The following is a 144,179-nucleotide window of genomic DNA, read 5'->3' as shown; positions in this document are numbered from 1 at the left end:
TTCTCATTCTTTCTCTCACAGCCGCATTTGCAGCTGGATTTGCACCATCATCTTCAGTGCCTTGTGGAACTTCCTTGATTGACTTCCACATATCCACATCATTATAGCAAACGACTGCTTCAAACTAGACCTTCCATTTTGTTAAATTTTCTTGTCCATACAGTCTAGGAATCTTGTTAGTAGACACTTCTTGTTCTTCGTAACCAGGCATTTTGAAAAATCAAAATCAGTTTCTTTGTAAAAACAATGTTTTAAAAATAATCAGATCTGAAAACTGGTTGTTCAGATTTGATGTATCTGGTGCGATTAGAACAAGATTTATAAATAAAGATTAAAGCTTTAAATGAAATAAGGAAGAGAAAACACCAATAGATTGTAGATCTGGAAGAAAAATGAAGAACAGAGCTGCTGACGTCACTTTTCAATGGAACAGTGGTCTGCTTACGTTATCTTTCTTCAAATCATCAATCAGCAACAAGAATCTTTCCAAAATAGCAGTAACAAGCTCTGATACCACTTGTCAGGTCCCCGATTTCAGGTAGATCTTACTCAAATCACGTCATAACTCGCACAAATGAATGTGTCGACAAGGGAGTTAATGACGGGTTGCTATATTTAGAAAGATTACCGTTTGTTAAAGGCAGAATCAATAACAAACGATGTGGTTGCTAAACAATAATCATAGGTAACTAACACACACAAGATTCACTCAAAAGATTTCCATTCATATAATGTTCATCATAAAAAAGGTTAATCGATTTAGGGTTTCTTGAAGGGAAAGTTTATCCGTACGAATCCTAGGATAGCCTTCACTTTCAATACATATTCTTTCTTATCTAAAAAGTGTAAAGGCTAAAATCCGTTGAAAGCGTGCCCTAAATTATTCTATTTATAGGCCTGCCATCCTAAGACAGCTGTCATTCCTTCTAGAAACCCCTAAATGTTAATACGTATTCAAATTACATATTCTAAATTATTCTAAGTGTAAAACAAGTCTTCCGGGTAGGCTTTGCAACAATATTGATTTTCCGAGTAGACTGTGTGCTCTGCCATCCTTCAGAACTTGTTAACATAAAAGTGTGCCCGGGATCGGTTTCCGGGTAGACTTTACTTGAAGAGTATTTTACCAAGTAAAATACTCACCAGGTAGACCTCAATCTTCTTGACTTTGCCAGACTTTGCTCGACAAACCCTTACGAGCAACCTTGTTATTCAATGGTCCCTTTCAACTCATTGCTAGAGAATAGCTTATTAGCAAAGTGTTCTCGGCAGCACTGTTCCTTGCTTGAGTTGAACCTTGCACGATGTTACTTAGAGATATTCCATTAAATCATTAAGCCTACTTGGACCACTGTATTATTAAAGAATACCTTGCCCGGTCTTCCAATCACTTGGCTTCATGAGCTTGGTTAGCCAAAAGCTTACTCGGGAGTAAACCTTACTTGGCTATGAAGAACAGACTTGCTTGATATAGTGATCCTTGCCCGGATTGGCATAAACTAGTGAACCTTTCCCGGTAATACACCAATTTGCAAACCCTGCCCGGATATCCACTAAAGAAGAATTCTAGAAGATAACCTTGCCCGATAGACAAAATATCATGCCCGACTAAGTAAAACCTTGCTCGGAAATTTAAGGTGTGCCCGGATCCATACTTAGGAGGTTGAGAAGATTTCAATCTTCCATATATATCTTTTTTAGGTCAAATCTTTGACTCAACAGGTTATAACAGTTGATACTGATGGTTCGTCCTGTATATTGAATACATATGATGAGAGTGATGATGAGGATAGTGGTGAAAGAATGATATTTGAAGAAGGTTATGAAGCTGACAAATCTTGTGGTGAAGAACAAGATTATGATGTGAATAATGAAGTATTAAACACTGTTGAAAGAGATGCTGATGATGTGTTAAGAAAAGAGAAGGATATGGAAAATGAAATGGAGAATATGAATACTGATCACGTGGCTACTGATGTTGCTACTGACATACAAACTGATGTCATGACAGATACACTAACAACCACTGACATTCAGACTTACATTGTGATAGATGAAGGAGCTGCTACTGAGGAACTTGAACTTACAGAACCAGAAATAGATCAAGTAGGTTCCAAGAGAGTAGAGCAGGATGCTGAGATGGATGATTTGGAAAAAGATATTGATGACTTTCCACTAGAAACAGAGGTGGAAATGAAAAGAATATTTGAAAAAGGAACTATTGTTGATAGTGATGAGGAGGAAGAAGAGCCTGTTAAGTCAAATGAGGATGAAGAAGATGAAGATGAGGATACTGCTACTGCCAAAAGGCTTGAGCAAGTCTTTAAAGAAACAAGGGAGAGGGAGTACATTACCCAAACCCTATCTGCAGAAGAGCTGGCAGAGCAGGAAAACCTAATTGAGGAAGCCAACATTGCTAAAGTACTTGATGAAGAAGAGGTTGAAGATCAAGAGGTGATTGAAACTCTGATTAATTTGAAAAAGGTTGAAGAAATTGATAATTCCCTTGCTATGGTTGTAAGCATGTTCAGTCAAACACAAAAACAACCAGAAAAGGAAACTGAGAAAGTTGAACAACCTGAAAAATCCTCAAAGAAGGGAGAGACTGGAGAGAGAATTGATGAGATGAAAGAAAAGCTCTCCAAGTTGCATGAAGAATTTGAAGAAAAGGTGACCAAGTTTGCAAAGATATACACAAGAAAAAGGAAAGCTGAGGAACAAGCTGAAAAAGAAAAATCTTTTAAAAGGGGTAAGTGGGATGAGAAGAATGAATATTATTTTGAAGAGATGGAAAGCCCCTTAAATCCTGTTCCACTTCAGACTCAAAGGCTTGAAGATGTACCAAATATGAAAGAAGCAAAATGGAATGATGAGTATAAACGTTTTCTTGAAACCCCTGAAGAACAAGAAAGCCCTCTAAGACCTGTTCCAGTTCAGATTGTTAGGCCTGAGGACTTACCAAACCCTGATGAAGCAAAGATAGATGCTGTAAATGAGTCAACTGAGAAGGAGGATACATCTGAAGATGACAATGATGATGATAACCAGGGTTATAAAGTTGAGAAAGTTGATATTGTGTCCCCACAAGTAGAAATGACAGAAGAACAAATGGCAAATATTCAACAAAGCTTGAATGAGGCTAAAAGGAAAAATCATTTGCCTCACTAACTGATGAAGAGTTACAAAGAAAACTGGACAAAGAGAGGGATACTATAAAGAGAATGATGGAAAAGAAGAACAGGGATAGTCTAAAGTTCAGAGAATATCTAAGAAAACACAACTTTTCTGAAAAAGACCTAACACATTTCAAATTTGAAGATCTTGAAAAAGCCTACAATACAACAAGAGAAGCTGTTGAGAGAGAAGAGAAAGAAAAATTTGCACGAGAAGCAGTTTTGGCTGAGAAGATTGAAGCTATGAGAAAGAAATTTGCTAGGAAGTGTGGATGTTTAATTGATGGAGGCATGGCACCAGAAATGGTGAACAATTTGTCTAAAGCTGCTGTTGAATCTCACTATAACAGACTGAAAAAGAAAAATAAATCAAAGAGAGATCAACCTGAACCCTCAGTTAAACAATCAAGGGAAGATCAACCTGAATCCTCTGTCAAGAAAAGAAGGATTATGACTCTGAGAGAAAAGCAGAAAGCTGAAATTGAAAAAGAAAAATTAAAAAGAACTGCAACACAAGAAATCATATCCCAGTGGAAGTGAAACAAGAACCAGATGAACCCACAGTTCTATGGGAAAATGAGGAAATGATTAGAATCTTGAAGGAGGTGATGGTGAATCGAAAGGGAATGAATGAAAATGTCTTTAACAATTTGGGTCAAGCACAACTGAAACAGATGTTCAATGAACAGAAAGCTGAATAAGAAAAAGTATTGTTGGAGGGTGTAAACCCAAGAAGCTTCATTGGTGGAAGATTTGTACATGCTGGAAGACTTGATGATGAGAAAATATTGGATATTATTGGAAGATTACACAGGGATGCAGGTGAAAACCTGTTTGAACTGATCAGAATGCCTGCTGAGTTGGTTGTAGGGATGTACAGAAAAACATTTGGAGTCAAAGGGCCTACTAAACCAATGTAGTCTATTCCCACAAGGCCCTCTGCTTCAAGGGCACATACTTCAACTAGCAGGGGTGAGTTAAGCAGAGGAGGAACTCAAAGAGAAGCAAGACCACAACCAGATGTGGATCTACCTCTGACACTCTATTATGACTCAGTCTCTCAAATTTTGAAAGTGATTATGCAGAGCAGACAGCTGAGGGAGATAATTTTCAAAGATGATTTTGCAGAGTACAAGAGTGAGCAACTGGAGGCAATGGCCAATCTTGAGTTGTATGACTATCATGATACCAAAAAGTTGGCCGGGAGACATCAAAATGAGTTGTCAAAATATTTGAAAGGTGAAGCTAAATAGGGATTTCCTCTCCTTAATCAAAAGAGGAAATGGGAACTGACCAAACATGAGAGGAACAAAAGATTAAAACGTATGAGGAGTATAAGGGATGCTGAGTAAGATTATGTTTCAAAAGTCAACAACAACAATCCCTTTTCAAACATGAACACCTGCATAAGTATGAGAAGGAGAATGACACGCCCAAACCATGAAGTTCAGAAGAATGGCCAAATTGCTGAAATTGAATACAAAGAAAATGATGGCCACTACATTCTTCGAAACTCAGATGGACTTATCTTGGGAATAATCAGAAATGATGAAAACCTGACCTTTTTGCATAAAGAAGATTTGAGGGTTATAATGGAAATGAGGATTCCTGAGAATCACCCTCATTATCAAATTCTATCCATCTTTCACCAAAGGGCAGGAACTGTAATAGTTGAACGAAGACAAGTAGCCCACAACACAAGAAGAAGATGATTCTTAGAATAGGTTTGCTTTGTAATGTCTACGGATAGAATTTGAATATGTAATATTTAGACTTATTATTATGTAATTTGATTTCAATTTGATATGTATTTTGACTAAGTGTATGTAACCTTAGAGGTGTTTTTGGACAGCTGAGGTGTTCCAATCTAGGGGGGGAGATTGTTGAGTCAAGAATTTGACATGAAATGACTTAAGGATGATTAAGGGAGATTGGAATCTTCTCAACACTCCTTTGAAATGGATAAGTATGAAAACCGAGCACACTTGGACATCCGAGCAAGGTTTTACTTGTCCTAGCAAGGTATTTTTCCGATCGGGCAAGGTTATCTTCTTGAAGTCTTCTTAAGTGTTAATTCGAGCAGGGTTCACTTCATCTAGCAAATGTGTTCTTCAAGCCGAGCATAGTTTCCTAACTAGCAAACTCTTGGCTAAACCAAGCTTCTGAAGCCAAGTATTTGGAAGATCTAGCAAGGGTTGATTAATAAACAGTAGTCCGAGCATGCTTGTTGAAAGTGATCAAGAAATATTCTAAGTACTTTCTCAGGCAAGGTTCAACCCTGAGCAAGCTACAGTTCCACCAGCACAGTTCAAAAAGTGTTACCAGCAAACTATTGTTTGCCTAATAAGTTATCTTTTAACAAAGGGATGAAGGGATTCATGAAAAACAGTTTGCTTGTAGGACCATATAGAGCAAAGTTTGCTATGGTCAAGAAGATTGAAGTCTACTAGGTGAGTATTTTCTTTCTACCCGGGAAACTGTTCACCAGCACACTTCAAGGTTACCAGGTCTACTCGTAAAAGACAAAAGGCACAAAGCCTACTCGGAAAAGACAACTGACATAAAGTCTACCCGGAAGACCTGTTTTTGAATATGTAATTTGATTATGTACCAATCATTAGGGTTTCTAGAAGGAAAGCTGTCAGGTGGTGGCAGCCCTATAAATAGAACAATTTAGGGCACTCCTCAAAAGACACGGGACGGCAGACAAGTTACACTTTTCAAACATAAGAGAATATTTTCTGATATTGAGTGTGACGGCTGTCATAGGATTAGTACAGACAATACATACCTTACAAGAAACTCTAATCGATTAACATTTGTATGAGTCTATTCTATAAATGGAAATATTTTGAGTTATTGTTTCTGTTTGTTACATTTATTGATCCTTACTCAACAACTCTGTTTGTTTCTAATTCCGCCGTTAACAAAAATTGTTCATACCCAAAATAGCAACTGTCATTAACCCTCTTGTCGACACATTTATTGTGTGGGTTATGACTTTATTGTGAGTGTGAGCGATCAATCCAGGACTGACATTATTTATATTTTAAGTTATGATTTTTTTATTATTTTTTTGAATTTATTTCTGAGAGGTTTTTTGTGTGGTAACAAATTGTTCTCACATTTCTTATTTTTTTCTCCCTTTGTATTTTAAGTTTACCATAACCCCCTTTACTCTCTTTATTTAATGTGAACTTATTTTTTTAAATTATTGTGGTAGTATGTGTAAAACCACATTAAAATTTTAACCATTCTTTTATTTAACCCCACTTAACCCATTAAGAGAATGGTTTCGTGCACGTTAACCTTGCAAACTTAGATTTAACACCATGTGCGTTAAGTATACCATTGGGCCTAAGTGAAATTTTACACATAGTCGGGTTTCTATAAAAACTATTTATAAAATACGTTCTTTCAAAATTATTTAGAAAGATTCTCAAAATATGATAAAGTATGAGAGAGAAACTCAAAATATTTAAATTTTCGAAAAATTGCCAATAATAATTCAACAAAAACATCCGGCGTCGATACATTTGGTTACCCGCCGTCGGTTTTCTCCCATCACTAAAAGTCTGACATGTGTAAAGAGGCTGACACAATTTGATAGTTTTTTATTCAAATCTCACCGGTTCCGTTAGTTTTGGTATGAAAAACGTCCCCGCGAAAACCCTCTCCTCTGTGATGTTTGGTCTTGTTTTCATCTCATCTGTGAGTTTTCAAAAACCGTCAAATTTCGTGTTTTTCTTAAAGTCATATGACCAGACAGATTTCACATGAATTTCGTCTTTTGACATAAAACCCACAACATGATTTCATCTTCATCTTCATCATCTTCATCTCCGTCTTAACATAATCATAGTCTACCAACAACCACACACATCCTCCCTCCGCCACTGCTACCCATCTCCTTCCCCGACGAATTCTTTCCACCGCCGGAAATGGGTGAGGTCTTGGATTTCGTTGGCGAACGAGATGGGCGGCGTCGAAAAAGGGAGGATGTGTGATGTTATTGGTAGATTTTTGTGAATATAAATATGAAAATGAAATCATGTTGTGGGTTTGATGTCAAATAACGAAATTGACGTGAAATTCGTCTGGTAAGATGAATTAAAAAAAACACGAATTTCGACGTTTTTTGAAAACTCACTGAGGAGATGAAAACAAGACCAAAATCACGGAGGAGATGGTTTTCACGGAGACGTTTTTCTTAAAATTAACGGAACCGATAGGTTTGAATACAAAACCATCAGATTGTGTCAGCCTCTTTACACGTGTTAAACTTTTAGTGGTGGTCGAAAACCGTCAGGGGGAAACCAAATGTCGAAAACCGTCAGGGCGAACGAGATGGGCGGCGTCGACAAAGGGAGGATGTGTGATGTTATTGGTAGATTTTTGTGAATATAAATATGAAGATGAAATCATGTTGTGGGTTTGATGTCAAATAACGAAATTGACGTGAAATTCTTCTGGCAAGATGAATTTAAAAAAAAACACGAATTTCGACGTTTTTTGAAAACTCACTGAGGAGATGAAAACAAGACCAAAATCACGGAGGAAATGGTTTTCATGGAGACGTTTTTCTTAAAACTAACGGAACCGGTAGGTTTGAATACAAAACCATCAGATTGTGTCAGCCTCTTTACACGTGTTAAACTTTTAGTGGTGGTCGAAAACCGTCAAATGTATCGCCGCCAAGAGTTTTTATTAGATTATTTTTGGAAATATTTCGAAAATTGGTGTATTTTGAGTTTATCTCTCTTACTTTGACCTATTTTAGGAATTCTCTCAATTATTTACCATAATAGGTTATTCTTTAATAATATCTTATAATCAAGTTATCTCAACTAATCTCACTAAAGGTCGTATTAGATTGTGATTTATGGTATGTTTTGTTGGATATAATAGAATGAACGGGGAATGGAATAGGAGAAAGAATGGAATAAACAAGGGAATAAAATTAATCATTATCATTCCTTTGTCTTGTTTGGATAACCTATAGGAATCAAATGAATTATTAGTTAATGTTGTTTATAAACAACAATTGTAGGAATGAAATAGAAATAATAAAAACACTCTTATCTCAAATTAAATTCTTTACCAAAAAAAAAGCTGCAATGGAGACGACGAAAATGGTGTTGGCGACGGTGCTAGTAGTGGCGGTTAGGCGGCAAGGGCGCTTGTGGTGGGAGGGGTGGCGGTGGTTAAGAGATGGTAGTGATGGCGATGGTAGTTGATGAGCTAAGTTATATATTAATATTATATATATTTCCTACATTTTAGATTAGCTCTAGGGTTGTTTTTATTAAAATATACTTGTTCAAGTTCATAATTAAAGTTTGAAGGGTTCAAAACACAAAAGGCTAAAATAATTAACGTGTCATCGGCCTTAAAAAAATAAATTTAAATGTTAAATCATTGATAAGTGAAATCTAATTGTTTGTTTAATTGCAATACAAGAAACGGGTTTGGGAATAATGAAATGATGGACGCGTAATCTTTAATGCTACGTTCAAGATATAGACATAAAAAATTAATGCAAACTGAGGGTACACTGGTGAAATTTATGGAGTTAAATGGAAATTGTAAATTGGAGTTTTAGACCATATACATTACGTGGAGCCAAATTCGTGTCAAGTGAATTATTATGTCGTTAGGGCCAAAAGAAAAAGAAAGTAATTTAACAGCCCACGAAATTGTTAAAGAACCCAAAGTAATTTGACGAGTAGGTCAAAGAGTTACTTTATTTGAACGGCTTTATATATTGTTACGGAAGGGTTTTAAGAAAAAAGGAGGGGAGTTGGCAGCCGCAAAGAGGCGGCAGAATAATATTTTTTTTCTAGACAGCAGTCGCAAGAAAAGGCAAAGGCAGCAGCAAGGAAGAATTGACATCACTAATTGGTTCGTTTATTGTTCGGTTTTGAGTTTTTAAACATTGTTTTCTTCATTTAAAAATTGTTAGACATGAGTTTAGCTAATATTTATTTTGATTCTTTTATTATTATGAGTAGCTAAACTATTTGAACTGCCTAGGTTGAGATGATTATTGACGTTGTTTGACGGTTTATTTGGTTTTGATTGATCACATGACGTATTATTATTGAAAAGCTTTATATAATTCGATCTTTGATGTGTTAAAATATTATTCTATATAACTATTGTTTGTGATTCCGCAAATGACTTTGATAGATTGATTGTGTGTCGTTCGGTTAGGGTTCTAGGTTTAGGTCATAGACTTGGTATTTTTGATCTTGTAATGGTTAGTACTACCATAGGACTCTTAAGTGCGATTAATTATTAAAATTCAATAGATTCAGCCTCCTTGCGACCGAGAGGTAATAGGGAGTCGGTTTGTCTCGCATCTTTATTCGGTTAGGTTAGAATTGCGAGAGAGCGAGTTTTGGTCTTGTCCGGTTTAGTTTTGCGTGCAAACATGTGTCTTAGATCGGGTTAGATATTGTTACCCCTTTATCCCTAGAATTTCTAGTACCAATTTTAAGCGGGTGTTGTGTCGTTGAGTCCGAGAGGAGATGCGTCATTAAGGTACCTTAGTAATCTTTATCTCGGTGCTTTTATTCAATCTTCCTAGATATGTGAGGGTTAGTTGGTGAGACAGAGAGGTGATCTAGCGAAGTTTAATGAGCCTTAGTTGATTATTTTAAGATCCCGGTGTCGTGTGATTAGTTAATTCTGTTAGCCGTTGAACTGTCAATAGGATTCTTGCCTAGGTAGTCGTTTCTCCATATTCGTTAAAACCCTGTTAAGATTCGTTAAGTCTTTCAGTTAGTTTCGTTAAGTTAAGTTAGTTAAGTTGATTAGTTTAAAAATAATTCATATGAAATCAATTAAATATTATTAAGTAGGACGTAGATTAGGGTTTATAATTTGAGCCGTTTTCACGTGTCTTCGAGTTCGATATTCGGAATTTCCTTTTCTTTGCTATACGCGACCAGTACACTTGCCGTTTGTGTGAATTAGATAAAACTGTTTGGTTTTTAAAGCTTAGTTGCGATTCGTGTTTTATTTATATATAAATTTTCGCAAATAAGTAGTGTGGCGGCGACGATGGTGGAGGTCAGGTGGTGGTTAGGCATCGATAGTGGTGGTGGCGGTGATGGTAAGGCGGCGACAGTGGCAATGGTTGTGGTGGTTACATTGACAATGGTGGCGGCAGCGGTGGTGGTGGTAGCATTGGTGGTGGCGACAACAACGACGGTGGTGGCGGAGGTGGTGGTGGAGACGACGACTGTGGATGTGGTGGTGGTGGTTGATGTTGTTAAGTAGTGGTGGTGTTGAGAAAGTAGGGTGAATGAGGAATGAAATAAAAAAAGGATGGGGGATGGGAATGAATGACTTTGATGGAATAACATTCCATTCGTAATGGATGATTCCATTTCATTGAGCAACCAAACACCACTTTTTTCATTCACAAGCAATGAATCATTCCATTACCCCTGTGATTACTGCATACCAAACACTACTTTGTATGTTTTCAATACTTATTAAACTAAATAAAAAGTAAAAGTAACTATATATCTAAAAAATGTTATCGTGAAACCTTTTTTTCTCCAAAACTAAAACCTAAATAGCAATATTAAGGGTGCTTCTAAACGTATCCCATCCCATCCATTTATACTAAACATATCCCCTCCCTCAAGTTTTACATTAATACGATTTAGATCTTTTTGTTGTTTTTTTTGGTCATTTTTTAATCTTTTATTATCATTATTATTTTTATAAAAGCATTTTTTTCTATCTTTATTTAACGATCTTTTTTGCGAGATGAGAGCATTATTAGAAGCAACATTGTAGCCGACTGCATTGTAGGAATTGGCATGATTTATGGCATGATCCTTGTCATCCATGTCACAAGCTTTAATAATTGCCATTACCTCTGACAAAGTTAACCTGGCGAGATCCTTTGTCTTCTTGATCACAGTAACATTCATATCCCCGCTCTGTGGTAGGGAATGAACCAGTTTATTATTTGTCTCAACAACGATCAAGTTTATGTTTGTAGATCGCATTTCAGTCACTAGAGATATAAATCTCTGTAATTGTGTTTCCAAAAACTCTCCCTATTCATGATTGAACATGTTGAATTTTTGTCGTAAGAGGTCTCGTCGGCTTCTTCTCATGTCCTCATTTCACTCAAGAACTTCAATAAGGGCTTCCCATAAAGCCTTAGCAGACTGTGATTCTCTAAATCCCAAGGCAGTTCCGGGTGAAAGTGTCATAGTTAACGTAGCAAGAGCCTTTTCGTCCTCTTCAATCTTTTCAAAATCTTCATCGTCATACAATTCGACAGGCATCACAACCACTGTCACACCCCAACCTACGGTGGAAATGCCGGGGCGCGAACTGATTGCTCACAGCTTTTCAAAGGTACTATCATGCAATATTAAATGTGACAATATCTATTAGATTTAATTAAATAATCATTTACATCAATTTAACCAAAGTACATAAATTAAAATTTAATCAAATAAAACAAAATCCAATATTCTAATACAAGCTTGAGAATCATATCACACGAAAACCTGCATATGCGTTAAAAATAAAATAAGTTTTGTCAACACAATGTTGAGTGAGTATAACACCAGATTTGAGACACTATATAATAATAAGTAAAAGTGCAAAATGTTCCTGTGAGATATACAGATAAGCCATAACACCTAACAATCAAACAACTATAAAGAAAGGACTCAACCAATCCATATAAATAAACATTGGTTACAAGCAAGGACTAATCCGTGCAATAAAAACGGACATCGGCTGCCGAAATAAGCAAGTAGCGTTCAAACAAATCAAGTAAGCAAATAACAAGTTAGGAAAATTGATAAACACACAAGGATAAACAGTTGCGGTTGAGTACTATATAATATAAAAATATCTAAGAACGTATATGTCCCCAAAATGGTTAAAATAAGTAAAAGAGGTGAGTGAAATACTCACCTTAGTAAATAAGCAAGAGTGAAAGTATGCTATAAGAATGAAGATATAAGAGACGTCACACTTGCCGAGACGCAGTAAAGACAATCCTAAATTAACGATCGAACAATGGTTAATTGTGGCATAATAGGGCCGGATTTAACGAGTACTAGAACAACTATATGCAGATGATTATAATCAAATTAACTAAGGGGTTATCGTTTGCGATGGCATGATGATACTAACTGTGGGTTTTATTGAATGTATACGATATTTTATATGTATCTCAACCGTAGGTTAAGGTCGGCTAATATAATATGGTAAAAGGAATCAAATTGATTGATTAAATGAAATTAGAACGTCGGTTAGGCCGTGGTTGGCAAGTATAAGACGATCTTTGATTCAATTTCCATGAACACAGCGAAAATTGAGGTCCAAGACATGCCAAATTGAAATTGGGTTCGTGAAACGGGTATGGATCTAAGGTTTGGTTTCTGGATATCTATATTTGATGGGTTAAAATATAAATTTGCACTCTAGACCCTAAAGATTGAGGGTGAAAACAATTTGGTGTTAAAGTTTAAGTTTGGGTTAATTTTGTCAAAATATTAAAGTAATATTGTAATAATGAGTAAATAATTATGAAAAATATTATAATAAGGAATTGACTCAAAAATTGCGCTAAAATTTCACGAACATCGAAATTGGTTGGGCTATTATTAATGAATACTAATTTAGAATATTCGAGGTGTTATAGTCTTCCATACTTTAGGGAATTTCGTCCCGAAATTAAAGAATACCATAACAACATCTTTTAAATTTTAAGAAAAATAAAAGAAAATTTTAAATATGACATAAATCATCATGCAGAACTTTGAATAGTTGAAGTAATGCTGCAAATGAAAATCCGATAAGGGCACTTATATATAGGATGTACCTGCGGCATATCCACTATGTCCTTATCATTTTTAAATTTGTATCGTTATCTCAACTAGTTACTGTTCTATATTATGACACACAGTTATCCGGATTATGCTTTTCCATGTGAGGACTTTGGTAATTACGTGTCGACCCGTAATTACTTAGATCGTCGGGTGGCCCACATAACTCGTCCCATTGTGTGGGTATAAAATGTGATTTCAATAAACAAGGATTTTAAGGAGTTTTAATTATAACACTAGAAAATCACCATATGTGCATAAACAACTTCAAAAGTTGTAGTTGGTTTTAATAAAGTAAGGAAATTTCTAAACATCTTTTAAACGTAAAAGTATAAGTATATAAGCTTGAGAGTTTATTATTTGTTGAGGCTAGTGAGATGAGTTGTGTTGGATGAGGATAGACAACTAAGATACAAGCATAATCTATTTAAATAAAAGAAACTTTATTCAGGGGTAAATGATGTAAAAGATAAATAGTTCAAATGAGAAACAATCCAAGGCCATAATGAGGCGTTACAATACGTAATTAAGAAAAAGACAAAATAAAGTAAGATAGATAAAGAAAACATCAAAAGTCTTCACAATCCTTGAGTAGCTTAATTGATGTGACTTGGAGCACCATGAGGAGTTGCATTCATAGGAGTTTGAGCAGTCGATGTAGATTGACTGGGGATAGCTTGAATGGGTTGAACTTGCATAGCAGGGGCTTGAGTAGAGTAGGCTTGGTACACTTGAGCTTGCAGGTGCGAGTTTTGATAAAGTTGGGCTAGGTAAGGTCGACCTTGATTGATAGGGGGAGCTTGGAGGACATGAGATGGTTGAGTTTGAACTTAGTGAGCATGGGTAAATTAGTGGGGTGCAGTCATAGTTTGGGCTTGATGGGCACGGATAAGTTGAGGGCACGTATTACGCAGGTGATTTGGGTCTCCACACTGGTAGCAAGTACGAGTAAGGGACACCGGGTTGAGCAGGTGAGACGGCTTGTGCATTAGGCGGAACACGACAAGTGCTAGCAAGGTGGCTAAAGCGATTGCATTTGGTGCATAGTAGGCAAGAGGATTGAGCAGAGTGGTGATGGTTACACTTGACACATAGGGGACAAGGTCCGGAATAGGCCTTCTTGTTTGAGGCATTTTGGTTTTGGTTGGGAGGAGGTTGGGTACCGGTTTGGTTAACGCATAGGCTTTGCGCTTGTTGCTATTGTTGTGGTTGTTGCGGTGGTTGTTGTTGGAAACAGGCTTGGGTTCGGCTTTAACATCAACAGATGAGTCGGTTTCGGTCTTGTTGGGATTAAGCTTGGAATCCTTGCGAGACAAGGTTCAATCCCTAACATGACTGTCGGTGAGAGAGGCAGCTAGGTCCATCGCCTCACCAATGGTTAATGGGTCATGACTCACCACAACATCACGGAAAATGTTCGATAAACCGCGAATGTATTTCTTAATGCCACGGTGTTTGGGGGATACAAGGTGGGGTACGATTCGTCTAAGTTCACGGAATCGGTTAGAGTAAGTAGAGTTATCCCCGCTATCTTGCTTGAGTTCCCAAAATTCGGCTTCAAGTCTCTGCAGCTCATGTTCCGGGCAAAACTCTTTCTTCATTGCTTCCTTAAGTTCCTGCCAAGGCATGGATACAACCAAGTCAGACCCTTGGTCATTCCTCAGGGCATTCCACCATCTGACAGCTCGACCCTAGAACTTGCTCGAGGAGAACTTAGTCCGTTTGGCATCCGGACATTCACAGTGGATGAAAATATTTTCCATCTCTTCAAACCATTGCAGCAATTTGGTGGCGTTTTCTTCACCAAGAAAGGATGAGGGATTAGTGCTCAAGAAGTTGCGGAAATCAGAATTGTTCTGTGCGGCCGAAGTACCAGATCCAATGGAGTTGAGGCTCTGGATTTTAGTGATGATTGTGGGCGTATCAGCAGCAAACTCTCCGTGATTCTAGCAGCCAAGCAGCGGTCGTGTGAACCGGATAAACGTTGGTGACGACGGTGATTTCTTAGAGACGACATTCTATAGGGATAAAAAATGAGGATTCATAAGATGAAGGATAAGTTGAGGAAAACACTAGAATAATAAAATGGTTAAGTATATATATATATAACTAATAATAATGTTGCCTTGATTAGTAAGAGGAATTGCGTCATGAGGATTAAAAGTAAAGGTTTATAAGATGAGGGGGGTACATAGCGTAAATAGTTATTAAATGATGTAGTCAATAAGATTAATGTGTGATGACTACATGAGGAGTTAAGTCAGTTTAAAATTTAGATTATTAAGTTTACAATAAACTAACGAAATATAAATTGTGGATGTTGGCCTCCCATGAGCTTTCAATGGCAATTTGAATGGCCCAACGAACTAACAAAAAAACAACTGAGTTGGACAGCCCATGAGCGTTACATGACAATTTGATTGTCCCAACTAATTAACGAATTAAAAATGCAACGAAGTTCGTCGGCCCAATGAGCGTTACACGGCGTTTTAACCGACCAAACTAAATAACTAACTATCGAAATAAAAGTGGGTAGTCAGAGTATCTTGTGAGTCACCACGTTTGATTACTCCATAAAAAATTCGAAAACAAGTTAAGAAATGGATAGTAGGAGTGCCCATGGGTTCCATGGATTTTTCACCCAACTAACCAGTTAAATAACGGAACACAATAATCGGGAAAACCGAGTTTAGCCACGGACCACCGTGAATTCGGTTTAAAAATATTATAGGGATGCAACCACTAATGTGGTCACGGTTGACAACTTAAGGTGTCGGACATATGGCATTTTTAGGTCTCGCTCGGGTCCATAGGGTTGAGTAATATGGTTAGGCTATCACCCACGTAAGGAATATCGTCTTACCTTCGGTTCTTGGAACCGTTTTGCTAGTGCCCAACTCATAGTTTCTCACCCCTTTTCATTTGTGATGGGGACATGCCACATAACCTAGCCCTAAGGTGAACGAGCGAAAACAACAGGTGGAAATTCTAAAGGAATTTCCCGCAAATAAAGGCAATCTATTTTTTGAAAAGTTTTATTTGAATGTTGATGCATAGCCTCGGAGTTTGTGTGTGTGTGTGCATAACAATACAATAGATAATAAGTAAATAATTATCTAAGAAAGTTGTAAACAATTTAAAATTGAACACATAAAGGTAAACAAATACGCACGTATAGGGCTCCTAAACATGTGTCTAAGGAAATTTCTAACGACCTATCTTAAACCTTCGGTTTTGATACCAATCTGTCACACCCCAACCTACGACAGAAATGCCGGGGCGCGAAATGATTGCTCACAGCTTTTCAAAGGTACTATCATGCAATATTAAATGTGAAAATATCTATTAAATTTAATTAAATAATCATTTACATCAATTTAACCAAAGTACATAAATTAAAATTTAATCAAATAAAACAAAATCCAATATTCTAATTCTCGTATCTTCTTCTCTAGCATGCAACCAAAGTTTTCTTCAAATACAAGCTTGAGAATCATATCACACGAAAACCTGCATATGCGTTAAAAATAAAATAGGTTTTGTCAACACAATGTTGAGTGAGTACAACACCAGATTTGAGACACTATATAATAATAAGTAAAAGTGCAAACTGTTCCAGTGAGATATACAGATAAGCCATAGCACCTAACAATCAAACAGCTATAAAGAAAGGGCTCAATCAATCGATATAAATGGACATTGGTAACCAAGCAAGGACTAAAATTTGCATAAAAACAGACATCGGTTGCCGAAATAAGCAAGTAACGTTCAAACAAAGCAAGTAAACAAGTTAGGCAAACTGATAAACACACAAAGATAAACAGTTGTGGTTGAGTACTATATAATATAAAAATATCTACGAACGCATATGTCTCCAAAACGGTTAAAATAAGTAAAAGAGGGGAGTGAAATACACACCTTAGTAAATAAGCAAGAGTGAAAGTATGCTATAAGAATGAAGATATAAGAGACGTCACACTTGCCGAGACGTAGTAAAGACAATCCTTAATTAACGATCGAACAATGGTTAATTATGGCAGAATAAGACCGGCTTTAACGAGTTCCAGAACAACTATATGCAGATGATTATAATTAAATTAACAAAGCGGTTATCGTTTGCGATGGCATGATGATACTAAATGTGTGTTTAATTGAATTTATACGATCATTTATACGTATATCAACCCTAGGTTAAGGTCGGCTAATATAGTATGGTAAAATGAATCAAATTGATTGATTGAACGAAATTAGAACATCGGTTAGGCCGTGGTTGGCAAGTATAAGACGGTCTTTGATTCAATTTCCTTAAACACGGAGAAAATTGAGGTTCAAGACATGCTAAATTGAAATCGGGTTCGTGAAACGGGTATGGATCTGAGGGTTGGGTTCTGGATATCTATATTTGATGAGTTATAATATTAATTTGCACTCTAGACCCTAAAGACTGAGGGTGGAAACAATTTGGTGTTAAAGTTTAAGTTTGGGTTAATTTTGTCAAAATATGAAAGTAATATTATAATAATGATTAAATTATTATGAAAAATATTATAATAAGGAATTGACTCAAAAAACGCGATAAAATTTCCCGAACATCAAAATTGGTCGGGTTATTATTAATGAATACTAATTTAGAAAATTCGAGTTGTTACAACCACTTCTTTAGAATTTTCTAGTTGATAGGTTATAGCTTTAGGACCCCGAACAATGCTCCTCCAAATATTTGCATTTTTCATCTTCACATATTTTTCAAATCTAAACTTCTACTAGGCAATCCCTCACGGGGTACACGAGTAGCAGTTCCCATGATGATGTCCAATTCTTGATGCAGAGCAACATTTGATGAATTATTGGTTACTTGGTCCATTTTAAGTGAAAAACTAATGTACTGATCCAACTTAGAAGTCCATTTATAAATTCAATTATACTGAGGCCCAACAGAACAGGCCTAGATGCACAGTCACAGCTGAGAACAATCTTTGACTGAGAACTCAGAAAGTCAACCGATAACCCTGAAAGTCAACCGAGAACAATTAAAATTGATCGAGAGCTCAGAAAATCAACAGAGAACGCTTCAAGTTGACCGAGAATTCTGAAAGTCAACAGAATACACTTGGAATTGACCGAGAACTAGCAAAGTCCACCGAGAACCCATAAATTTGGTCGAAAACGATCTAAATTGCCCGAAAACAATCTAAAATGCCCGAGAACGCCCAATGAAGATTTGACCAGATAAGTTTGGTAACAAACTAAATCCCGAGATCACAGGGATTTGAATTTGAATCAAAATTAGATCAATCGGTATGATTTATTTGCATATCAGAACTCACTTTAATTTAGATGATTATTTAATTTGCAACGTTTTTGTTTTTTTTTCTCTTATGTTCGTTTGACTTTTGTATTTATATGGTTTTTTTTAATAATATATTTTTTAGATAACTATATTGTTGGTGTTTGAAACATCACTTTTAACTCAATATTACTGCATGTTTTACTTATTTGTAAGTTTAAGTATCTAAATTGAACGAAGGTGTTATCTGTATTTTTGCACATAAATAAAGAAATAATATAACTTCGCATATTACAAACGGAGAATTATTCTTGCAACTTGAGTTGCGTGCTATTTCTTTGAAGTAGCAAGCTTATGAGAGTGTCTTGGTACTACACTAAAGGTCATTTGTTTCTACTCGATATGTAATATGTTTTTATGATGTGCTATTGGGTATGTGTGTGCCTTTGTATGTTGGTAATATGTAGTTTAAAACCCTTTCCACAATAACCTTTTAATAATTGTAGTGTCAAACGTGTGTTTTATCTTCGATGAAGTTCGTAAAAAATGAGTAAAGAATACATTTTGTGAGACAAGACATGTTTTATGAGACATGAATGAAGTCTCTATAATTAGGTAAAAAGAAAAGGTATGCAAATTTGTTTTACCTTTGATAATTATTCTTGTTACTACATTAGTATGATTACTACCATAATCTGTTTATTAAAAAACTATAAAGAAAATAATCACTTGTAGGTAATACCAACTTTCTATTGCAAAATAATACCAAATGTTGAAGCATTCGACATGACTAAAAAAATCTTATTTCAAGAACATTGCTGATGTTGTTTTGGGTAGCGAGTAGCAACTTACTGATATTTTATCATCAGATATCAAGCATGTTGAAAACAAGGTCAATCCTGGAATAAAAATCTCCATGCATCAATAAAACAAGTTCAGAAAGTTAAAGTTTAAGTTGTTGGTTTCTTTCTCAATTAATGTGGGTCATAAATCATAAACGGTCCAGTGATAGCAAGAAGCGTATTTGATTGAGATTCAGTCATAGTGGAGGTTACATATTTTGTTTACATTTAGACCAAAATATTTAACTTCGTCTTTCAGAAAATGGGAAACACTAGGCCTTATCATTACTTTGTTCATGTTAGTTCATAAAAAATAAGGGCATGTCCGTGTGCATTCATGTTCGTTCATTTAAAATCTAAATGAACAGTTTAGAATAGAAATGAACAAGTCTAATACATCACAATTTATCCAGAAAACACATCTAAATTAGTGGCTTAAATTTATGTTATTCATTTTAACGAGCCCATTTTATTTTCACACACACACACACACACATATATATATATACTTAGATGTTTATAAAACATAAACGAACGAAAATACATTAACGTAAATAAATGAGCATAAATGAACGAACATAACCTGATGCTCACGAACATAAATGAACAAAAAAAAATGCATGACAAGATAAGGGACAAACAAGGATGTTTTAGGGAGCTAATGAGGTGCACGAATGAGGTGGAGCGAGTGGAATTGAGGGACAACTACAAAACGGCCAAGATAGAGGCAAAGAAGGCAGTGGCGGAAGCAAAGAAGGCGGCCTTTAAACGGATGTATGAAAGTCTAGAAACAAAAGAGGGGGAACATGCTATGTTTAAGATTGCCAAAGCCAGGGAGCGTAGAAGGCAAGATCTAGGACCGGTGAAGTTCATAAAGGATACAGATGGGCATGTACTGGTCAAGGAGCAGGACATCAAGCTAAGATGGCAAACCTACTTCCACAATCTTTTTAACAATGGGAGAGCTTACCAAGAAGAACATGACAACACAAACTTTCAACGACAACAATCGAATAACTGCTACTGCGGACGGATCACACGAGAAGAGGTGAAGGATGCACTTAGGAGGATGGGAAGGTCTAAGGCGGTTGGCCCAGACAACATACCCATCTAGGTGTGGAAGTGTCTGGGGGAGGAAGGAGTCATGTGGTTACTACTCTGTTCAATAGTATTCTCAAATCAGGTAAGATGCCAGACTAGTGGAGGAGCAGCGTTGTAGTTCCTATCTATAAGAACAAAGGAGACGCCCAATGTTGTGGTAACTACCGAGGAATCAAACTACTAAGTCATACTATGAAGCTATGGGAAAGAGTGATTGAGGGTAGACTTAGACGAGAAACTCAGGTTACGGTCAACCAATTTGGCTTCATGCCGGGGAGTTCCACCACAGAGGCAATACACCTTATAAGAAGATTAATGGAAAAGTATAGGGAGAAGAAGCGTGATCTACATATGGTGTTTATTGACCTAGAAAAGGCCTACGACAGTGTGCCACGACAGGTGCTCTGGGAGTGCTTGGAGGGTAGAAGAGTGCCCAGGAAATACATAGAGATAATTATGGATATGTATACCAGGAGTGAAACAAGTGTCCGTGCGCCAGTGGGGGATACTGATTTCTTTCCTGTAGAGGTAGGTCTTCACCAGGGGTCAGCGTTGAGCCCGTTTCTTTTTGCAGTAGTCTTGGATGAGTTGTCAAAGTTGATTCAGGGGACTCTCCCGTGGTGCATGATGTTCGCAGACGATATTGTGTTACTTGCTGAGAAAAAACAAGATCTAAACATGAGGCTTGAGGAGTGGCGAACAGCCTTAGAGACAAAAGGTTTAAAGATTATCCGATCTAAGACGGAGTACCTCCACTGTGATTTTGGTGGGATAAACGACAATGAAGACGCACAGATCACAATTGAAGGGCAGGTGGTCCCGCAGGTAATGAAGTTCAAGTATTTAGGATCTTTTGTACAGAGCGATGGGGAATTAGACAGTGATGTGACCCACCGAGTTCAGGTAGGATGTTGTAGATGGAAAGCAGCCACAGGTATATTGTGCGACAAGAGTTTCCCGACTAAACTAAAGGGAAAATTCTATAGGGTAGCAGTTAGACCTGCAATGCTATATGGAACAGATTGTTGGGCCATCAAGAAGGCACAAGTGCGGAAGATGGAGGTAGCAGAAATGAGAATGCTACGTTGGATGTGTGGGCACACAAGGCTAGACCGAATAAGAAACGTTGTGTTTCGCGAGAGATTAGGGGTGGCGAACATAGCAGACAAGATAAGAGAGTGGAGATTGAGATGGTTTGGACATGTAAAGAGAAGACAGACGACGAATCCTGTTAGATCCGTAGAAAACATTACTATAGAGGGGAGGAGGGGTAGAGGACGACCGAAATTGACTTGGGATGAGAGGATTAGGCAGGATTTGATAGACCTAAACCTCTCCGAGGACATGGTTGAAGATAGGAATTCGTGGAGAAGTAGAATTAAAGTTAAGGATTTTTAGAGAGAATTGAATACCTTAGGGCTTAGACTTAACTTATTTAGGTCACATACCATAATGGTATTTCCCTTACATATATTATTATTACTTTTATAATTATTATTAGCTTTTATATAGCTGTTAAACTGTGATCTTATTATTAATATTATTATAATTAGTAGTAGTTTTTATATAACTGTTAAACTTTGATTTCCTTTATTTTGCTTCATACACATGTACCTAGAGCCGAGGGTCTCTCTGGAAGCCACCTCTTTATTCCTTTGGATAGAGGTACGGTGTGCCTACATCCCACCCTCCCCAGACCCTACTTATAGCTTTGCTGTCGGTGGGATTTTACTGGGCATGATTGATTGATTGATTGATTGTTCATGTTTGTTCGTTTTTTAAATACACGAAGATGAAATTTCAGTCGAATTGTTTGTCAATGTTCGTTTCTTTTATAGGCTTAAATTAGCATGTAAGCTGATTGGAAATACATCTAGAAGTTATAACAAATAGCGTATATTTTTATAGTAGTAACTATAGATATATTTAAATAAACACGTTTAGAAAACTTTCTACATTTACAAGCTCAAATTAACAATACTAGAAGAAAGAATAAAACATAATCCTAAAAGGGTCATATGGGTCACATGGGTTAAAAGGCGTCTGGTGTTTTTTGCATTGTGTTTTTGTAATCATGGGTTCGCGCAGTCCGACCTTACCTTGATAGAATTTTATGAATACCTTGAAAGAAGATGAATGCTATTTTAGCTCCATTGTATCCTCAAAATATAATTCTTCTGATAAAGACGATAAAACAGGTATACACAACTTCTTTGTGATCATGCTTTGTAATGGAGTGTTTATAAATAAGTCATAATATCAACTTCAAATTTGGCAGGAGGAGCCATCAAGGTTAAAGTTTGTATTATCATTTGCTTCATTTAAGTACCATGTGAACTCTAGAAGTTAAGTGGCAAAATTCATATTAATAGTTTATCTTCTTTTTAAACTTATTGGCTTGACTTTAAAAGTCAAAATTCACCCAATAAAACATATATAAAATATTTTAATATTTTTAGGAAACTGGTGGTGGTGGCGGTTGTGGTGGTGGTGACTGCCATGGTGGTGGTGGTGGAAGTGCAATATGTCACATAAGCATGCCATATATATGCCAAATAGAATGCCACATCATGAAAACTAACGAAGTTAGGATTTCATTAATTAGGGTTCATTGGTAGAAAAAATGATAAAAGATGGGACTATCATTAGTCATTTCGTTAGTTATGATCGGAAGTGGCCAAAAGTTGATACTTGAGATTATTTAAAACCAATATATTATTTTAAAAATGGTTGTAAATTGTTATTGACACAATGTTTGATTAAATAAACTAAGAACAAACACAAATCCCTTCCACAACCTACAAAACTTCCACTTAACAACAAAATTCGTCCTAATTAAGGGGAATATTAACTTAGGGTTTCTAATTGTTAGATGAAATGAAAGATCTGATAAAGAAGGCAAGAAAAAGTTTCTCAAGACGGTTTATTGTTATTATAGCGTCACTTTCAAATGACGGATTCCAATTATTACCTATTTTAAAATATAAAAAAGAAATAAATCTACAAAACTTCATAAAACAAAAATTTATGTATAAAATATTAAAAATGTATACATTATTAATAAAAAATAATTTATTAATACTTAGTTTATACATATGATCATAAAATATTTGTTAATATAATTCATAAACTAACATAACTTCTATTATATTCGATATGAATAAAAACTAATTAACAAATTAAATGTTATTTTAATACACAACAATAACTAAATTACAAAATCTATAAATACAACAAAAACATACAAAATAATAATAAAATTACAAACTAAACATCATACTAGAAAATATATAATAAATTAATAATTCACCCAAAAATGAAATGATAACACATGACGTACGCATTTTAGATAGACGTGGAACTAGAATTGACCTATAGAAATTCAAATACATCAATTTATCAAAAGTTCAATTTACTATTAAGCACAAAATATATATTTTAAATAACAAAAAATAAAATGTTGGGCTACATTAATTGACAGACACATGAGAGCCTATTTTTGGTGATCAATTAAACAACATATACGTTCTACATCACCAACGAACCGTAACAACTCAATGCAAACGGAAATACCACAAATCATATAAATTTCTTTATGCATTCATGTATATTAAGACAAAAATTCGCTTATTAAATAACAAAATGTTGGGTCACGTTAACTACTAGACCAATGAGATCCATTTGAGATATAAATTAAAAACAAAACAAACTATATTTTTACCACAACTAATATATACAACATATTTTATAAGTTCATTTAACCTTTAAGTTTAATACATAAACACATCATACATGAAAAATATACATAAACAATAATTAAAATTAACAATTATTAAAAAAAAACTAAGAGTAACTTGCGTAACACGCGGGCTAAAAGCTAGTATGTGTATTAAGAATAATATGTATAAAATTAAAATACAATTACACATATATGTATAATTCTTAATTTTGTTAAACCGATATTTTATATATAAGTGTGTGTTACCTATAAAATCTCATAATAAAATTTTAGTGTTCCCTTAAAGAAAGCAATAGATATTATAAACAGATTGCGAGGATATTGTTGATTCAGTTTTGAATCGATAGTATTGACTTTACCTTTAGGTGTAGAATATACATGTGGTGGAGAGTACTAACACGACTATGGAAAAATATGCTACAAATTTCACTTTGATTATAATATTTCTTCTGTATGGCATAATATGATTTTTTTTTTGTTAATAGAATATCTTTCTATGTAAAGTTAAAATATAAAGTTTAATAAAAACGAGAAGGGTGAGAAGAAATCTAATTCATTGATTTTAGATATGGATGGTAGAGATTAGTTTAAGAATAAAAATTGATAAGAAGGGCATGAAGCTAATAACTCATTTATGATGACTTTCTCTCTCAATACGCAATGCACATGTCAATTCACCCCTCATTTTAAAATGTCTATAACTTTTTGAAAGAGATTGAACTTGAGCTTAATACGTTAATCAATTCGTACCGATTGATATATAGGATCTAGTAATGTGATATGTGTAGGTGATTAGCAATACCTTAATATGAACGAAGTGTTGAGTAGTAAATTGGACAGAATAACGACTTGAGAGAAATAATCATAAACACATACTAAATTATGAGGATATCAACAACCTATATATAGAAGATGAATGTCATTCGTTACACAGTTCGTAATGAATGGCCTCATTCATCTTCATACAATAAGTAACTTAATGAGTATAGCGAATGACTCATTCGCTATACTCCATTCGTCAACATTCCATGACGAATGAATACATAATAATAAAGCTAAAGTCCATTCGTTAAACATCCCTAACGAATGGACACTAATAAACATGAATAGTATTATTCGTTTCACACACTTAACGAATGAGTTGATAAACTTAACGAATGGGTCTGGTAATTAACGAAATGCCCTTACATTAAAATAAATATATATTACATAAGTTACAAAGACTCGAGATGTCCAAAACGGTGCACTAACAAACTCCCCCTCTTCTCGTGCTCTTTGTCTTTACTTGAACCGCTTCAACTTCCAGTCAGCACAACTATGAACTCCAAACGCGTGACAAACACTGTAACAGCCCAGCTACCACCTCACAATAATATTGGACGCTTTGGCCGGGACGTACCACCATTGCCTCACGGATTTGCTTTTGGTTTCCTAGGTGGTCACCCATCCTCGTACTACTCCCACCTGAGCACGCTTAACTGTGGAATTCTCCTCTCATCCACGACCATTAAGCTCCCAAAATGCGTTATTATGGGGGAAGGTATCCGCCTCCTTATAAAGAAGGCTTAGTTCTCCTTCCCAACCAATGTGGGATGTCACAAACACGAACAACGCGTTGAAATTGCATAGCGCGGTCATAGTCTTCAATATTAGCAAAAAGAATCTCTTTCTGGAACAACACATCGTTGTCAGTCTCTGATAAGCTAACGAGCCACATTGGATCGATAACTCGCACAAACTCTGTCTTCTAACCTGTTCCTAGAACGATAACCGCTACGCCCATTCGGTTGGCATAATACCACATGTTAAATGACTTGTAAAGACTTTGCGGAAACGTCTTTACATGCATTCATTTGGTGATGAAGCTATGTACTGGTGGGAGTCGTTAGAGTAAGGAAGAATCGATAAAAAATTAAGGCTATGAGGTGGGATTACCTGAAGGAGATGGTCATGAAACGTTTCTGTGATAATGCTGAAGTCGAGAGGGCTGAGATAAGATTTTTGAATCTGAAGACGGGAAAGATGACACACCGCGAGTACACTACTGAATTCAATTGCATGTCTAGGTTGGTGCCTAACATGGTGAACACTGAAGCCAATTGAACCAAGTGTTACATCAGGGGACTGCCACAGAATGTTCACGTCTTGGTCATGGTTAGTAGACCAGCTACCTTTGATTATGTGGTTGGACCCGCATAAATGGTTTACGAAGACCTGTCGGCGAACGATGTGGTGGCGGGAGAGAAGAAAGATACGAAATGGGCCGCTCCGGTCAGAGGACTCGGTACTTAGTTGTGGAACCCTAGGGATAAGAAGCAGAAGGTATGGGAAAGAAAGACGTGTAAGACTTGTGGGAAGGTGCACGGTGGCGAGTGCAAGTGGGGTACTGGTTCTGATGTGTGCCACAAGTGTGGAAAGGCTCATGGTGGAGAATGCAGGCTTGGGACAAATGCCTGTTATAAGTGTGGAAAGTGTAACATCCTGAGTTTAATAATAGTAAATAAGGGGATTTATGTTCGTTTATCGTGTGCCAATATTTAATTAAGATTAAATATTATAAAGTGTATGGACTTGGGTAATTAAAGATGGATTAAGGGATGGGATGGGCCTTATGTCCATGGGCTTTAGAGAATATAAATATCTCTTAAACCTCCCTAAAACCCTAAAATCCCTCATTTCTCTCCATATTATTCTCTACGCACTCAAAACACACACCTACACCACCATAATCGCCCAAGAGAGAGAGAGAGAGAGAGAGAGAGAGAGAGGTCCAAGAACAAACCGAACTTGGATTCATGATTGATCTTGAACGTACGAGCTAAATACAAGATTAAAGTTCATAACCAAGCAAAACCACAGCTTTAAAATGAGTAAAGGTATGTTCTTGATCTTTAAAGTTTATGTTTTTATGAACGTCTTGCTATGAAACTAAACCCTAGAGTAGATCAGGTATAAACGGACCATAAAGTAGCAAAATTGATGTTAAAAGGGACTTAACGGACCTAAGGGCATGTACGGCTCGTTTAAAGAAACCCTAGATCTAGTTTTGAACATTTTTAGCACTAAAGGTTGAAACTTTATGGTCACTCGGGTCGAGATTTGGCCGAAACGGTTAAGGAAAATATTGATGGACCAATACCAAGCCATAATAAGATGTTAGGGATAAAACGAGTAAAGATAATGATTTTAAAGAACCAACCCGTGCCCATTAATTGAAAAAGCATAAACTCACTCGATTACACCTATTATACTCATATACAACATTAAATCGATTATATAAGCAACCCAGTCGCTTACATGTGTTCATTTTCTTACATGGCTATGTTCGCTTACAATTGAACCAGTTGATTACATAGTATACTCGCATACAACGCGTGGTCGATTATAATATTGAATCGCTTACAATACCCTGATCGATTAAAATTATGTGACTCGATTACAATAGGTTGGTTCGCATACAACTTATAAACTCTCTTACATGAACTCGCTTACATGAATTAGCTTACAATGTGATCATTAGCTTACAATGTGATCATTAACTTACAATGTGATCATTAGATAAAAATGTATCATTAGATTACAATCTATCATTAGATTACAATTCATAAATTAGGTTATAATGTATCATTAGAATACAATGTGATCATTAGAATACAAATGTATTCTAATCCCATGCCATTAGAATACAAATGTATGCTAACACAAATGTATTCTAATACCATTCAAATACAAAGTATGCAAATATTCTAAATAAATTGCATTCTAAAACATGACCATTAGAATAGACCAGACTTAGCCATTTTGGCTGAAATATGAATTATGTGATTAGGACAAGTATTGATACATGTGATTAATATACAGTTAGCAGAGCTCAGTTAAAGAAAGGAATAACAGTGAATGGAGAATGTAACAGAATCCAGGTGAGTTTCTAGCCACATTCCTTGTTATGTTTTCGGGGCTGGGTGCATACTCGATGTGATAGTCAATACACTTACCTTAAATGTTAAGTGTATGCCATGTATTATTTATATGTTATTTATATATGTCTTGAGTGTGAATGAAAGCTTGTCGGTACGTGAATGATCTTAGGATATTGCACGTATTGACAAGGAACGTATGTATATGAAAGATGAATGTGTATGATAGATATATGTACGACATATGAGTATGTATAAATGATTAAAGAAAGTATATGTTTATTACGAGTATGGAAAGACAGTATGCACGTAGATGGAGAAGTAATGGATCAGACCCTAATAATATCTGAGATATAGAAGGAAAGAGGGATCAGACCCTAATAATATCTGAGATAGATAAGTAAGGGATCATACCCTAATAATATCTGAGATAGACAACGAAGAGGGATCAGACCTTAATAATTTATGAGATAGAAAAGGAAGAGATCAGACTCTTATAATATCTGAGATAGAAAGGACAGTAAGCATATAGTATAGAAGTAATAAAGTATGAACGTATGTATGAATGTATGTAATGAAAGTAAATTAGTAAAGTACTTATTGTGCATCTTCGGATGCATAATTGATGGTAAGTGTATGTATTGTATGATGTATGATTAACTAGAATTAACTCAGCATAGCTGACTTTTAGTATGCACGCAGGTGAGTATAATGAGGCAGCTAGTTTGATGAGGACACATGTCATGGAGTTGAAGATACTAGCATCTCAAGGAAATGTTATGATATTTAAAGACTATGTTTTATGTTTAAATGACTATGAATGTTTGATGAGACAAGATTTGAAAGTTATGTAATATAATTTGGTTGAAGTTTTTATATTCCGCGATAGGTTTAATAAACTCTGATATTTAGAACTGTGTTTATGAGTAAATCCAACGTCCAAAGTAGGGCACCGGTAATGGGGCCTTACAACTTGGTATCAGAGAAAAGTTCGAGAGATTTAAGCATCCTATATGCTTAGACTCGAACAGAGAATGAGATTTAAATGAGAAAGAAAGAAGATACTAGTTCAAGAATGCCATGTGTCACTCAAGAAAGCTCAATAAAGGTAAAGTGTATGGTTAAAAAATGAATGTTAATGTTAGCTTAATTGCTAAAGAAAGGATATGTGAATGTTAGGGATAAGATTTCTTGATTGTTTGATTGATTAGCTGCTTAAAAGTAGAATTAACACAAATAGACTCATAAGACGAAGTGTATATGACATAAAAAGTAACGTGATCAGCTAATCACAACTGGCCACTGTTATTACCTGTTAGCCTTACTATCCTTGTACTAAATAGTTTCTTGAGTGATAACGCTTGTGTTTTCCCTTCCAGAATACGATGGCTGGAGCTAGGCAAGTTGTTGGAGCAGGAGTTCGCACTGGACGTCGTGGTAGGCCACGTATGGTCTGACAACCTTGTTGGTGCACGGTTTTGTCGTCTCGAGTCTTTGTATTTATCGTTTTGTATTTCTTATTATTATTATTATTATAATGAATAGATATTTATGTATTATAAGGTAGTTTGTTAAAGTAAGGCTAATTCGTTAAGGATATTTAACGAATTAGCCAGTTCGTTTAATGTAAAGTCCATTTTTTAAGGATGTTTAACCAATGGGCTGCTAGTTCGTTATGTATGTTCCCATTTTTCATGGAATGTTGAGGAATGGGGCATAACGAATCAAAGATTCGTTATGTTTTCTTTATAGAGTCTGTAAGTTAACGAACTAGACACTAATTCGTTACAGGATGTGTAACGATTTGGTTCCATCATCTATATATAGGGGCGTTCATACTCTTGTTAATTTAAGTTTTGATTATTAAGTATTAAACCTCTGTCCAGATTCTCTCTCGATCAATACTTCACCTATTACAAATACACTTATCTAATAACTAATATACATATATATATACATATATATATATATATATCTATACTATATTAATATACATATATAAAGGACGATATAGTAATTTTACCAAAAACTCTTAATTTTAAGAGTTGTACTACTCTTTATGCATGATATACAACTCATCAAAGCTTAAAGTCATAAAAGAGTTATAAGCGAGCGGGACTTGAACGGGGGAGATTCAAATTTCAAAATTCAGAACATCTCCCTTATCAAACTACTACAACCACCACAGCACCCATTCTACGATCTCAACAAACCCTAATTCTATAGAAGCGAAGACGAAGAATCTCAGGCGACGGCTCTGGTGGTTTGCGATTGTAGTGGTTGCTGTAGGTTAATCGGAGGTGGATCTGATAAACAGAGGCAGCGAAGGTGGTGTATGATAACAACTCGACGTCTATAAATTAGATTCAATGTTTTTAGTTTTCATTTACAATACCGCTCGGCTTTCAAGATGAACTCAACCAACAAAAATCCAAGATGCAGAAGCCTCATTTGTGTTTTGATGTTAAATGAAAGGTTATGTTTTGAAATAAAAAGTTCTAATAATTTAAGTGTCTTATTTAGTAAAAATACTTCAATTTACAGTATTTGGGTGTAACTCCCATCAATTTCTTCCATAACGACCCCTGCATATATGTTGGGCTTGAATAATGTTTCACCGACCATGGTTATTTACAACATTGTTTATCAGATTCTTAGTTATTCACTTATTCATATATTGGAATGTTTTTAGCTATAGTTACTTCTATTGCAATCATAATCCCTTTCATTGGTGGTCTTCTTGGAGGTTGGCAATAAGATATCGCGTAAGACATTATCAAATTTGTTGGAGTGAATGTTTAGAAACCAATATGGAATTTGCTTAGTTAGATCAATCACAACTAATAAAAAATTAAAAATGTTATTTAAGCTTACCTAATTGCTGTCAAAATTGTGCAGGAACTGAATAATGCTAAAAGACTGCAGAATTGGTGTTATGATACGTGCAGAATTGGCATCAGTGGGGTTTTCTCTCTCGCTTGTGATATGCCTGTTTATATTTACCTATCATTTGAATTAGGGATGAACAAAATTGGTACTGGTACCGGTACCTATTTGGTACCGTCGGTACCGAATCGGTACCAAAGTTTGGAGTTTCGGTACCGGTATGGGACCGATATTTCCCGATTTTTTTAACTTCAAGACCGGTACCAACAAGTCGTGATTTTCGGGACCGGGACCAGTCGGTACCGGTATGGTCCCGATCTCATCCCTAATTGGAATTGTCTTTGCTGATTTTACTAATGAGCTTCATGTAAGTTGCACATTTTAATGTGCTATTAATATCTGTTTTGATACTTCTTTATGTCATGCTAATTAAGGTCCTGCAGTTCATGCTTATTGATTGGTGATTCTGAACATAATTTATAACAGGAAGCATATTTTAAGTAAGATGACCTCTCAACGCGTCCAATTTCAATAATTGCAAAGAAGTACACGCCCCTATAACAACTGGTTTATAGCGTATCGAGGTATGTGTTATAATTTATTTTTGAGTTTATGAGAAATACAGATATCCAAAAACTATGAAGGGGCCCACCACATAATTACATTTATGTGTCATTATTTGTTGAATTCTTTTTATTTATTAAAAATATAATTTGCAAGATGGTTGGGTCTGGTTGGGTAGCTGGTCAAGATTATGGGTGAGTAGTATTCGGGATGTCCTGTGGACTCAACAGAACCAAACAGGTAATGACTCGAATACAAATTATGCAGGATGGTTTTCATCTCTTGAAAGATACATAGATTTGGGTTGGGGTTGGTCTGGTCCAATACGAGATGGCTTTTCTATACGTCCACAACATAACCCACCCATAATAGTTCGAATTACATCACATAGACCAGTCTTTGTTCCTAGAAAAATCCATAAATTTGGATTGGGACTGGTCCGGTCCAATACCAGTGCCTTTATTCCTTTCCTTCTTTATGGGTTTTTATATAAATTACAATTTGAATGAAAATTAAAAAAAATATAAAAACTTAAAATGGTTTTACCTGACCCATGATATGGAGTATAAACCGACCCACATAAGACGATATCGAATTACCCGTGTGAACGTTGGTCATTATCGCATAGGTTGTAATGCATTAAACACATGTAATTTGAATATTACGTTTAGCCTCTATATGAATTATTATTATTATTATTATTAAAACTTTTTTCTGAGTAATAATAAGCAATCTCAAATGTTTCCTTGAAGTTGCATGATGTGTTTCATTGACATCAACATCACAACCCTTTGTGAATGAGGGTTTAGCTATGATTATTGCTTCTATCTGTTCATTCTCAGTTAATGATATGAAGTATCAGTTGGAAGTTAAAGTTGTGGTTCTTTATTTTTTTTCCTTTTTCCTGCTGAATTTGCAGATATGGATTTAAATTAAAGGATCTTTCTTAACGAATGAGGGTTTTTCTTGTTCGTGTTTGCTTGTTTTGAAAATGATTGTTTGTTTGAAAAAAACTTGATTGTTCGTGTTCGTTGTTTTGTAAACACACAACGAACATGTGTTGTGTGTTTCTCTTTTTTGTTTAGTTTAATTTTATTAATAAAATCATTGCTGAAAAGAGTTGAACGAGCTGGCTTGGTTTGTGAACAAACCGATGTTGAGCGAGTTTCAAGTTTTTTTAAGCAAGCTTTTAAAATTTGAGTTTCAAGGTTCAAACGGAATCAGTTTGGTTTGGGTCAAAATTATGGGCCGTTTTAAAAAGGTAGTGGTTTGGTTCTTGTCAAAACATGCAGATTTAAAAATGTATTGGGTTTGTTTGTGTCAAAAAGGCCTTTTTAAATAGGTATTGCTTTGAAATTCAAACTGAAACTGACTACTAATGGTTTCGGTTGCAGTAGGTTGAACCGACACTGTTGAACCTGTTAGTTTTTTACAGTCATGGTTTAATAAAAGAAAATACTCATTATTTGGACAAGTTTTTTACGGTAGGTTGAACTGACTACTAAAGGCGTTCGTCAACTAATTAATGTAATAAAATATTTAAACCAATTACATATACATGCATCAGTTTAGAACAACTTATATATAAATTAATTAACTCAGATTTTAGACCCGTAATCAAAAGCTTACAGTTTTGTTTCATTTGTAGTGTTCCAAGTTCCTTACAAGATTAATACTTGTTAATGGGCGGTATTCATATAACCGTACTGTGTTTCTTTCACAAAATTCATTCAATAAATCCCTATTCATTTGCTTCATCCAGATACAGTGAGATTGGTCGCTTCTTTATTTTAATGTTGAATGAAACTTGAATCTTTAGTTTAATTAATTATTTATCATGTCACTCTAGATATGGTACAAGGTTAAGTTGCAGACAATGGTGAAGGACACCGATCACATTCATGGTATGCATTACATAACTTGATCTTATATACATTATCTTTTGACTTATTTTAAAAAGTCATGCATTTCTTAAATGAAAGGCTAAAACCAAACTGTAAAAAACCAACTGAAAATATCGAACCGAGAAAACCCAAAGAAAACATAAATCAAAAACTGAAAACCTTTAACCGAAGCGAAACAAAAACTCAAAAAAATCGAAACTGAGTTAAAACTTGAAACCGGCCAAAAACCGAATATATTGAAACCAAACTGAAACGAAACAATCGAAACTAAACAGAAATAAAAAAAAAGAAATAAAAAAACCCGAAAAAAAACCAAAAAACTGAACTGAAAAAAAAAAAAAAAACAGAAACTACTGAACCGAAAACAAAAAAAAAAACAGAAATAACAAATTAAAAACCTTTCACTGATGCGAAAAAAACCGAAAAAATAAAAACTATGTCAAAACGTAATTTAAACTTGAAAACAAATATAAAACCGATATGTGAAACTGAACTGACACGACAAAACCAAAAACCCAATAAACTAAAACGAACTAAAATGAAACTAGAAGATGGTAACTGAAACCAAAACTAAAAGAGACTGAACCATTAAAAAATTATCGAACCGAAAACCAAAAATAAAAAACAGAAAACCTTTAACCAAAGCGAAACAAAAAACCCAAAAAAAATCGAAACTGAACAGAAACGAAACTAAAACTTGAAATGAACCGAATTTAAAAACTAAATACGTTGAAATCGAACTGAAATGAAACAACCGAACCGAAAACTAAATAAACATAAATCAAAAACTATAATTAACCAAATGTAATTAACTGAAGCGAAACAAAAAACCGGAAAAATCAAAACTAAATCGAAATGAAATTAAAAACTGGAACCGAATTGAATCCGAAAACCAAATATATTGAACTGAATTGAAACGAAACAACCAAAATCGAACCGAACCTTAAAAGCAATTAATGATGATTAAATATGTAATATGCTAAATTATACCTTTGGTTCAATTCTATATACAAACATATTTGTGGTTATATATTTAAGGTTTTAACATTAGTTTATTTTTTGTCAGTATGTAAGATTGGGTTTCTCTTATGTTTAGACATGCTACAGGTGGATAAAAGCTGGAAGTGAACTAATCTAATGGACGGGCTAAAGCAGAAACTAACACCCAGTTATGGATGGGCTACAACTGGAAATTTGAAAGAGAGTGGTTGACCCGTTTGCTCCCTAATTGATGCGTGGACCATGGTAAAATTTGAGCCGGAGCCTATGTAGTAAAGAGAGAGTCCGACGACTTATTCAGTCACTTAGTTGTTTTACCTTGTTCATATCATTCTTTTTGTCTTGTTTGTGAGCGATGTCTAGGTTTTGGGTCGTACCACATTGACCAGTAAAGTCAAACTGTATGGCCTAAGTGACTTCATTGTTAAATAAGTGACTTTTAAATTTTGATTACATGTTGATTGGAATTAATTATTTTTTAGGTATGTGTGAAATTATATAACTTCATTTATGTGCATGACACATCCATTTCCTCCATTTTCTGTTTTCTTTGGCTACATGTCGAGTTGAATGCTCTTATGATTGAATACTAAGTCAAAGAAAGACCATGTAATTGAGTTGCACAAGATATGTAATTACATGCTGTAGCATTTAATTAGAATTATGAATGGAGTTTTTGAACAAATTATTAATTTATGTTCCACATATGCAATGCATACCATGCATGGCTGCACGAAACAAAATGACTGTTAATTAAGGATAATAATTAGGAATTAAACATAAAATTGAAGCTCTTTGGAATTGAGAAATCCAAACCAAATTCTTTTTTGGTTCAATTTTAATCATATACCAGTAAGTTATACAAACAACCTCACAAGTTTTTAAGATAGTAATCCAAGTTTTTAATATGATACCAAAGCTTGCATCGTTGCAGATATGCGTGGATCTTTTTTCTAAGACTATCAATCAATCAATCAATCATACCCAGTAAAATCCCACCGACAGCAGAGCTATAGGTAGGGTCTGGGGAGGGTGGGATGTAGGCACACCGTACCTCTATCCAAAGGAATAAAGAGGTGGCTTCCAGAGAGACCCTCGGCTCTAAGAACATGTGTATGAAGCAAAAAAAAGGAAATCAAAGTTTAACAGTTATATAAAAAACTACTACTAATTATAATAATATTAATAAAAAGGTCACAGTTTAACCGCAATATAAAAGCTAATAATAATAATAATAAAATATGTAAGGGAAATACCATTATGGTATGTGACCTAAATAAGTTAAGTCTAAGCCCTAAGGTATTCAATTCTCTCTAAAAATCCTTAACTTTAATTCTACTTCTCCACGAATTCCTATCCTCAACCATGTCCTCGGAGAGGTTTAGGTCTATCAAATCATGCCTAATCCTCTCATCCCAAGTCAATTTCGGTCGTCCTCTACCCCTCCTCCCCTCTATAGTAATGTTTTCTACGGATCTAACAGGATTCGTCGTCTGTCTTCTCTTTACATGTCCAAACCATCTCAATCTCCACTCTCTTATCTTGTCTGCTATGTTCGCCACCCCTAATCTCTCGCGAAGCACAACGTTTCTTATTCTGTCTAGCCTTGTGTGCCCACACATCCAACGTAGCATTCTCATTTCTGCTACCTCCATCTTCCGCACTTGTGCCTTCTTGATGGCCCAACAATCTGTTCCATATAGCATTGCAGGTCTAACTGCCACCCTATAGAATTTTCCCTTCAGATTAGTCGGGAAACTCTTGTCGCATAATATACCTGTGGCTGCTTTCCATCTACACCATCCTACCTGAACTCGGTGGGTCACATCACTGTCTAATTCCCCATCGCTCTGTACAAATGATCCTAAATACTTGAACTTCGTTACCTGCGGGACCACCTGCCCTTCAATTGTGATGTGTGCGTCTTCACTGTCGTTTATCTCACCAAAATCACAGTGTAGGTACTCCGTCTTAGATCGGCTAATCTTTAAACCTTTTGTCTCTAAGGTTGTTCGCCACTCCTCAAGCCTCATGTTTAGATCTTGTTTTTTCTCAGCAAGTAACACAATATCGTCTGCGAACATCATGCACCACGGGAGAGTCCCCTGAATCGACTTTGACAACTCATCCAAGACTACTGCAAAAAGAAACGGGCTCAACGCTGACCCCTGGTGAAGACCTATCTCTACAGGAAAGAAATCAGTATCCCCCACTGGCGCACGGACACTTGTTTCACTCCTGGTATACATATCCATAATTATCTCTATGTATTTCCTGGGCACTCTTCTACCCTCCAAGCACTCCCAGAGCACCTGTCGTGGCACACTGTCGATACCGGCGAACAGAATCGATAGTACGTTGGGCCATGTTAATTATGGATTGAGTTTTTCAATCGATATTTGTAGTTTTTTCTAAGACTACATATATGAAATAAGAATCGATACCGGCGAACAGAAAACGATAGTACGTTGTTAATTGTCACAAGTGGATCCATTTACGTTATTAGATATATTAAGGTAATCGATATCGTGTTTAACAAGTGGCATCAAAGCTTTCGGTTGTTCGATTGCTCTCGATTTAGTGTTATTGATTCGCTAATTGAAGTGTATTCAATTAGTTTTCATTATTATTAAGTTTTATTTGAATTTGATCGAATTATCTGTTGAATATGTTAATTATGGATTGAGTTTGATTTGGTTTGTGTTCGGTATGGTTTAAGGAAGGTTTGAGTAGATTGAATTGGAAATTTGAGTGAATTTGGATTGGTTTTGGTTTGGATAAGTTTGTGTACGGAACAAGGGATAAATTTGTGACGATTGATGTTTGTTTAATTGATTAAGTGTTATGGTATTGTGATTATTGGATTCGCGATCGAGTTACTATTATTTTAAACCATAATTTTAACGATTTGGTTGAGTATTGAATTGGTATTACAAATGTGGGTTGAGTTTTGAATGTTCTTGGTTCTGGAAATTTTCCAGATTTATGAAAAACTTGTTGGAAGACTTGAAGATTCAACAATGGCGTTGATTCGTTATGGTTGATTCGTTACTTAAGTTAATTCGCTATAAGTGATTCGTTACACACGTGTCCTCATTCGTTACCTTTTCTGAATAGATTCGTGCCACGTGTCAGAAGGTTGTTATAACCGTCTAACAACCTGATTCGTTGGTATTTGATTCTTTATCTACAGTAATTAATTCGTGTTCTTGGATTCGTTACTGATTCGTCAATTTGATTCATCATCTTGATTCATCAACTTGATTCGTCATATTGATTCATCATTTCAATTAGTCAACGATTCGTCAACAATCTGTTACTGATTCGTTAGTGACGTGTCTTTGATTCTTCTCTAACTCGTTATAACCTAATTCGTTACCAGTGCGTCATAACTCCTGATTCGTTATCTTATCTGATTCATTATCTTAGTCTGGTTCATTACAAAAGTTTCCATATTGACTATTGAGTTTGACTTTTTGTTCAAATTTTAACTTGTTATTTACAATGGCTGGTTTTTATGTGTTGGCATCTCAGAATGCACTTATGCAACAAATGTTGCATTTGGATGCTGAAATTGGATCTCATTCCAATTGTCCTCGACTGATGAAGTTCAGTGATTTTGCTAAATGGGAACCACGTTTTCGTGCACATCTTGGTTCTGTTCATCCTGATTGTTCCTTTTGTCTTGATGAAGTTTATACTGCACCAACGATTGGTGATGAGACTACCGGTTTACTCCTAAATCCTTTTCGCAATATTCACAAGAAGAGAAGAAGGCTTTAGAGATCGAAACTAAAGAATATTCAACTCTTACCATGGCTTTACCAGAGAACATATTCCATCAAGTTGGAAGTATCAAGATCTGTGCTTCATTATTTCAGCATGTTAGAATGAGAAGTATGGGAAATACTGAAGAAAGCAAAAAGGTAATGTTGAAGTTTCAATTTCGAAACTTTAACTTATTGAAGGGGGAGACCGTAGAGGAAATGACTACAAGGTTCAAACATCTTATTGCTGAGATGGTTAAGTAAAAATGGAACCAAGTGAAACTGATAAGATTGATACTATGAAGAACGCTTTACCTACTTCATATTCTACATTTCAAATGTTTAAAAGGAAATAATTATTTCAAAAATGAAGATTTGACTGCTTCAGAGTTTATGCAAAAGATTGAAGCTAAAAAATATGATTTAAAGTGTTAAAAGTCAGCAAAAGAAGTTCAAGATCCATCTTTCTAAATAATATGATTTAAAGTATGCCTTTAAGCAGCACTACAACTCCGATCACTGCTTTTCTCACTAAAAATGCAAATGTGGGATCTTCAGCTTCTGTAACACCCTGTAACCGCAGCGGAAACGTAAACGGGATGCAACAGACACGTCTGATATCAACAGCATTGCTTATAAAGAAAACACCACTACATTAATTTACACCATATTACATTGTTCCGAGTTTAGTTATCGTCTAGGCCATAGCACATAAGTTTTTACCAACAGTACATTAACATAATCAATACAAAAAGATCATTAAGCTTCCACACAAAGCACGCATCGTCAAGCATGTAGCAATTATTCCAGTTTGGGAGTACCTAGAAAGCATGTAAAGAAAACGGGTCAACTACGAATAGTTGGTGAGTTTCACTAATTTAAATAAACAGTGACAAATCATTATAATAATCATATATTAGCGATGTAATTATGCTGAGCCCACAAGTGAAACCTCTGACTATCCACACACAACCCCGTGGTATACTCAGCCCACGAACCTGCCCCAAACCGCTATGCCTAACATTACATAGCAAAATAAATAACAACAAAATAGACATGTGCAACTGGCTGGGAAACATCAGCAAATCCATGCCGGACCAGTTGGGTTTGTCAGACCAATAGTACTATTCACACTCTACCGGCTTTTAGCTAATCACTCGTGTTGCGGGGCCTTACAATGTTAGCAACTCAGACAATTACCATCTTAGTACATTTCCGTACGATTCCCGTACAATAAAATATATAAAAATACACGCAAATCCATGCGTTCAGTATGTACTTAGACATTTCAATAATAACATGCTTTCCGCCCCGGGAAAATATTTAAAAACAATTCAGAAAAAGGGGCTCGTGAAACTCACCTTATCGTAAGCAAGCAGGTACACAGTACGCAAGCTATTAATCCGGATCTGTAATACGATCCCTAAGTTCGTTACTATACAATCACTATTAATACAACTTTAACCGTGTTAACCGGTACATTTGGGGACACTGTTAACCCAGTACTGTACCCGTTCTGGGGGCAATGTTAACCCAGAAACACTTCTCCGGACTCAGATTGTGATATCGTTTAGAGTTCAATAGTTAAAATTACTCTTAGTTCATTTTCCCCGTTTTGCGTGCCTAGCACGGTTATCCGTTTTTACGTTTCAAAAATGAGTTTGGTTACACACGACCCGAAAATAGTTGTTGACTGATGATTTAATTATAGTTGTGAAATTAGAGCTCGGTTTAGACGCCCGGATTGGCCGTGGGACCCGTTTCCGTCTTTAGTGTACCGGAAACTGTTAAATTGGATAAAATTACCCAAATCATCAGAATTATTTTCGGATGATTTATTTTTACTTGTTTAACTCATTTATATGAAAATAGTTCATTTTTAGTGTTTTTATACACCAGTCAGCTCGTTTAGGCGAACTTTACCGGTTTACGCGTTTTAAACTTTAAAAGTTTGTTTTTACACAAATAATTATCCATTTAATCCCGGATCTCGAAATTTTGCACAAATCACTTTTTGACAGTGGGGAATTTTATAAAAATATTTCCAGAATTAATTTTTATATTTAAAATTTATTTATCTATTTTTAAACACCATTTAAACACTAAATATGTCGTAAATACCAAACGACGTTAAAAAAATCCCAAATTTTTCCTGGATGACCCCTGCCATCCACATAGTCCCTTGTAATTTTTCCAGAACCAAAATCTCTTTTTACATGCCATTTTCACTAAAACCGAGCTAGAAAACCCTAGAACTCGTTTAACCGAAAAGCCTACTTAGACTTCTCCAACGGACCTAAAATTTTGTGTGTGACTTTTACATGTTATAAAAAGCTTATCTGGAGTTTTCCAGAATATTTCATGATATTTAACTATTTTTCACCATTTTTGGCCAAAACCGAGCATTAAATTCACCAAATATTCATCCTATATCCAAAAATTACCAAATTTTCATAGAACTCATATTTTCATATATCTAACACCTCTGTAAAATTTCATGACCTAACTCTAAACGTATCACAATCTGTCCAAAACACAATAATCATACAAAAACCGAACTACCTTGTGTTTCTAGCTTCAAATCGCAAGGATCTCGCTTTCTAGCCTTTGTTACCAACTAGATACAACACCTACAAGCACAATAACACCACACCAAGCAAGTTACACCCACAATCAAGCCATTTCTTTCATGGTTTCGGTTATGATTTAAAAACAAAGATTTAAACCGTAAAAATTCGTTTTTGATTCGTTTAACTCATTTCTCGGACCAAGATCCCTTGTATAACCCGTATACATCTCTTGATCATGCAAGAATCGGTTTTCATCTCGGGTCTTCACCCTTTTTCACTTGAAACCTCATTTTCTTGCGAATAAACTCAAGAAACGAAGATGAACACGTAAATAACTCGATTTTTTCCTCGGTTTTCTTGCTAAATTTCTGGATTTTTGGATCATAAAATGGAGAGGAGATGAAGATTGTTGAATGTTTGATGAGAAAAAGAAATAACAAGGCAAGGGGTATTCCCCCTTGTCCGATCGGTATAGATAGGGGGGTGGGTGGGGCCCACCTCTCCATTTCTAGCCACATATTTGGATTTCTGAAATCTGGATAACGTTTTGGATAATCTGGTTCAGTTCGTTTTTCGGTTAAATGTTTAATCTAACTTAAAACGAGGCTAAAATGGTCGTTTTCGGCTTAAAAAAAGAAATTTATTTAAAACCGATTTAAAAATTTTAAAAACTTAAACCATGACATTTATTATCTTAAAACATCATATTATTAATAATTGCGCATCTTTTTCGGCTTGATCGATCGTCTCTTGCTTGGTTTGGTATTAAAGGTTTCGTTTAACGTACCGACGTACCATTAAATCGAAATTCTTTTTCTGTGCTTTAATTCACTTATCCCGAAGCTTTAACACTTCGTAAACATCACTAAATATTATATATCTCGTCTATAATGTAATCCTCGATTCGTTCGGGCTTCAATAACCGTTGATCGGTTAATCGTATTTCCAATGCGATTAACTGTATAATCGAGTATAATCCGTAATGTGAATCATACATACTCATATGAACGCATTATAATTCATATATTCATTATTAAATAACACATAAATAGTATATACCGGCTAGGGTATACATGAATTTGCCGGAATCGTTACATTCCCCCCCCCGTAACAAAAATTTCGTCCTCGAAATTTTACGCGTCGACTACTTCCTTTTGAGGAAATAGGTAGGGGTATTTCTTCCGGAATTCGTCCTTTCGTTCCCATGTATATTCTGGGCCTCGTTGCGAATTCCATCTAACTTTGACCAACGAAATCTTATTGTGTCTAAGTTGCTTGATTTTCCCGTCTACTATTTCTACGGGTTCCTCTACGAAATTGAGCTTATCACTTATTTGGACACCCTCTAAAGGTAACACCGATGTCTCATCCGCCAGACATCTTTTCAAGTTCGATACGTGAAACACGTTGTGAACTGCACTCAGTTCATCGGGTAGTTCTAATCGGTATGCTACGGGACCGATTTTTGCAGTAATATTGAATGGTCCAATATATCTCGGGGCTAACTTCCCCGCCTTTCCAAATCTGACTACACCCTTCCAAGGTGATACCTTCAAATACACTTTGTCACCTTTCTCAAACGACAACGGTTTTCTACGGGTATCGGCATAACTCTTCTGCCGATCCCGCGCGGCCTTCAGGTTGTTTCTAATTTCAAGGATTTTGCTGGTCGTTTCCTGGACCAGGTCTGATCTAATAACCTGAGTGTCGCCCACTTCAGTCCAGCAGAGTGGTGATCGGCACTTCCGACCATACAATGCTTCGTAAGGCGCTGCCTTTATACTGCTATGGTAACTGTTATTATAGGAAAATTCAACGAGTGGGAGATGTTGATCCCAATTTCCCTTAAAATCCAGTACGCATGCACGAAGAAAATCCTCCAGGGTTTGGATGGTCCTCTCAGACTGACCATCGGTCTGAGGGTGGTAAGCTGTGCTTAGATCAATGCACGTTCCCAGCGCTTCTTGCACAGCTTGCCAAAGATTGGAGGTGAAATGGCTATCCCGATCGGAGATGATTGAGATGGGTATCCCATGACGAGACACAATTTCATTTATATAAATCTGCGCAAGTCTCTCAGTGTTATAATTATTCCTGATCGGGATAAAATGTGCCGATTTGGTTAATCAATCCACGATTACCCAAATTGCATCATGTCCTCGGGACGTCTTAGGAAGATGTGTCACAAAATCCATCGTGATTTGCTCCCACTTCCATTCGGGAATTTCTGGTTGTTGTAACATTCCCGAGGGTTTCTGGTGCTCCGCCTTAACTCTCGCACAAGTCGTGCACTTACCGACATACGTTGCTATATCCTTTTTCATACCCGGCCACCAGTAGAACTCCTTCACATCCTTGTACATCTTATCCGATCCCGGATGTATGGAATATTTCGATCTATGCGCTTCGTCCATGATTAATTCACGAAGGTCATGGAGGGTCGGGATCCAAATCCGATTTTTTAAATAGAGAATTTCGTCCACGCGCTGTTCGAAATTCCTCTCATTGCCGTAAAGTCCCTCCTTTTCCAATTGTTCCTCTTTCAACGCCTCACGTCGTGCGACTCGAATCAGGTCCGAAAGATTAGACTGGACTATCATCCCCAGTGCTCGCACTCGCAATGGCTTAACCCGATCTTTCCTACTCAAGGCATCGGCTACGACGTTAGCCTTGCCGGGGTGATAACGGATGTCACAATCATAGTCACTTAACAACTCGACCCATCTTCGTTGCCTCATATTCAGTTCTTTCTGATCGAATATGTGCTGCAAACTTTTATGATCTGTGAAGATGGTGCACTTCGTACCGTAGAGATAATGTCTCCAGATTTTAAGTGCGAAGATAACCGCTCCCAGTTCTAAGTCGTGAGTAGTGTAATTTTTCTCGTGTACTTTTAACTGTCGGGAAGCATAGGCTATAACCTTATTGTTCTGCATCAACACGCATCCTAACCCTCTACGCGATGCGTCACAATACGCGACAAAACCATCGTCTCCATCGGGGAGACTTAAAATCGGCGCTTGGCACAATTTTTGCTTCAACGTTTGAAACGCCGTTTCCTGCTCTTCTCCCCATTCATACTTTTGATCCTTTTGAGTCAGGAGAGTTAAAGGTTGGGCGATGCTGGAAAAATTCTCTATAAATCGACGATAATATCCAGCTAAGCCTAAGAATTGGCGGATTTCCTTTGGCGATTTAGGCGCTTGCCAATTCTTAATTGCTTCAACTTTACTCGGATCAACGTGTATTCCTTGATGGTTTACAACGTGCCTGAGGAATTGCACTTCTTGTAACCAGAAGTTACACTTGGAGAATTTTGCATACAACTTTTCCTGATTCAGAAGCTCTAAAATTATTCTTAAGTGTTGCTCGTGCTCTTCTTTACTTTTCGAGTAAATCAAAATATCGTCAATAAACACAATGACGAATTTGTCGAGGTAAGGTTTACAGACTCGATTCATGAGGTCCATGAACACTGCCGGCGCATTTGTTAGCCCGAAAGGCATAACTAAGAACTCGTAATGGCCGTAGCGAGTCCGGAATGCGGTTTTTGGGATATCTTCTTCCTGAATTCTAACCTGATGGTATCACGATCTAAGATCGATTTTTGAGAAATAGCTCGCACCTTGCAGCTGGTCAAACAGATCATCAATTCGGGGAAGAGGGTACATATTTTTGATTGTTAACTTGTTCAACTCCCTGTAATCAATGCACATTCTAAGGCTCCCGTCCTTCTTTTTCACGAATAATACAGGTGCACCCCACGGGGAATGACTAGGACGTATAAATCCTTTATCCAACAATTCTTGCAACTGATTGGATAATTCTTGCATCTCGGACGGTGCAAGTCGGTAGGGTGCTTTAGCAACAGGGCCAGCTTGAGGTATTAAATCGATTATGAATTCGACCTGTCGGGTTGGCGGTAATCCAGGAAGTTCTTCTGGGAAAACTTGTGGAAATTCGCGTACCACCGGGATATCATCCACCCGTTTCTCCTCAGAATCTGTGGCCGTCAAGCTTGCTAGATACGCCACGCATCCCTGGCGTATATATTTTAACACCTTGAGGTGGGATATAAATGGTATCATTGTGCCCGACTTCTCTCCTTGCACTAACACCTCTTCGTCATCCGACACCCGGATCTTGACGATTTTCTTTTCACAGTTTATTTCCACTTTGTTACGTGCCAACCAATCCATTCCCACTATCACGTCAAAACTACCTAATTCTACCGGTAATAAGTCAATCAGGAAGGATTGATCGTTCAGAATAAAAGGGCAATTCCGAACTATCTGATTAACTATCATGGTTTTACCGTTAGCGACTTCTACGGTATAAGGTTCTATGGTTTCACTAATCGGAAGGTTTGCTATCGATAGGAATTTAACGGAGATAAAACTTCTATCGGCGCCCGTATCAAATAATACAGAAGCGTAATGATCAGAGACGAGGAATGTACCTGCCACTACGCTGGGGTCCTGGCGTGCTTCGTTCGTCCCCATCACGAATGCTCGGCCTCTCGCCGGATTGGACGACGATGCTTGACCCGCGGTTTGCCTCCCATTTCCTCCCTGGTTCAGTTTCGGACAGTTTCTCTTGAAGTGATCTGTGCTGCCGCATTCAAAGCAAGCACGGCTGGTGGTCATCATTTGGTTTCCTTGTGGGTTTTGTTGTCGGGCTGGTTGGGTCCTATATGGCTGCGCATGGATAGGTTGCGGTTGTCGGTTCAGATTGTTTAGGTTTGTCCTACAACTCGGTGCGTAGTGCCCAATCCTGCCACACCGGTGGCACACTACTCCCTTGCACTCGCCACCATGCTGGTAACCGCATTTCCCACACTTAGGGAACGTCCCTTTCTGTGGTTCCTGCCTTCCGCCTGAACCAGTCATGGCGTAGTTCTGGGCAGCGGGCCTAGCACGTTTATATTGCTGCTTCTTCTGGATCCTATTGTCATACGTACCTCGCTTTCCCCCAGCGGACTCTCCTGCCACCTTCAGTGACCCACTCCTCACGAAATCGTATGTGACGATACCAGCTTGCGTCACCGCACTCTCAAACGTCTTGTGTCCCCCAGAGTTGACTATACTCCTTACTACTGGAGTTAGTCCCCATATATAACGCTCAACCCTCTTTGACTCTGGGGTGACCAACCATGGCACCAATCGCGACAACTCATTAAATCGGTTCGTATAACCCAAGTGGTCTGCCCCCTGCATCTCCAGGTTCCACAATTCGTTTTCTAACTTCTGCAGTTCGTTTTTCGGGCAGAAATGTTCCAGTACAAGGGCCTTGAGCTCTGCCCAGGTCATGCGGTTTGTCGCTGCCTGACCGCGAGTTTGCACTATTGTGTTCCACCATGTCAAGGCATGGTCCGTGAACGTGCAGGTAGCATACTTAACAACGTAATCCTCAGGGCAGTTGCTGATGTTCACAACAGACTCTATTTTCTTAATCCACTTAACCAACCCATTTGGTCCCTCAGACCCGCTAAATTCTAGGGGCTTGTATAACATAAAATCTTTGATTGAACATCCCTTTGTTGCAGGAGTCGGTTCAGTGCGGTTCGTTTCTACACTAGGTATAGGGCCATTACTGTCTGTAACGACCACCCTAGGCGGTGCGTCATTACTCGGAATCGGGTTACCGTTCGTTGGAGGGTTAACATTTTGTTCCCCATCATTATTGGTGGTCGTTTGATTGCTCGCAGGGCCTGGATTGGTCGTATTGTTAATACTGGCGGCGATGCGCGATACTATATCCGGTATCGCCGCCTCTAACGGTCGAGAAATCAGACGGTCCACATCCACTTCTGACATTCGAGCTGACCATTTTGGTGCCATTCTACACAACATTAAGAAAAATACATACAATTAATACAAATTCCAATCTCGATACACAACACACATTCCATTCATTAATAAACATCAGTACATATAACATAAACATCATCCCATAGATTAAGTTTTTATACATCGGTCCTACATCGGCATCATTTCGACATAACCTGCTATGGGTCAGTGCTTGAATGATACACCAAAAGTATCTACAATGATATCCCCAAAAGAGACCCCCTATGGGCTAGTGGCTGTACTATAACTACCCAAGATTCACTCTATGTTAGCATCGCCACTAACTGCTTACACAGAGTATCAAAAAGCGGACCCTGACTACTACCACCCTAACACAACTAAGCACGGTGGTATACCAACCACACCAACACTGCCACCATCACCACTAACACCGCCATCAAACCCCGGATCCGTGTCTCCATCCAGTCAATCATCCACTGGGAGTATGCGCCCTCCCTCCTCAGCTGGCCAATCGCGTACTGGCTGTCCAGTACGCAGTCCGCCAAGTGTCTCCTCCTCTGGATCCCCACCGCCAAGGCGGTGGTGTGCTCAATCACCTGCTCGGTGAGCACTCGGAGCCATGCAGCCTCGGATGAGGGACGCTCATCCCTCTCCAGCCTAGGGGTACCCCACACGGGTGGAGGCACAGGCTCGGGCTGGGGGCGGGAGGACTCGCCCCTGTGGAAAGTAGGTCTGGGTGGGGTAGAGGTAGGTGGGTCATAGGGGACACTGACCCGCGCCGTGAGGCGGGATCCGGGTCTGGGAGGGGTAGGGGTGGCCTGTGGTGCGGGTGGGGTGGGGGATCTGGCAACCCTAGTCGGGGAGGACAGGCTAGCACTCCTACGGCTAGTCTCACTAGGCTCAGTGCTGGATGCTAGGCGTAAGCTCCTGGAGTTCCCGGAACTGACCTCCTCCGGGTCCTCCTCCACGGACAGACTTCGTGATCTCGACATCCCTACCTGTACACAAGTTAGCAAACGTATAGTTTCTTCCATAATGTAAATCATGATTAATATAAACATACTTATACAACTTTGTCACATAAAAATATTATCATACACTTACACATATGTTGCCGATTTTACCTATTAATGTTCCCAGTGCTGGATGCTAGTCTGTTATTATGTTCCGGACCATAATAACTCACTTGTCCATCCAAGTTCATCCAGATCTCGTCACTATAAATTATTAGTTGATATTCAGATCCTATAATACTTGAGCTACTGGTTATATTTTAGGTAACTTTTAAAAACATCCTAATTCTTTATAACCAATGGCTCTGATACCAAGTTCTGTAACACTCCGTAACCGCAGCAGAAACGTAAACGGGATGCAACAGACACGTCTGATATCAACAGCATTGCTTATAAAGAAAACACCACTACATTAATTTACACCATATTACATTTTTCCGAGTTTAGTTATCGTCTAGGCGATAGCACATAAGTTTTTACCAACAGTACATTAACATAATCAATACAAAAAGATCATTAAGCTTCCACACAAAGCACGCATCGTCAAGCATGTAGCAATTATTCCAGTTTGGGAGTACCTAGAAAGCATGTAAAGAAAACGGGTCAACTACGAATAGTTGGTGAGTTTCACTAATTTAAATAAACAGTGACAAATCATTATAATAATCATATATTAGCGATGTAATTATGCTGAGCCCACAAGTGAAACCTCTGACTATCCACACACAACCCCGTGGCATACTCCGCCCACGAACCTGCCCCAAACCGCTATGCCTAACATTACATAGCAAAATAAATAACAACAAAATAGACATGTGCAACTGGCTGGGAAACATCAGCAAATCCATGCCGGACCAGTTGGGTTTGTCAGACCAATAGTACTATTCACACTCTACCGGCTTTTAGCTAATCACTCGTGTTGCGGGGCCTTACAATGTTAGCAACTCAGACAATTACCGTCTTAGTACATTTCCGTACAATTCCCGTACAATAAAATATATATAAATACACGCAAATCCATGCGTTCAGTATGTACTTAGACATTTCAATAATAACATGCTTTCCGCCCCGGGAAAATATTTAAAAACAATTCAGAAAAAGGGGCTCGTGAAACTCACCTTATCGTAAGCAAGCAGGTACACAGTACGCAAGCTATTAATCCGGATCTGTAATACGATCCCTAAGTTCGTTACTATACAATCACTATTAATACAACTTTAACCGTGTTAACCGGTACATCTGGGGACACTGTTAACCCAGTACTGTACCCGTTCTGGGGACAATGTTAACCCAGAAACACTTCTCCGGACTCAGATTGTGATATCGTTTAGAGTTCAATAGTTAAAATTACTCTTAGTTCATTTTCCCCGTTTTGCGTGCGTAGCACGGTTATCCGTTTTTACGTTTCAAAAATGAGTTTGGTCACACACGACCCGAAAATAGTTGTTGACTGATGATTTAATTATAGTTGTGAAATTAGAGCTCGGTTTAGACGGCCCGATTGGCCGTGGGACCCGTTTCCGTCTTTAGTGTACCGGAAACTGTTAAATTGGATAAAATTACCCAAATCATCAGAATTATTTTCGGATGATTTATTTTTACTTGTTTAACTCATTTATATGAAAATAGTTCATTTTTAGGGTTTTTATACACCAGTCAGCTCGTTTAGGCGAACTTTACCGGTTTACGCGTTTTAAACTTTAAAAGTTTGTTTTTACACAAATAATTATCCATTTAATCCCGGATCTCGAAATTTTGCACAAATCACTTTTTGACAGTGGGGAATTTTATAAAAATATTTCCAGAATTAATTTTTATATTTAAAATTTATTTATCTATTTTTAAACACCATTTAAACACTAAATATGTCGTAAATACCAAACGACCTTAGAAAAATCCCAAATTTTTCCTGGATGACCCCTGCAATCCACATAGTCCCTTGTAATTTTTCCAGAACCAAAATCTCTTTTTACATGCCATTTTCACTAAAACCGAGCTAGAAAACCCTTGAACTCGTTTAACCGAAAAGCCTAATTAGACTTCTCCAACGGACCTAAAATTTTGTGTGTGACTTTTACATGTTATAAAAAGCTTATCTGGAGTTTTCCAGAATATTTCATGATATTTAACTATTTTTCACCATTTTTGGCCAAAACCGAGCATTAAATTCACCAAATATTCATCCTATATCCAAAAATTACCAAATTTTCACAGAACTCATATTTTCATATACCTAACACCTCTGTAAAATTTCATGACCTAACTCTAAATGTATCACAATCTGTCCAAAACACAAATATCATACAAAAACCGAACTACCTTGTGTTTCTAGCTTTAAATCGCAAGGATCTCGCTTTCTAGCCTTTGTTACCAACTAGATACAACACCTACAAGCACAATAACACCACACCAAGCAAGTTACACCCACAGTCAAGCCATTTCTTTCATGGTTTCGGTTATGATTTAAAAACAAAGATTTAAACCGTAAAAATTCGTTTTTGATTCGTTTAACTCCTTTCTCAGACCAAGATCCCTTGTATAAACCCGTATACATCACTTGATCATGCAAGAATCGGTTTTCATCTCGGGTCTTCACCCTTTTTCACTTGAAACCTCATTTTCTTGCGAACAAACTCAAGAAACGAAGATGAACACGTAAATAACTCGATTTTTACCTCGGTTTTTTTGCTAAATTTCTGGATTTTTGGATCATAAAATGGAGAGGAGATGAAGATTGTTGAATGTTTGATGAGAAAAAGAAATAACAAGGCAAGGGGTATTCCCCCTTGTCCGATCGGTATAGATAGGGGGGTGGGGTGGGGCCCACCTCTCCATTCTATCCACATATTTGGATTTCTGAAATCTGGATAACGTTTTGGATAATCTGGTTCCGTTCGTTTTTCGGTTAAATGTTTAATCTAACTTAAAACGAGGCTAAAATGGTCGTTTTCGGCTTAAAAAAAGAAATTTATTTAAAACCGATTTAAAAACTTTAAAAACTTAAACCATGACATTTATTATCTTAAAACATCATATTATTAATAATTGCGCATCTTTTTCGGCTTGATCGATCGTCTCTTGCTTGGTTTGGTATTAAAGGTTTCGTTTAACGTACCGACGTACCATTAAATCGAAATTCTTTTTCTGTGCTTTAATTCCCTTATCCCGAAGCTTTAACACTTCGTAAACATCATTAAATATTATATATCTCGTCTATAATGTAATCCTCGATTCGTTCGGGCTTCAATAACCGTTGATCGGTTAATCGTATTTCCAATACGATTAACTGTATAATCGAGTATAATCCGTAATGTGAATCATACATACTCGTATGAACGCATTATAATTCATATATTCATTATTAAATAACACATAAATAGTATATACCGGCTAGGGTATACCTGAATTTGCCGGAATCGTTACAGCTTCTAGTGATCCAAATCCATGTTTTATGGAATATGGGTACACGGGAAACACTGGGAAATCTGGTGGATCTTCTTCTACAAACAATTTCACTCCACCACCAAACATGAACATCAAAGAAGCCGAACATAACTTCTCGTTTCTTTGTGCTTTTATGACTTCGTATGAGAATATGGTGGGTAGTAAAATTGCAAGAAGTGAATTAACCGTTGAAGATTATGATCAAGTAGACCATGATGATTTGAAACTTATGGATCTTAAGTGGAACATGGCAATGATTGTATGAAATTTTAAGAAATTCATGCAAAGAACTGGTAAGGATTTACCAACGTTGAACAAGAAAATTGGGTTTGATAAACTAAAAGTCAAGTGCTTTAATTGTCAAGAATTTGGTCATTTCGCGAAAGAGTGTGATAAGCCGAAGAAAGAATATAATATACCGCAGAATTCTGAAAGAAGTTATGTGAAAAAGGGTGATAATACTGACAAACCGTCTGGTAGTATACCGTCTGCTTCGGGATCACAAGCCTTGATTTCTACTGCTGATGGAAATGATTGATCTCAACGGTTATTGTGCAACGAAAATCAAGCAAACTTGGCTATTTTTGAGATGCACGAGAGCTTTCAAGATGCAAGTGGAAATGAGTTGTCATCTGACAATGAAACTGAATCGGATTCTGATAATTCATGCCAAATTCAACCAATCACATTTTCTTGTATAGCTAAAATCGATGAGGTTAGTTCTTCTTCTAACTCTATTAATTTGTTTGCCAATGTGCCTTGTGTTGATTGTGAAACTAATAAGCCTAAGTTAGAATCTTTGAAAGCACACAATGATAGTTTGGTGAAAGAAATTGCTTCATTTAAGGATACTTATAGACAATCACTAGAGTCTCAAAAGAGATTAGAGAGAAAATTGAAGCATTGTCTGTTGGTAATCATGACCTCAAAGCTGAATTGTCTATCAAAATGACAATTAATGATAAGAAATTTCAAGAAATCTTGAACCATCGATCTAATATAACATATCTTGAAAATGAGGATCTTGATTGAAAAACAAATTGGGCAAATTTAGAAATTCATCATTTTTGCTAAATGAAATTATTGAAGTATCATGTAAGCAAAAAGATTCAGAGAAAGGTGTAGGTTTTGTTGAAATACCACCGCCATTTCATAATGATTACACGGAAAATTCTTTTGCTGGAAAAGAGGAAACTGTTGTTAATGTATCGATTGTTGAAACAAAATCTAATGTTCCTAAAACTGACAATGTGAATACTCAATCTTCATCACAAAAACTAATATTCAAAGCAACAAGGTATTTGTTGAAAATAACGTTGAGAAAGTAATCATTGAGGATGTATTTGAACCGGATGCTGTACACAAAAATCAGGACATTCCATGTTCGAATCACATTTTATGTGAACCTAATGAAGTTGAGGAAGCTATGTATGGTTCAAATACAACTCAAGTGAAAAAGGAGAAACAAGTTAAGGTTAAAGCAAAGAAATCAGAAAAACCAAAGATTTCTGATGAGGACTTGATGCGCTTTGTCAATCCTGCTGCTCCAAAATCTTCAACTGGTCGTGTGTTTAAGCTAAAAAGGGATTAGCAAGGTTTTCACTGATAAAGACATTCCACTTAATATAATCAATACATTCCAAGTTAAAAATGTTCAATTTTGAGAGTGTCTAAATTGATTGAGAGTGTCTTTCACAATGAAACTTCTAAGTTTCAAGACCTTCAAAGAAGTTTGTGAAATCCAAGACATCAAATGTGGTAGATCCTTTGATAAAAGCTAAAACTGTGTTAAAATCTGCTAAAAATGTTCAATTTGTGAAATCAAATGGAACTGACTCTCTACAAAGCTTTTCAGATTGTTCAAATCTGGATTTCTACATGAAAAGGAAAGTTGTGACATTTTATGACTTTGATAAAGGTCCAATTGCTGGAGTTTATCATCAACCTTCGGTTGCACATGTTTCTGCTCCACCAAAACGTGAACATGTTGATATGAGAACTTGCTTTCTCTATGGTGAACAAGGTCACATGGTCAGAAACTGTGGATTGAAGAAATCTCAAAATCTTCATCCATTTATCAAAGAACAATCTAAACCCGTTCTTGTGATAACGGATATTTTGAAAAGACCAATGTATTTCGATAATGAAACTCACATTATGTTTTTGATGTGAATCCTCGATAGGTAATTCATGTTAATGAAAAATTAGTTAATGCGAAACCCAAATTTGTTCCAACTGAGCCTATTTGAAAAAAGTGAATACAAATGTCGTTCAAGCTGCCTATATTAGACGAAAGTCTAAAAGGCCTGTGACTAATTCACAAGTTGCTGAACTATTGGGATGAGAAAATGCTTAAAGGAAGATTGAATATTCTCAACCTCTCTAGAAAAGGCTAAGTATTGATATCGGGCACACTTAGTCCTCCGAGCAAGGTTTTACTTGTCCTAGAAAGGTATTTTTCTCTCTGAGCAATTTTATCTGCTTGAAGTCTTCCTAAGTGACAATCGGAGCGGGGTTCACTTTGTCTAGCAAAAGTGTTCTTCAATTCGAGCATAGTTTGTTTACTAGCAAACTCTTGACTAAACCAAGCTAATGAAGCCAAATATTTTCGAAGATCTAGCAAGGTTTGATTAATAAACAGTAGTCCAAGCATGCTTGAAGAAAGTTGATTAACAATTATTCTAAGGACTTTCTCTAGCAAGGTTCAACTCCTAGCAAGCTACAGTGCTACTAGCACAAGTCAAATAGTGTTACCAACACACTTTAGTTTGCTTAATAAGTTATTCATTAACAAAGAGTTGAAGGGATTCATGAAGAACAGTTTGCTCGTAGGATCATATCGAGCAAAGTTTGCTATGGTCAGGCAGATTGAAGTCTGCTAGGTGAGTATTTTCTAAGGAAAATAGTCTAAGTAAAGTCTACCCGGAGAACTGTTCTCCAACACACTTCAAGGTTACCAGGTCTGCTCGAAGAAGACAAAAGACACTAAGTCTACCCGAAGACCTGTTTTATACTTAGAATCTTTTGTAAAATGTTTCTCTGAATATGTATTAATGATTATGGTTTCTAGAAGGAAGGACAACTGTCAGGTGGTGGCAAGCCTGTAAATAGAATATTTTAGGGCACACCTTTCACGGACGAGACTTTACACTTTTTCAGACCACTGAATATTCCTAAATTAAGTGTGACGGCTGTCCCAAGAATTGTACGAATAAACATTCCTTATAGAAACCCTAATTGATTTGCATTTGTATGAATCTTTCTATAAATGGAAATATTTTGATTAATGTATGTGTCTTTTACATCTTATAATCTTTAAGCGACAATCTTTTGTGTTAGTGATTCCGCCGTTAACATACATTTATTCTTACTCTTAAATAGCAAGTCATTAACCCTCTTGTCAACACATTCTTGTGTGGGTTGCGACATTAATAGTGAGCGATTGAGTGATCAACAGGACCGACAAGTGATATAAGAGCTGTTTGTTGCTGTTTGGGTGAAGAATCGTTGCTTATTATTGATTATTTGAAGATGAAGAATGACGTAAGCAGAGTACTGTTCCATTGTATCCTAACGTCAGCAACTATGTTCTTCTTTATTCTTTCAGATCTGCAATATTTGGTGTTTTCTTTCACTTGTTTTACTTAAAATTTGTATCTTTATCATTAGTTCTTCTCCAATTGAACCAGATACATCAGATCTGATGAGTTCACTCTCAGATCTGATTGATTTTCTTATTCTATTTTTGAATATGTTTAATTTTTTAGCTATTTCTCTTTAAAATTGTTTTACAAAGTACCAAAAAAATGTCTGGTTTTGAAGAGCAAGAGGTTTCCATTAACAAAATCCAAAGGTTGAATGGACAGGAAAACTGCATTAAATGGAAAGTTCTGTTTGACGTTGCTGTCTATTAAAATTATGTGGATATGTGAAGCTTTATCAAGAATGGACCTTACAGTCCTGATGGAACTTCTACTGGTGCTGGTGGTCAAGCTATTGAAGCTAGAATGAGAAAAGTGGATGATATGACTATAGCTATGTTGAAGTTAGGTCTTTCATGGGAGTACCTGACCAAGGTTTCTCATCACAGAACTACAAAGGAAATGTATGTTGCTATCTTAGAGATGTTTGAGGGCAACTCTGAACTAAAGAAAATCAAGAAAGAAAGACTCAAGCAACAGCTAGATAGGTTCAAATATAAGGATGGTGAGAGACTAAAGTCGGTGCTTGAAAGATTCTTAGCTATGTGAATGAGATCAGAACAACAGATTATGTTGTTACTGATGCTGACCTGAATACGAAACTGTTGTCATCCTTGTCAAAAGAGTGGTATATAGCCATTAAATTCATCATACAAAAGCCCAACTATGATACTTTGAAACTGGATGATGCGATCTACTTCTTGCAAGCTGCTGAAATAAAGATGATTGAGAATGAAATGATCAAAGAAGATAAGCCCTGTTTTCAGATAACAAATGCTCTCATTGCTCCAATGGGAAACATGACTGTGAAAAACCAACAAAAAATCCCAATCATCGAAGAACCAAGTGAACATGGTGTTGATACACCAAAGGGTTTTGTTGGAGGTAACTCAAGTGGTCAACAAAATCAGTCAAGGTTTAATGTTCAGCTCATTGATAATAATAAGTCTGCCTCAATGGCAAATGGACAAGCACCCTATAGTGGAACTCATGCTGGTCGAGGAAGTGAATACCAATCACTGTTTTCGATGTTCACTGAATCATATAATGCTTTTGTTGCTAAAAACATGATTCATACAAGTGTGATTCAAGATGACTTAGAGCATATTGATGCTGATGATTTGGAGGATATAGACTTGAAATGGCAAGCTGCCATGTTGGCATTAAGAAGTAAGAGGTTGTACAATAGAACTGGGAGGTCTCTGGTGTCTGGTCCTAATGAAAGGATTGGGTTTGACAAGTCAAAGGTAATTTTCTACAATTGTCAGCAACCAAGGCACTTTGCTAGAGAATGCAATCAGGCCAGAAACATTCAAGGGAATCAATATCAGAACCCACAATCAAGAAACCAATAACAACACCAGCAAAACCATCCAAGATACAACAACTTCTACAACCCCAACTTAAAAAACAGCTACCAGAAACCACAAATTAACAATCAGCAGGTTGTACCTCAGATCAAAACTACCAGAGAAAAAACCAAATCCCTCCAAATGCTCCCAACAACATGAACAGAAACAATCAAAATAAGCCTAGAAATCAAGGAAATGTAGCACTAGCTGCTCAACAGGAAGGTGATTTTGATTGGAGTGATCATGCTGATGACATAACCAAGGCCAATGTTGCATTCAAGGCAAAAGTTGAAAATGAAGCTGGATCTTCTTCTTCTTCACAGGTACATTCAAACTCCACACTTGAATTACTTGAAATAATTGATGTTTTGAATGTGAAAATAGGAAAGTTGGAGAGGGAATTCTTTAGAAAACAAAGCATGATAAATGCATATCAAGAAAGTGATGTGACTTATGAAAATAAAATCAAAAGGCTTGAAGAAGATTGTATAAACAGTTACAGAATTCAGTCAAGATATGCGACTGAAATTGAAGAACTAAAGAAAATGGTAGTTGAGACAAGGTGAAGAATACCACAATACAAGTTGAAAATGAGTTTCTAAAGAATTTAGTATCTACTGGAAACATTTGTGGTATTTTGAACAAGATAAAAGAAGAAGATAAATACAAAGTTGTTCATCCACCATTCAACAACAATTATTTATCAAAGGTTGACAAAGAAAAGAGAGACGCATATCTTCAACAGTTTAGAGATGTTTTTCAAGACAAAGAAGAATTCATTGACATTTACAAGATGGTTGAAGTGAGTAAAGATGGAGAATTTGTTGTGAAAGAATAGGAGAAAGATGATAAGTCAATTGGTGTACAAGCATCTGAAGATGACTTCAATGATAATGGTTTGAACAAGGATGATGATTTAAGTGACTCTAGTGATCCAATCTCAGATGAAGAAATCCAAGCTACAGAAAGAAATAGAAGGCAAAAGAAACCTGAATCAATTAACAAACTTCCTGATTTACCCAAGATGACTCCCAAATCATGAAAGAATGAGAAGAGAGCATGTGTCTTGTGACATATGTGAAAGGCCAAAGGTGAGCTACAATATTGTAAGACCACCAAAGAAAGCACTATTTTAGAAGAAAAAGGTTAATGATGTCAAAAAGGCTGAAGTAACAAGTGAAAATGTTTCATTCATTCCGGTATTTCTTGTGTTCTCCAATCAAGAACTATTTGACATAGGGGAAGTAGAGACTGTTGAAGAATATGAGAGATGACAACCAAGATACAAGAGAAACTTGGATGAAGAGCCTATGAATTTAAAGAAGATAATCTTTGTGAAAAGCAAAATTGAAAGACATGACATCAAAATTCAAGAGTTTGTACCTTTCTCAATTGATTATGATGGCCTCAAAACATAGAAAACCATTGGTGTTGATGCTCCAAGACCTAGTGACAGATTTAAGAAGGGAAAATGTAATGAAAGCTTCAGAGGAAAAGTTTGGTGCAAACATTGTGATTATTATGGATATCATACTGACTCATGTCATGAAAGATTCATCTCCAAGCCAATTCATGTCCCAAGTGAAACAATGTTTGGTCAAGACTTTTGTAACAACTAAGACTTTTTTATTTTAAATAACCCGACCCATTTCATGTTTGGAAAAATTTATCAATTTAATTATCGCGTTTATCGAGTAATTTTTTTATATTATTTTATGTGTTCATTATATGTAAGTAATATATCTAATTAGTGTTGAAACATATACGATTTTAACCCAAACCACAACTATTATCCCTATTTGTCTCCACTCTCAAGCTACAGGGTTTAAAATGCAATTTTATTATTCTTACATAATCTAACGCGTTTACCTGACCCAAACTCATACCGGTAACCCGTCTTTGCGAACCCGCATTATCAATATCCTAAATTGGACCTTAATTCACGCAACAAGCATGGAAATTGAATCATTTATCTTGTTAAACATACCATAATCGGCCAAAATTGACTCTGTTAATTAGGAAACGAGATTATATAGGATATGTATTTGGTTATTCTATGTACTGTCTTAAGCCGTTCATCCATATACAAAATATCATTCACAAAAATACAATTAAACCTACATACACCGTCCTCAAACCAGCGCCAATGAAACCCCCAGGAGTAATTACGTTTAAAAAACCCGCAAGACCTTGTTTTGATCTCGTTTCTGGCCGTCAGTCGCATCTTGCCGTTCACCATACATCCCTCATCGTATCAGGTAATTAAACATATCTTTGTGTTCGTTTTTGATCATTGAACAAAATCCCTAATGTTAATTAAGCTAATATACACGGATTGAAAAAATCATGAATTAGGGTTCATACGATTTAGGTTGTTTCTGGGCTACAGTATGTATTTTATTATTCTGAACTCTAAACCATAAGACGTGCTAGCGCAGTTGGTTGCGTTGTGTGTGTTAACCAGTGAACCGGCATGGGGCGCGGGTTCGAGCACCCCCTTGACGCGGTTATTGTTTTATTTTTTTTAAAGGCCTTAAAGGTTATTAATTATGTATGATTAATAATAAATATCAAATACATACTTTCTTTTGTTATCCGACACTTTAAAATTCCAGTTCTTATCAATTAATCTAGTTAAGTTTTCGTGTGGATATATATATATATATATATGTATGTCTATATGTGACAATCGTCAATTTCAGGTTAACTCCGTTAACTCAACTCCGTCAATTCAAACTTAAGATCACTGAATCTATAACGCACACTTCATTACATTTAAACTAGGGTTTAAATGACGCTTAACACTTACTACATGTGTAGTCTTTCGGGAATTGCACCGAAACGCAAACGAGTTGACGCAAACGATTGATGAATAAACGAAAAACGTCAAAACAGTAATTATGTGATAATTATGTGTTAGACTTATGTGTTACGTGATAACATGGTTATAAACGTTAACTCAAGATGTAAACTAGTTAGTTAAGTTAGAAAAACAACAATTGATAGTGGAGGGACTTGAGTGTAACTTATTATTATTATAAATATATCCTTAATAACTAAACCCTAACCTATTCTCTTTTCCCCACAAGTCCCGATCGGAACCCAAGCACCCCTCCCCTTGGCTGCCGTCGCCTTCACACACACATACAACCCTCAATTCAAGCTTTTGATTGAAGAATTAGGTGCTAGGAAGGTATAATCGATTATCCTATACATCCTTGTTATTTGATTTTGATGTTTGTTGGGTTAAATTGCAAACCCTAGCTGCCGATTTCATGTGTATATACAGTTAATATGATTTGTGGTTGATTGGATAATGATTTGATAACTAGATTGAATATTGTTACATGTTGATTGTTGTGTCTTTGATTTGATTTCAAACAAAAACCCTAATCATGTATGTAATGTGTAATTGATGAGCATGGATGGTGTTTATGGAGTCTAGAGTGTTATATGAATGCATGATAGTTCATAGATTGTTAATATGTTGAGTTTGGATGCAAACAGTTTCTGGACAGAATGTGTATTTGATGTTTAAGTGACTGTAACGAAGTGTAAACATGAAAATTGGTTGAGATTATTAACACTACAGTAAACTAGGTTGAGTCTAGTTTCTAAAGAATATAAACTTGTAATTTTTGGACAAGTAGAAGTTAACTTTTATGATTTTACAAAAACGTGTGCAAAGCTGAGCTGTTAGACCTGCTGTTAGGTTGTTTTGTAAATGTTGTATCTCATGAACTACGAGATCAATTGGGTCGGTTCCACTTCTGGAAGTTGACTCATTGAGTTAGGAACCTAACCCAAGTGGTCTTGCATTTATTGGATTTTTCGTTTAACGGGAATTGCAAATAACATTCTGTTGCGCATGAATTTGACTGTTATGAGTTTGCTGTAATGATTTGATGATTGTGAGAAAACTATGTGGAATAAAAATATAATAAAATATATTCTGGAAACCTAAGACATATATGCTTCTGTGATGATTTTTGGTGAATTAATTAAGATACTATGATCGGTGGAATAGTACAATCTTTCAAATAGGATTTCTGTCTCGGTGAAACTAGCTGCTGAGTTTTGTGAAATTGCATGAAACATGATACTTGCTAATTTATTATCGTGTTTTGACCAAATTGCCCTTGAGGGGAATGATTGCAAGATAAATGTCGTGTTTTGACCAAAATGCCCTTGCGGGGAATAATAGCTAATTGATTGTAATGATTTGACAAAATTGCCCTCGTGGGGAATAGTTGCTAGTTAATTGTTATGTGTTGACCAAATTGCCCTTACGGGAAGTAATTGATAGTGATGTACTTTATGAATACGTGACACGTAAATGATTGCTTACACATGTAACGTATCACAAATACATTGTTAAAGTCACACACGATTCACAAACGAAACACGAAACATGTTATGTGCATAGGTATTATGTGCCGGGTCTAGAGACTCGATAATATTCCGACACTTAGAAAAATCTCTTTGTTGTTTTAGAACGCTAGAGAGAGTTTTTCTGTGACGCGCATCTTGGTGATTTAATTTGGGAAATTCTTCGCAAACAGTGAGTTTCACTTACCCCTTTAAACTGTTTTAAACGCTTTTCACTTGGGGGAGATAACATACTCCGATAAACGCATTTAAGATTTTGTTAGTAAATTATATATCACTTGTAAAGGCTAAGTGGCAAATGAAACAATTGAAGTCCTACACATCGAACCGGTTAATATTTGGAATAGCGAGTCACTGTTGAGTAGTACTACTGGGTTTGACAAACCCCACCCAACGCTAAACTCGACTGGAGGTCGAGCGGGTGTAATTTTGGCTAACACGTACCATGGTCTGGATGACCTGGTGACAAGGCACTTGATAAACTGTCAGCTTCGGTGTCGAACACTGAGTAATACTTGCTTTATAGGCTAGCTACCTATAGATATATAATTGACATAACACTATCTGGTAACGCAAAACGCTGTAACGCAAAACGCTGTAACGCAACACGCTGAACGCAAACGCTAATCGCTTTATTTTTATTTAAACTTGTGAACTCACCAACCTTGTGTTGACACTTTTAGTATGTTATTCTCAGGTAGCCGAGGCGGGCGCGCGGTTTAGGAACATGCATTGCTTGAAAAACTTTTAACTATGCAAACTTACTTTTAACAGTTATCATTGATTTTACATCGTCCTGCGTGACGTAACATTGGTTTCTATGGTTTTACGCTTCCGCACTTATTTTCATTTAAACGTTTTTATGGTTTGATTATAACTAATGATTCCGATCCTGTTAGTTCACACCCTCTGACGGTAAAACTCCGTTAGTGGATTTTGAGGGTGTGACAGATTGGTATCAGAGCCATTGGTTATAGCGAACTAGAAGCTGCATGCATACTAGACTATAACCGCGACGACCCATTAGTTATAATGATACGCACTACATAGGTTTGTGTAGTCTTGTAATCTTATCTCTTTACCTCTTTCACTCATACGCGCGCGCATACACGGCTTACCTGTAGGAAGGTCGACGCCACCCTCATCATCATCCGATTCGATGACGCATGCTCACGGGAAGGAACCGCAGTTACCTACCGCATCGCCACCCCGAGTAGTCCCGGAACTCGAAGCTCCCGTACCGAAGAGGTACCGCCTATCCGGAGGCATATACGAAAACGACGTTAGCTGGGATTGGTACCCTAACATGATCAGACGTACGGTCTATCGCGAGCAAGTTCCCCCGTTACCTCACCCGAACCACCCTGCTTATCCCAACACCCTACCACCCATAACCGAACCTGTAGAGCGAGTTCTCGCAGCTGTTGTCTCATGCTTGGAGCGTGATGTGGGTTACATGCGCTATACGAGAGCGAACGTTTCCGGACTGTTAAAAGACGGAACCGAGACTAAGGAGGAGATTGCCCGCATGGCAGCGGCAATGAAGGAAATGCAAGAGGCTAGTGATCAACAGATGAAGATTATGAGGAAGATGCAAGCCGAGATGATAGACTTGCAAGAGAAACTCCAGGTAGCAAGGACCCGAACCGAGATAGCTCTAGAGCGTTGCGATGTCTTACAAATGCAACTTGCTCAGAACGCAGCCGAGCCTGAGGCCGAGCCTGAGGCGGAGCCTGAGGCCGAACCTGAAGAAGATATCGAAGAGGAGCCTGAAGAAGATCCCGAGGAAGATCCCGAGGAGGAACCCGAAGAAGAACTGGAGGAAGAACCGGCTGAGGAGGAAGCACACTCAGAGGTGTCCTCAGACGATGACATCTAGTGATGATGACACTTAGATGGAGGGGTTGTCTCCATCCGAACTATTATTTTCTATGATTTTAAGGATTGATTGGAAATACTTTGTAGCGAATACAATGGTTTTAATCATGAATTTTTATTTAGATTAATATATGGTTGTGATGTGATGTTGTTTCTTATTTCTTTCTTACCTATCTTTTTATTACATGTATGGTGTGTTGTATATGAAAGAAAAATTCATGTTTAACATTTTATACTGTGATTCTAGGAAATGGCTGGAAGAAACACTGGACGTGGACGTGGTAGCATCAACTTGACTGCAGCTGAACTTCAAACTCTGCTGAACGACCATGTAGCGGCCGCTTTAGCCGCACACGTTCAGAATCAGGCTGGAGGTCCAAGTGGAACGTGTACCTTCAAGAACTACCTTGACTGCAAGCCCAGTACGTTTAAGGACACTGAGGGAGCTATAGGCTTCCTGCGTTGGGCTGAGAAGGCTGAGTGGGTATTTGAGATGTGCAATTGTCCCCCTGCCAGTAGGGTCAAATTTGCTGCTGGAACACTTGAGGATTCTGCCCTCACTTGGTGGAATTCAAACGTGCAGATCCTTGGATTGGAACTGGCTAATGCTATGAACTGGGAGGAGTTCAAAAACATGATGCGAGAGGAGTACTGTCCGAGAGAAGAGATTTCGAAGTTAGAGTCAGAATTCTGGTCACTAAAGATGGTGGGCTCGGAAATTGAAGCCTACATTACTCGTTCTCACGAATTGGCTGTGATGTGTCCGCGGATGGTGGATCTGCCGAGTAAGAGGATTGAAATGTACATTGATGGGTTAGCACCGCAGATTCAGGGCATGGTGACGTCTTCTAGACCAGCCACGATTCAACAAGCGATCCGTTTAGCTCACAAACTGACGGATCAGGCTGTGACCCAAGGTGCGTTACCACCTAGGGGTTCAACCACTAAGGCCCGTGACAACCCGAGTAATGACAACAACAGCAACAGCAACCCGAGCAGCGGAAAGAGGAAGTTTGACAACACCAGATCCTCGTCCTCGAACCTCCCACCGCAACAACACCACCGTAAGCCCGAATTCACTCGGAGCTTTAACAATCTGAGTCACAACAACAATAACGACGGTAGCGGGCAGGGTTCGAGCGGATATGCTGGGAAAAATCCGAAGTGCAATAGGTGCAACTATCATCATGTTGGCCCGTGTAACCGTGTCAAGTGTCAGAGATGCGGGAAGATGGGTCACCAGGCGAAGGAGTGTAGAGGAGACCTTGCGGCAACGGGTGCTCCTAAACCACCTATGACGACGAAGGGATGTTACGAATGTGGGCAGGAAGGTCATTTCAGGAAAGATTGTCCCAAGCTGAAACAGAACGACAACAATGGAGGTAATGGAAGTGGCAGTAATGGTGGAAGCAATGGCAAAGGAAGGGCTTTTGTGATTGGGTCGGGTCAAGCCCGCAATGATCCGCACGTGGTGACTGGTAAGTTCCCTGTGAACGATTGTTTTGCTTCTGTATTGTTTGACACTGGAGCTGATAGGAGTTTTGTGTCGAAAGCCTTTAGCCAACTCTTAGACTTAACTCCAACTCCGTTAGATGCTAAGTTTCCTGTTGAATTAGCTGACGGTAAGACTATAGTAACGACTCATGTACTTGCGGGATGTAAGTTAAAACTGTCAGGTCATATTTATGATATCGACTTTATTCCTTTTACGCTTAGTAGTTTCGATGTCGTTGTCGGCATGGACTGGTTATCCGAGAACCGAGCGGAGATTATATGTCACGACAAGATAGTTCACTTTATTACCCCTTCCGGCGAGATCATTTCGGTCCGAGGTGAGAGAAGCGGCATGACCACCAGAGTCATTACCCTTATGAAGGCGCAGAAGTATCTACAAAAGGGTCATCCGGCAATTTTGGCGCAGATTGTTGAGAAACCCACGGAGGAGAAGCGAATTGAAGATATACCGGTTGTGCGAGACTTTCAGGAAGTTTTCCCGGAGGATTTGCCTGGACTCCCTCCTATTCGTCAAGTCAAATTCCAAATCGAGTTGACACCTGGTGCAACACCCATAGCACGAGCCCCGTATCGGCTCGCACCGGCGGAGCTTCAGGAACTGTCCACTCAGTTGCAAGATTTGTTGGATAAGGGTTTTATCCGACCTAGCTCATCGCCGTGGGGAGCCCCTGTCTTGTTTGTCCGAAAGAAAGACGAGACTTTCCGCATGTACATCGACTACCGGGAGTTGAACAAGGTGACGGTCAAGAACCGTTATCCTTTACCCTGAATTGATGATTTGTTTGACCAGCTTCAAGGATCGAGTTACTACTCGAAGATCGATCTGCGATCCGGTTACCACCAACTAAGAGTGCGCGAAGAAAATATCTCAAAGACGGCTTTCAGAACACGGTATGGTCACTACGAGTTTTCGGTTATGCCTTTTGGCCTAACCAACGCACCCGCCGTATTTATGGATCTCATGAATCGAGTATGCAAGGCGTACTGTCACACCCCGGTCGTAATGGCGGAAAACCGAGGCGTGGCGACTAGGTCGTGATTGATTGAGCACAATAGTATAAAAGTCTAAATGCATAAACATAACCAAACTGTCAAATATTACATCATCCAGGTAACATGAAACAAATTGTTTTAATACAAAATATCAAGTTTCCAAACAACTCCTAGCCTAGCCTTCATCTCTCTAAGGCCTCTATCAGCTATTAGCTACTTCCTGCTTCATTTCCTGAAAACATGTAATAAAACGTCAACTACAAAAAGTAGATGAGTGAATTCATAGGTTAACTAATACTGTAGTGATAAGCCCTACACAAGCATACTAGGCTAAGTTGTAGGGGTTTATATATAGGGTGTACCATCGGCTAACCCACCACTCCTACAACTTATCCTACTATGCTTGGTATGCTTATCATCTCAACTGAATCTGCAAGAGTTTCGTATAAAGATTCCAATTATTGTTTCCATACATGCAGGAGGAACGGTATCAAGGATATATGTATAAGATGCCCAAGAATCATATGTAACCATGCCATGATGAAAAATGATAATGATACATAATGATCACACAAGACCTGACATCGACCCCACACAAGACCACACTATGCTACTTGATTTCCTTGATGGTAACCCAAATCGATCACTTTGGGTACCATGAGAGAATTCTAAAGCGTACTTTAGTATCTCTTGGATTCCTAATCGATCACTTAGGAGATCCTTCGGATCCTTAATCGAACACTTAAGAGATCCTTCGGATTCTTAATCGAACACTTAAGAACCCCATAGGTCACGTGTATTCTAAATCGATCACTTTAGAATCCCACATCTAGTGACGGCCTGTCTACCAATCGACCACTTGGAGATCAAACCTATGCACTATTGTGACCTATATTGCCACTGTTCACACGATCACAAGACTGACCAATGAATAATGTGTTTTCATGATAAAGTATAACGGGTACATGACTTTGATTTCCAAACGTCCAATGTTCCCTAAACGCTGAGTGATTCCCATATTTACTCCTGAATATTTGATTATGCATACACAACTTCCGAGAAAGTTAAGGTACGCGTAACCTGCCATGATTACTTGTTTTCCCAATGTTCATTGTTTGCAAAAGATTTGTCAAGTGTTTATGATAAGTAATGTTTGAATAAATGTGTTTTGTCAAAACGTGTACATTTACCATGTTTTCACCCCCAATGATTTGAAAGGCTTTAAAAGAAAAATGGGGGCTATGAACTCACCTTGTTGACTAGGTGTGGTTGCTAGGGCGGTCGGGTGCTGTCAAACGTCGATCCTCTAAGTCTAGACAAGGACATAATAAGTTAACAACACAGTTTAAGTCTAAGAGTGTAAGCCTTACACGATCTCGAGCAAAAACTAGGTTTTAAAGACGAAACAGCTTGGTTCTGTCCTGATTCGATCGAATAGGAACACATTCGATCGAATCGAAACACATTCGATCGAATAGACACACATTCGATCGAATAGAAACACATTCGATCGAATAGACACTCATTCGATCGAATAGACAGACGTTCGATCGAATACGAAGCTCATTCGGTCGAATGAGTTGGAGACCATTCGGTTGCTTTCCTATTCGGTCGACTGGACTGGTTCGATCGACACATTCGATCGAATGAACTGATTCGATCGACTGGTTCGATCGAATGAACTGATTCGATCGACTGGTTCGATCGAATGAGTCTGATTCGACTCCTTCAAGCTGGGCGACGGAGATACCCACGGGTTTTCCAGATTTTCCAGATTTTTGACCCAAAATCGAAGTTTTTGACATGGAAATGCTCGGGATTGAAAGGGGTATCGATTCCTAGTACTTTTAAACACAAAAGCTTGCATTTTGACACCAAAAATGACGGTTTTTGACCAAGAACACACTTGACACAAAAGTCGGAGTTTTTGCTCGATTCGGGGCGGGTTTTGGTTGTAAAAACGTATGATTTTCAAGAAGATCTTACCGACAACAACGATAAACAGATTGGTGGACTCGAATCTTAGATTGGATGACTTTCTCTCACTACTCTCTCTCTAGAAGTGGGAGTGTTTGGGTGGGAAGTGTTGGTGGAAATGAAAGAGATGGTGTAAGAATACTTGATTTTCCGCTTAAATACTCGGGTGACTCGGGTTCGGGTTTAGGCTACCGACGGGTCAAGACTAGTCGAGTTCATAAGTTTTTAAACAAACTAAAACTTTTTCAGCAAAACTTTTATAAACCATTTTCCGAATAATTATTTAAAATCTTTTTTTTTTTTTTTTTTTTTTTTTTTTTTTTTTTTAAATAAGAACATTTTATTTTTCAAAAGCATAAAAATTAATGTTTTCCAGGCGTAAATGTCGTTTTATAAAATAAACATTTCAAATGATAAAAGCAGATTTCTCCAATGATATGGGTTCCGAACTTATCGTCCAGAACCCCAAAGTGTATAGTTTCCGATGATTCCTTGATTTTTGTCTACCAGTCAAATTCCAGGGCGTTACATCCTCCCCAACTTAGGGGAATTTCGTCCCGAAATTTAGCTTTTTAGTATACTTGATGCATCGATGATTAAGATTACATGATCCCATGATGACCACTATGCGCCACCACTTCTAATATTCGTCTCAGGCACCACCCAAATCAAGCCGAAGGGGCTTATATATAGGGTGTACCAGCGGCTAACCCACCACTCCTTCAACCTTACTTGGGTGTTTCCTTCGACTCCTATTAGATCAATGACACACAGGACGACACACTATTTTCCACTACGAGGCATCATCCTCAAGCTTTACATCAGACATATTCATTTCGGATTGAAGGGGTTTATATATAGGGTGTACCAGCGGCTAACCCACCACTCCTTCAATCTTCCGCGAATATTACCCTCGGTAATTCTTGAATTCAATGTCTCACAGCTGCCACGCTAACTATAAGTCCCTAATTCCAGGTTTCGCTTCAGACATATTCAACTCGTGCCGAAGAGGTTTATATATAGGGTGTACCAGCGGCTAACCCACCACTTCTTCAACCTTTGTCGAATATTTCTCTACACGAACCTTGAGTTCACGACTTCTAGTTACACAATAGCATATTGCTTATACACGTATACACCTGTGACCTTGATGTAATTATATTCCGGACTATAATTACGAGCTCACCTTGTATCAATGTATAAGCTCTATTGTGTGCGGCTAGAAAATTTGACACGACACCACACACATACACACAACCATGCTCCATGAATGCAAGAATGAATGACAAATTTTTGGCTTAAATAATGTATAAATTTCCCCAAAATTCATATGATTGAGTAGATATGACTTGTGCTCCCAGCATGAGCCCTGAGTAGCCAAATTTGTGGATGCAAATAAAAGAATACTTATAAGCATAATAAGGCAACACGATATTCATTGAATAACACAATTATTTGATACATGCTGCAAATGTTATATTGACTTCTAGACAATAGATTACAAGAATAGAGACTAAGAGAACAGATGAGGGTATTTCTCCTTCATTTGATCTTCGCGTTCCCATGTAAACTCGGGTCCGCGTTTGTTATTCCATCGAACATTCACAAGCGGTAAGCGGCTACGCTTGGTCTTCTTGACCTCGCGATCCAAGATTTCGACGGGTTCTTCAACAAAAAGCAGATTGTCGTTAATTCGAACCTCGTCGACGGGAATGAGAAGGGCCTCGTCAACAAGACACTTCTTTAACTGCGAAACATGAAAAACATTGTGAACTCTACCGAGTTCCGGCGGCAGCTCAAGACGATAGGCAACTGGTCCGATCCTTTCAAGGATTTTGAATGGTCCAACATACCTAGGAGCGAACTTTCCCTTCTTCCCGAAACGGACTACGCCCTTCCAGGGGGAAACTTTCAGCAGAACACGGTCACCAACTTGAAACTCGAGTGGCTTGCGTCGTTTGTCTGCGTAGTACTTATGCCGACAACGGGCGTCTTTGAGTCGCTGTTGAATGATAGCGATTTGATCGGTTGTTTCCTGTATTAGTTCCGGGCCGATGATCTGTGAATCCCCGGTCTCGGACCAACACAAGGGTGAGCGACACTTGCGACCGTAAAGAGCTTCAAACGGCGCGCATTTAATAGAAGAGTGGTAACTATTGTTGTAAGAAAATTCTGCCAGCGGCAGATGAGCTTCCCAACTATTACCGAATTCAAGGATACAAGCTCTCAACATGTCCTCTAGGGTTTGTATGGTCCTCTCGCTCTGCCCATCAGTTTCTGGATGATAGGAAGAGCTAAGCTTCACACTTGTCCCAAAGGCCTTTTGCAAAGATTTCCAGAACCTGGAAGAAAAACTGCTGTCGCGATCAGACGTAATGCCCTTAGGCACACCATGACGGGAAACGATCTCACGAATGTATATCCGCGCCAACTTTTCCGTAGTGTAGTCCTCACGAACCGGGATAAAGTGAGCGGATTTAGTTAGAATGTCCACAATAACCCAAATTGAGTCATGACCGCTAGGCGTCCGCGGTAGCTTGGTGATGAAATCCATAGCTAACTCTTCCCACTTCCACTGAGGAATAATAGGTTGCTGAAGCAGCCCAGACGGCCTTCGATGCTCTGTCTTGACTCGCGAACAAGTCAAACATCTCATCACGTATAAAGCGATGTCTTTCTTCATCCCGGGCCACCAATAATGAGGTTTAAGATCTTGATACATTTTGCTGCTGCCGGGATGAATCGAGTATCTGGACTTGTGGGCTTCACTTAGAATAAGCGTTCGAAGAGGCTCAGAGTTTGGGATCCATGCTCGATCAAGAAAATAGAGGATGCCGTCCAACTTGGTTTCGAATTTCTGTTCGGCTCCACACGACAAAACGCCCTTGAGATCTCCATTCACAAGCGCCTGATTCTGAGCTTCGCGAATTAAGGAGGGAAGATTGGATTGAATTCGAATAGAGTGCAGCTGGGTCCTTTCTTTACGACTCAATGCGTCAGCCACCACATTAGCCTTTCCCGGGTGGTAGCGGATTTCACAATCGTAATCGCTGAGAAGTTCGACCCAGCGTCGCTGCCTCATGTTCAACTCTTTCTGATGGAGGATGTGCTGTAAGCTCTTGTGGTCGGTATAGATGACACACTTCGTGCCGTACAGGTAGTGTCTCCAGATTTTTAAGGCAAACACCACAGCACCCAACTCGAGGTCATGCGTGGCGTAGTTCTTTTCGTGCACCTTGAGTTGTCGAGAAGCGTAAGCGATGACCTTCCCTCGTTGCATTAAAACGCAACCGAGGCCTTGATTTGAAGCATCGCAATAAACGGTAAAGTCATCGTCACCTTCCGGAAGCGATAGAATCGGTGCACGGCAAAGTTTATTCTTCAGAGTTTGGAAGGCTTCCTCTTGATCTCGTCCCCACACGAAGGGTTCTCCCTTCTGAGTCAGAGTGGTCAAAGGCAAGGCAATCCTGGAGAAGTTTGAGATAAATCGGCGGTAGTAACCAGCCAATCCAAGAAATGAACGGATTTCGGTAGGTGTTTTAGGCGCTACCCAATTTCTGATGGCTTCTACCTTGGCAGGGTCGACGTGTATGCCGTCGACATTGATAACATGTCCCAAGAATTGAACTTCCTTTAGCCAAAATTCGCACTTGGAGAACTTGGCATATAGTTGTTCCTTCCTGAGAAGCTCCAAAATAAGCCTGAGATGAAGCTCATGATCGGTCCTCGAACGAGAATAAATGAGAATATCGTCTATGAAAACAATGACAAACTGGTCGAGATATGGACGGCAAACGCGATTCATCAGATCCATGAAAATGGCGGGGGCATTGGTCATTCCAAAAGGCATAACCATGAACTCGTAATGACCGTAACGAGTTCGGAACGCAGTTTTCGGGATATCCTCTTCCAGAACACGCAATTGATGGTAACCAGAACGCAGATCGATCTTAGAGAAAAACGTAGCACCCTGAAGCTGATCAAAGAGATCATCAATTCTCGGTAACGGGTACCGGTTTTTGATGGTCAGTTTATTAAGCTCCCGATAGTCAATGCACATACGGAAAGTCCCATCCTTCTTTTTGACGAAGAGTACTGGGGCTCCCCATGGAGACGAGCTAGGGCGAATGAATCCCTTGCCAAGAAGTTCTTGAAGCTGATTCGATAATTCTTGAAGTTCCAGCGGAGCTAGACGATAAGGAGACTTAGCAACAGGGAGAGCACCAGGAATAAGATCGATACGAAATTCCACCTGCCTGCTAGGAGGAAGTCCAGGCAGCTCATCGGGAAAAACATCAGAAAATTCACGCACGACAGGGAAGTCCTGCAGTCTCTTGACTTTGGATTCCTTGAGAGTAACACGGGCTAGAAATGCGGGATACTTCTTTTGAAGGTACCGACTGGCTTTTAAGCAAGAAACGATTCTTAGGCATCCACCCGACCTATCCCCTTGAATGGTTAGAATTTCACCAGAAGACAGAGGGATACGAATAAGTTTCTCGGCGCAGATTACTTCCGCGCGATTGCTAGACAGCCAGTCCATTCCCACAACTAGATCGAAGCTTCCAAGACGAAAAGGTATAAGGTCAATACTGAACGATGTGGTGACAAGAGTAAGGGTGCAATATCGAATGACAGACCTCACTTGTGTGGACTCTCCACTAGCAAGTTCAACAACCAAGGCAGGTTCCAACTCGGAAATTTTTAATTTCAGCAAAGGAACCAATTCGCAAGAGACAAAACTCCTATCAGCTCCTGTATCAAATAGGACAGACACCCAATTGTTGTTAAGAGTAAACGTACCAGTAATAACATCGGGGTTTTGGCGTGCTTCGGCAGCTCCAATGGTGAAGGCCCTCCCGCGAGCCGGAGGAACGTTGGTGACGCGAGGGCATCGATTTCTGTAATGGTCCATCGCGCCACACTCGAAGCAGCCTCGAGCAGGGTTAGGCTGAGGGTTAGCATTCCCCACAGCCAATTGGTTGCCAGGACTCCTGCAGCGCTCCACCAGGTGTCCGAATCGTCCACAATTTGTGCACTTGCGGCACAACTCACTTGTTGGGTGATGATAAGAACATAAGTTGCACTTGGGATGCGGCCCAGTATATTCCTTTCTCGGTCTTCCCTGAACTGTTGCGGCTGAAACGGGGGCCATGGAGTTGATAGGCGTAGCACCAGTGATCGCAGTTAAGTAGGTCGCTTTCCGCTTCCTATTGTTCCCCTTTTTCGCTTTCCCATCGGAAGATTTGCCCTTATCCTGATGCAAAACACCGGACCTGAGCTGTTCCCTGGTCAAACGGGCAGTGAGATCGATCACTGCCTTAAGTGTAGTGGGGTCAACTGCAACCGCAATGCCCCTCATAGAGTCCGGAAGACCGCTGATGTATTGCTCGACAGCGCGTGAAGCTGGGGTAACCATGTGGGGCACCAATAGGGAGAGTTCATGAAATCTCTCCGTGTACTTCATGTGATCGGCGCCCTTCATCGTGTGCGCCCTAAACTCAGCCTCCAATTTCTGGAGTTCGGTTCTCGGAACGAACTCCTGCGTGACTAGCTCAACAAACTCGGCCCAGGGCAAGGCTAAGACCGCGTCTCGCCCCCTGGTTCTAATCTCGATATTCCACCACGTGAGAGCCCGTTTGTGGAACATACTCGCCGCGAATTTGACCCTGAGTTCATCCGGGCAAGAGCACATGTTGAATGAAGCTTCGACTTTCTCGAACCACTGGAGAAGACCAGCAGCTCCCTCGGATCCATTAAAGCTCGTAGGCCCAGTGTTAGTAAAAGCCTTATAGAGCCTGTCGGCCTGAAGAGTAGGATTCGGTTCTGGGGCTTGTGGCGCACCCGAGGTTCCTTCTTGCCTTAGGTTGTTAACCAGACCCGGAAGAACTGCTGCAATTTGCTGCGCTATGATGGCAGCGAGGTCAGCAGGGTCAGCATTGACGGACGAGCGACGAGGAGGCATTCTGAAAAAGAAAAAGAACGCGCAAGAATGATACCGGGAATAAGAATAACAGGATAAGGAATAGCCAAAGAATACATCGCTACGATAGACACAATTAAAGATGCAGCACATAAGCACATAGCAAGCACATAAGTGTGGGCGTGTGATAGTGATGCATGAATTATCTAGAGTTAAGGGTCCTAGGTTATAGTCTAGGTCGGTTTCCTAATTCCCTATAACCATTGGCTCTGATACCAATCTGTCACACCCCGGTCGTAATGGCGGAAAACCGAGGCGTGGCGACTAGGTCGTGATTGATTGAGCACAATAGTATAAAAGTCTAAATGCATAAACATAACCAAACTGTCAAATATTACATCATCCAGGTAACATGAAACAAATTGTTTTAATACAAAATATCAAGTTTCCAAACAACTCCTAGCCTAGCCTTCATCTCTCTAAGGCCTCTATCAGCTATTAGCTACTTCCTGCTTCATTTCCTGAAAACATGTAATAAAACGTCAACTACAAAAAGTAGATGAGTGAATTCATAGGTTAACTAATACTGTAGTGATAAGCCCTACACAAGCATACTAGGCTAAGTTGTAGGGGTTTATATATAGGGTGTACCATCGGCTAACCCACCACTCCTACAACTTATCCTACTATGCTTGGTATGCTTATCATCTCAACTGAATCTGCAAGAGTTTCGTATAAAGATTCCAATTATTGTTTCCATACATGCAGGAGGAACGGTATCAAGGATATATGTATAAGATGCCCAAGAATCATATGTAACCATGCCATGATGAAAAATGATAATGATACATAATGATCACACAAGACCTGACATCGACCCCACACAAGACCACACTATGCTACTTGATTTCCTTGATGGTAACCCAAATCGATCACTTTGGGTACCATGAGAGAATTCTAAAGCGTACTTTAGTATCTCTTGGATTCCTAATCGATCACTTAGGAGATCCTTCGGATCCTTAATCGAACACTTAAGAGATCCTTCGGATTCTTAATCGAACACTTAAGAACCCCATAGGTCACGTGTATTCTAAATCGATCACTTTAGAATCCCACATCTAGTGACGGCCTGTCTACCAATCGACCACTTGGAGATCAAACCTATGCACTATTGTGACCTATATTGCCACTGTTCACACGATCACAAGACTGACCAATGAATAATGTGTTTTCATGATAAAGTATAACGGGTACATGACTTTGATTTCCAAACGTCCAATGTTCCCTAAACGCTGAGTGATTCCCATATTTACTCCTGAATATTTGATTATGCATACACAACTTCCGAGAAAGTTAAGGTACGCGTAACCTGCCATGATTACTTGTTTTCCCAATGTTCATTGTTTGCAAAAGATTTGTCAAGTGTTTATGATAAGTAATGTTTGAATAAATGTGTTTTGTCAAAACGTGTACATTTACCATGTTTTCACCCCCAATGATTTGAAAGGCTTTAAAAGAAAAATGGGGGCTATGAACTCACCTTGTTGACTAGGTGTGGTTGCTAGGGCGGTCGGGTGCTGTCAAACGTCGATCCTCTAAGTCTAGACAAGGACATAATAAGTTAACAACACAGTTTAAGTCTAAGAGTGTAAGCCTTACACGATCTCGAGCAAAAACTAGGTTTTAAAGACGAAACAGCTTGGTTCTGTCCTGATTCGATCGAATAGGAACACATTCGATCGAATCGAAACACATTCGATCGAATAGACACACATTCGATCGAATAGAAACACATTCGATCGAATAGACACTCATTCGATCGAATAGACAGACGTTCGATCGAATACGAAGCTCATTCGGTCGAATGAGTTGGAGACCATTCGGTTGCTTTCCTATTCGGTCGACTGGACTGGTTCGATCGACACATTCGATCGAATGAACTGATTCGATCGACTGGTTCGATCGAATGAACTGATTCGATCGACTGGTTCGATCGAATGAGTCTGATTCGACTCCTTCAAGCTGGGCGACGGAGATACCCACGGGTTTTCCAGATTTTCCAGATTTTTGACCCAAAATCGAAGTTTTTGACATGGAAATGCTCGGGATTGAAAGGGGTATCGATTCCTAGTACTTTTAAACACAAAAGCTTGCATTTTGACACCAAAAATGACGGTTTTTGACCAAGAACACACTTGACACAAAAGTCGGAGTTTTTGCTCGATTCGGGGCGGGTTTTGGTTGTAAAAACGTATGATTTTCAAGAAGATCTTACCGACAACAACGATAAACAGATTGGTGGACTCGAATCTTAGATTGGATGACTTTCTCTCACTACTCTCTCTCTAGAAGTGGGAGTGTTTGGGTGGGAAGTGTTGGTGGAAATGAAAGAGATGGTGTAAGAATACTTGATTTTCCGCTTAAATACTCGGGTGACTCGGGTTCGGGTTTAGGCTACCGACGGGTCAAGACTAGTCGAGTTCATAAGTTTTTAAACAAACTAAAACTTTTTCAGCAAAACTTTTATAAACCATTTTCCGAATAATTATTTAAAATCTTTTTTTTTTTTTTTTTTTTTTTTTTTTTTTTTTTAAATAAGAACATTTTATTTTTCAAAAGCATAAAAATTAATGTTTTCCAGGCGTAAATGTCGTTTTATAAAATAAACATTTCAAATGATAAAAGCAGATTTCTCCAATGATATGGGTTCCGAACTTATCGTCCAGAACCCCAAAGTGTATAGTTTCCGATGATTCCTTGATTTTTGTCTACCAGTCAAATTCCAGGGCGTTACACGTACCTCGACAAGTTTGTGATTGTTTTCATCGATGATATTCTTGTTTACTCAAAGAACAAAGCTGACCATGAAGAGCACTTAAGGGTAATTCTGGAATTGCTGAAGAAGGAACAACTGTATGCTAAACTCTCGAAATGTGAGTTTTGGCTTCGCGAGGTTCACTTTTTAGGGCATGTGATCAACGAGAATGGTATCCATGTCGATCCCGGTAAGGTAAAGGCCATCAAAAACTGGGAAGCACCTAAGACTCCGACTGAGGTGCGGCAATTCCTAGGACTGGCCGGCTACTACCGACGTTTCATCGAGGGATTTTCAAAGATTGCTCAACCCCTCACCGCCTTGACTCACAAAGGCACTAAGTACAATTGGGGTGACGCGCAAGAATCCGCTTTTCAACTGTTGAAAACCAAACTCTGCAGCGCCCCTATTCTAGCCCTCCCCGAGGGAACAGAGAATTTTGAGGTACACTGTGACGCATCTATACAAGGTCTTGGTTGTGTGCTGATGCAACTCGAGAAGGTTATAGCTTACGCCCCTCGACAACTACGGGTTCACGAGAAGAACTACACGACCCATGATTTGGAACTCGGAGCTGTGGTGTTTGCTCTTAAGATATGGAGGCATTACTTGTACGGTACCAAGTTTACCATTTACACCGACCACAAGAGTCTCCAACATATCTACGACCAAAAGGAGCTGAACATGCGACAGCGTCGTTGGGTCGAGCTGCTCAAGGATTATGATTGTGCCATCAAGTACCACCCTGGCAAGGCCAATGTAGTGGCCGACGCTCTCAGCAGAAAAGAAACAGATAAACCCAGACGAGTGCGAGCATTGCAACTCACGATTCATGCCAGCTTACCCGATCAGATTCGCGATGCGCAACTTGAAGCTTTGAAAGATGATAATCTTCCATCAGAACTCATGCGCGGCATGAACAAGCAACTTGAAACCAGATCGGACGGGATCCGATATTTTGAGAACCGAATTTGGGTTCCACGATACGGAGAGTTGAGAACTCTAGTGATGGACGAAACTCACAAGTCCCGATATTCTATCCACCCTGGCTCAGATAAAATGTATCATGATTTAAAGGCACTTTACTGGTGGCAGAACATGAAAGCCGACATTGCCACCTACGTGAGCAAATGCTTGACTTGTGCCAGAGTCAAGATAGAATACCAGAAACCATCGGGTCTACTACAACAACCGGAACTCCCAATGTGGAAATGGGAACACATCTCAATGGATTTTATTACGGGTTTACCTAAGACACCGACGGGATGCGATACCGTCTGGGTGATCGTTGACCGGTTGACTAAGTCTGCACACTTCTTAGCGATTAAAGAATCGGACAAAATGGAAAGACTGACTCGTGTTTACATGAAGGAAGTAGTGTCTAGACACGGAGTGCCTGTCTCAATCATTTCTGATCGAGATTCTCGTTTCACTTCGCACTTTTGGAAGTCGCTGCAAAGCGCACTAGGCACCCGTCTTGATATGAGCACAGCATACCATCCTCAGACGGATGGGCAGAGTGAACGAACTATTCAGACCCTGGAGGACATGTTGCGTGCATGTGTGTTGGATTTCGGAAAAAGTTGGGAACCTCACTTACCTTTGGTAGAGTTTTCGTATAATAACAGCTACCACGCAAGTATTAAGGCAGCGCCGTTTGAAGCGCTGTACGGACGGAAGTGTCGATCACCACTCTGCTGGGCAGAGGTGGGTGACAGCCAAATCACTGGTCCGGAACTGGTACTCGAAACATCGGAAAAGATTGTTCAAATCCGAAATCGCATGGCAGCACCACGAGATCGCCAAAAGAGTTACGCCGACAAGCGCCGAAAATCTCTCGAATTTCAAGTGAATGATCGAGTGTTACTCAAAGTCTCACCTTGGAAAGGTGTGGTTCGCTTTGGTAAGCGAAACAAACTCAACCCACGATATGTTGGTCCTTACCGGATAACTGAGCGCATTGGTCCGGTGGCGTACCGACTGGACCTACCAACGGAACTCGGTGGCGTACACATTGTATTCCACGTGTCCAATTTGAAGAAATGCCTATCTGATGAAACCCAAGTAGTCCCTTTGGAGGAACTGCAAATTGATGAACAGTTACGTTTCATTGAGGAACCAGTCGAGGTTTTGGATTGGGAAACCAAAACGCTCAAGCACAGCAAAATTCCAATCGTTAAGGTTCGTTGGAACTCAAGACGTGGACCGGAATTCACGTGGGAACGCAGAATCAATTGATGAAAAAGTATCCTCACCTTTTTGAAGGGCTAACCAAACACAGAAAACCGCGAAACCCGGCAAACCGTCAGACATCACCGGAGGTATGAATTAAACTTCGGGACGAAATTTCTTTCTACTAGGGGATGATATGACAAACTGAAAATTTTCCTTTTTCTTCTTTCTTACTCTTTCAGACACTCATCACGACTTGACTCAAATTTTCGGGACGAAAATTCTTTAACATTGGAATGATGTGACAATCGTCAATTTCAGGTTAACTCCGTTAACTCAACTCCGTCAATTCAAACTTAAGATCACTGAATCTATAACGCACACTTCATTACATTTAAACTAGGGTTTAATTGACGCTTAACACTTACTACATGTGTAGTCTTTCGGGAATTGCACCGAAACGCAAATGAGTTGACGCAAACGATTGATGAATAAACGAAAAACGTCAAAACAGTAATTATGTGATAATTATGTGTTAGACTTATGTGTTACGTGATAACATGGTTATAAACGTTAACTCAAGATGTAAACTAGTTAGTTAAGTTAGAAAAACAACAATTGATTGTGGAGGGACTTGAGTGTAACTTATTATTATTATAAATATATCCTTAATAACTAAACCCTAACCTATTCTCTTTTCCCCACAAGTCCCGATCGGAACCCAAGCACCCCTCCCCTTGGCTGCCGTCGCCTTCACACACACATACAACCCTCAATTCAAGCTTTTGATTGAAGAATTAGGTGCTAGGAAGGTATAATCGATTATCCTATACATCCTTGTTACTTGATTTTGATGTTTGTTGGGTTAAATTGCAAACCCTAGCTGCTGATTTCATGTGTATATACAGTTAATATGATTTGTTGTTGATTGGATAATGATTTGATAACTAGATTGAATATTGTTACATGTTGATTGTTGTGTCTTTGATTTGATTTCAAACAAAAACCCTAATCATGTATGTAATGTGTAATTGATGAGCATGGATGGTGTTTATGGAGTCTAGAGTGTTATATGAATGCATGATAGTTCATAGATTGTTAATATGTTGAGTTTGGATGCAAGCAGTTTCTGGACAGAATGTGTATTTGATGTTTAAGTGACTGTAACGAAGTGTAAACATGAAAATTGGTTGAGATTATTAACACTACAGTAAACTAGGTTGAGTCTAGTTTCTAAAGAATATAAACTTGTAATTTTTGGACAAGTAGAAGTTAAATTTTATGATTTTACAAAAACGTGTGCAAAGCTGAGCTGTTAGACCTGCTGTTAGGTTGTTTTGTAAATGTTGTATCTCATGAACTACGAGATCAATTGGGTCGGTTCCACTTCTGGAAGTTGACTCATTGAGTTAGGAACCTAACCCAAGTGGTCTTGCATTTATTGGATTTTTCGTTTAACGGGAATTGCAAATAACATTCTGTTGCGCATGAATTTGACTGTTATGAGTTTGCTGTAATGATTTGATGATTGTGAGAAAACTATGCGGAATAAAAATATAATAAAATATGTTCTGGAAACCTAAGACATATATGCATCTGTGATGATTTTTGGTGAATAGTACAATCTTTCAAGTAGGATTTCTGTCACGGTGAAACTAGCTGCTGAGTTTTGTGAAATTGCATGAAACATGATACTTGCTAATTTATTATCGTGTTTTGACCAAATTGCCCTTGAGGGGAATGATTGCAAGATAAATGTCGTGTTTTGACCAAAATGCCCTTGCGGGGAATAATAGCTAATTGATTGTAATGATTTAACCAAATTGCCCTCGTGGGGAATAGTTGCTAGTTAATTGTTATGTGTTGACCAAATTGCCCTTACGGGAAGTAATTGATAGTGATGTACTTTATGAATACGTGACACGTAAATGATTGCTTACACATGTAACGTATCACAAATACATTGTTAAAGTCACACACGATTCACAAACGAAACACGAAACATGTTATGTGCATAGGTATTATGTGCCGGGTCTAGAGACTCGATAATATTCCGACACTTAGAAAAATCTCTTTGTTGTTTTAGAACGCTAGAGAGAGTTTTTCTGTGACGCGCATCTTGGTGATTTAATTTGGGATATTCTTCGCAAACAGTGAGTTTCACTTACCCCTTTAAACTGTTTTAAACGCTTTTCACTTGGGGGAGATAACATACTCCGATAAACGCATTTAAGATTTTGTTAGTAAATTATATATCACTTGTAAAGGCTAAGTGGCAAACGAAACAATTGAAGTCCTACACATCGAACCGGTTAATATTTGGAATAGCGAGTCACTGTTGAGTAGTACCACTGGGTTTGACAAACCCCACCCAACGCTAAACTCGACTGGAGGTCGAGCGTGTGTAATTTTGGCTAACACGTACCATGGTCTGGATGACCTGGTGACAAGGCACTTGATAAACAGTTAGCTTCGGTGTCGAACACTTAGTAATACTTGCTTTATAGGCTAGCTACCTATAGATATATAATTGACATAACACTATCTGGTAACGCAAAACGCTGTAACGCAAAACGCTGTAACGCAAAACGCTGTAACGCAAAACGCTGTAACGCAAAACGCTGTAACGCAACACGCTGAACGCAAACGCTAATCGCTTTATTTTTATTTAAACTTGTGAACTCACCAACCTTGTGTTGACACTTTTAGTATGTTATTCTCAGGTAGCCGAGGCGGGCGCGCGGTTTAGGAACATGCATTGCTTGAAAAACTTTTAACTATGCAAACTTACTTTTAACAGTTATCATTGATTTTACATCGTCCTGTGTGACGTAACATTGGTTTCTATGGTTTTACGCTTCCGCACTTATTTTCATTTAAACGTTTTTATGGTTTGATTATAACTAATGATTCCGATCCTGTTAGTTCACACCCTCTGACGGTAAAACTCCGTTAGTGGATTTTGAGGGTGTGACACTATATCTTTATATATTTAAGTATTGTAATTATAGACAATAAACTCTAACTTATTTAAACCCGACACCATCATTTATGGTGTTTGTCATCGATCGCCTATATAAACTTACTTATATTTATTTATTTATTTATTATATATATATATATAGGGGTGGGATCTAGAAAGAACTCCTCTTAGACAGAGAACTAGAGAACTAGTAAAGAATTATTTTTAACTATTTTAAAAAAAATTATTCTGTGATTTTTTTCTTTCCTCTTTCTAATAAGATGATATTGATACCAAGAAAAAAAAAACCTTGTCGGTGTAGTATTGTAGTGCATATGTGCACTAATGCCTATTGCATATGTACAATAGTGTTTTATTGCATATAATACAACACAATTGCATTATTCAATACACACTATTGAATATATGCAAATACGACACAAATAATTGTATGCAAAATACATTATCGCATATATGTAATACAACACTAATGCACATATGCACTATATCGATTTTTTTTTAATTTTTGCATATAATATAACACTATTGCAAATAAACAATACAAACAACTATATATATGCTATTCAACAATATTTCAAATATCAAAATGCACACTATTACACATATGCATTATAAAAAAGTTGGTGTATTGCATATATGCTTTACTCGTTAATTTTTTTTAGTTTTTTTAATTATTTTTTATTTTTATATTTTTTTTGGTGAAGAATAACAACATATAAGAAGGATGAAAGAAAAAAAATTTTAAAAATATTTTTTTTAATTAAATTAAAAATACTTCATTATTAGTTCTCTAGTTCTCTCCATAAAATGGAGTTCTCTCATGATCCTCTCCCTGTATATATATATATATATATATATATATATATATATATATATATATATATATATATATATATATTATAATAATAAACGTATGATATAGATTTTTGTTAAAAGATTTAAACAAAATATTTATTTTAGATCTTTATACATATTATATTTATTTATTTATACATAATTAATTATTTGTTCATTTGGATAATTTTAAGTATGTCTCAAGTTATATTTATCAAAATATTTTATTTAATTTGAATAGTTAATTATATATTTATTTAGATATATAATAACTTAATCATCTTTTATAAATAACAGTATTTTATAAATAATAATACTTAATCATCTTTTAAATGTATGACAAACAATAATATTAAGCTTTACAAAAATATTTGTCGAAGAAATCCATCGATCAATTAATAAGCATTCTAATCCCAAACCTAACTCAATTAACATCAAATCTTAATTCATTATACGTGTTGTCTCATTATTAATTAATCCATATTAATATTATCTAACTAGGAATCCTTGACGGTATATTCCGAAGGGGTTTACCTTGCTCTCATCATCCTCACTTGTTTTTCGTTCATCTGATCAGGTGAGTACCACATTCCCCCATTTTACTTCTTTTCCACATTTTGGGGACATATGCGTAAATTATAAAATTATATATACTTATACTAAAAAACTGCGACTTTGTCTTATGTGTTAACAACTTATACCTTACTTGTTTATGTGCTTACTTGCTTTGTGTGCTTCCGTATTCGGAGAGGTCCAACATAATCTCAGTCTAGTATGATCATACGCCAGTCATTAGCCTTTGTGCTTCTCGAAATCTCTGTTATACTTGCTCATTTGGTTAATTTGTTATTCTCATATGATTTGTTGCAACTAATTATTTTTATTTATACTTTTAAACTGGTTTGTTTCTCAATCAACATGTGTTGTTGACAAAATTTTATTTTTATACGCATATGCAGGTTATCGTAGAAATTTAATGCAAGTTGGTGAAGACTTAATGAAGAAATTAAGTTAGAAAATAATTAATTAAGATCATTTGTGATATAAGTTGTATTGTTGTATGATTATGGATTATGTAATTGTTTGTATTTGATTTATCTGAAAACATAATTCAATTAATAGATATTGTCATTTAAATAATGTTGCATGATAGTACCTTGAGAGCTGTGACAATCAGTTCGCGCCCCGGCATTTCCGCCATAGGTTGGGGTGTGACAGATTGGTATCAAAGCCGAAGATTTAAGATAGGTCGTTAGTGGTGCCTTAGTAACATGCTTAGGAGCCTCATACGTGCTTATTTGTTTACCTGGTGTGTTCTATTTGATTGTTTACAGCTTACGTATTTGCCTTGCTAGATTAGGTACTTATTTCACTGTTAATTAATTGTTTATTTTATTCGTCATGCACACACACACAACTCCGAAGCTATGCTTCACTCTACAAATATTTTATTACTCCGAGACTATATCACATTCTCAAAATATTTTTATAACTTCAAGGTAATGCCTCTATCTTAAAATATTTATATTAAATTTTATTAGATTGCCTTTTATTGTCGGAAATTTCCTTGCGAATTTCCTACCTTTGTTTTTGCTCATTTTCACTTATAATTAGGGAGTGTGACAAGATTCCCCGCCATAGTGGAAATTTTCATGTGACCGACACTTTAAACGTTTAACCTAATCAGCCAAACGGTTACACCATTATTGTGTTTTATTGTTTTTAAAATGTCTAGTCGGGTGTAAAACCCATGGGACGTCATGGACACGACAACTGTACATTTGCACAATTTGTTATATTTGCGATATTTTGTTGGAACATTATCATCCATGGTGATACACGAGATGTTTCAACTACTTATGCTTGAGTTCGTTTATTCGTTATTTAGTATGGTCGGTCAAATCGCCATGTAACGCTCATGGGCCGACAAACTCAATTAATTCATTGATTCGTTAATTAAGTTGGGCCATTCAAATTACCATGTAATGCTCATGGGAGACCGACTAACACATTTGTTTTGGTTTTGGTATGCTAATAAGTTGGGGAAACAAAATGCTATAGAAAGCTCATGGGAAACCCAACACCTCGAAGAACATTCGTTAATTGTTTTATTTGATTTTATACGAAACAATTTATGATTTGATTTAACTATTCAATTATTCTATTATTAAATTATTCAATTCCTTATTTACTAAATCATTTTTGAATCAAGATCTATTGATTTGATCTACTCATACACTCAAAACATTTTTACTCTCCTAATCGGATAAAAATAATTCATTCATCAAGGCTAGGTTATCATGAGCCAACCAAAACAATATACACTCTATTGTTGAAATTGGTTTTCACCTATTCATCGTATCACAATACCTCAAGTGATTTACACAATATAGCACAATTTAATACTCATGATATCATATACATAAATCATTAAACATATTTCAAGCATTCCACCTCAAATTCTAATTTAAAAAAAAACATATTAAACTATGATAAACCATTTCTCTCATCAAATCAACTCATCGATTATCGATTTTGATTCTAACTTATCCTTAAGTTATAAATAAACATCATCATAACATATCTAAGTTCCGTTTTCCACAATAACTCATATAAAATTTACACAACTATCCAATCTTCTTATTAAATCACATCTTTATTAATCATAGGATGTTTCCTTAACATTAAACCACATCAATCATTTATTTACCATAACCACCTCATGGACACATGTTCAGTCAAGGAGATAGCTCCCGCAATCTCTAAAATATAAACTCAATTTTCAAAAAAAAAAAAACATAAATACAATCAATTCAATCTTGTTCATTAAAATAATTGTTGGTAACTTTGATTCATTTACCCTACCTTATTCTCATAACAACAACAATAACAAACGCAAGTCTAAACACCAACTATATGCTGTTAATCAAATTAAAAATCAATCTCAACAAAATCATAGCATCTCAACCAAGAATCTTTACGTCAAAATTCACTTGTTATGCTTCACTTGCCAGTATCGATATTCAATTCAATCCTCATATCGTTTTGTTCTCAATGTAATCATTAAATTATTTTGCTAATACTTGTCGTGTACCACAAGACGTCCCACCACGGTCTATGTCTTCTAATTCTAAAACCCACACTACGACGTTTGCTCAAATTTTATGCTCTACTACCTGTAATTGCTACAACTATGAAAATCTTAATCACCTACGTCTTGCGTGTTCTTAATTCAATCATGTTCTTCAAGTTCCAAACTTTTTCTATTAACCTCTACTTTGCAACCTAATCAAAATACTTCAATTCAATCAATTTCAATTATTCAAGTTTTTATATATCTAATTAATCAAGTTATTTTAAATCAGATAAACCAAATCAATCATAACTAAGTTTACCAAAGAACATATTTTGTCATTTTTATCTATATATATTTTATTTTTCTCAATCATACATCATAACAAACTTTATTCGATTTTTGGATTTAAACAATTTCAATTTCAAGTGATTATGCTCATACAATAAATTCTATCTTTTCAAAAGACAACTTCCTATAATACGGTACTCTTAGTTTATCTCTTGACTTCACTCATCCGAATTCGTTTCACTCTCAACCCTATGGAATCCTTTCCTTTTCAAACTTTCAAGATTTATAACTTGTATCAAAAGACGTTTTAGAAATTTTAATATTTTATTAAATTAACCCGAAGTTTCAATTCATTTTAGTAATATTGTACACAATGACTATCTTCTATTTATAACCAAAATATTAAGATTCTTGTTTTCTCTAAAAAAATCATGTTATTCTAATGTTTTGTAACCCATACGATGGGACGAGTTATGTGGACCATCCAACGATCTATGTAATTATAGAGGCCTACTTAATTATTAAAGTCCTCACATGGAAATCATAATGCGTGTAGTTGTTTGTCATGATTTAGAATCGAAACTAGTTGGGATAATGGTACAGATGTGGAGATGATAAGGACATGGTGGATACGACATTGATACATCCTATATATAAGTGTCCTTATCGGATTTTTATTTGGAGCGTTATTTTGACTATTCAAAATTCTGTGTTTTGATAAATTTTAAAAGTTATATTTAAAAAAAAGAAAAAAAAATTTCATTTCCTCAAAATTTAATGGTTTTGTTACAATATCCTTTAATTTCTGAACGAAATTCCTTAAAGTATGGGAGACTGTAACAACTCAGTCTTTTGCATTTTAAAAAACCTGACCCATTTCTTGTTTGGAAAATTTTATCAATTTAATTATTGCGTTTATCGAGTAATTTTTATATTATTTTATGTGTTCATTATATATATTTAATATATCCAATTAGCGTTGAAACATATACGATTTTAACCCAAACCACAACTATTATCCCTATTTGTCTCCACTCTCAAGCTACAGGTTTTAAAATGCAATTTTATTATTCTTACATCATCTAGCTCGTTTACCTGACCCAAACCCATACCCATAACCCATTTTTGCAAACCCGCAACTTGGACCTTAATTCACGCCACAAGCATGGAAATTGAATCAATTATCTTGTTAAACATACCATAATTCGCGTAAATTGACTCTGTTAATTAGGAAACGAGATTATATTGGATATGTATTTGGTTATTCTATGAACTGTCTTAAGCCGTTCATCCATATACAAAATATCATTCACAAAAATACAATAAAACCTACATACTCCGTCCTCAAACCATCGCCAATGAAACCCCCAGGAGTAATTACGTTTAAAAAACCCGCAAGACCTTGTTTTGATCTCGTTTCTGGCCGTCAGTCGCATCTTGTCGTTCACCATACATCCCTCATCGTATCAGGTAATTAAACATATCTTTGTGTTCGTTTTTGATCACTGAACAAAATCCCTAATGTTAATTAAGCTAATATACACGGATTGAACAATTCATGAATTAGGGTTCATACGATTTAGGGGTGTTTCTAGGCTACTGTATGTATTTTATTTTTCTGAACTCTAAACCATAAGACATGCTAGCGCAGTTGGTTGCGTTGTGTGTGTTAACCAGTGAACCGGCTAGGGGCGCGGGTTCGAGCCCCTCCTGGACGCGGTTATTGTTTTATTTTTTTTAAAGGCCTTAAAGGTTTATTAATTATGTATGATTAATAATAAATATCAAATACATATTTTCTTTTGTTAACCGACACTTTAAAATTCTCGTTCTTATCAATTAATCTAGTTAAGTTTTCGTGTGGATGTATATATGTATGTCTATATATTTATATATATGTAAGTATTGTAATTATAGACAATAAACTCTAACTTATTTAAACCCGACACCATCATTTAGGGTGCTTGTCATCGATTGCCTATATGAACTTACCTATACGAACTTACTTATATATATATATATATATATATATATATATATATGTATATACACATAAATATATATATATATATTATAATAAACGTATGATATAGATTTTCGTCAAAAGATTTAAACAAAATATTTATTTTTTGATCTTAATACGTATTATATTTATTTATTTATTTATATATAATTAATTATTTGTTTGTTTGGATAGTTATATGTATGTCTCAAGTTATATTTATCAAAATATTTTATTAAATTTTTATAGTTAATTATATATTTATTTAGATATTATTATTGTAAGCATATCGTATATCTTAATTTCCCTAAAGTTATTTAAGTAAATGGATTTTATATTTATCAAGACTAATCATTAGTATTTTATATATAATAATACTTAATCATCTTTTAAATGTATGACAAACAATAATATTAAGCTTTACAAAAATATTTATCGGACAAAATCCATCGATCAATTAATGAACATTCTAATCCCAAACTTAACTCAATTCACATCAAATTTTAATTCATTATACGTGTTTTCTCATTATTAATTAATCCATATTAATATTATTTAACTAGGAATCATTGACAGTATATTCCGAAGGGGTTTACCTTGCTCTCATCATCGTCACTAGTTTTTCTTTCATCCGATCAGGTGAGTACCACATTCCCGCATTTTACTTCTTTTCAACGTTTTGGGGACATATGCGTAAATTATATTTCTTATATATACTTATACTCAAAAACTGCAACTTTGTGTTATGTGTTAACAACTTATACCTTACTTGTTTATGTGCTTACTTGCTTTGTATGCTTCCGCATTCGGAGAGGTCCAACATAATCTCAGTCCAGTATGATCATACGCCAGTCGTTAGCCTTTTTGCTTCTCGTCATCTCAGTTATACTTGCTCATTTGGTTAATTTGTTATTCTCATATGACTTGTTGCAACTACATATTTTTATTTATACTTTTAAACTGGTGTTTTGATCACTCAACATGTGTTGTTAAAATTATATTTTATACTCATATGCAGGTTAATTTAATGCAGGTTGGTGGAGACTTAATGAAGAAATTAAGTTAGAAAATAATTAATTAAGATCATTTGTGATATAAGTTGTATCGTTGTATTATTATGGATTATTTAATTGTTTGTATTTGATTTATCTGAAAACATAATTTAATTAATAGATATTGTCATTAAAATAATGTTGCATGATAGTACCCTGAGAGCTGTGACAATCAGTTTGCGCCCCGCCATTTCCGTCGTAGGTTGGAGTGTGACAAATATGGATTCTACAAAAAGAAGTATGATGAATATTTGGGAAAATGATAGGTATGTGGAAAGAATACAATGAACAAGGTTGAGTCAAAGGTTGTTTATAGTGTGAAGAAATATGGGAAGGATGAAGAGAAACCAAAGAAGAATGTGACTGATCAAGTCAAAAGAAACAACCTTCCAATTAAAACTGGAGCAGCTGTGAAAAGAATCACACAGCCATTGAGAATTGTTCCCAATCAAGACTCAAGATCAGCTAAATCTGATGATACTCAAAAATCACCAAACAATGGAAAGAAAGGGAAATCTGATGTTTTCTCAAGAAAGAAACCCAAAGAATTGAATGGTGATTAAAAATTTCTATTAAAGCATGGGTTTGGGCCCCATGGGTGTCTTTGGAAACCAAGGGGTGAAGTTCAAGAGCCAAAGGAAATTGATGTGAGAGATTATTCAAGTACAAATGATTATGTGGTGCAAGATTGCAAAAGTATAATTCCTTATGTAGGAAGCCTAATTCATAATGATTATGAATTAGTTGAAACTGAAGATTATGAATCTGATGATTGTGAACTCATTTATTGAAACTGATGATTATGAATATCCTAAGCCTATTCCTCTCACATCAAATGCAACAATTTTTATTGAAACTGATGAGTTGCAAGTTGATTCAGCTTGCATTTCATCACCCAACTAATCAATTTCTTTGATTTATGCAGGAACAGTCCACTCCACTGAATGAAGTATGGTACATGGATAGTGGGTGTTCCCGGAATATGACTTATGACAAAAGGTCACTTATTAATTATGAAGAGAAATTTGAGGGACCAGTTGCTTTTGGAAGTGATGAAAATGGTGGAAAAATTGTTGTAAAAGGGATCTTGACTAATGGAAAGGTCACATTTGATAATGTCTTTTATGTAGAAGGATTATAGTATAACCTTTTGAGCATCTCACAAATGTGTGATAAAGGTTATAAAGTTGGGTTTGATGACTCTCATTGTTTTATTCTCAAACCTGATTTTGTAATCCCTCCAGATATGGTTATGACGATGGCTCCAAGGAATGGCAATTTGTATGAACTGAATATGATAGATGTTGTTTCAAGGGGTGGTACATGCTTTGTATCAAAAGCCACTGAAAATGAAATCAAATTGTGGCATAGAAAGCTTTGTCATGTCAACTTAAAGAACATGAACAAACTTGTGAAGGGTGAGCATGTGATTGGTTTACCTATAAGGGAGTTCAAGCTGGATGAAAATTGCATCTCCTGTCAGAAGGGCAAGCAACACAAGTGTTCACACAAGGAAAAACTCATCAACACAATTGATCAAGTGCTTGAGATGGTTCACATAGATCTGTTTGGTCCTGTTAGTGTTCCAAGTATAGGCAAGAATGAGAGAACACAGATCTAACTCAGATCTATAACAATTAACACTTAGATCTAATACTGTGAGGATCTAGTTCATGATTACTCTTAACTATTAGGTCATATTTGGTGTATATATGTGTATATATTATAGTAATACGTTATATGTATGAAGGTTTGAACGAGAGAAAAATTGCACATCAATTCAATACGGTTAATTCAAAACTTAACTTAACAGAGGGGGAACCCTCTATATATAGAAGACGGGTCTAGTTCGTTACACATTCCGTAACGAACTAGCCTTCCACTTCTTTACATTACAAACCATTAAATAAACATAACGAACTGTCTCTAAATCGTTAAACATCCTTAACGAATTATGAGCTATAATAACTTAACTATCTAGTTCGTTAAACATCCTTAACGAACTAGAAATTGAATAACGAACTAGACAATAATATAAAATAACTTTTACATTATAATAATCAAACGATAAATACAAAGACTCGAGACGCAAAACCGTGCACTAACAAACACCCCCTCGCCTTAAGCTTTTTGTCTTTAAGTTATTTAAAGCGTTTGGTCTGCCAGTCTCTGCAGTTGTGAATCCCATGCTAATGACATACACGAACAACACGTTGAAATTGCATTGCTCGGTCATAGTCTTCACGACGCTCTATTAATATTTTATTCTTGAACAGCACGTCATTGTCGGTCTATGTCAAGTTCACGAGCCACATCGGATCAATGATCTTTATCAGCTCAGTCTAAGAGCCCTTACCCAAAACAATAACGGCGTCGCTAGTTCGATTGTCGTAATACTAGAGGTTAAAAGATAAATACATATGCTGATTCAGCATCTTGATTGGTACACGCCTCATCGTTTTCGGTGGTTTAACTTTAAGCACCAATTTCCTCCAACCCGTTCTTGGATCTATCTCATCAATGCGCTTACGAATTGGAATCTATGGCTTAAAGAATTTAAACTTGTGATTGACCTCGAAAAGCAAATGTTGATGGAACCATTCTGCTTGACGATTTCCCCCACGGTTAATAAAAGGATGGTACACCAGAGTCCGTACATCCCATCTTGGTAACGAAAGAACATCAGTAATATTTTCATAATACTGAACGCCTTTCTCCCATTTGATCATACAAACATTTAATTCATAATCGAGAAGCCATGAAACAATATCACCTTGAACTTTAGACACGGCCTTGAAAGAAGTCATCTGATTGGCTTTGTCACGTGCAATGGCTTCCTGCGTTCGTTCTTCATCAACGTATCTGTATGCATTGATAATCTTACGAGCTTTCTTTTCCCAACAAGCAAACCATCTTTGAGTATCAGCAACCGATGGATCAGGAGTCGAATCAAGTACAAAGTTCTTTCCTTTTGATACCTTTTCCCAATAATTCTGCTGCTTTAACTGTTTCTTCATTAAATACCAGAGCACCCTGATCAACATTAGAGTGTTGAAATAAGTCAGGGTATTCCTCAACAGTCACGTCTTCAATTTCAATCTCCTCTTCTTCATAAATAAAAGACGTGTTCATCTGAATAATCAGATCATTTAAGACTTTTTCATTGTTCTCGACCTCCACATCGTTCTCAGCCTCTAACACGGTCAGCTCATCATCATTTAGACCCACCAGTATAAAAATATGCTCTCGTGTTAAGGACCGCTCAACAAACTGTCCTGATTCTATCTCATCAGCATTAACAATGCTTCTGACCATTCCAGACCCATCAATAAATATAACAGTATTGGCTTTAATCGACTCGATGGGTTTAACATTCTCAGAGTCATGATAAACAACCAACTATTTTCCCGAATCACCAACAGCACTTGTACCTACACCAGAAGACGAGCCGTGATTTTGTTTAGGCTCAGATCCTCCATACCCGAAGCATCTGGATCTTCGTCATCATTGAGCTTCTTAAGTTCATCATCCTTGCATGTAAGCTGTAAGATTAGATCCTCTTGTTCCTTTATTTTCACCCCCTGAGACTTAACAATCTCACGAAGCTCCTTTGGTTCTTTTTGACAATAGGATACATACCCCATCAGCCTACGTCGATTATCCATCATACGTTCTTGAGTCATTCGGCCAGCAGACATTAGAATTTTTGATCCAAAGATAATGTCTTCGACATAAATCTGAACGAGGAGAAGATCATCACCAATTTTTTTATAGAATAAAGTGCAATCAACAGTCTCTCGCTTGAAGCCGTTATCAGTCAGATGGTCGGCAAGCGTGCCTTACCAAGCTCTCGGGGCTTGATGTAGACCATACATGGCCTTGTTTAAGCGATAAACTCGATCTGGATAATCAGGATCCTCAAAGCTAAGAGGCTGTAACACGAACACTTCCTCATGTTGTTCACCGTTGAGAAAAACACTTTTTACATCCATTTGATAGACTTTAATATTCTTGTAAGCCGCATAAGCCAGAAAAATTCGTACAGCCTCCAATATTGCAACCGGAGCATATACCTCAGTGTTAGTATATACCCTCTTGCTGATGGAAGCCTTGCACCACTAGTCGTGTCTTGTTTCTCACGATCACCCTACGATCGTCCTTTTTACATTTAAATACCAATTTAGTTGGAATTGGCTTCTTAACTCTATCGGGTTTGTCGATAAGATCCCATACACCAAATCGTGCAAATTGTTGCAATTCCTCTTGCATTGCTTCTACCTAAGAAGGATCTTCAAGTGCCATATGAGTCGTCGTTGGCTCTACTTGGGATAGAAAGCAAGTGAATTTGGCAACATTTATAATTCCAGAAGAATGTAAATCTGCATAAGCACACAATACATTATTCTCACTCAAAGAAGCAACTTGAGGTCGTGTTTGTACGCCCACATCAAGTTCCCCAATGATGTTTTCCTTTGGATGATAATTTTGAATCCTAAGAGTGGTATTTTCAGGAACAACAACATTTTAGAATAAGTTAGTGTAATGTTCTCCAAGTTCATGATATGAATCATCACTTTCAACTGTATCAGCACTATCAAGCTCAATAACTTGATCAACGACTTGAACATCATCAGAAAAAGTAGAAATATTATTAAATGAAGTTAGAGGATCATCACGTGGATCTTCAGTTGGAGCTACAGTCGTGTGACATTCGTCAAATTTGAGTCTCGTTTTATATTCATTTTTTGTAATCATTTTGTAACATGTCGATTTTCCGCGTATATTTTAATAAATTATACACCGTAGTTGTGTTTAAGCTTGTAAAACCGAACCAGCATTTTATCAGATTATTGATTTTATAACTCTAGCAAGCGCGGAGTTTGTCAAATGCAGTTATTTATAATTACAAGCTCGGTTAAGTAAATGTTAGGGACAAAAGTGGATTTCTTTAAAGTTATACAAGTTGTAAATCATTATAAACTAAATACCAAACTTGAGCGGACATTTTTGAAAATATATAATATATATATATAAAGCAATATACCCTAAACCTACCATTATTATCTTCACCCAGCCGCCACCCACCTTGAGCAGTTTTTCGGCGACGGCGTTCCGGCGAGCCCCGAGCTCCGGCCGTGGCCTCACCGGAAAACCGGCCCTCGTCGTTCTCTCTCTCGGCTCAGTCTCAGTCTCTCTCGCGCTGTCTCTCTCTCGGCTCTCTCTCCCTCTTCTCTCTCCGTTTTCGTTTTCCGGCCGGATTCGGCTCCGGCGTCCGATGTTTCTTATCATCAATAAGGTATATAATTTAGGTTTTAGTGTTATTATTTTTTATATATCGGTTATCAGATTCAATTGATTATTAATCATTTTTATATTTGGTTATATACTTCGATCGGGTAAGGGTATGTTGTTGTTTTGATTTGGGGAAAAATGGTTTTGTCGGCAAATTTAAACAAATCGGGTTTGGTTAGTTAAGACGGAATGCACCCGGTTTACTAACCACTTAAAATCGGTCTTGGATTTATATAATAAATAAATATATATAAATGTTATATTGTTATTTTAGATCTAATTCGTATTATTATTATCATTATATGTATACATATCTATATATATATATATATCTAACATATCTTTTTAGAATTATTATTATTATTACTATCATTATCATTAATAATATTATTATAAACTTTATTATCGATTAATTTTTATAAAAACGAACTCTTGATTTAAACCCGTCTCGTTTCTATATAATATTGGTTTAGTTATTTAAAAGCCCAATAAAATAATATTATTTTATTTTAGGTTATCAAGTAAGTGTGAGTCCCTAATCGTTAGCAAATTAACCGGTAAGCCGATTAACAACCGAACCGTCTCCTTCATTGTTTCAAATACAATGTCAACTAAAGTTCAAGTTCATTAATATTTTATTTATTCGTTTTCAATTAGCTTTCAAGTCGGATTCGTTCGTTTCGTTCACAAGCTTTTTATATGTCGATCACTAATTAGTTTCTCAATTCATCAATCGAGGTGAGTACTTTCATACCCCTTTTTCCATCTTCCGTTTTGAGGTGACATTTCATACTTATCAAACTAAATGCTTTATTTACTTGAATCTTTAAACCCACAAACGTGATTGTACACTATGATCCGAGTATACTTGGTTGTTACCATTTAGAAAGGGTCCGAACTATTTATCTTTTGCATATCCAAATTGTTGCTATTATTTATTGTTATGTATACAAGTTTTGTGACTTTTTATTACTATATAGTTATATGCTCAAACTCAAGAATTGCTCACCAACCTTTGTGTTGACAAACTTTATTTTATGAAATGTTGCAGGTTTGACATTTGTTGACTCGAGGACTTGACGAAAACGTTACCAGGACTATTAGGATATTAGTAAAACGAACAACATAATTGCTACGTGTATTCAACTTGTTTTTGTGGATGAGATGTGTTGTTTATTGATTTGTTGAAATAAAAATGGGTTGATTAAATATTGTCACTTAAAATAGTGTCTTGTGTATTTGGGCAATCGGTTGCACCCCGGCATGTTCCGCCGCCTTTGGTCAGGGTGTGACAGATTGGTATCAGAGCCATAAGACTATATGATAGGTGATTAGACGTAACGACCTAGTATAGCCTTTACTTCAGGGTCCTTATATGTGTTGCCTATACGTGTTTACCCTACTTGATTGTTCAATGCACTTGTTTATTTATATACTTATTTATTTTATCAAATCATAAATATACACATACACACACTTTCATAGTATTCTAAGGTATCCTTACCTTAAAACGCAAAAACATTAGTTTTTATTGTGTTTTATGGATCACGAGCTTAACTTGGATCCCGTTTTTTCAAATCTCCTTAAAGATTGTCTCATATGAGATGACCACTTTAAGTAGTCGAATGCGAGCGTTCCGTTCGTCATCCTAATTTTCGGTGTTAAAACAATAGGACCGCGATGGTTCGTGGACTAGTGTTTTGACATGACGTTGTATCCCGATTTATTATATTTGTTGCCATCGATATTTATAAATGTTATGTTTTTGTTTATATTGTGAATAATTCTTTAATATCTCGATTTTATGTAGTAAAGTTTTATGCCAATTTTCTAATTTTGTTTTCTCAACGATTTTATTTATTGAAATTTCATCCATTGCGACCTCTTCGATATATATATATATACATTTTCGATCCATTCACTATGATTTTAATATGCCATCTATTTTCATTAAGACTATTTCTAAACAAAATTCTCATTATATAAATTCATCATATTAAAAAGAATTCATGATAAATGTTACTTTGAATTTTCAAGTAAATATTCAATTAAATAAACTTTAAATTTCTATAAAGTCCTTGTACAAAATTAGTATAAAATTTCATTTTTATAACTAATCCGTTTATTTGAACGATCCTTCCATAATATTAATTATTTAAACTTTTCACGACGTTTTTAATTATATTACATAATATCCACGGTAGAATTCTCATTACCTAAAATCTATTTTACAACAACTTTCATTATGCATTTTTGTCTCATTATAAATTTTCACCAACAAAACTTGCATCTTACGATACAACTCATTTTAAAATTCTTATGATAGTTTTGTCATGATCTTCCAAGAAAGTCAGAAACTTATAGCTTGTAATCTTCTTGAAATCCTCAAGCAAAACTTCATAGAAATTCTACTTTAAAAACAAAAAAAATCGTTTACTCGTGATTTCTTGATTTACAATGCCGGTCATTCTAACTTACCATGATATTTTCGTTACACGATATTAAATAATAATAAAAAAAAACTTATTTTCGCAACTTTAGATTCCCAAAACGACACTCTTCATTCAATGTTTGATACCTCATAACAAATTTTGACATTCAATTTACGTGTTTTAAATTTCCTCATAAGCAAAAAAAAATTTATTGTAATCTTTATAAAAAAAATTGTGTGATTCACACGCTCGGATCTCAAAAATTCTATTTATATAATATATATTCACATATATATTAACTTGTAACTTTAATTATCAAAGTTTTCATGAATGTTTCACACATTAGTTATAAATTATGATACTTCCAATTTAATACTTATTACTACTAAAAAAAAAATCTCCCTAAACACGACCACAAGTTCCCAAACACCCGTATTCTATCTCAAACTACCACCTTAAATCAAACCACCCTTTTCATATCAAAAGTTTCCCGATCACTCAAATCTTTTCTCAATATGAACGAAACCTAAAACATCAAGTTATATCCTCACCTACTCAAGCCCCATGCAAAATCCAAAATGTACAACATTAACCCAACAAAAAGCCTTAAATACCGACACTCCCACGCCACGAAAACCTATCAAACTCACCTAATACTTCAAAGACACCGACAAACACACTCACGAATGCTTTGAACAAATACAAACCAAAGCTTACCCAACCGAAGCACTCCTTACAAAATACATGAATAAACCGAAACTCAACCCAAACTAGTGAAGATCGAATTATCCAACCCATCAACTTAACCCTTGCTCAAATAAGCATAACCTCACCTGAATAGCCCAACCATTACTCAAACAAATCATCTAAGCCTAAACCACTAAAACGACCTATACTCAACGAACCTCATAAATCCAACTCAAGAAAACCCAACTATGCAAGCCAACCGAAACATACTCACTCTTCACCAAATTTCCAAACCATTCACCATTCGAAGCCGAAAACCCCTCCCTACGCATGCAAACTTCGTTTTCCCTAATTTTATATATATATATATATACATATACAATTAGTGTATTTATAACAACACTCATATGTTCAAATAACCACTATTAGATTATAAACTCAATATATATATATATATATATATATGGTACTGTCATGAAATCAAAAATTCTATTATGAGGATTTGTTTATCAAAGGTTATTAAAGGATTATATGTATGATTTCAAGATTTTAAATATTGTCACCTAAGGTGAAAAATCTCTTAATAACTTTATAAATACGAGACTTCATTTTGAATGATGAATGCGGGATTTATTTATTAATAAATTACAACTTTCACCATATTGCATAAACTCAATGACCATGGCTTTGAAAATCCTTTGGGACGCGTTTTTAATTTTTTTTATACTGTTACACAAATTTTTGCTCAGTAACGATTTACGCAAACTATTACTTCTTATTATCGCAAGCATTATTTCATAAATATTTTTCATCACAATAACTTTATGTATACAAACTCCTTTAACAATTTGGGTTACAAGATTTACATTCAATAATAATCTAAATATTTTCCCTAGCAATGCGTTTTCGCGATCCTTTGTTATTATGTACATTTCTTAGAAACAATAAAACGACCTTACTTAATACCTCACTTTCAATTTTTGTCTATTATACGCAACGCGATTTACCTATTTCGACATAAATTTGAATCTCACGATTATTGCGATTTTATTTTCATTTGATAAGATGTTTTGATGAAAATATTTTGCATATGAGATTTCATTGTTGTGTTTTGATTTTCATGACCGAATGCAAACTATTCAATAACAATTTGTGTAATACTTTCAAAACCTTAACTTCGTCAAAATCTCGTTTATCTTTTAAACGATATTTTCATGACTATGTTATTTCTAATTGGGAATTTATGTAAACACGATTCTATACGTTATTCTATATCATTTTATCTAATCTATTAACGGCCTATCTGTGGCTGTCTACAGGTTTTGGCGTTATTAGAAACCGTTATTATAATGACGATTATATAAATGGTTTCACAATAGTGGCCGTATTCACGTTTTATCACATTTCATCGATTGTTTTGGTTTTTAACTAAATGCTATTTTATTTATATTGATGCACGTATGTGTCACCCCAAAGAAACTCACCTCATCCTCGTGATTTCACGCAATCGAATTCTCAATTTCTTTTAACCTCAAGTTGTTCATGTATGAAACTCATCGTATTAATTGTAACGTTGTTTACCCTGACCTCATGTACTCACTTTTGGGCTTCTCATTTACACCTATTGGATTTTTCATTTTTCACTTTTTGGATTCTCGTTTCCTTTATTGGATTTCTCATTTCCTTCTATTAGAGTTCTCATTATAAATATTCAACAGATTTATGCACGTTTTAAATGTTAAAAATTTCAAAAAGAAAAATATATAAATATGTCATTTTAAACCACAAAATGAGACGAACCATGTGGACCATACGACGATCTAAATAATTATGGGTGCACACTTAATTATCGAAATCCCCGTATGGAAGCTATAGTAAGTACACTTGTGTGCACTAACTCAGACCCGAGGATGATGGCAGAAAAACGATAAAAATGGAAAATCATGATAAGGGCATGGTGGATACGCCGCTGGTACATCCTATATATAAGTGCCTTTATTATGTTTCTCATTTGTAGCGTTTTTCGAGTCATACAAGGATTTGACGTTACTCTTTTGCTTAAAATTTGTTCACGCAATTAACTTACTAAAGACAATACTCGTTAATAATTTCTTTCCTTTGATTTCATTTTAATTTCGGGACGAAATTTCTAAAAAGTTGGGGATACTGTGATATTCGTCAAATTTGAGTCTCATTTTATATTCATTTTTTGTAATCATTTTGTAACATGTCGATTTTTCGCGTATATTTTAATAAATTATACATTGTAGTTGTGGTTAAGCTTGTAAACCCGAACCGACATTTTATCAAATTATTGATTTTATAACCCGAATCGTGTGTGACTTTAGCAAGTGTATTTGTGATACGTTACATGTGTAAGCAATTATTTACTTGTCACGTATTCATAAAGTACATCACTAGCAATTACTCCCTGTAAGGGCAATTTGGTCAACACATAACAATTAACTAGCAACTATTCCCCACGAGGGCAATTTGGTCAAATCATTACAATCAATTAGCTATTATTCCCCGCAAGGGAATTTTGGTCAAAACACGACAATTAACTTGAAATCATTCCCCTCAAGGGCAATTTGGTCAAAACACGATAATAAATTAGCAAGTACCATGTTTCATGCATTTTCACAAAACTCAGCAGCTAGTTTCACCGAGACAGAAATTCTACTTGAAAGATTGTACTATTCCACCGATCATAGCATCTCAATTAATTTACCAAAAATCATCACAGAAGCATATATGTCTTAGGTTTCCAGAACATATTTTATTATATTTTTATTCTACATAGTTTTCTCACAATCATCAAATCATTACAGCAAACTCATAACAGTCAAATTCATGCGCAACAGAATGCTATTTGAAATTCCCGTTAAACGAAAAATCCAATAAATGCAAGACCACTTGGGTTAGGTTCCTAACTCAATGATTCAACTTTCAGAAGTAGAACCAACCCAATTGGTCTCGTAGTTCATGAGATATGACATTTACAAAACAACCTAACAGCAGGTCTAACAACTCAGCTTTGCACAACGTGTTTGTAAAATCATAAAAGTTAACTTCTACACGTCCAAAAATTGCAAATTTATATTCTTTAGAAACTAGACTCAACCTAGTTTACTGTAGTATCAATAATCTCAACCAATTCTCACATTTTCACCTCGTTAGAATCAATTAAACATCAATAACACAATCTGTCCAGAAACTGTTTGCATCCACTCTCAACATATTAACTATCTATGGACCATCATGCATTCATATAACACTCTAGACTCCATAATCACTATCTATGCACATCAATTACACATTACATACATGATTAGGGTTTTTGTTTGAACTCAAATCAAAGACACAACAATTAACATGTAACAATATCCAATCTAGTTATCAAATCATCATCAAATCAACAACAATCATATTAGTTTCATACATACATAAAATCGGCCATCTAGGGTTTTCAATTAACCCATTAAACATCAAAATCAAGTATAAAGGATGCATAGGATAGTCGTTTATACCTTCCTAGCACCTTAATCTTCGATCAAAAGTTGAAATTGATGGTGTATATGTGTGTATAAGTCGACGGCAGCCAAGGGAGCAAGGGGAGGGGTTTCCGATCGGGGTTAGAGGGAAAGAAAAAGAAAAGTGTTTTAGGGTTAAGGTTTAGTATTATTTATAAACATAATATGTTACACTCAAGTCCCTCAACTTCTAAGTATTACTTATCTAGCCTAAATTAACTAGTTTGCATCTTGAGTTAGCGTTTTATACTATGTTATCACATAACACATAAGTCTAACACATAATTATCACATAATTACTGTTTTGACGTTTTTCGTTTATTCATCAATTGTTTGCGTCAACTCGTTTGCGTTTCGGTGCAATTCCCGAAAGACTACACATGTAGTAAGTGTTAAGCGTCATTTAAACCCTAGTTTAAATGTAATGAAGTGTGCGTTATAGATTCAGTGATCTTAAGTTTGAATTGATGGAGTTGAGTTAACGGAGTTAACCTGAAATTGACGATTGTCACATCATTCCCATGTTAAAGAATTTTCGTCTCGAAAATTTGAGTCAAGTCGTGATGAGTGTCTGAAAAAGTAAGAAAAATTTTCAGTTTGTCATATCATCCCCTAGTAGAAAGAAATTTCGTCCCGAAATTTAATTCGTACCTCCGGTGATTTCTGACGGTTTGCAGGGTTTCGCGGTTTTCTGTGTTTGGTTAGCTCTTCAAAAAGGTGAGGATACTTTTTCATCATTTGATCCTCGCGTTCCCACGTGAACTCCGGTCCACGTCTCGAGTTCCAATGAACCTTAACGATTGGAATTTTGCTGTGCTTGAGCGTTTTGGTTTCCCAATCCAAAACTTCAACTGGTTCTTCAATGAAGCGTTGCTGTTCATCAATTTGCAGTTCGTCCAAAGGGACTACTTGGGTTTCATCGGATAGGCATTTCTTCAAATTGGATACGTGGAATACATTGTGTACGCCACTGAGTTCCGTTGGTAGGTCCAGTCGGTACGCCACCGGACCAATGCGCTCAGTTATCCAGTAAGGACCAACATATCGTGGGTTGAGTTTGTTTCGCTTTCCAAAGCGAACCACACCTTTCCAAGGTGAGACTTTGAGTAACACTTGATCGTTCACTTGAAATTCGAGAGGCTTTCGGCGCTTGTCGGCGTAACTCTTTTGGCGATCTCGTGCTGCTGCCATGCGATTTCGGATTTGAACAATCTTTTCCGAAGTTTCGAGTACCAGTTCTGGACCAGTGATTTGGCTGTCACCCACCTCTGCCCAGCAGAGTGGTGATCGACACTTCCGTCCGTACAGCGCTTCAAACGGCGCTGCTTTAATACTTGCGTGGTAGTTGTTATTATATGAAAACTCTACCAAAGGTAAGTGAGGTTCCCAACTTTTTCTGAAATCCAATACACATGCACGCAACATATTCTCCAGGGTCTGAATAGTTCATTCACTTTGCCCATCCATCTGAGGATGGTATGCTGTGCTCATATCAAGACGGGTGCCTAGTGCGCTTTGTAGCGACTTCCAAAAGTGCGAAGTGAAACGGGAATCTCGATCAGAAATGATTGAGACAGGCACTCCGTGCCAAGACACCACTTCTTTCATGTAAACGCGAGTCAATCTTTCCATTTTGTCCGATTCCTTAATCGCTAAGAAGTGTGCAGACTTAGTCAACCGGTCAACGATCACCCAGATGGTATCGCATCCCGTCGGTGTCTTAGGTAAACCCGTGATAAAATCCATTGAGATGTGTTCCCATTTCCACATTGGGAGTTCCGGTTGTTGCAGTAGACCAGATGGTTTCTGGTATTCTATTTTGACTCTGGCACAAGTCAAGCATTTGCTCACGTAGGTGGCAATGTCAGCTTTCATGTTCGGCCACCAGTAAAGTGTCCTTAAATCATGATACATTTTATCTGAGCCAGGGTGGATAGAATATCTGGACTTGTGTGCTTCGTCCATTACCAGAGTTCTCAACTCTTCTAACCGTGGAACCCAAATCCGGTTCTCAAAATATCGGACCCCGTCTGATTTGGTTTCAAGTTGCTTGTTCATGCCCCGCATGAGTTCTGATGGAAGATTATCATCATTCAAAGCTTCGTGTTGCGCCTCGCGAATCTGGTCAGGTAAGTTTGCATGAATCGTGAGTTGCAATGCTCGCACTCGTCTGGGTTTATCTGTTTCTTTTCTGCTGAGGGCGTCGGCCACTACATTGGCCTTGCCAGGGTGGTACTTGATGGCACAATCATAATCCTTAAGCAGCTTGACCCAACGGCGCTGTCGCATGTTCAGCTCCTTCTGATCGTAGATATGCTGGAGACTCTTGTGGTCGGTGTAAATGGTAAACTTGGTACCGTACAAGTAATGCCTCCATATCTTAAGGGCAAACACCACAGCTCCGAGTTCCAAATCATGGGTCGTGTAGTTCTTCTCGTGAACCCGTAGTTGTCGAGAGGCATAAGCTATAACCTTCTCGAGTTGCATCAGCACACAACCGAGACCTTGTATCGATGCGTCACAGTGTACCTCAAAATTTTCCGTTCCCTCGGGGAGGGCTAGAATAGGGGCGCTACATAGTTTGGTTTTCAACAATTGAAAAGCGGATTCTTGCGCGTCACCCCAATTGTACTTTGTGCCTTTGTGAGTCAAAGCGGTGAGGGGTTGAGCAATCTTTGAAAATCCCTCGATGAAACGTCGGTAGCAGCCGGCCAGTCCTAGGAATTGCCGCACCTCAGTCGGAGTCTTAGGTGCTTCCCAGTTTTTGATGGCCTCTACCTTACCGGGATCGACATGGATACCGTTCTCGTTGATCACATGTCCTAAAAAGTGAACCTCGCGAAGCCAAAACTCACATTTCAAGAGTTTAGCATACAGTTGTTCCTTCTTCAAAAATTCCAGAATTACCCTTAAGTGTTCTTCATGGTCAGCTTCGTCCTTGGAGTAGACGAGAATATCATCAATGAAAACAATCACAAACTTGTCGAGGTACGCCTTGCATACTCGATTCATGAGATCCATAAATACGGCTGGTGCGTTGGTTAGGCCAAAAGGCATAACCGAAAACTCGTAGTGACCATACCGTGTTCTGAAAGCCGTCTTTGAGATATCTTCTTCACGCACTCTTAGTTGGTGGTAACCAGATCGCAGATCGATCTTCGAGTAGTAACTCGATCCTTGAAGCTGGTCAAATAAATCATCAATTCGGGGTAAAGGATAACGGTTCTTGACCGTCACCTTGTTCAACTCCCGGTAGTCGATACACATGCGGAAAGTCCCGTCCTTCTTTCGGACAAACAAGACAGGGGCTTCCCATGGCGATGAGCTAGGTCGGATAAAACCCTTATCCAACAAATCTTGCAACTGAGTGGACAACTCCTGAAGCTCCGCCGGTGCGAGCCGATACGGGGCTCGTGCTATGGGTGCTGCACCGGGGGTCAACTCGATTTGGAATTCGACTTGTCGTACAGGAGGGAGTCCAGGCAAATCCTCCAGGAAAACTTCCGGAAAATCTCGCACAATTGGTATATCTTCAATTCGCTTCTCCTCCGCGGGTTTCTCAACAATCTGCGCCAAAATTGCCGGATGACCCTTTCATAGATACTTCTACGCCTTCATGAGGGTAATGACGCTGGTGGTCATGCCGCTTCTCTCACCTCGGATCGAAATGATCTCGCCGGAAGGGGTAGTAATGTGAACTATCTTGTCGTGACATATAATCTCCGCTCAGTTCCCGGATAACCAGTCCATGCCGACAACGACATCGAAACTACTAAGCGAAAAAGGAATAAGGTCGATATCAAAGACATGACCTGACAGTTTTAACTTACATCCCGCAAGTACATGAGTCGTTACTATAGTCTTACCGTCAGCTAATTCAACAGGAAACTTAGCGTCTAACGGAGTTGGAGTTAAGTCTAAGAGTTGGCTAAAGGCTTTCGCCACAAAACTCCTATCAGCTCCAGGGTCAAACAATACAGAAGCAAAACAATCGTTCACAGGGAACTTACCAGTCACCACGTACGGATCATTGCGGGCTTGACCCGACCCAATTACAAAAGCTCTTCCTTTGCCATTGCTTCCACCATTACTGCCACTTCCATTACCTCCATTGTTGTCGTTCTGTTTCAGCTTGGGACAATCTTTTCTGAAATGACCTTCCTGCCCACATTCGAAACATCCCTTCGTCGTCATAGATGGTTTAGGAGCACCCTTTGCCGCAAGGTCTCCTCTACATTCCTTCGCCTGGTGACCCATTTTTCCGCATCTCTGACACTTGACACGGTCACACGGGCCAACATGATGATAGTTTCACCTATCGCACTTCGGATATTTCCCAACATATCCGCTCGAACCCTGCCCGCTACCGTTGTTGTTGTTGTTGTGACTCTGATTGTTAAAGCTCCGAGTGAATTCGGGCTTACGGTAGTGTTGTTGCTGTGGGAGGTTCGAGGATGAGGATCTGGTGTTGTCAAACTTTCTCTTTCCGCTGCTCGGGTTGCTGTTGCTGTTGTTGTCATTACTCGGGTTGTCACGGGCTTTAGTGGTTGAACCCCTAGGTGGTAGCGCACCTTGGGTCACTACTTGATCCGTCAGTTTGTGAGCTAAACGGATCGCTTGTTGAATCGTGGCTGGTCTGGAAGACGTCACCATGCCCTGAATTTGCGGTGCTAACCCATCAATATACATTTCAATCCTCTTACTCGGCGGATCGACCATCCGCGGACACATCACCGCTAACTCGTGAGAACGGGTAGTGTAGGCTTCGATTTCTGAACCCACCATCTTTAATGACCAAAACTCTGACTCTAACTTTGCAATCTCCTCCCTAGGACAGTACTCTTCTCGCATCATGTTCTTAAACTCCTCTCAGTTCATAGCGTTAGCCAGTCCCAATCCAAGAATTTTCACATTTGCACATCGTCTGGGGATACCTCTGAGTGTGCCTCTGGCTCAGCCGGTTCTTCCTCCGGTTCCTCTTCGGGTTCCTCCTCAGGCTCCTCTTCGGGATCTTCTTCGGGTTCCTCTTCGGGCTCTGCCTCAGGTTCGGCTGCGTTCTGAGCAATTTGCATTTGTAAGACATCGCAACGCTCTAAAGCTATCTCGGTTCGGGTTCTTGCTACTTGGAGTTGCTCTTACAAGTCTATCATCTCGGCTTGCATCTTTCTCATAATCTTCATCTGTTGATCACAAGCCTCTTGCATTTCCTTCCTTTCCGCTGCCATGCAGGCAATCTCCTCCTTAGTCTCGGTTCCGTCTTTTAACAGTCCGGGAACGTTCGCTCTCGTATGGCGCATGTAACCCACGTCACGCTCCAAGCATGAAACAACAGCTGCGAGAACTCGCTCTACAGGTTCGGTTATGGGTGGTAGGGTGTTGGGATAAGCAGGGTGGTTCGGGTGAGGTAACGGGGGAACTTGTTCGCGATAGACCATACGTCTGATCATGTTAGGGTACCAATCCCAGCTAACGTCGTTTTCGTATATGCCTCCGGATAAGCGGTACCTCTTCGGTGCGGGAGCTTCGAGTTCCGGGACTACTCGGGGTGGCGATGCGGTAGGTAACTGCGGTTCCTTCCCGTGAGCATGCGTCATCGAATCGGATGATGATGAGGGTGGCGTCGACCTTCCTACAGGTAAGCCGTGTATGCGCGCGCGTATGAGTGAAAGAGGTAAAGAGATAAGATTACAAGACTACACAAACCTATGTAGTGCGTATCATTATAACTAATGGGTCGTCGCGGTTATAGTCTAGTATGCATGCAGCTTCTAGTTCGCTATAACCAATGGCTCTGATACCAATCTGTCACACCCTCAAAATCCACTAACGGAGTTTTACTGTCAGAAGGTGTGAACTAACAGGATCGGAATCATTAGTTATAATCAAACCATAAAAACGTTTAAATGAAAATAAGTGCGGAAGCGTAAAACCATAGAAACCAATGTTACGTCACGCAGGACGATGTAAAATCAATGATAACTGTTAAAAGTAAGTTTGCATAGTTAAAAGTTTTTCAAGCAATGCGTGTTCCTAAACCGCGCGCCCGCCTCGGCTACCTGAGAATAACATACTAAAAGTGTCAACACAAGGTTGGTGAGTTCACAAGTTTAAATAAAAATAAAGCGATTAGCGTTTGCGTTCAGCGTGTTGCGTTACAGCGTTTTGCGTTACAGCGTTTTGCGTTACAGCGTTTTGCGTTACCAGATAGTGTTATGTCAATTATATCTCTATAGGTAGCTAGCCTATAAAGTAAGTATTACTAAGTGTTCGACACCGAAGCTGACTGTTTATCAAGTGCCTTGTCACCAGGTCATCCAGACCATGGTACGTGTTAGCCAAAATTACACCCGCTCGACCTCCAGTCGAGTTTAGCGTTGGGTGGGGTTTGTCAAACCCAGTAGTACTACTCAACAGTGACTCGCTATTCCAAATATTAACCGGTTCGATGTGTAGGACTTCAATTGTTTCATTTGCCACTTAGCCTTTACAAGTGATATATAATTTACTAACAAAATCTTAAATGCGTTTATCGGAGTATGTTATCTCCCCCAAGTGAAAAGCGTTTAAAACAGTTTAAAGGGGTAAGTGAAATTCACTGTTTGCGAAGAATTTCCCAAATTAAATCACCAAGATGCGCGTCACAGAAAAACTCTCTCTAGCGTTCTAAAACAACAAAGAGATTTTTCTAAGTGTCGGAATATTATCCAGTCTCTAGACCCGGCACATAATACCTATGCACATAACATGTTTCGTGTTTCGTTTGTGAATCGTGTGTGACTTTAACAATGTATTTGTGATACGTTACATGTGTAAGCAATCATTTACGTGTCACGTATTCATAAAGTACATCACTATCAATTACTTCCCGTAAGGGCAATTTGGTCAACACATAACAATTAACTAGCAACTATTCCCCACGAGGGCAATTTGGTCAAATCATTACAATCAATTAGCTATTATTCCCCGCAAGGGCATTTTGGTCAAAACATGACATTTATCTTGCAATCATTCCCCTCAATGGCAATTTGGTCAAAACACGATAATAAATTAGCAAGTATCATGTTTCATGCAATTTCACAAAACTCAGCAGCTAGTTTCACCGAGACAGAAATCCTACTTGAAAGATTGTACTATTCCACAGGTTCGGTTATGGGTGGTAGGGTGTTGGGATAAGCAGGGTGGTTCGGGTGAGGTAACGGGGGAACTTGCTCGCGATAGACCGTACGTCTGATCATGTTAGGGTACCAATCCCAGCTAACGTCGTTTTCGTATATGCCTCCGGATAGGCGGTACCTCTACGGTGCGGGAGCTTCGAGTTCCGGGACTACTCGGGGTGGCGATGCGGTAGGTAACTGCGGTTCCTTCCCGTGAGCATGCGTCATCGAATCGGATGATGATGAGGGTGGCGTCGACCTTCCTACAGGTAAGCCGTGTATGCGCGCGCGTATGAGTGAAAGAGGTAAAGAGATAAGATTACAAGACTACACAAACCTATGTAGTGCGTATCATTATAACTAATGGGTCGTCGCGGTTATAGTCTAGTATGCATGCAGCTTCTAGTTCGCTATAACCAATGGCTCTGATACCAATCTGTCACACCCTCAAAATCCACTAACGGAGTTTTACCGTCAGAGGGTGTGAACTAACAGGATCGGAATCATTAGTTATAATCAAACCATAAAAACGTTTAAATGAAAATAAGTGCGGAAGCGTAAAACCATAGAAACCAATGTTACGTCACGCAGGACGATGTAAAATCAATGATAACTGTTAAAAGTAAGTTTGCATAGTTAAAAGTTTTTCAAGCAATGCGTGTTCCTAAACCGCGCGCCCGCCTCGGCTACCTGAGAATAACATACTAAAAGTGTCAACACAAGGTTGGTGAGTTCACAAGTTTAAATAAAAATAAAGCGATTAGCGTTTGCGTTCAGCGTGTTGCGTTATAGCGTTTTGCGTTACAGCGTTTTGCGTTACAGCGTTTTGCGTTACCAGATAGTGTTATGTCAATTATATCTCTATAGGTAGCTAGCCTATAAAGCAAGTATTACTAAGTGTTCGACACCGTAGCTGACTGTTTATCAAGTGCCTTGTCACCAGGTCATCCAGACCATGGTACGTGTTAGCCAAAATTACACCCGCTCGACCTCCAGTCGAGTTTAGCGTTGGGTGGGGTTTGTCAAACCCAGTAGTACTACTCAACAGTGACTCGCTATTCCAAATATTAACCGGTTCGATGTGTAGGACTTCAATTGTTTCATTTGCCACTTAGCCTTTACAAGTGATATATAATTTACTAACAAAATCTTAAATGCGTTTATCGGAGTATGTTATCTCCCCCAAGTGAAAAGCGTTTAAAACAGTTTAAAGGGGTAAGTGAAATTCACTGTTTGCGAAGAATTTCCCAAATTAAATCACCAAGATGCGCGTCACAGAAAAACTCTCTCTAGCGTTCTAAAACAACAAAGAGATTTTTCTAAGTGTCGGAATATTATCGAGTCTCTAGACCCGGCACATAATACCTATGCACATAACATGTTTCGTGTTTCGTTTGTGAATCGTGTGTGACTTTAACAATGTATTTGTGATACGTTACATGTGTAAGCAATCATTTACGTGTCACGTATTCATAAAGTACATCACTATCAATTACTTCCCGTAAGGGCAATTTGGTCAACACATAACAATTAACTAGCAACTATTCCCCACGAGGGCAATTTGGTCAAATCATTACAATCAATTAGCTATTATTCCCCGCAAGGGCATTTTGGTCAAAACACGACATTTATCTTGCAATCATTCCCCTCAAGGGCAATTTGGTCAAAACACGATAATAAATTAGCAAGTATCATGTTTCATGCAATTTCACAAAACTCAGCAGCTAGTTTCACCGATACAGAAATCCTACTTGAAAGATTGTACTATTCCACAGGTTCGGTTATGGGTGGTAGGGTGTTGGGATAAGCAGGGTGGTTCGGGTGAGGTAACGGGGGAACTTACTCGCGATAGACCGTACGTCTGATCATGTTAGGGTACCAATCCCAGCTAACGTCGTTTTCGTATATGCCTCCGGATAGGCGGTACCTCTACGGTGCGGGAGCTTCGAGTTCCGGGACTACTCGGGATGGCGATGCGGTAGGTAACTGCGGTTCCTTCCCGTGAGCATGCGTCATCGAATCGGATGATGATGAGGGTGGCGTCGACCTTCCTACAGGTAAGCCGTGTATGCGCGCGCGTTTGAGTGAAAGAGGTAAAGAGATAAGATTACAAGACTACACAAACCTATGTAGTGCGTATCATTATAACTAATGGGTCGTCACGGTTATAGTCTAGTATGCATGCAGCTTCTAGTTCGCTATAACCAATGGCTCTGATACCAATCTGTCACACCCTCAAAATCCACTAACGGAGTTTTACCGTCAGAGGGTGTGAACTAACAGGATCGGAATCATTAGTTATAATCAAACCATAAAACAACGTTTCAAAATCATGAAAACGTTTACGAGTAATTAAATGCGGAAGCGTAAAACCATAGAAAACAATGTTACGTCTCGCAGGACGACTTAAAACCCAATGATAACAGTTAAAAATAAGTTTGCATAGTTAAAAGTGTTTCAAGCAATGCATGTTCCTAAACCGCGCGCCCGCCTCTGCTACCTGAGAATAACATACAAAAAGTGTCAACACAAGGTTGGTGAGTTCACAGTTTATATAAAATAAAGCGTTTAGCGTTTGCGTTCAGCGTTTTGCGTTACAGCGTTTTGCGTTACAGCGTTTTGCGTTACCAGATAGTGTTATGTCAATTATATATCTATAGGTAGCTAGCCTATAAAACAAGTATCACTAAGTGTTCGACACCGAAGCTGACTGTTTATCATTTGCCTTGCCACCAGGTCATCCAGACCATGGTACGTGTTAGCCAAAATTACACCCGCTCGACCTCCAGTCGAGTTTAGCGTTGGGTGGGGTTTGTCAAACCCAGTTGTACTACTCAACAGTGACTCGCTATTATCCAAATATTAACCGGTTCGATGTGAATGAAGGACTTTAGTTAACGCGTTTGCCACTTAGTCTTTACAAGTGATATATAATCTATATTAACAAAATCTTAAATGCGTTTTCGGAGTATGTTATCTCCCCCAAGTGAAAAGCGTTTAAAAAGTTTAAAAAGGGGAAAGTGAAACTCACTGTTTGCGAAGAATTTCCCAAATTAAATCACCAAGATGCGCGTCACAGAAAAACTCTCTCTAGCGTTCCAAAACAACAAAGAGATTTTTCTAAGTGTCGGAATATTATCGAGTCTCTAGACCCGGCACATAATACCTATGCACATAACATGTTTCGTGTTTCGTTTGTGAATCGTGTGTGACTTTAGCAAGTGTATTTGTGATACGTTACATGTGTAAGCAATTATTTACGTGTCACGTATTCATAAAGTACATCACTAGCAATTACTCCCTGTAAGGGCAATTTGGTCAACACATAACAATTAACTAGCAACTATTCCCCACGAGGGCAATTTGGTCAAATCATTACAATCAATTAGCTATTATTCCCCGCAAGGGAATTTTGGTCAAAACACGACAATTAACTTGAAATCATTCCCCTCAAGGGCAATTTGGTCAAAACACGATAATAAATTAGCAAGTACCATGTTTCATGCATTTTCACAAAACTCAGCAGCTAGTTTCACCGAGACAGAAATTCTACTTGAAAGATTGTACTATTCCACCGATCATAGCATCTCAATTAATTTACCAAAAATCATCACAGAAGCATATATGTCTTAGGTTTCTAGAACATATTTTATTATATTTTTATTCCACATAGTTTTCTCACAATCATCAAATCATTACAGCAAACTCATAACAGTCAAATTCATGCGCAACAGAATGCTATTTGAAATTCTTGTTTAACGAAAAATCCAATAAATGCAAGACCACTTGGGTTAGGTTCCTAACTCAATGAGTCAACTTCCAGAAGTGGAACCAACCCAATTGGTCTCGTAGTTCATGAGATATAACATTTACAAAACAACCTAACAGCCGGTCTAACAACTCAGCTTTGCACAATGTGTTTGTAAAATCATAAAAGTTAACTTCTACAGGTCCAAAAATTGCAAATTTATATTCTTTAGAAACTAGACTCAACCTAGTTTACTGTAGTATGAATAATCTCAACCAATTCTCACATTTTCACCTCGTTACAATCAATTAAACATCAATAACACAATCTGTCCAGAATCTGTTTGCATCCAAACTCAACATATTAACTATCTATGGATCATCATGCATTCATATAACACTCTAGACTCCATAATCACTATCCATGCACATCAATTACACATTACATACATGATTAAGGTTTTTGTTTGAACTCAAATCAAAGACACCACAATTAACATGTAACAATATCCAATCTAGTTATCAAATCATCATCAAATCAACAACAATCATATTAGTTTCATACATACATAAAATCAGCCATCTAGGGTTTTCAATTAACCCATTAAACATCAAAATCAAGTATAAAGGATGCTTAGGATAGTCGTTTATACCTTCCTAGCACCTTAATCTTCGATCAAAAGTTGAAATTGATGGTGTATATGTGTGTATAAGTCGACGGCAGCCAAGGGAGCAAGGGGAGGGGTTTCCGATCGGGGTTAGAGGGAAAGAAAAAGAAAAGTGTTTTAGGGTTAAGGTTTAGTATTATTTATAAACATAATATGTTACACTCAAGTCCCTCAACTTCTAAGTATTACTTATCTAGCCTAAATTAACTAGTTTGCATCGAGAGTTAGCGTTTTATACTATGTTATCACATAACACATAAGTCTAACACATAATTATCACATAATTACTGTTTTGACGTTTTTCATTTATTCATCAATCGTTTGCGTCAACTCGTTTGCGTTTCGGTGCAATTCCCGAAAGACTACACATGTAGTAAGTGTTAAGCGTCATTTAAACCATAGTTTAAATGTAATGAAGTGTGCGTTATAGATTCAGTGATCTTAAGTTTGAATTGACGGAGTTGAGTTAACGGAGTTAACCTGAAATTGACGATTGTCACAGGTAAGGGTATGGTGTTGTTTTTATTTGGGGAAAAATGGTTTTGTCAGCAAACTTAAACAAATCCGGTTGGGTTAGTTAGGACGGAATACACCAGGGTTACTAACCACTTAAAATCGGTCTTGGATTTATATAAAAAATAAATATATATAAATGTTATATTGTTATTTTATATCTAATTCATATTATTACTATTATGTATTACTATCAATATTATTATTATTATTATTATTATTATCATTATATATAAATATATATATATATATATATATATATATATATATATATATATATATATATGCAAAAGACTTATTTTTTTAAAGTGATTAATACTATTTTATTATTATTACTATTATTATTATTATTATGAGCGTTAGTATTACTGCTAATGTTATTGTTATTATCATTATTATTATAAATATTGAAGTTGTTAATATAATTATTAAAGATCATATTATTATTTATTAAAAATCATATTTCCATTAACAATAATATTATTATATTTATTTTGTGAATTCGTTTAGAAATCGAACAACAACGAGTATGATATCATTTTTTTATTATCAATATTATTTACTATTATTATTATTTTTATCAACAACACTTTAATTAATACCAAGGCTTTTATTCTATAACTATTATTACTTTCATTATTAATAATAATTATTGTTATTATACTATACTCTATTAGTATTATTAAAAATAATTATTGTTGTTATTATTATCATCCTTATATTATAGCTATATATATATACATATATATACATATATATATATATATATATATATATATATATATATCTAACATATCTTTTTAGAATTATTATTATCATTACTATCATTATCATTAATAATATTATTATAAACTTTATTATCGATTCATTTTTATAAAACTGAACTCTTGATTTAAACCCGTCTCGTTTCTATATAATATTGGTTTAGTTATTTAAAAGCCCAATAAAATCATATTATTTTATTTTAAATTATCAATTAAGTGTGAGTCCCTAATCGTTAGCAAATTTACCGGTAACCCGATTAACAACCGAACCGTCTCATTCATTGTTTCAAATATAATTTCAACTAAAATTCAAGTTCATTAATATTTTATTTATTCGTTTTCAATTAGCTTTCAAGTCGGATTCGTTCGTTTCGTTCACAAGCTTTTTATTTGTCGATCACTTATTAGTTTCTCAATTCATCAATCGAGGTGTGTACTTTCATACCGCTTTTTCCATCTTCCGTTTTGGGGTGACATTTCATACTTATCAAACTAAATGCTTTATTTACTTGAATCTTTAAACCTACAAACGTGATTGTATACTTTACTTAAATAAATGCTCGATTTGGTGTTATATGCTTACATGATTATATGCTTATGTGTTTACCGCTTTTGGAAGGTTGATTTATAAATCTGTGAACTATTTGGTATTCTCTTATAGCACGGTGCCGTTAATTTATTCTTATTAACGACTTCACGAAATCCCGAGTCCATTTGGTATTCTCTTATGGAGGGTGTCGTTAATGTATTCTTATTAACGATAACTATTTTAGCATGTGGCGGGTAGCCTCATGGACACTATGTTCCGAGTATACTTGGTTGTTACCCATTTAGAAAAGGACCGAACTATTTATCTTTTGCATATCTAAATTGTTGCTATTATTCATTGTTTTGTATAATAGTTTTGTGGCTTTTTATTACTATATACTTATATGCTCAAACTTATGAATTGCTTACCAACCTTTGTGTTGACAAACTTTATTTTATGAAATGTTACAGGTTTGACTTTTGTTGACTCGAGGACTTGATGAAAACGTTACCAAGACTATTAGGATATTAGTAAAACGAACAACATAATTGCTACTTGTATTCAACTTGTTTGTGTGGACGAGATGTGTTGTTTATTGATTTGTTGAAATAAAAATTGGTTGATTAAATATTGTCACTTAAAATAGTGTCTTTTGTATTTGGGCAATCGGTTGCACCCCGGCATGTTCCGCCGCCTTTGGTCGGGGTGTGACAATCGAAGCTTCAACATCATTAGAACTTGTAAACCTTGGAAGTACCAATTGATCTTTAAAATACGCACGAACCAGGTCTTCATCTGGTTGATTAATAGATGGAGTAAATGAATTAAATAAACCATCATAATCAAACATCCAGTCAGGACCTTTCCTTTGAGGAGGTGTGGTGTACCTTTGACACTCCACATGGTACCATTCCTCCACACAACCAGAAGTAAAATTAAATACCCTTTTCTTTGGAGAAGCGTAACCCAAGAAATAACCCTTAATGGCTTTTTCTTCAAATTTACCCACATCTTTTTTCAACATAGTACAAGGACACCCAAATGGTTCTAAGTACTTTAAGTTAGGCTTTCATTTGTTCAAAATCTCATAACTCGTCTTTTGGAGTCTCTTAATAGTTAGAACCCGATTAAGCGTATAACAAGCAGTGTTCACAACCTCGTTCAATTGGACAGGAAGCTTAGAATCGGCGAGCATAGTTCTAGCTTCTTCAATCAGAGTTCTGTTTTTCCTTTCAACAACACCATTCTGTTGTGGTACATAAGGGGCACTATATTCTCGATAAATTCTTTTTGAACATAAAAGAAATCCCATATTGTGTTTTTAAATTCTGTACCATTATCACATCGAATTCTCCTCACTTTATGCTTGTATAGTGATTCGATCTTAGTGATTAAATTTTGAACCAGAATAGGTGTTTGATCCTTTGAACTCATAAATAAGACCCATGAATATCTTGAATAGTCATCGATAACTACAAGACAATACCAATCTCTCGAGATACTTGCATGATTCACAGGACCAAATAAATCCATATGAAGTCGTTCTAAAGGAGTATCAATGGAGTTCAATAACTTAGACGGATGTGACTTTTTCTTCTATTTGCCGTTCTTCCAAGCAACACAGTGATCAGATAACTTAAAGTTCTTCAAAGAAACACCTTCGAACAAGTCATTTTCCATTAAATAATTCATCTTTCGAACATGAATATGACCCATCCTATGATGCCATAGAATCGAGTCCTTCTCAGTTGCTTTTGAGATAAAACATGTTTCAATCGATGTGGATACCTTAAATAAATATCATTCGATCGAGGTGATCGCATGAACACAATGTCCTCGGGAATGACGTATCCCAGTTTCAGAATCAGACATTCTTTATCGTTAAATACAGTAGTGTCCTTCTTGTCACAGATTTGCGACACACTTAATAAATTATGATCAACTTTATCACAATAGATGACTTTCTCAAACGTGATATGCCCATTTGAAACTTCACCCTCTTGTGTTATCATACCCCAAGAATTCCCAGCAAAAGCAACATACCCTCATTGAATATTTCTAACATTTGTTAAGAGGTCAAGATTTCCAGTAATATGACGAGAACATCCACTATCCATAATCCAGTTCTCACCAAACACGGTCTTGGACGTACCCTACACACAAATTGAAAGTGATTAGTTCAAAAAGGCAGCCCATGCCTCAGTCTTGGGCACCTTTTGAGTGTCATGAGAAAAATCAAATTTAGCTGAATTCAATTGTTTTTCAGCAACTTGAGAATAAGTTACAGGCCTTTTAGACTTTCATCTCATATAGGCAACTTGAACGACATTTGAGTTCACGTTCTTGCAGATTGGCTCAGTTGGAAAAAACTTTGATTTAATTGACCAGATGTTTCATTCACATGAATTACCTTACGTGTATTCACATTTGAAAACATGATGTGAGTATCATCATCACATGACAAAGGTCATTTCAGAATCTCTATTATCACAGGAACCGGTTTCGATTGGTTCTTGACAAACGGATGAAGATCATGAGGTTTCTTCTGTCCACAGTTTCTCACAATATGACCTTGTTGACCACAAAAGAAAGCAACTTCGCATGCCCACACGGTCATTTTGAGATTTTGCAAAAATAGATGCCACAGAAGGTTGTTGACTCACATTCTTAGTAAAAATCTTGGTCAAATCATCAGACGACACCGATTTCTTTTTCAGATAGAAATCAAGATTAGAGCAGTTTGAAAAACTTTGTAAAGTGTCATTTCCACATGATTTCACAAAATGAACTTTCTTGACAGTTTTTAACAATTTCTTAGCTTTAATCACTGTGTTTGATGTATTTGATGTTTTGGCACAAGCAAACTTACGTTCAAGATCTTGTATCCTGGATGTTTCATTGTGAAATACACTTTAAATCTTCTGGTTTGATGATACTAATCGGAATGTCTTTCTCAGTGAACATGGTGTCCAAACCCTTTAACTTAAACACACAGCCAGTAGAAACTGAAGGATTTATGAAACGCAACAAATCCTCATCCGAAATCTTTGGTTTATTGGATTTCTTTGAATTGACCTTAACATGTGTTTTCTTTTTCTCTTGAACTGTATTTGAACCATATACAACCTCCTCAAATTCATGAGGTTCACAAAGGATTTGATTCGAACTTGGAATGTTCTCATTTTTGTGTATAATTTATGGTTCAAATACATCTTCAATGATAACGTTTTCAACATTCTCAACAAATACTTTATTGCTTTTAAAATAAGGTTTTTGAGTTGACGATTGGACTTTAACATGATCAGTTTTTACTGGTTTAGGTATTTCTAAAACAACAGGTTCATTCAAAATCACATCTTCTTCTTTTCTAGCAAAAGGATTTATTGTAAAATCATTGTAAAACAGTGGTGGTATTTCAACAAAACCTATACCTTTTTTAGAATATTTTTGCTTACCAGATACTTCGATTATCTCATTTAGCAAAAATGACGAGTTTCTAAACTTGCCCAACTTGTTTTTCAACTCAAGAACTTCATTCTAAAGCTCGGTTATCTTAGAACTATGTTTCAAGATTTCTTGAAATATTTGATTGTTTATCGTCATTTTGACAGATAACTCAGCTTTAAGATCATGATTGCTTATCGACAATGCTTCAATTTTCCCCTACATCTCATCTGAGATTCTAAAGATTGTCTATAAGTATCATTAAGCGAAGCAATTTCCTTCACTAGACAATCATTATGATTTTTCAATGATTCTTAACTTAGGCTTGTTTTTCTCACAATCAACACAAGAAACAGAAGGACTAACCTCGTTAATTTTGGCCATGCAAGAAGAAGTAGTCGGTTGCTTCTCACATGAATCATCAAAATCAGACTTAGTATCATTGTCAGAAGATAGCTCACTCCCACTTACATCTTGAAAATTTTCATTTGACCCGAACATAGCCAGATTTGCTTGATTGTCGTTGCACATCAATGTTTGTGACCAATCAATTCCGTCCATGTTTGACAGCATAGCTTGTTACCCAGAAGAAGAACGTTTGGTTCCAGATGACTTAACAACATCATTTCCATTTTTTCCAGCTGAACTTCAATCTTGATTTCTAGGACCAGTATACTCCTTCTTTGGTTTATCACACTCTTTAGCAAATTGTCCAAACTCTTGACAATTATAACACTTAACTTTCATCGAACCCAAGCTTCTGGTTTAATGATGGAAGATCTTTGCCAGTTCTTTGCATGAACCTTTTCACCTTTCTGACGATCATTGCCATATTCCATTTCAAATCCATGAGTTCCAAATCATCAGGATCGATTTGATCATAATCTTCATCAGTTAATTCACTAGTGGCAATTTTACTACCAACCAGATTTTCATAAGAAGACATGAAAGCACTCAAGAGGGCAAAATTTTGTTCAGCTTCCTTCATATTCATAGTTGGTGGTGTTGAAAATTGAGGTGCAGCAGCTGAAGTTCTAGAATTACCAGAAGATCCAGAACCTCCAGAAGTATAGAAACAAGCATGTGGATCACTATAGGTTGCTGTGGGGATTTCTTGTGCATTTTGACTGAGAAATGCTATGATTGGAGCAACATGCGAGCTTAAAGGCATGCTACCACCATAAAAAAGCTGGATCTTGACTTTCTTTTGAAGACTTTTGACATCTCAAATCATATTCTCGAGCTTCAACTTTTTGCATAAACTCGGAAGCCGTCAAATACTCATTCTTGAAATTGTTATTCTCTTTCAACACCATTAAAAATGTCGATTAAGAACTAGGTAAAGCATTCTTGACTGTATTAATCTTATCAGATTCAGATGGTTCAATCTTTAACTTATCCATTTCAACAAATAAATGATTGAATCGAGTAGTCATTTCCTCAAAAGTTTCACCTTTGAGTAGATTAAAGTTTCTAAATTGAAACTTTAACATTACCTTTTTACTTTCCTCAGTATTACCCATACTTCTCATTTTGATGTGTTGAAACAATTAAGCAGTAATCTTGATACTACCCACTTGATGAAATATGTTATCTGGTAAAGCCATATTAAGAGTCGAATGAGCTTTAGTTTCAATCTCTAGCGCCTTTTTCTACTCTTGAGAATTTTGTGAAATAGCCTTAGGGGTAAAGCCAATAATCTCATCTCCAATCATCGGTACAATGTAAACCACATCAAGAGAATAAGAACAGTCAGGATGAACAGAACCAAGATGAGCACGAAAACGAGGTTCCCATTTAGCAAAATTGCTAAATTTCATCAATCGAGGACACTTTGAATGAAATCCAATCTCAGTATCCAATTGTAACATTTTTTGCATGAGTGCGTTTTGAGAAGCTGACGCATAAAAACCAGCCATTTTAAAAATTCAACAAACAGTGAATCGTATGTATAACGAATTAAAATAACGAATCAATTATAACGAATTGATTGTTTTCTGTGTAACGAACAAGAAACAGTGTCACACGAATTAGCTTATGACGAATAAGTAACGAATCAACAACGAACTAAGTCAACGAATCAGGTCAAGTTGACGAATCAGATTAACGAATCTAAATTCAAATTAACGAATCAGATGAACGAATCTCTGAATCCACTTAACGAATCAAAGTAACGAATTACCTACGAATCAGGTCAACCTAACGAATCATATCAACGAATCACTGATTCAAGGTAACGAATCAAGCTAACGAATTAGCTATAGTTAACGAACGAAATAGGTTGTTATAACGGTTATAACAAACTCTGAAAACTATTGCCACGTGGAAAAAGTTTGTTAGATATGAGTTTAATGAATCAGACCACGTGTCAGACGAATTAAATGACACGAATCAGATTTGGCAACGAACTGAGTAACGAATTGAGCAACGAATTAAAAACGAATTATAATATTTAACGAACTAAAATAACAAATTGCGTTCAATCTAACGAATCTTCAACAGATGATGAAGATCTTCAAATCTTCATCACCATTTTTCCAGAATTCTGGAAAATGAAGAACACATAAAATAACCACAAATCCGTAATACTTGTTCAATCCAACACCAAATCGTTCATATAATATATCAAACTACTCGCAAAATCATCTCAAAACCAAATCGTAACATCCCGTAAACCAATTCACCCAAAACTGAACTCAAATGTACCAAAAATAACTCTTTGTTTCCGTACACACAAATCCATATCAAAATCCAATACTGTTAGTGCACGGTTTTGCGTCTCGAGTCTTTGTATATATCATTAACGTATTTATCGTTTTGATTTATGTAATAAACAATTATGTTATCTTGTAGTTCGTTAATGTAATAGTCTGGTTCGCTAAGGATGTTTAGCAAACTAGAACTAAGTTATTTCCCTCCTGATTCGTTAAGAATGTTTAACGAATCAGGGGTGATTCGTTAAGATTATTTTATTAAGTGTATGTAACGAAGTAGACCCTAGTTCGTTAGGGGATGTTAACGAACTAGGTCTATCTTCTATATATAGTGACCTCTATCACTGTTTAATATAAGTTTTGAGAATTAATTAACGAACCTCTGCCCGATTCTCTGTCAATCTTCATTCTGATATTATTTACCTACATACAACCAATACATATAGAAATATAACATATTAACTACAGATCAATGGCAATGATGAACTAGATCCGTATTTAGGTTAATTTATATACAACTCAGATCCGAGATCTATGTTAGTAAGGGTTAACAGAGATCAAACAAGTGGTATCAGTGCATTCGGTGCTCTTTTGCTCTTGAATTTGATAGTTAATTCGTTATTATAGACGTTTGATTGTTATTTTGTGTTAATTTTATGTTCGGTTTGATTTTGAATCGAATTAAGGTTGATCTGGTTTGATTATGGAAGGATTGGATTAGTTTTGGGTTTGGTAAGGTAATTGTGAACTGTGGTTGACTGGAATTTAGGTTTTGATTGTGTTTGGATTGTGTTTGTTTGGATTTGGAATTGACCAAGAACAGGGGATCGGTTTGTGGTTAAATTGGATATGGTTATTGGTGAATTGGATTATGAGATTGATACGATGTGATTCGTGATCGATTTACGAGTATTTTGGTAGCTTATTTGAGCGATTTGGTTGGATATTGAGTTTGTATTACAAATTTATGTTTCTGGGTTCGTGTTCTTCAATTTCCAGATTTCTGGAAATTTTCATTTGAAGATTTGATGATATGAAGATTCAAGTCTGATTTGTTAATTTCAGCATTAATTGGTTAGCCCATTCAACTTGATTCGTTAACATATTTCACCAATTCGCTATGAGTTATAGTTGATTCATTTAACCAGTTCGCTATTCTGTCTGATTCGTGTGACACGCTTTATACTTTGGAAACTTTTAATAACAACCGTTGCCACGTGGCATTCGGTGTCAGAGTTTGTTACAAATCGTTGTAACAACCTGATTCGCTATTAGTTGATTCGTTATCAACTATAGCTGGTTTGTTATCTAATTCGCTAATTCTCACTTAGTGATTCGTTACAGAAAACTTTCCTATTCGCTCAGCTTACACTTAGTGATTCGTTTAGCCAATTCGTTAGTTTGACTTATTTTTTGATCATCTGATTCGTTGTTTAATTCGTTAACTTCAATCCTGATTCGTTGCCTGATAAATCTTAACTTCGTTAAGGTTTAATTCGTTGATCACTGTTCACAGTTCGCTACAACTATACACAGTTCGTTACGTCTACTGTTTACCTTTCGTTAAGCTTATTTTCAAAAATTAATCTTTAAAGTCTAAAACTTGTCAAAAATGGCTGGTATGTATGCATTAGCTTCTCAAAACATGTTGATGCAACAAATGTTACAACTGGATACCGAGATAGGTTCACATTCAAAATGTCCAAGGTTGATGAAATTTAGCGGTCAGTTCACCCTGATTGTTCATACTGTTTGGATGAGGTTTACACCGTTCCAATGATTGGAGATGAGACTATTGGTTTTACACCTAAATCTATTTCTGAATACTCGGTTGAAGAAAAGAAAGCATTCGAAATTGAGACAAAAGCTTATTCTACTCTTACTATGGCTTTTACCAGAAAACATCTTTCACCAAGTAGTAAGTATTAAGATTTGTGTGTCTTTATTTCAACATATTCGTATAAGAAGTATGGGAAACATCGCTGAAAGCAAAAAGGTTATGCTCATGTTTCAATATAGAAACTTTAACCTACTAAAGGGTGAAACACTTGAAGAGATGACAGCACGATTTATTCACTTGATAGCCGAAATGGACAAGATGAAATTGGAGATATCTGAATTTGACAAGATTGATACTATTAAAAGTGCTTTGCCAAGTTCTTATTCAACTTTCCTTATGGTGTTGGAGGAGAATAATTATTTTAGCAATGAGGATTTGACTGCATCTGAATTTCTGCAAAAGATCGAGGCTCGAGAATAGGATCTTAAATGTCAGAAGTCTTCGAAAGATAATCAAGATCCTGCATTCTATGGTGGAAGCATGCCATTAAGTTCAACCATTTCACCTATCACTGCTTTTCTCACACAAACTGCAAGTGAAAATGCAACAACTATCTATAGTGATCCACGTGCGTGTTTCTACACAACTGGAAACACTGGTTCTTTTGGAGGATCTGGGAGTTCTTCATCATCAAATCAATTCTCATCACAACCAAATGTAAACATGCGAGAGGCTGAACAAAATTTTTCCTTCTTATACGCTTTCATGACTTCATATGAGAATTTGGTTAGTAGTAAAATTGCCACAAGTGATTTAACCGATGAATATTACAATCAGATTGATCCTGATGATTTGGAACTAATGGATTTAAAGTGGAACATGGCTATGATAGTAAGGAAAGTGAAAAAGTTCATGCAGAGAACGGGTAAAGATCTTCCTTCGTTGAACAAAAAATTGGGGTTTGATAAATTAAAGGTTAAGTGCTACAATTGTCAAGAGTTTGGTCATTTTGCCAAAGAATACGGTAAGCCTAAAAAGGAGTATACCGGTCCCAGAAAACATGATCAAAACTCATCCGGAAAGTATAAAATGACTTTTACATTATAATAATCAAATGAAAAATACAAAGACTCGAGACGCAAAACTGTGCACTAACAAAGAAAAGATATTGTCTTGTGATAATTAATGACTTTTCAAGAGACACTTGGGTTTATTTCCTAAGTACAAAAGATGAGGCTACTTAGTTGATTAAAAGTTGTTTGACTAGGAATGATAACCAATTAGATGCAAGGGTGAAGGTCATGAGAAGTGACAATGGGACTGAGTTCAAAAATGGAGTAATGGAATAATTTTGCAATGCTATAGGAATACTTCAACAATTCTTTACTCCTAGAACTCCTGAATAAAATGGTGTTGCAGAAAGAAGAAACATAACACTCTTAGAAGCTGCAAGAACCATACTAGCATATGCTTTTCTACCTGTCACTTTTGGGCAGAGGCAATTAATACAGCCTGCTATGTTCAGAATAGGGTGATTCTCAACAAAAGTAAAGACAAGACTCCTTATGAGATTTTGTTTAAAAGAAATCCCTACATCAAATTTATCAAGCCAATTGGATGCAAATGTTCACTTTGAACACCAAGGACTATCTCAACAAGTTTTAAGAAAAATCCTTGGATTGCTTCTTTGTTGGTTACTCAACACACTCAACAGCTTATAGAGTATATGTCAAAGACCATTTCAGTGTAACTGAATCTTCTGATGTAATTTTCAATGAAAATCAATTCAATACAGTTGATGGTGCTGCATGGTTGTTTGATCTTGAGAAATTGATCAAGTCTTTCAAAATTTACCCTGAAGATTTTGATGATTCATTTTACAAGACAAGTGTGATTGATGAGAACAATTAGAAGAAGTTGAATTTGGAAAAGTTGTGGTCAAAGGTTGCAGTGAATACAAATTCATTAAGGATCCCTTAAGTGTTGAATATGAAAAAATCAAAATCCAGAACAAGATCAAGAAATTGGTAATCAAAATGATCAAGAGGTCCAAGTTGATCAAGTTCTAAATAAATAGGATCCTAGCAACAAAGATGAAACTCAAAGACAAGCTACAAGGGAAGAAAGATTTAAAGATCTGTTTCAAAGCTTGAATGGGAAATAATGGTTCATCTACCTCTCAATAGAACAATAAAGAAGCACTAGAGTTTAATGATGCAACAACTGATTTGATCATTGATGAACCTAATCTCAAAGATACAAACTTGGACACAAATCTGTCTACTAATGTGATAGTTCAATCCTCTTATTGTAAGGCCCCGTCACCAGTGCCTCACATTTGGGTGTTGGATTTACTCATCAACATAGTTCTAATCATCAGAGTTAATAAAAACATTCGCGGAATATAAAACTTTCACAAACATTAAATATTAAATCTTAACTTGTCTTAAACATTCTTGTTTTTCAAAATAAAAACATTTAAATATAAAACATCATCAGTCTTCAGATGCCAGACCCTTATTCTTCTGCCATGTGTCCCAGCTCAAGCCAGTCTTCAGATGCCAGATCCTGTTTCTTTCTCCGTTAATAGTTAATCCTTTCTTTAGTTGAGATCTGCTAACTGTATATGAGTTTCACGTATCAATACTCGTCCTGTTGTATCAGATTACTTTTACTTAGCATTTATATGGTTTTCCTTTATTTTAACTTTTCTGTATTTTATCTCTAAGTCCTTACAATGCATACCATCACGTGTGTACACATATATGTCTACATATAGAGGTCGCCAGGTACCCGGGTCTCAATATAAGCAAACTTATGTGTAGGCGGGCCTAGATAATAGTAGGCGAACTTATATGTAAGCGAACATAACAGTAAGCGAACTTATGTTTAAGAGAACATAATAGTAGGCGAAATTATATGTAAGCAAACATATCAGGGGGCGAACTAGAAAGTGGCGAACTTAGCTGATGGCGAACTTATAAGCACACGAACTTAAATATCAGGCGACGTTCACAGTAGGCGAACTTGTAGCAGCAGCTACGGGTTCGTTCTCATCCCCATAATCATCTCCGTTTCAACATGTAACCCTTTGATACCATGTTAACCAATCCCGTAAACATTCCCATGGTCATTTTAGGATAAGACTCGGCCCGAAAACACATAAAGTTTGGACCTTTACGCTTAAAACGTTCAATACTAGATCTAAGGTTTATTTTAAACGAGCCGTTCATAACCATGAGTTCGTTAAGTCCATTTTAATCTTCAAGTTTGCAACTTTACAATTTTTCTAGGCCCGATCTATCATTCTACCTATTTTCATGTAAATCCGTTCATGAAAAGTAAACCTTTTTAACAAAAACGTACCTTTGAGGTTTTTGTATAAAATCACTCGAGATGCTCAAAACCATATCAAACAAACTCCGGTTTGAGTGATTCAAGCGGCCACGGAACCGTCTCATCCCGATCTACAAACCCATCAGCTCACCTTCCCCGGAAACCACCGCTACAGTCGCCGGAACAGCTGAACAGTCTCCGAATTCCTCACTTTTGAGCTGCTATGGTTTTACTGATAAAAACCAGACTTCCCGACGTCTGATCGAAGATCTTTTTGGTGAAAAACTTCATTTGTATGTCAGGAATACTCTCTTAAAATTTGAGACCGATCCGACGGCTAGATCTCTGGGAATATTTGTGTCTTTGTGGGTGTTTTTCTCAAAAACGGGAATTGGGTAAAGTGTGTGTTTTGATGGTGTAGGCTATGGTGTGGAGATGTATGAAAATGGAAAGGATTAGGGTTTTAAGGGGTATTTATACTCCCTTAAGCCCATGGACCTTAGGCCCATCTTTCCTTTTTGGTCCATAATTAATTACATCTAATTAGCCTACTTATCCTTCCATCTTTATTATTTTATTTTTCTACTAACTTAAGTAAACTTCTCCATTTTAATAAATAATATATTAGTTATTTATTATTAGAAATTTCGGCATGTTACAAGTCTTCCCTCCTTAAAGAGGTTTCGTCCCCGAAACCTAACTATTACTTAAACATATTTGGGTAAAACTTGCGCATCTCATCCTCAGCTTCCCAAGTAGCATCCGATCCATTGCGATGTTTCCATCTCACTTTTATCAAAGGTATGATCTTATGACGAAGTTGCTTATCTTTGAGATCAACGATCTCTACGGGCTATTCAATGTAGTTCATCTGTTCATCAACCTCAATGTCCATCAATGGCACGTGAGACGTGTCATCAGCTAGACATTTTCTCAGATTAGAAACATGGAAGGTTGAATGAATTCCTTCTAACTCATCGGGTAAATCCAGCTTATAAGCTACTTCACCCGCACGATCTACAATCTTGAACAGTCCAATGTACCTCGGACTCTAACTTCCCTCTTTTCCTAAAACGGATTATCCCCTTACAAGGCGAGACCTTAAGCCTCACACTGTCACCAACGTTAAACTCAATCGGTCGTCGCCGCTTATCAGCATACGACTTCTGCCTGTCTTGAGCAGCTTTCATTCTAGACTGAATCTGATCGAACTTTGAAGACGTTTCAAGAACAACTTCTAAGCTTCACATTTCTTTCTGACCAATTTCTTCCCATCACATGGGAGTTCTACAACGTCTACCATAAAGCATTTCGAATGGCGGCATTCCAATACTTGAATGGTAGCTGTTGTTATAAGAGAACTCTGCCAGATGCAGGTGATCATCCCGACCTACTACAAAGTCTAAAACACAAGCACGCAACATATCCTCAAGGGTTTGGATCGTCCTTTCAGACTGCCCATCGGATTGAGGATGATATGTCGTACTAATGTTCAACCTTGTCCCCATAGCTTCATGGAATTTCTTCCTAAATCTTGAGGTAAAACGTGTATCTCTATCTGACACAATCGATAACGGCACTCCATGCTTGGTTACCACCTTCTTTATTAACAAGCTTGCTAACGTTTCTGACGAGATAGCGTCTCGTATAGGCAGAAAGTGAGAACTCTTGGTTAAACGGTCCACAATCACCCAGATGGTATCAAGATGCCTAGCTGTACGGGGTAGCTTGGTTATGAAATCCATGGTGATGTGTTCCCATTTCCATTCAGGTATCTCAAGAGGTTGCATCATCCCATACGGCTTCTGGTGTTCGGCTTTGACTTGTAAACAGGCTAAGAACTTACTAACGTATTCCACCACATCGTTTTTTATTCCTTGCCACCAGTAATCTTTCTTCAGGTCTTGGTACATTTTGTTGGATCCTGGATAGATTGAATATCTCGACTTATGAGCTTCGTCTAAGATTCGACCTCTAAGATCCCCGTGGCGTGGGATCCACATGCGGTCAAACCTAGTCTTAACACCATGCATGTTTTCCATCAACTCGTCTTGCTGGCCGAAAATCCTTTCTTTCTTCACTATCTGTTCATTTACCAGTACTTCTGACTGCACCTTGATGATTTCTTCAAAAAGACTTGAATTCATGATCAACTGGTACGACTTCACCGTTGCAATGACTTCCTCATTCTTACGACTTAGCGCATCAGCGACCACGTTAGCTTTACCGGGGTAGTACTTAATATCACAGTCGTAATCCTTTAATAACTCCAACCACCTTCGCTGCCTCATATTCAATTCCTTCTGCTCAAAGAAGTACTTCAAACTTTTGTGATCCATGTAAATAGTACACTTAGTACCATATAAGTAATGTCTCCAAATCATTAAGGCATGCACTACTGCAGGTAGCTCCAAATCATGCGTCGGATAAGTACTCTCATGGACTTTCAACTGTCTAGACGCATAGGCTATCACTTTTCCTCGCTGCATTAACACGCAACCTATTCCTTGATGCGAAGGGTCAGAACAAACAACCAAATCCTCATCACCATCAGGTAAAGCAAGGATTGGTGCTTGCGTGAGCTCTTCTTTAATTCTTTAAAAGCTTCTTCCTGGAAGTTTCCCCAACTGAACACTACCCACTTTCGGGTCATGCCGGTCAACGGTGCGGCTATCTTGGAGAAACCTTCGATCAATCTCCTATAGTAGCAAGCTAACCCTAGGAAGCTTCGTATATCAGTCGGATTCTGCGGAGTCTTCCAGTTTGTTATCGCCTCAATCTTGGCTGGGTCCACGATAATCCATTCAGGATTTATCACGTGACCTAGAAATTGCACTTCTCTTAACCAGAACTCGCATTTAGAAAATTTAGTTTATAACTTCTCCTTCTTCAGAGTCTCCAATACTTCTCTCAGATGTTCAGCATGATCAGACTCGTTCTTTGAATAAATTAATATATCGTCTATAAAAACGATAACTGACTTATCCAACATTGGCCGACACACCTTATTCATCATATCCATAAACGCTACAGGAGCATTTGTTAGACCGAATGACAATACAAGGAACTCATAATGTCCATACCGCATCCGGAACGCCGTCTTAGGGATGTTTGCATCCTTTACTTTTATCTGATGATAGCTAGATCTGAGATCTACACGGAAGAACCAACTTGAACATTGCAGTTGGTCAAACAGATCATCAATTCTTGGCAAAGGATATCTATTCTTTAATGTAAGCTTATTCAACTCATGATAATCAATGCACATCCTCATACTTCCATCCTTCTTCTTGATAAATAGCACTGGAGCACACCACGGGGAAACACTTGGCCTAATAAAACCCTTATTGAGAAGTTCTGGCAGTTGGGACATCAGTTCTTTCATCTCAGACGGTGCTAGACGGTAAGGCGCTTTCGCGACGGGTTGTGCTCCTAGTACTAAATCTATCTGGAATTCTATCTCTCGCTCCAGTGGCAACCCCGGAAGATCCTCAGGGAATACTTCTGGGTAGTCGCGTACGATGGGAACACCTTTCATTTCTTTCGTCTCGGCTGTAGCGTTGACAACATACGCCAGGAAGGCACCGCACCCTCGCCTTAAAAAACCCTCGGCTTTTATCATCAAAATGACATTAAGCCTAGAACTTTCCTTATCACCATAAACCGTCACTGTACTGCCATCCAATGACATAAACCTTATCAACTTTACTATTACATGCTATACGATCTTTAAACTCAAACGTCAAATCCATTCCCAACGAAATGGAACTCTCTTAAGGTCAATCATAAAGAGTAGCAAGGAACTCACATCCCTCTAGTTCTACCTTACAATTCTTAACCATTCTCATACTTTAACAAAAATATCGCTGGTGGTCTCTTTCATAAAGTTTCAGGTACACAACTATATTCTTCTTAGCGTCTTCTTTCATATTCGCTAAACTATGTACCCTCATTCTTTCATGCATGCCCACTTAGGAAATCTTGACAATCACCCGTCGTTCTCGATCATCTCCGCTTCCTCATCGTTCACTTCGTCACTGCCGATCCCAGCATGTTCCCTTGTGGAGTTAACTATTGCAAGCATACTACATGTCTTGACTAATTCTATTTGGTTTATCTCCGTTTCTTTCATGTTGCTTCCACCTGGATTCCCTAGTTTGGGCTCCTTTGATGCGTTAGCGAACATTGTTGGCATTGTATTTCGAAACAATTGAGCAACTCCCTTGGTGTATATGACTACAAGCTCCAAGTGTAATCCTCCTTCATTACTTCTTTTAGTTAAAGTCCTATAGCTACCGTATATCGTTCTGTCACACATTCCTCAAAAGGGTGTCTGGTGGGCATATGTCATGCCACAGCGTCCAGTACGATTTCCTCGTGCTCGCCTCTTTGTAACAATCATCTATCTTATCTCTAAGGAAACACAAATGTTAGCACTCTAGGAATTATTTAGCACATGATTCGTAAAGTAAATAGTTAATGACGTTGATCAAGTGTAATTAACTACTTGCATTACTCCTTAGGTTCTACATACTTCCCTTTATGGTTTCACTTGTGCTAGTTTCTACTTTTAAACAGTTAATCAATCAAAATCAATTAATCCTATCCCTAGCACACACAAATCCTTCCTTTAGAAATTACGCTAACATCTTACACATTATTTAACCATACACTTTACCTTTACTGAGCTTGCTTGAGTGACACATGTCTATCTTGAACTGACATCTTCTTTCTTTTCTTACTTAAATCCCATTTTCTGTTCGAGTCTAAGCATGTAGGATGATTAAATCTCTCGAACTTTGCTCTGATACCAACTTGTAAGTCCCCGTCACTAGTGCCTCACATTTGGGTGTTGGATTTACTCATCAACATAGTTCTAATCATCAGAGTTAATAAAAACATTCGCGGAATATAAAACTTTCACAAACATTACATATTAAATCTTAACTTGTATTAAAATATTCTTGTTTTTCAAAATAAAAACATTTAAATATAAAACTTCATCAGTCTTCAGATGCCAGACCCTTATTCTTCTGCCATGTGTCCCAGCTCAAGCCAGCAGTCTCATTCTACTTACCTGCGTGCATACTAAAAGTCAGCTACGCTGAGTGAGTTCTACTTAATCATACATTATACCATACATACACATACCTTCAATTATGCATCCGAAGACACACAATAATTACTTTACTACTTTACTTTCATTACATAAGTTTATACATACATTCATACTTTATTACTTTCATACTATATAAATTACTGTCATTTTCTATCTCAGGTATTATTAGGGTCTGGTCCCTCTTTTCTTTGTCTATCTCAGATATTATTTAGGGTCTGATCCCTTTCTTGTCTATCTCAGATATTATTAGGGCCTGGTCCCTCTTTCCTTTGTCCATCTCAGGTATTATTTAGGGTCTAATACCTTTCTTGTGTATCTCATATATTATTAGGGTCTGATCCCTTTTTAATTCACTATCTTAGTTATTATTAGGTTCTGGTCCCTTTCTTCTTTATTTCAGAAATTATTAGTGTCTGGTCCCTCTTTCTTCATCTTCGTACATACTGTCATTACATACGCATAACATACATACTTTCTTTAATCATTCATACATATTCATATATTGTACATATATCTATCATACACATTCAATAATCATAAAAAACATACCTCCCTTGTTAGCACGTGCAATATCCGAAGATCGTTCACGTACCGACAAGCTTTCAATATACTTACCTCCCTTGTTAGCACGTGCAATATCCGAAGATCGTTCACGTACCGACAAGCTTTCATTCACATTTAAGATATATTTACATAACATATAAACCATATAAGGCATACACTTACCAGTTAAGGTAAGTGTATTAACTATCACATCGAGTATGCACACAGCCCCGAAAACATAAAAAGGAAATGGGGCTAGAAACTCACCTGGATCCTGTTTCTTTCTCCGTTAATAGTTAATCCTTTCTTTAGTTGAGATCTGCTAACTGTATATGAGTTTCACGTATCAATACTCGTCCTGTTGTATCAGATTACTTTTACTTAGCATTTATATGGTTTTCCTTTATTTTAACTTTTCTGTATTTTATCTCTTAAGTCCTTACAATGCATACCATCACGTGTGTACACATATATGTCTACATATAGAGGTCTCCAGGTACCCGGGTCTCAATATAAGCAAACTTATGTGTAGGCGGACCTAGATAATAGTAGGCGAACTTATATGTAAGCGAACATAACAGTAAGCGAACTTATGTATAAGCGAACATAATAGTAGGCGAACTTATATGTAAGCGAACATATCAGGGGGCGAACTTGAAAGTGGCGAACTTAGCTGATGGCGAACATATAAGCACGCGAACTTAGATATCAGGCAAAGTTCACAGTAGGCGAACTTGTTGCAGCAGCTAACGGTTCGTTCTCATCCCCATAATCATCTCCGTTTCAACGTGTAACCCTTTGATACGATGTTAATCAATCCCGTAAACATTCCCATGGTCATTTTACGCTTAAAACGTTCAATACTAGATCTAAGGTTTATTTTAAACGAGCCGTTCATAACCATGAGTTCGTTAAGTTCATTTCAATCTTCAAGTTTGCAACTTTACAATTTGTCTAGGCCCGATCTATCATCTTACCAATTTTCATGTAAATCCGTTCATGAAAAGTAAACCTTTTTAACAAAAACGTACCTTTGAGGTTTTTGTATAAAATCACTCGTGATGCTCAAAACCATATCAAACGAACTCCGATTTGAGTGATTCAAGCGGCCACGGAACCATCTCGTCCCGATCTACAAACCAATCAGCTCACCTTCGCCAGAAACCGCCGCTACAGTCGCCGGAACAGCTGAATAGTCGCCTGAATCCTCACTTTTGAGCTGCTGTGGTTTTACTTGATAAAAACCAGACTTTCCGACGTGTGATCGAATATCTTTTCGGTGGAAAACATCATTTATATGTCAGGAATACTCGGTTAAAATTTGAGACCGATCTGACGGCTAGTCTCCGGGAATCTTTGTGTCTTTGTGGGTGTTTTTCTTAAAAACGGGAATTGGGTTATGTGTGTGTTTTGATGGTGTAGGCTATTGTGTGGAGATGTATGAAAATGGAAAGGATTATGGTTTTAAGGGGTATTTGTACTCCCTTAAGCCCATGGACCTTGGGCCCATCTTTCCTTTTTGGTCCATAATTAATTACATCTAATTAGCCTACTTATCCTTCCATCTTTATTATTTTATTTTTCTACTAACTTAAGTAAACTTCTCCAACTTAATAAATAATATATTAATTATTTATTCTTAGAAATTTCGGTATGTTACACTTATGTTGAAAGGAATCATCCACCTGAGAACATCATTGGAGATTTAAATGAAAGAATCACAAGAAGTCAATCTGAATCTGCAAATATTTGTTTGTACTCCTGCTTTCTATCCCAAATTGAACCCAAGAACATTGTTCAAGCATTGAAAGACTACTATTGGGTAGAGGCAATGCAAGAGCAGTTGGCCCAATTCAGAGATTTACAAGTGTTGGAACTTGTAGATAGGCAAAGAAACATATATGCTACCGGAACTAAATGGGTTTTCAGGAAAAAAAGAGATGAAAGAGGAGTTGTGATTAAGAACAAAGCAAAACTTGTTGCATTAGGATGCCTACAAGAAGAAGGAATAGACGTTGATGAAGTTTTTGCTCCAGTAGCAAGACTTGAGGCAATAAGAATTTTCTTAGCCTATGCTGCCTCAAAGAGTATAAGGGTATTCCAGTTTGATGTCAAATCTGCTTTTTTAAATGGAAAAATAGAAGAGGAAGTGTATGTATCTCAACCACCAGGATTTGAGGACCCTGATTATCCTAAGAAAGTGTATAAGTTAAACAAAGCTTTGTATGGACTACATCAAGCTCCAAGAGCTTGGTATGATGAGTTATCTAACCACTTACTTGATACTGGTTTCTTAAGATGAACTATTGACAAGACCCTCTTTTACAAGAAAAAAGAAAGAGATTTGCTTCTTTTACAAGTCTATATGGAAGATATCATTTTCGGCTCAACAAATGAACAAATGTGCCTTGAATTTGAAAAAGTGATGAAATCCAAATACTCAATTAACTCAATGGAAGAAATGAACCTCTTTCTTGGATTGAAAGTTTAACAGAAGACTGATGGTATCTTCATATGCAGGTCTAAGTATGTACAAGACATTTTGAACAAGTTCAAGTGTCAAGATTTCATAACAGCTTCAACACCCATGGACAATCATGAGAAAATGATAGCAAATGAAAAGGGGGAGCCTGTGGATGAGCATGAATACAGAGCCAAAATTGGATCCTTTATGTATCTAACTGCTTCAAAACCAGATATCATGTTTGTTGTATGTGTATGTGCAAGATTCTAGTCAAGTCCTAAAGTCTCTCACATGACAACAGTCAAGAGGATTTTTAGATACTTGATTGGAAAACCAGATTTGGGGATATGGTACCCAAAGAACCATTCCTTTGACCTAATAGCCTTCAATGACAACGTTTATGATGGATGCAACATGAGTAGGAAGTCAACTTCTGGTGGATGTCAATTTTCGGGAGACAGGCTAGTGTCTTGGCAGTGCAAGAAACAGACTACAGTGTCCATCTCAACTGCTGAAGTTGAGGACATTGCAGCATCTGCCTGCTACGCGCAAGTTCTATGGATTCAGAATCAAATGCTGGATTATGGTCTGAATTTCTTGAACACTACTATTTTCATTGATAATACTGCTGCATATTTCATTGTTAAGAATCCAATACAACATTCTAAGACCAAGCACATTGAAATCAGACTTCATTTCATCAGGGATTGTAATGAAAAAGGTCTGATTGAGATGAAAAGATTTGATACAAGTGATAATTTGGCTGACCTATTCACTAAACCACTTGATAGAACCAGGTTCAACTTTCTTTTAAAAGCCCTGGGAATGATCAACTCATATGAGGTCTGATTCATGATATGTGCTATATGTGCTAATTGACTATCTTGATAAAGGGTCTAGGAGAATGTTTATGTTTGAATATGTTACTGTTTGTTCATCACTGATGTATGCTTAATTGATTATCTGCATAACTTAGGTATATTTGATGCTTAGGTTGATGATCAGTGATTTATGTGTGATTTTATGATCTTGAGGTTAACTGTTGTATGCTTAAGTGAAAATCTGTGCAACTTAGGTATCCTTGATGCTTATGTTCTTCTATCAGTTAACATGTGTGATATTCTGATAAGCTTTTTGAATTAACCTATTTGGATGTGTGCTTATCTAATACCTTGATTATGTGAGGATCTGCTAGACTATGCATGTTGTGATGTCTGCTTGTTTTGAAGATGTCATGATTAAGATTTGAATATGTTACTTTCTGTTAGAGTCAAAATATGCTTTAGTGTCAAAATTACATGCTCAAATTAAATTTTCAAATGAATTTTTCTTAAAACACTTTTGACAAAAACAGAGCAAGTTAATTAATGGTGTAGAGATATGATAAGATGATTCAGTTCAAAGTTTTATAGAAGCTTAAAAAGGGTTTTAAATGAAAAGACTCAAAAAGAGTTACTTTTGCTTAAAGTTATGTTGGTTGCTCAAGTTGGAGGGACATGTACTTTTATATGTTTGGTCCTGTCATCTATCCCTAGATTCACATGATTGCCATTTAACTAAAGACTGAAAGCATTCGGGGCGATTGTGATGTGAAATTCTTTCACTTAAAATTATGTTAATAACTCTAAGTTGGAGGGACATGTATTCTCATATGTGTTTGGTCCTGTTAACCACTTGTGGACATACGGGATAACCATTTACCTGAAAAACTAAGAGTGATTGGGGTGACTGAGTTTTAAAATGTGTCTTCTAAAATTAAATGGGAAAAGACAGTACATTGACTATTTAGCCAATCATATGGATTTAATAGGCTAAAGAGACAGTTAGTACAATCATTAACATGTATGGTTGCTTTCCCATGATGTGTAAACCTAAGGTGATATAAACATAAAGAAACTTCTAAGCATAATGTGGGGCTACATTGTTGTCTATGCATGTTAAAAGATACATCTATCCGAATGATAGGCAGAAAAGTGAATATCCAGTCATACACGAGCCCGTTGATATTTGGTCCCTAAAATGAAGTACTTGAAAATGGAAAACAACACAAGTGAGAAAAATGTACTATTTAAACAACACAATGTTATTATAAATGTTCACATCCTTATGTTACATATAAAAAAATAAAAAACAAAATATCATAAGTTTTGTCATTAAAAGTTTTAACCAAATATCAGGGGGTCAGAGTCAAATCGGGGTGATCTGGAGAAAGCCAAATAAGCCTTTAGAATAGATATGGAGCATCAGAAAGCAATATGTGTTATCCATTTAGTATTATGGATCCTTAATGAACCTTAATCATATCACCAAAGAAATGAAATTCATGCTAAGTCTAGACCTGCTGTTAACTAGTCTATAGTGTTATAATAATGCTGAGAATGAAGTATTCAGAAAGCAACTCAGTCAATATGATACCGTGTTAGGATCTTTTCATAAAAGGAAATTAAAATGTTTTGAAAAGAAAGATAACTGAAATTTGATCTCTTAATGCACCATTTGCTCTTAAACAATGATCTTTAAAGATAAACATGTTTCACAATTGGTTTAAGACAAAAAGAGTTGCATTACCTTTAAAATGTTTGAATATGTATTTTCTAGTAAGGTTTGATGTTTTATAACCTTTTCGAGCAAACTTCGACATTTTGGTGTAAGGTTATCCTTTTCGAGCATGCTTTGATGTTTTTACAATTTTCGGGTAGAGTTTACTGTTTTACATAAATTTAACTTTCCTAACAAGCTTGATATTTGATTAAGTCTAAATACGATGTTTCTAGCAAGCTTTTATATAGTTTATACTTTCTAACATACATTATTGTTTTGTTTCAAAGTACATATGTTTCTAGCAAGCTACATGATATGTTTGATTACATTGTTTACTAGCAAACCTTTCTGATTTCTGAAGTTTCTAATAAACTTAACTGGTTATAGGTTATTTAGGTCAATCTAGCAAGCTTTGTGATTGAATATGTTAATTCCAGCAAGCTTTAATGTTTTTGGACTTTCTAGCACACTTAGGTGTTTTGTTTGACTGTTTGAACTCATTCTAGCAAGCTTTGTGATTATGTGTGTGTAAGTGAATTTTTCATGTTTCATCGAGTACACTTTAAATTCAAGCACACTTGTTGATTATGTGTTACTTGTGAATATGCTTAACATACTTATTTCGGGTAAACTTTGATGTTTTAACTGTTTTAAGTTCTTGTCTAGCATAGTTCATGATTGTTAATATGACTCTTTGAAATTACAAGTTTTTTCGGGAAAACCTAGTTTTTCGGGTACACTTTATGTTTCGAGCACACTTTGAAATCTTCAAGTGTTGTCTTAACATACTTGGTAATATTCAAAACTATACCTTTCGAGTACACTTTGTGTTTAGAGTCCTTCTCTAGCACACTTTGTATTCTTGAAGTATATCAAGCACACTTTGCTTCAAAGTATACTTGATTGAATATTTGTTAACTGTTTATTAAATTTCGGGTAAGGTTTGTGTTAATCAGAAATTCTAGCAAGGTTGACATTTAGAAATATGTCTAAGATACTATTTTGGGATTCTTAATTGATTCCTAGAAAGGTTGCATATTTGATACTTCATACTTGATTATTTGTCTTGTGATTTAGCTCTCGAGCAATTTGGTATTTCGAGTATGCTTCCTTCATTTTATTTACTTAGCTTTATTTTTAAATACTTTATTATTTCTGAAATCTGGAACGAGAAGGCTTTGAAAATTGAGATTTCTGAGTAAGGTTTACAAACATATACTTTAACGAGCAAGGTTTTAAATTGGAAAACTTAATCAAGCAAGGTTTTGTAAAGAAAGATATTTCTTTAAAACATTTTAAAATATTTAACAGCTATTTACTCACTACATGACAAAATGCATTTAAAACCCACTTTCAAAAAGGTATAAGAGAGGGAGTTAGAGAAATTTTTAACATTTTTATCTCTCTCTCCTTCCACTTTTGCTCTTGTTTCAGAAACCCAACCGACTTAATCAAATTAACTAAAAATTCTAACCCTAATTAATTAGCCCACAAATCCGACTCGGTAAGCATTAATTAAGTGTTTTTCGACAATGACTATGTGACTTTGGGCATTTAATCTTCTTCTTTACTAACTCCGTGTTTATTGTGTAGGTTATAAATTTTTCGAAGCTCAAGTTCTTAAAGACATTTCTTCTCTACATCTTCAAACTATAACCTAAATCTATTCAAAGATATGAACTTTATGACTAATCTTTGTTTTGAATGTGTTTTTGTTTGAACAAATATGATGGATGATGAATCAACATATCCTTTTGAGCACAAGCACAATATGTGTGCTCTGTTGCAAGTGACTCCGGATAATGAGGATGTGGCGTACATGATCAGAAGGCTCGAAAGATCAAATATTCGATTCGCCTTAACAGAGTGCCATGTCCTATATAGAAATCATCTTTTAGATTTCTGGTTCTCTACTGAACTTGTTGATGATCAAGATGGTAGGCGGATGGAGGCTACCGTGGCCACTCACGAGATCAGGGTTACTGAAAGACTAATTCGTACATGCCTACAGCTACATGATGATGACCATAACCCAATAAACTTTACCATCAATCATATGTTGAAGATTTTCACACAAACTATGGGTTATCAAGGGGATGTCAAAGAAGAACAGTTTCAAAAAGACATGTTCACAAGCCTGTATATGTTTTTAGTTCACCACATTATTCAGGGGTTTTCTCCTAGAAAGGGATCATGGACACTTATTAGTCGGGATTTGGCAAATGCAATGGTTGCTGTTGTATATGCTCTTCCATTTAACTTCTCACAGAAGATCTTTGAAGGGATGGTATGTATGCTGAAGAAGCCAAACAAAGAAAAGTTCTTAGCCTATCCCAGATTCCTCCAAATTATCTTTAACCATGTGATACAAGATTTTCCCATGATGGGAACAGCTCTGGTGCTCCAGAAAATGAATGTATATAAGCGGATTGCTAACTTGTCAAGCACAAGTCGATTCAATCCAAGAGTTGAGTTTGATGTGCTACCTTGGTTAGTTTATCATGATGCAGAAATAATGCCTGTTCCAAAGTTAACCTCTGACGAGGAAGAGGAGGATGATGATTCAGATAGATGATGGAGGAGATGGAAATGATGGTGGAGACAGAGATGAAGGGAGAGTAGGAGGAAATGATTATAATGAACAAGTTAAGGGGAAGAATCAACCTATACCTACAAGACCAACCACACCCTTACCGACACCACCACCCACACCACCCTCCCCACCACCACCCCATGACCAAATCAACCAATCACCACCCATCCAAACACCATCTACCCATACCCAAAACCCACCTGAAACCCATGACCAAAATGAACAAATCATATCCCCACCCTTAACCCAAACCCAAACCTTTAACCAAGACCCTATCCATGACATTCATAAACCTTATATCCCCCAAACCGTTCCTACTTACTTACAAACTTCCCACCCACTCCAATTCAATCCCCAACCTATTCTCAAACCCAAGACCATCCTACTCACTCCCAAACTGATATAACTTATCCTTTCCTTGATCTACCAACACAAACCACTTCTACAAGTGATTATCTGTTCAGTCGGCATCTGGGTCTGCTAGTTGAACATGTTGATCTAGGCGGGAGAAATGAGGAACTGATAAAGGAAAATGCTGAGTTGAAAGATCAGTTTCCCCAAGCTTCACAAAAAATTCAAGCCCTGGAGGCTGAGGTTAAGAAGACCTCAGCTGTACCAAAACAAGGGGGAGAATATTCCAGAGGCCACTTTTGTTGATCAAGAGATAGTAGATGTTAAGGTGGAGGTTGAGATTGATGGATTGAAAAATATTTTGATTATCTATGGTGATATTGATATTGATGATAGTGAAGAAAGGATAATTGTTGATGATGGCTATGAAGGTGATAAATCTGCTGATGATGAGCAAAATTATGATGGGGATAATGAAATTTTGAAAACCTTATATGAAGATTTTGATAATGATTATTGAGAAAGGAGAAGGTGATTAATGATAAGTTAATGTCGAAGAGATGGTTGATTTGATAAATGAAATTGATAATTTCCCAACTGAAACAAAAGAAGAAAAAAGAAGGAAGGAGAAAGGAAAAGCCATAATTGAATTTGAATATGAAGAAGTGCCTGTTGATACACATGATGTAAACGAAGAGGATGAAGAAAATGAGGATGTACATGCTGCAAAAGGCATGCAAATATTGTGAAAGAAACATTGGAGAGGGAAATTATTGCCCAAACATGACTATATTGAGCATGAGGTTATTGAAGTGCTAATCAAATTGAAACAAGCTGAAGAGGTGGACATAACCTTAGCACTTGTAATAAACAAATTCAATCAGCCACAACAAGAACCCTAATCTGAAACCAAATCTTCAACCACTATTGAAACTAAAGATGATGTTTCTATCAAGCAGTTGGTGCCTGATGAGGCTGGAGAGTCATTGAAAAAAATTGCTTCAAAGAAGTGGATAAAGCAAGCAGAGGAGGAGTCTGAGAAAATCTTCCAGATGAGTGGAGTTATGATGAACCACCTCAAAAGAAGTTTGGAAAGATTTATACTAGAAAGTGGAAGTTGGATGAAAAGACTGATGAAGAAAAAGGTGAATCAGTTAAAAGGGCTAAAAAGAATGGCGAATCTGAATATACAGCTGAGATGCCAAAGGAACATAAAAGCCCTTTGATGGCTGTTCCTATTCAAATGGTTATGCCTGATGTTGAACCTGATCTGAATGTACCCAGAATTGAAGTATTCGATGATTCCACAAAAAATGATGATGATACTGAAAGTGAGGACAATGCTAACAATGATGATGATGGTGAAAAGACTGCTGATGCTGAAAAGATCATCTCCCCACATGTTGAAATAGCTGATGATGTTGAGAAAGTTGATGTTCTCTCTCCTCTTATTAAACTAACTGATGAACAGAGGGAGAACATACAACAAAGCCTTGATGATGCAAGAAGGAACAATCCTCTGATTGTGAGTTTGATTAGACATGGATTTAAATTTGATGATCTGGCTCTTTGACTGATGAGGAGCTGTATAATAAGTTAGATAAAGAGAGGGATATCATCAAGAAGAATACGAAAAAGAAGAACATGCAAGCAGAAAAGTTTAGAGTTTATCTGAGACTCCACAACTATTCTGAAAAATATTTGAGTCATTTTAAGTATGAAGAACTTGAAGAAGCTTACAACACAACAAGAGAACACTGAATAAGGAAGAATGGGATAGACTTGTGTCAAAAGCTTTAAATCAAAAGGAAAAAGCCGATAAGCTCTATACCAAATTTGGTTGAAAGTGCAGATTCTTGATAGAGCATGGTAGAACTGTTGATGATGTGGAGATGATGACTAAAGAGATAGTGGAATTGGAATTTAAAAGAGTGACTAGAAAAATTCAGAATGAGTCAAACACCAACAAGAAAAAGTAAAAACTTATGACTCTTGCTGAAAAAGAAAAAGAGTAGAAGAAAAGAAAATGGGAGGATGAACAGTTGAGTTTATTGAACAGACTGATAGAGGCAAAGGGAAGACTTAGTGAAATTCAAGGTTTGAGTAGAAGAGAAAAGATAGATCTATATTTGTCTGAGCTAGAAAGAGATGAACAAATGAGAGCCCAAGCCTCAACAACCGCTAAAATTCCCATGATTGTACAGGTCAAACTAGAACCTATTGAACTTAAAGACCCTTGGGATGATGAAGAAAAAATCAAGACTTTGAAGGGTATAATGTTGAGTCAGGGCATGAAAGAGAAAACATTTAATCTGTTGGGAAAAGCTCAACTAATAGAATTTTTCTATGAGAAAAAGGCTGAATGGGAAAGAACAGAAGCTGAACAAAGAGATCCCGGAAACTTTGAAGCTGGACCTAGTGGGGTGAGGTTTGTACCCGCATGTCAGCTTGGTGATCAAATAATACTGACTATGATTGACAGGCTGGCAAATGAAAGAGGTGAAAACTTAAATGATCTGTTGGCCATGCCTGTAGAGTTGGTCGTATCTATGTCTATTCCATCAAAGCCCTCAGCTGCAAGAGGACAGAGTTCTACAACCAGAAATAGGCCACAAAAAGCAGAACAACAAAGACAAGAGAGGCCACCAACTGATGTGGACCTACCTATAAATCTCTTCTGTGACTCTATTTCTCATACATTGAAGGTGGTAATAAAGAGTAGAGAATTGAGAGAGACTAGTTTTAAAGATGATTTTCTAGACTACAAGAAAGAGCAACTTGAAAAGATTGCAAAACTGGAGTTGTATGACTACCATGACAGGAACAAACTTGCAGTAGGCAACAAAATGAGCTGTCCAAGTATCTCAGAAGTGATCAGCGATGGGATTCCCTTTGTTGGATAAGAGGAAGAAATGGAGGTTAACAGAGCATAAAAAGATAAAGAGGGCCAAGAGGTTAAGTGACATAAAACATGCTGAATTCGGCTATCTTCAAGGAGTAAAGAAAAAAATCCTTTGGCTAACATGATGACCTATATAAGTATGAGAATAAGCATGAGCAAGCCCAACCATGAAGTTCAACAAAATGGGAGAATCGCAAGAATTGACTATAATGAGAATGATGGTCTCTACATTCTTAGGAACTCAGATGGACTTGCATTGGGTATCATCAAAACTGATGCAAATATGACCTTCCTTCATGATGAGTATCTGAGAGATATAATGAACTGGATAATCCCTGTAAATCATCCTTATCAGCAACAACTCTTTATATTTAAAGAAAGGGCATGAGCAGTGAGAATAGAAAGCCAACAAGCAGCCTATAACTCAAGAAAATGAAGACTATATTTTAGCTTAGGTTTTTGCTATATAATGTCCACTGGACATAATTCTAACTTTGTAATATTTTGACTTTGTTATGTAATTTTGATTTTGAAAATTTTATGTGTATTTTCAACTAAGTGTATGTAAACTTAGAGTGTTTTGGTACAGCTGAGGTGTTCCAATCTAGGGGGAGATTGTTGGGATGAGAAAATACTTAAAGTAAGATTAGAATCTTCTCAACCTCTCTAGAAAAGGGTAAGTATTGATATCGGGCACACTTAGGCCTCTGAGCAAGGTTTTATTCTTGAAGTCTTCCTAAGTGACCATCCGAGCAGGGTTCACTTTGTCTAGAAAAGGTGTTCTTCAAGTCTAGCATAGTTTCTTTACTAGCAAACTCTTGACTAAACCAAGCTAATGAAGCCGAATATTTTCGAAGATCTAGCAAGGTTTGATTAATAAACAGTAGTCCAAGCATTCTTGAAGAAAGTTGATTAACAATTATTCTAAGGACTTTCTCTAGCAAGGTTCAACTCCTAGCAAGCTACAGTGCTACTAGCACAAGTCAAATAGTGTTACCAGCACACTTTAGTTTGCTTAATAAGTTATTCATTAACAAAGAGTTGAAGGGATTCATGAAGAACAGTTTGCTCGTAGGATCATATCTAGCAAAGTTTGCTATGGTCAGGAAGATTGAAGTCTTCTAGGTGAGTATTTTCTAAGTAAAGTCTACCTAGAGAACTGTTCTCCAGCACACTTCAAGGTTACCAGGTCTGCTCGAAGAAGACAAAAGACACAAAGTCTACCCGAAGACTTGTTTTATACTTAGAATCTTTTGTAATATGTTTCTCTGAATATGTATTAATGATTAGGGTTTCTAGAAGGAAGAACAGCTGTTAGGTGGTGGCAGGCCTATAAATAGAATATTTTAGGGCACGCCTACTACGTATGAGACTTTACACTTTTCAGAGCACTGAATATTCCTGAATTAAGAATTGAATGGATAAACATTCCTTACAGAAACCATAATTGATTTGCATCTGTATGAATCTTTCTATATATGGAAATCTTTTGAGTTAATTTATGTGTCTGTTACATTTTACAATCTTTAAGCGACAATCTTGTGTGTTAGTGATTCAGCCGTTAACATACATCTATTCTTACTCTAAAATAGCAATTCGTTAACCCTCTTGTTAACACATTCTTTTGTGGGTTGCGACATTAATAGTGAGTGATTGAGTGATGAACGGGACCGACATGAACAACATTTGAATTCTGTTAATTTTGATTCAACATGTGATACTCAAAAGCTGCCCAAGACTGTGGCCTGGGCTGCCTTTTTGAACTGATCACTTTATGTTTGTGTGTAGGGTTCATCCAAGACTTTGTCTGGTGAAAACTGGATCATGGAAGGTGGATGCTCTCGTCATATTACCGGCAATATCAATCTTCTAACAAATGTCAAAAATAATTAAGGAGGGTATGCTGCTTTTGTGGGAAATTCGGGTGGTATGATAACGCAAGAAGGTGATGTTTTAAATGGGCATATCATTTTTTGAAAAAGTCAACTTTTGTAATAAAGTTGATCATAACTTATTGAGTGTGTCGCAAATTTGTGATAAAAAGTAAACTACCGTATTTAATGATAAGGATTGCATAATCCTTAAACCGGGATATGTCATTCCTGAGGATATGGTTTTCATGTGATCTCCTCCATCGAATGATATTTATGTGTTGAGCATCAATATTAAGGTATCGACTTCTATCGAGACGTGTTTCGTTTCCAAGGCAACTGAAAAGGACACGATTCTGTGGCACAGAAGAATGAGTCATATTCACGTTCGAAAGATGAATTATTTTATGCAAATGATTTGGTTGATGGTATTTCTTTGAAACATTTTAATTTAACTGACCACTGTGTTGCTTGTAAGAAGGGCAAACAGAAGAAGAAGTCACACCCATCTAAGTTAATCAATACCATTGACACTCCACTAGAACGACTTCATATGGATTTGTTCGGTCCTGTGAATCATGCGAGTATCATTGGTGATTGGTACTGTTTAGTTGTCACTAATGACTATTCACGTTACTTGTGGGTTTTATTTATGAGTTCAAAAGATCAAACACCCATCCTGGTTCAAAATTTAATCACCAAGATCGAATCACTGTATAAACTGAAGGTGAGACGTATTCGAAGTGATAATGGTACGATGTTCAAAAACAATGTATTGGATTTCTTTTGTGTTTAAAAAGGAATTCATCGAGAATACAATGCTCCGTATGTACCTCAAAAGAATAGTGTGGTAGAAAGAAGAATAGAACACTGATTGAAACGGCTCGAACGATGCTTTCAGATTCTAAGCTTCCGGATCAATTCTGGAACGAGGCTGTGAATACTGTTTGAAACGACTCGAAAGATGCTTGCAATTCTGGAATGAGGCTGTGAAATCTACTTGTTACACGCTTAATCGTGTTTTGACTTTGAAGAAGCTTCAGAAAACTAGTTATGAACTTTTGAACAAAAGAAAGCCTAACTTAAAGTATTTGGAACCATTCGGGTGTCCTTATACTATGTTGAAGTAAGATGCGGGAAAATTTGAAAAGAAGGTTATTGAAGGTTATTTCTTGGGTTACGCATCACCTAAGAAACATGTATTTAATTTTATTTCGGGCTGTGTAGAGGAGTGGTACCATGTTGATTGTCAAAGGTATACCACACCTCCTCAAGGTAAAGGACCTGATTTGATGTTCAATTATGATTGTTTATTTAACTCATTCACTTAATTAATCGAGCAACCAGATGAAGACTTGGTGCGT

The sequence above is a fragment of the Bidens hawaiensis genome, unplaced genomic scaffold (assembly GCF_021521415.1).
Source record: "Bidens hawaiensis isolate Kalapana, Puna unplaced genomic scaffold, B.hawaiensis_p1.1 tig00001440_1, whole genome shotgun sequence".
NCBI lineage: Eukaryota > Viridiplantae > Streptophyta > Magnoliopsida > Asterales > Asteraceae > Bidens > Bidens hawaiensis.
This window is presented reverse-complemented; position numbering follows the sequence as displayed.